At 36.2% G+C, this 144,179-nt stretch overlaps 7 protein-coding genes, 1 long non-coding RNA gene and 1 other non-coding gene across 10 annotated transcripts; 5 read left to right on the top strand and 4 right to left on the bottom strand.

The window, feature by feature from the left end:
* The first annotated feature begins 25,145 nt into the window (after window positions 1-25,145).
* LOC141586999 (uncharacterized) lies at window positions 25,146-28,148 on the top strand. The gene is made up of 2 exons (XM_074408412.1): window positions 25,146-25,841; window positions 25,962-28,148. The coding sequence occupies exons 1-2, from the start codon at window positions 25,146-25,148 to the stop codon at window positions 28,146-28,148; spliced, it is 2,883 nt and encodes a 960-aa protein (XP_074264513.1).
* A 36,829-nt stretch (window positions 28,149-64,977) lies between these two features.
* Window positions 64,978-65,083, top strand: LOC141621945 (small nucleolar RNA R71). The gene has a single exon (XR_012532798.1). It is a non-coding gene; the product is annotated as a small nucleolar RNA R71 (small nucleolar RNA).
* A 14,971-nt stretch (window positions 65,084-80,054) lies between these two features.
* LOC141611294 (protein ORANGE-LIKE, chloroplastic) lies at window positions 80,055-87,588 on the bottom strand. The gene is made up of 8 exons (XM_074429809.1): window positions 87,268-87,588; window positions 86,608-86,725; window positions 86,375-86,494; window positions 85,897-85,983; window positions 84,777-84,853; window positions 84,513-84,640; window positions 81,204-81,340; window positions 80,055-80,311 (listed from the first exon to the last, which is right to left on the bottom strand). Exons 1-8 carry the CDS (start codon window positions 87,459-87,461, stop codon window positions 80,234-80,236), a joined length of 939 nt encoding a protein of 312 aa, XP_074285910.1. The 5' UTR covers window positions 87,462-87,588; the 3' UTR covers window positions 80,055-80,233.
* A 498-nt stretch (window positions 87,589-88,086) lies between these two features.
* LOC141611280 (sorting nexin 1) lies at window positions 88,087-98,204 on the bottom strand. 2 transcript variants are annotated; one of them, XM_074429797.1, is made up of 10 exons: window positions 97,850-98,204; window positions 96,149-96,245; window positions 94,579-94,712; window positions 93,282-93,356; window positions 92,928-93,087; window positions 92,696-92,829; window positions 91,998-92,066; window positions 91,721-91,800; window positions 88,714-88,774; window positions 88,087-88,626 (listed from the first exon to the last, which is right to left on the bottom strand). In XM_074429797.1, the coding sequence occupies exons 1-10, from the start codon at window positions 97,976-97,978 to the stop codon at window positions 88,420-88,422; spliced, it is 1,146 nt and encodes a 381-aa protein (XP_074285898.1). In that variant the 5' UTR covers window positions 97,979-98,204; the 3' UTR covers window positions 88,087-88,419. The 2 variants fall into 2 exon arrangements, with proteins under 2 accessions (XP_074285898.1, XP_074285890.1); XM_074429789.1 differs by having other exon boundaries at window positions 96,110-96,245; window positions 97,850-98,134.
* A 1,449-nt stretch (window positions 98,205-99,653) lies between these two features.
* On the top strand, window positions 99,654-103,485 carry LOC141609422 (protein FAR1-RELATED SEQUENCE 5-like). The gene is made up of 4 exons (XM_074428505.1): window positions 99,654-99,712; window positions 99,847-99,894; window positions 100,381-102,787; window positions 103,191-103,485. Exons 2-3 carry the CDS (start codon window positions 99,888-99,890, stop codon window positions 101,520-101,522), a joined length of 1,149 nt encoding a protein of 382 aa, XP_074284606.1. The 5' UTR covers window positions 99,654-99,712; window positions 99,847-99,887; the 3' UTR covers window positions 101,523-102,787; window positions 103,191-103,485.
* Window positions 101,678-102,385, top strand: LOC141586989 (protein FAR1-RELATED SEQUENCE 9-like). Its single transcript, XM_074408402.1, has one exon. The coding sequence runs from the start codon at window positions 101,678-101,680 to the stop codon at window positions 102,383-102,385; it is 708 nt and encodes a 235-aa protein (XP_074264503.1).
* Window positions 103,486-125,019: 21,534 nt separating the features above from the next.
* LOC141586978 (uncharacterized) lies at window positions 125,020-128,351 on the bottom strand. Its single transcript, XM_074408390.1, has 3 exons — window positions 128,326-128,351; window positions 125,611-125,840; window positions 125,020-125,503 (listed from the first exon to the last, which is right to left on the bottom strand). Exons 1-3 carry the CDS (start codon window positions 128,349-128,351, stop codon window positions 125,205-125,207), a joined length of 555 nt encoding a protein of 184 aa, XP_074264491.1. The 3' UTR covers window positions 125,020-125,204.
* Window positions 128,352-129,131: 780 nt separating this feature from the next.
* On the top strand, window positions 129,132-129,775 carry LOC141611265 (carbamoyl phosphate synthase small chain, chloroplastic-like). The gene is made up of 3 exons (XM_074429770.1): window positions 129,132-129,351; window positions 129,431-129,539; window positions 129,636-129,775. Exons 1-3 carry the CDS (start codon window positions 129,216-129,218, stop codon window positions 129,673-129,675), a joined length of 285 nt encoding a protein of 94 aa, XP_074285871.1. The 5' UTR covers window positions 129,132-129,215; the 3' UTR covers window positions 129,676-129,775.
* Window positions 129,602-130,346, bottom strand: LOC141611274 (uncharacterized). The gene is made up of 2 exons (XR_012528576.1): window positions 130,226-130,346; window positions 129,602-130,115 (listed from the first exon to the last, which is right to left on the bottom strand). It is a non-coding gene; the product is annotated as an uncharacterized LOC141611274 (long non-coding RNA).
* Window positions 130,347-144,179: the final 13,833 nt, after the last annotated feature.

Below are 144,179 nucleotides of genomic sequence, written 5' to 3'. Positions count from 1 at the left end.
ATATTTTTACGAGTATTATTATTATTATTTTGAAAACGACATATGTTTTATTCCTTCTATATTTTGTTTTGTAGACCACTTTTATTTCTCATATCAAATGGCCAATCCAAACACCAACGCCACACCTCTCACTAATACTTCATGGCTCCGATCCTTCATGGATCGTTGTAAACTTGAAAATAATGGGTCAAATTTCTCCGATTGGGATGCCCAACTCAAATTAGCCGCCTAAGGTGACGACAAGCTTCGTTACCTCACCGAGGCCTCTCCACCCGAACCTAATGCTAGGTCGAGTGCCGCTACTAGGGAAGCATATAAGGCTTACCACAAGGAGTCCGCCACAATGAAAAATGTGTTGATCTTTGCGATGGAGGCGGATCTCCAAAGGAGAGCCTTTAAGATGGGCACCGCTAATGAAATCTATTCCAAGCTTGTGACAATGTTTTCACAAACTCCGCGGATCGTCCAATATGAGGCGGCCGCGGCATTCTTTGATCTCGACTTCAAAGAGGGCCAAAAGGTTAGCCCTCACGTGATCAAATTAATGGAGCTAGTCGAGACTTTGAAGATTCAAAAGATTGAAATCCCCAAAGAACTCATTGTAGATAGGATTCTACACTCCTTATCCAAAGTCAAGGCATATGTTCAATTCCGGGTGAATTTTAACAAGCAAGACAAGGACGTGTCTCTTGAAGAATTGCACAAGTTACTTGTGCAAGCCGAAAGAGACATGGGGTTAAATGTCAACCCACCTAAGGATGTGCTTAACATTAGCACCAAAAATAAGGGGAAGTTCAAAAAGAATGGGAAGAAAGGTAAGAAGCAAGCTCCCACTTTCACCAAAGCTAAGACTTATGAAGCTAGCACTTCCAAGATCAAGAAGGGTCCTCTTGATAAATGCCATTATTGTAATGGTGTTGGACATTGGAAAAGAAATTATTCCAAATATCTTGGTGACATTAAAGCTGGAAAGATCACTCCAGTAGGTAAATGACTATCCTTTCTTTTATGTTTCTAATTCAACTATGGTATTGTGATACAAAGTTGTGATAATGTATCCCATTTTATTGTAAATAGGGCCTCCACCAAGCAAGGACAAGGGAAAAGAAAAGCAAGCTTGAGAAACCATTGAGAAGCTAGGAGTAGCTTCCATGAAGCTTGGCTTTTTATTGTCTTATTTTAATTTATGTTTCGGATTTTCGAACCTTTTGATTTCCGTGTTCGACATGGAAATGTATTTTGGATAATGGTTGTATTTTGTATAATGGTGGCTTGGTTTGCAACCCAAGTCACCCGTTTTATCGTATTTTATCCTTGTTCTAAAATTCGTCTTTATACGCTTGCTCATAGAAACATATGATCATTCACTTAAAGTGATCTAATAGACAACTATAATGATAGGATTCATTATATGTCCACAAGCTTAAGGCTTGTGTATGATCAATTATAAAGTGATATTGGGTTGATGAACTCTCTTAAAGGAATTTCAATCACCAAGTACGCTTATCAAATCTAAAACAATTAGTCAACCTATGAGATAGTCCTCCTTATACTTCAAAATCATTATTTGTGTCTCATAAGCTATCTTTGAATCTGTAGTGTATTCATTCTAAAGATAGAGTGGGAGAAAATGAAGACACAAAGAACACCAAGCAAAATTTGTGTACTTGTGTAAATGAGATCTACGCAAGAAAGAATGATTTGTATACCTATACAGATAGTATACTCGAATAGATGAGATCTATGGTCTCGAATAGATGATATCTACATGAGAAAAGAGACCAAATGAAGTAATCAAAAGAATATGTTCTCAAGAAAACTACACGAGGAGACCAAAAGAAAGTTTTGGAATAAGAATGACTAATGTAAAGTCTTAACAAGAGTTTTGACTAGTTTATGAACAACCTTTGACCAATAGTTTCAATATTGATATTTACTTAAGAGCCTAAATGAATCAAAGTTGCAAAGATTGATATGTCGATATGCATATATCCACAAGAGCTAAGTTAAATGTTAACCACGCTAATGTCATTACTTAACCTCATTATGAAAATGAAATGGTTAAACCTCCTTCCGAAAAGGGTATTTTGAGAAGAATGTATATTAGATATTATTCATATTTAAATAATGACATTGCTACGCATCATTATAAAATGAATGAGTTAGAGATTAAAATCTCTTTCCATAAGGTTAAGATGAAACCTCTTCAAAATAGGTATTTTGAAAGGATATGATGGGAATATATATGGTTTTATCTTAATAACTTAGCAAAGCAAAATATATTTCAATTCTTGAAATGTTTCGATTGAGTAGTCAATTGCGAAACATGTGGAATTAAGTGGGAGTTGGAAATTATCATGTGAAGACATGGAATTTAGTGGGAGCAATCATCTTGTAAAGGTTTATAACTCATTACTCATTGAGAATGACGAGCTAATACTATTCTTTCACAAAGAAGTATTTGAGTTTTCAATTCTGGATGAAAATGGACTATGATGAATCCAATTACATCATGAGATGTTGGACAAGTATTGAGATATACACATCGAATCAACGAGAAACGTAGGTTATTCATGTAAATGAAAATGGAATTGCCATTAACTGTCATGGTTGTTCATTGAACCTAAGAATGGTTGATCACATGATTATCAGTTACTAATGTTTCCGCCATTAGAATAATCATGCACATGTCCAATGATGAATCATATGGATAAGAGCATAATGAATCATTGGCAAGCCATAGAAGAATCGTCATGAATTCTCGAGGAGAACCGATGAGCGATTTCAGTGTTGGACAAAACACTCTGTTATGTGTCAAGAGGTTGCACATATTAAAGTTCAAACACATGTAAGGATTTATGAAAATCCTAAGCTTTTCAAGCTAAAAGGAGAAATAAGAAGTTTGGAAAAGTACTTAGTTGAAGTAAGAAGTTACTCAAAACTAATATTTTCTAGTATGCTAGGATTTATGAGAAGTGTTAGGCTAATCATCTTGAAAATTGTTACAAGACTCTACAAAACATTTACCTAGTGCATTGTGAGTGGGTGGAGTACTTGATCAGTGCAAGTTATATCATTCACCACAAATTCGTTGGTTATGTGATAAACAACCAGGAAGTTCTTTCAAGATAAAGAACCCAAACCGAGGTTGGGAACCTATATGTGTACTTGGTGAGGTTCATGCTATGAGAGATAACATGAATGTAAAGGAAAATGCGATAAAAGAAGTTTGAACACATGGACACATGGTATGTTAAACTTCTACCAAAATCAACAAGTGTTAATACACTTACGATATGCATCACAAGGTTGTGATACGGTATTGACTACCCGGATGTGATGTCGACATTTGTCGTTTGAGATATTATTAACTCACCTTATACATTGTTACATCCAAACGGATTGTAGTGACAATTGAACCCCGTTAAAGTGAACACGGATTAACATAGTATTTGCCCATAGTCACTTGTATGAGGTGGCGTCTCGAAGTGACTATAGTGTGATGCGATTGATGGCAAGTTCAAGTGCCATAGAGTCATGTGATATGACTAGTCGATCACATAGGCAGACTGTTAGGAACACCTTGTCGGGCCTTATGACCGCTTATAGAGTTCTGACAAATTTATATAGCCTGGTCGTGGCGAGAGCTACTATAGTATTCTAATGAGTCGATTCTTTTGACTAAAGACTATTCGCCTAAGATGGCACAGTTTCAGATTAACTTTGATTTGTGTTACTACGACCTTCGTAAATGGGGTCAAATGGGCACATTTTGGGTTATGATGGCTGTGGCTAGTCGAAGGTAATGAGTGCGATAGGAATTGTCCACCCCTAGTCAGGGTTATAACAATATCTCAAGGCCACTCGAGGAGTAATGAACTGGAAATGCGTGGCCACGCTCGGAAGATATCTATGGTAGATAAATCCGGTCAATCAGTTATTCTCCAGATCGAGGAAACCACTCTCGATGTGATCACTTGCAAGTACGACCTGAAATACACCTTGCATTGAGTGGGAGATAGTAATAGGACAAGAGAATTGGTGACGCACACTTGTCGAGGACAAGTGGGAGATTGTTGGAATATGTGTCCTCCGACAATAATGCGATCACAACTGTCAATCATGATGATCACATGTTTAAATCTCATTTTAAAGAATACAATTGGAAAATAATATTTTACTGTCAACTGGTCCACACATATCGGTAATGATTGGCTGACTAGAGTTTGACATTACTGTCGTGAGACGGTGGTGATTAGTTGATCCCCTTAGGTCATACCTAAAGGGTAACACTCTTAATTGATCATTTAATTGATCGTATGACGATACGGGTTAATTAAATTACTTAAAATTGACGGGCGATTTTGGAAGTAATATTTACGTGTCTCATTGTAATTTGATTAAATAAGATACGGTCTAAGTAATCGAATTGTTTTATTACTTAGATGAAATCATTGTTTAAGGAAATAATTACATTTGAATGAATAAATTATTATAAATACAAGATGTTGTTATTTATAATTGGTAAAATTATTTTGGTACAAGTAATTATGAATTACTAAGTCGATTTTGTATATGACGTATTTTTATTAATGCGTTGATTTTTAATATGTTAAAAATACATAACAATTTTACATGACATGTGACATGTGACAAATTGACAAATTGACAAAGATAAAATGGAGTCCATTTTATCTATAATAACCGAAATAATGGAGAGTATTAGGAAAATATTATGTTAATTATGTGAGTGGTAAACATAATCATTTGCCTAAAACCTAGCCATGCAAACCTAGTGGTTATTGTGAAGAGCACTTTGATCATGCATTGGACATCACTACCTTCCCCTTCCACCCGGTTTTAAGAGGAGAAAACCATGGGGTTTTCTCGATTTTTACCTAATATACACTACCTAAAACATTAGTGTATTATTCATTCTATTCATCTAAAAATAAGAGTTTTTAGAGAGATAAATTCTTCCTTATTCTCCCTTTCTCTTAACCGAAATATTGAGAGAACAAAATAATATTTTGGTCAATTTTATACAAAATTAATATTGTTCTAGTAATAATAATATTAATTTTATTAAGTTGTTACTTGGGTATTATTCCTTGGGAGGGATTCTCTACTTGAATCCTTGTTCATCCATTTAAGGAAGCTCAAGAACAAGTGAGTAGGAGAACTCACTTGTGCCCAAATAATCCGAAATCTTCAATGTAAGATGATGATTTCTTTCTTATTCTTTTATTGTTTGCATGCATAAGATCATCTTTTAATTTTATGACTAAATTAAAATTAAAACATATATGAATATGTCAAGTAATGAGATATAGATTTCTAACACTTTCCACAACGAATGACTCGTAACGACAACGGTTTTTAATCGTTGTTAATAGTTTCACAATGGGTTTCTTAAAAAACCAACCGTTGTTAAAACCTTTAGCAACGGATGCTTTAACAACGTCCGCTTTTTTATATAACAATGGTCTTTAACCGTTGTTATACCTTATATCTGTAGTAGTGCAACCAACCTATATGTGTGGATAACTGTTATCCACCTGTTCAACTTAAATAACCAGAATGCTCTGCTTTGGCAGACCCATCACTTGATGATACTCCCTCTGTCCCGGTCATTTGTTGTCCTTTTCCATATTGGGGTGTCTCAGTAATTTGTTGTCCTTTCTATTTTAAGAATGAATTTGATGAGTAATTTGATCATTCTCATTAAATTTGTTCCACTTGTCATTTAGTTATTGGTCCTCTCCTCTTTCCTTAATCTTTGTGCCAAAACCAAAGGACAACAATTGACCGGTACGAAGGGAGTATAAGTTATTACAGTTATTAGGTTGGAAAGGCATAAACTTAATATTCAGATTGAGGGATTAAACATATATGCCTATTATGAATGCATATTAATGAGCAAATACATGTTACATGCATCTCATACATAAAAGGAATCAACATTAGCATGTGTCCAAAAAAAAAGGGCATATCATTAACATAATCTCAAGATAGATTAATAAAATATTAAAATTTTCAACTTTTAAATCAAAAACTGCCCATAACTCAATTGAACCTTTCGAATTTGACCTTAAAACGTATACCCTGTTATGCAGTCCTGTTTAGAACACAAATAGGATCCTACATCCAGTTGTATAATGCTCATGATACAACTGGCTAGAATTCGAGCTAATATATAAAGAACTCGAGCTATACATTTTGAACTTATGTTTACCCATTCCAACAATTCTTCATATTTTTAGTATATGTTTCGAGTTCTTGGCATTACATCTACTAATGATTCAACAACATTTTAATTACATGAGATTTTGAATCTATATAGAGTCTTTTGATTCTAATTGTAATGTAGAGTTTTTTGTTGAAATTTTATATACAAACTAGTTTTAAGTTACTTTTATATCCTTATTGATCTGTTGCTGAACAGTATGATATTAAACATGACTTGTCAATTATACTTTCCCAAGGCTTTTGCAAGTCATCTAAGAAGTCGAGCTATTACCCATAATACATGTGTTATTGAACATAGAACTCGAGCTTATATAAAAAAAAAATCGAGCCATCAGTCATTAGCCATTGAAGCTCCACCTGATGCGTGACTTGCCAATTGAATTTCTCAAGGCTTTTGCAAGTCATCTAAGAAGTCGAGCTATTACACATACTAGATGCGTTATTGACAATAGAACTCAAGCTTAAATATGAAGAATTCGAGCCATCACTCATCAATCATTAATAGTAAAAATTAATTTCGATTGAAAAAAGAGAGTTATAATAGTTGATTAAATAAATGAGAGGGGGAGGATGATTAACTAAGGCATAATGGAAAAAGATGGATATATAAAGAATTCGAGCCATCGGTCATCAGCCAATAAAGCTTCGTCCACCATTAATGGTAAAAATTGATTAATTTCTTAATGATTTTGATTGAAGAATGAGAGTTGTAATAGTTGATTGAATAATTTAGAGGGAGAAGATGATTAATCGTATAAGGGAAGAAGATGGAGATCAGTAGTTAGAATGGCGAAGCAGTTATGGTGGAGAGGGATTACGTTTGATTTGTTTTAGGTTTGTTATTTTAGGATTTAATAATTATATTAGAGAAAGACTAAAATAACCCTGGATGTACAATAGCATTGTACATCTAGTTGTATACTCTATGAACTATATTTAGAATGTCGTTTACATGCGAAAATCACTACTTTTTCATCAAATTCCGGCACTCGGAACTTATGAACAATATTTACGAAACAATTTCAATAAATCGTGTTCTCTAATTTAATCATATAATATTAGTCACAGATAAATATGAGTTCAAGGACAACAAGATATATCAAATATATATTGAAATTTGAATTAGACTAATCAAATTAGTCACCTAATCAAATTAAGGTTTAACTAAAGTCAAAACAAGTATCACATGTTAACCAATTAAATATTAACACTTTAATATATGCAATAACACTGGCATCAAAATTAGGAACACAAAAAACTTCGGAGAGAGGGTCTCAATAGCGTTATTGAGAGACCTCTCACATGATGGTGTGAGGGACCCACTGAATTTCTTTTTTCCCTATTATGTCTCCCACTAAATTAGTGGGAGACGGTCTCTCATGAGACCTACTGAATTAGGAAACCCATGTGATAACAAACTTTCAACAAATTGAAAAAATATCTCGCGTGTCAGAGTGATACAAATTGATAAAGCAATACACATGTTCCGGGGGGGGGGGGGGCAATGAATTCGGGAGGCCCTGTTCCAATTATTAAGTTGAGGCCTCAAAACTAAAACTAAATAACCATTTACGTAAGTTCCTAAACGAAAATTATTGATCATTGTTCACCGAACTCATGGTAATTGATTATCCTCGTACTTTTATACGAGGTAAACTAATAAATAAAATTTTGAAAAAAGAAAATGTTAAGAATTTTTAGGCATTAAGTAAAACACAAATTATAAAATAAGATAGTTTTACACCATGAAAGTATGAAATTGTCCATTTTTATAACATAACTATTCGTTTATTGCTAATAAATGAGTTGTTTTTGCACAATAAAATCGTCTCACAATATAAGACCGTCTTATGCCATAATTACTGTAAAAAATTGAATGAAAGAGAGATTGTCTAAAAATTCTGACTGATATGTACTAGTAGTGTGTAATGTGTTATGTGTACTGTATAATTTGTGAAATACGGAGTAAATAAATAACAAAAAAAAGCAAAGAATTTAGGAAAGTGGGAAGATAGATGTATTAGTATAGCAGTGGACATAACAAGAAAAAGCAAGTACACCACATGCAGGGACGAAGCTAGGACAAAATTATGACCGAGGCCGATTTGATCCATTTTGTCGGTATTTATATTCATTTTTCATAAATCTCGCACCTTTATTTAACATTGTCGATATTTGTTACTTCCTATTAGGAGAAACAAATGATTGGAACCAGGGTGTAATATATTTAGATTACTATATTAAACACATAATTAAAATACTTAAATTATACGAGTTCATATTTTTTCTTCGATAAATTTACTTTGTGTTTTATAAAGTATTTTAACAATAATTTATGTGAAAGAAAAACATAGAAACAAATAAACCTCCAATAAGATGGTTTATATATAGTTTATTTAAGGTGAGATTGTTAAAATTGCAAAATTATTTACTGTACAAGGACTACTCGCAATGATAAAAATTGTTCCATGCTATTCAAATACTCGTATTATGTAAATATTTATTTACTATTTACAAGAATTATTGTTGACAAAAATGAATGTTAATAAAATATAATAATGGTCAAGGGCTAAAGTACAACATGAGAGAAAATAATTGTAAAAAAAAAAAAACCAAAATAAGAAAATTCTCAAAATAATCTCTCTCGGATTCGAACACGGGATGTTAAGGAATATTGCACTCTTGCCTACCATATCACAAGTTACCACTACGCCAAACACTTACCAATTGCCAACTCACTACTTGTTTATGTATTATATTCTTTTGGAGTCTGCCCGGGCCATGGCCCATCCGGCCCAGGCATAGCTCCGTCCCTGACCACATGTATCTTATAATTGACCGTTTATAAGGGATTGGACTCAAAATTATGGGCCGTATTTTGCCTTGGGCCCCAGTGCAGAGAGCTGAAATGCTCTGGTCCTTGGCTGCCCCTACACATGTTCAATACGTACACCAAACAAATGTCAAGTAATCAGATGTAAGCCATATACTTCGTACAATAACCGAGTAAAGCATGCTCGCTAGATTAATACGAATCGTGAACTATTCACGAATCTAATTCGATTTTTAACATCGCATACTCGCTCTGATACCACTGAAGGCATTTGTCGGTCCTTAAAATAATTTAATTAGAGAAATCTCCAAGACCATATGCATGTTAAAATCAGAATTAAACATAAATAAAGAGGGCAATCGAATTACCTTGTAGCAGAATAAATCCGTGAGCAATAATATCCAGCAATATAAGGAAATAAGACCGGATTTGAATAACCAACTGCTACAAATAACCAAGAGCACTCCAGTTGTAGTGCCTCCACTAGTATCCACTCGAATGAATAGGAGATGCAATTTGTATGATAGTACACAAGGTAGGGTTTTATTATTCTCACAAAAGAATAGGATAGATCAAACTGACTCCCATATATCTCCATATATAGGGGAGTAATAACTCAATTTTCTAATCAAACCCTAACTTTAATCGTACCTGGGCCTAATCTAATTAGAGCCCTATTTCCATATTTCAGTCCGTCTGTAAAAGGAAACACCGTATTCATCTTGTCTGTGACCCAATGGGCCCGTTTAATTCTACACAAGTCCTTAAACTCATTTAAGACTCGGTCCATAAGCGGCTTCTAGCAAAACGTTACGGTTAATTAGAATATAAACCGGGTTACCTTAATTGGACTCTGGACATAAATCCAACACATTTAACATTTCAATCAGTTATCGATAGCTAAATTAGCCAATGTTTGATTATGTTTAATGGTTTGATATGTTGAGCATGACTTCAAAAATGTCTCACAGTGAACACTTTTCTTTTTTGAAAACTTTTTTTACTTTAAAGACCGTATTTTTAGTATTTACTTTAGGTCGTGTTTTTTTCACATACGAATTTTACACTTTTACATACGTCTTTTACAATTATACTCTTATTATTTTTTTTCTTCCCTCACTCAATTAATTTTGCAACTCCTCTTCACCTCTTCCCTTCACCTTTCTCCGCCCAACCTACTTTGACGACCCGTGCTCCTACCAACCTCGACGTCTTCTTTTTCCAACTTCTCCATACACTTGCAAATCCTCCCGCACTCCCCTCTTTCGCACGCTCCTTGTAACGCCTCTAATTTCCGTATAATATTTATTTAATTTATTTTCCCATATTTCGTATTTTGTTTCCGGGAAAATATCTTTTTTCATATTTAATTGGCTTTCCTAACTCGAGATTGGTGAAAGCCCGCTTAGCTCCTGAGTTTCAAGTAATTCTAGAGTGGATGGGTGAGTTTTGGGCATAAGCTTGAAATACGCCCATGAGTTCTTCTATAAATAAGAGTGAAACATAAACCGTTGCTTCCTTTCTCTCTTATTTCTCACAAAACCATAAACCTAGTTCTCTCATCTCTTTTCCTCCTTTGTGTCGCGTGGTTCCTTTTGCCATAGGGATTCGTGCCACCTATTGTTCCTTCCGTCTTCGTCGTTCTCTGTTGTTTTTCGAGCCTAGATAGATCCTACTCTTTGAATCTATCAATCCGCATCGTAAGTTTCGTGTTTTTAAGCGTTTATTTTTATAGTTTTATATAGTTAGAATATTTATTAGATTCGTTCTCTCCTTTGGCACGTATGATAATTCAATAAAGGCGTGGAAGTTATTCCTGGAGAAGACGTCTACGTGGTTGATGATCATCTCTAGATTTATTCACTAAATAGGTAACTAGGTGTTTCTCTTTTAATTGTGTTTATGCCAAGTGATATGATCAGTATGATTTAATTGTTGATTTGTATGATTGGTACCATGCTTGGTTATTTATTGTCATGAATTAATTGTGTTTCGCATGTTTAGATGTGATTTATTGTCTTATTTGCATATGGTATTATTGTCAATGCATTATTCTTAGCGTTGTTGTGTGCAACTAGGGTTTGATGAATGAAACCCTAGTGGCGGCGTGGTGCGCGGCTAAGAGCAGACCCAGGGTTATGACTAAAACAGGTATAACCTTGAAATTATGACTCAAGGTTATAGTTGGAACTAGTACAACCCTGCATTGCGAGCAGAGTTATAACTGAAGCTAGTACAACTTTGAAATTATAACTCAAGATTATAGCTGAAGGTAGTACAACTTTGAATTACATGTAAGGTTATGGCCGAAGTTAGTATAACCTTGTTATTACGTGCTAAGGTTATTGCTGAATCTAACGTACCTATAGATATGACTCAAGTTATGGTTGAGGCTAGTGTAACCTTAAGTTACGTGTTAAAGTTAAGGTTGAGGTTAATATAGTAATACCCGTACCTTTTGGGACCCGTAAATGCACCTTGGGATACGTGAGAGGACCATCGGACGAGATAAGATCTACTCAAGAGTGAAAGTATGACCGTACATTAGACCAAGTGTGACCTAGACTAGACCTAGTATGACCGCAGTGGATCGAGTAAAGCGTTTACTCGATCGAGTGTGTGGGTGGCACTCGGTCGAGTGGTCGATCACTCGATCGAGTGGACTCGCACTCGGTCGAGTGGCGCTGAATCAGAATACGGGATAAGGAAATCTTGAACCTTTATCCTCATTCATTCTATCTTCTTCCTTCTCACTCCAATTCTCTCCCTTCTCTCTAAAACCACCATAAACATATTACATGGGATTCAAGCTTGCTCTAGGGTATTGTTCACCTTATTCCTCATCCTTTCCACCTTGTAAGTCAAGATCTAACCTTTCTTATCTTGTAGTAAACCCTAACGTTTGGGGATTTTGATTATGGTAATTAATTAGTAATTAGTATATGTAATATGGCTAATTAGTGGGTAATAATAAGAGGTTTTGAATTGTATAATAGTGTAGGATGTATTGTGATAGTATTACATGATTTTTATAGGAATAAGACGATTTTGCGAGACGGAATCATATGGGATTTGAGTAGCTTATGGAATGTGCTAAGAGGTAGGTTTATCCTAGTCGGTTTCACTACTTAGTGTACATATTTGTGTGTGTTTCATCATCATTGCATGTGTGAGTCGATTTATACATCATGTTGGTATTTGAGAAATTGTTATTCATAACATGTTGGGATTTAGTTCATGATGAGTCAGATATTTGGTGTTGGATTCCATATTTCATGTGTGGTTATTGTTGTGCTGTATTGTAGGCCGTTGGTGGTGGTACTTGGTTTTTGAGGAAACGTAGGACGGTTGGGAGACCGTCTTACGCTTGAGTCGCCTCTTAGAGTTTCCCACTGCAAGAGGGACGTGCACATTAATGGCTTGAGTACGGAGGGACTCGTGTGGGTGAGACACGATGTCTGGCAGGGGATCCAGTTGGCTTCCGGACCCGGTATTTCTGGGCGTGTCCCAGTAGTACCCTAGGGTGAGGCGTGGTGTTGTGGGCATGTCCCTTGCACCAGTGATTATGTGTACGTCTAGGCGCGTCCCAGTATTGACATAGTGATTGTATGATTTTATCTCATTCATATCATTAGCATGCTGAATTGTTAGTTATCATGTTGTGTTTCATATTTATTTATTGAAACTGGCATGTTGTGTGTCTGTGTAATAGTCACCTATTTCCGTGGTGGCCTGTGTCGATTCATATGATATTTTCGATCGTATGGGGAGTAGATTGAGTACAGGTTATTTTGGTGTCACGTGAGAGATGGTACGAGCCTTGGACTTGGAGCCGAGTGTTATTTCATTACAAGAGTATAGTAGTCATGAGTTGTATTATTTATTTCATTTATTCATGTATATGGTTATGTAATTCACTAAATACTTTATTTATACTTAATTGTTTCTTAATTGCAACTCCGATTTCACTGCCTCGGGAAACCGAGATGGTAACATCCTCCCATTACCTTGGCCGGGAAAGAAGGGGGTGTTACAAATATAACCTCAAGTTGAACGTTGAAGTTATAGTCGAGATTAAGGTAACCTTAAATTCAGGGTTCATGTTATGACTAAGGTTACTATTAGGGCTGAGCAAAAAATCCGATTATCCAAACTGATCCGATATCCGATCCGAATCCGATCCGAATTTTTGGATATCCGATCCGAAAGTTAAGTTTGGTTTGGATATCTGATCCGAAATCTTTGGTTTTGGTTTGGATATGGATATTAGAATTAAAACATTTGGATATCCGATCTGATCCGAAAATATAGTTTTCTTGTATAATTTCGAGAAAATAAAATTTTATTTGATATAACAACTTAATTAATATTTAAAATATTAGAGAAATATCTAGGTGGTACTTAAATTTTATAGCGAGAACATTGAAATAAGAATACGAAAGAAAATCATCATATAAAACTATGAATATAATCGTGTTTCAAACTTAATTTTAAAGTAAATTCAAAAGTATGGATATCCGATGGATATCCGCATCCGATCCGATTATTTTGGATACCCGAACATTGGATATCCGAGACATTTGGTTTGGATATTGGATATCTAACTTCAGGATTTCTAATATGGATATCCGATCCAAACTAGCACATTGGATCAAATACCTGATCCGTACTCTGCCCTAGTTACTATAACCTTCGTTGTTTATACTTGTTTCATATGTTGTGTTGTATTCAATATGTTATATCATTGTGGTTCCATTTGTCATGAGCTATTCTTGGTCATATGATAAGTAGGATAATCACTAATACTATCCTATGAGTTGAGTCGTGATGTTGTTCACGCATGGAAAGTACATTTAGTTATACTGTGCATTTAGATTGTTAGTTAGTTTGAATAGATGACGGTAGTATCAGTTATATACGATCGGAATGAACTAACGCCACCCTTCATGGGTTTATTTTGGTCTATGTTCGCGGGGAGGGGGGAGTATCAGAGGTAGTGGTTGGTGATTTGGGTTACTCTGTCTGTGGTTCAATTGGTAGGTTTTGTGTTGATTTAATGATCATTTTGTCACAAGCTGGGTTTTGTGTTAGTTACTTGATTTTTGTGTCAAATACTATGGCTCATGTATTCTCTACTGAAGTTCAAAATCAAAGATTTCTTGGTTTAACCCCGAGGGGGGAGGGGGGGGGGGTATCAGAGGCAATGGTTATACGCTCTGGTCCCCGAGTGTCGTTTGTTGTACAGTTATTGCACCGAATTGTTGGCCAGGTGATACAAAGCGGAAGCTAGTAACGAATTTGAAAGAACTTCAAACTTGTCACGTGATAGGCGTGACAAGCTAACAGCAATTAACGAATTAAAAGGGGATATTTAGTCCGTAGTTCTACCTTGAACCCGGTGCTAATAACGATGAGATTGGAGCCCAATTCTCAAACGCCAATTCGAAGTACAATCTCGAATTTTATATACAAACTGATCTGTAATGATCAAAAGCTTGCAACGGTTTTTGTTTATTTGAAACTTCAATATTAATAATCTTTCTGAGTGAAAATAACGTACAAAACCCCTTTAAATAGGTATTGCCTTCTTGACCGAGAAGACTCCTAAACTTTTAACTAAGTATAACATAGATGATAAGATACTAAACTTAACTAATAAGCTACCAGCTCACTAACTAGTTCTTATCTAACGATTAGATTTTATTCCGCCTACTATTAATAATCTAACAACTCATAACAACTAATTAAATCTGAAACAATGATCTTTTTTTATTCGTCTAAACTGACTACCCTAGAGTCCCAAAGAATGCTACTACATGAACTCGCTCACCTGCGTTCGATCCCTCCCTCTCTACTTAATTAATTAATACGTCATCATCAGGAATCGTATCACCAAGTCTTAGACATATAAGCAGTGGTTACGCTATACATAGTATCATTGAGGCATCGGTTATACGCTCCACAACGATGGAGGCAATGGTTATACGCTCTGTTAGCTAGAGGCGTTCGCGCTATTCGCTATGCTTTGATGCTAGCATTGTGCCTTATGTTGCTATGGATCGTGTGCTACTTTGGTTGTAAGTGTCCATGGTCTAGTGGTTGCATGCGGACTAGGTTTCCATACTTGTGTCTGTTTCATGTTGATAAGGTCAAGGTAGTTTTGGTTGCATGTCATGATGTGTACGTGTCATCACATGTTGTCTCACTTGGAGTATTTGTCTTAAAATGATTGTCTTAATATGTCTTCGTCTGATGGTCAGTTTGTATGGAGTTTTCATGTATATAAATGGTCTCACATGTCTACTGGTTTTACATTCCAATTGTTATTAACTGTTGGTTATATTCAATTTGTAAACATGACTGAGAGAGCATCTAGTTACTGCCAACTGATTATCGCCCCCATTCTCAGGTTGTTCAAACTGTTGCTGACTAGTTGATTCTTGTTTGGGGAATTGTGGACGCGGGCCACGGGGGCGCTTGGGAACAAGCGTTTGCATTTGTGGAGTCGCCACCAATTTATTGTGGAAAATTGGAAACCGTTCGAATACCTCATGCCATGTCAAGACACAAAATAGTGACATGAACACCAAGAACTCGTTACCCTTAGCATTTTATGGCTAGAATGACTCTCGTTGATGTCAATGAACACCGATGTTCACAGAGATCTGGAGTAAGGGATGAGGGTACGTATTAGGAAGCTCTTTTGATCGAACACCTAATCCCGCCCGCCTCGATAGCGGCCTCTACTAATGATTAGGGAAATTGTCTGTACTCGATATATTATCGATTTAAATGCATGCAATGCAATATCCATTAGATTAATCCTAACATGTGAGAATTAACTAAGTCGGTGAACAAGTAATTAGCACACAAATTGGGGTCGAAGTGAATGTTAGATTAATTACATGTGAATGCCAAGTAAATAAATCATACATAATAAATACGAATACGAAATAAAGAAATACATTACAATTGATAAACTTGAATTTACGTCATAAACATGCCCAAAAGGGTTTTAGAAATAAAATAAAAGAATAAATGAAAATTAGAAAATTGGAAAAAAATTAGGAAATTGGAAATTGATTTAAATTAGGAAAATTGGAAAATAAGGAAATTTGAAGAAAAGGAAAATTTGGAAAATAAGGAAAATATGAAGAAAAGGAAAATAAGGAAAATTTGGAAAATATGAAAATTTGGAAAATAAGGAAAATATGGAAAATATGTTGAATTATGGTGATAATAAGAATAATGGTTAATTAAAATCCTAATTAGAAACCCTACGTCAAAACGAGAAGAGTTCAGAGGCAGAAACCACCTCAGAACAGGCGCAGCATCTACTGCGTCCTCTGGAAGAGGCGCAGTACTTCCTACGTCTGTTCTTGAGTTGGGTTCTGACTGTGATCGTCAGACTCGCGGTTTTTTTAATTTTCTTTGGTTAATTTACATTGATTTATTGATTGGTAACTCGAGTAGAAGTGATTAATTGATTTACATGCATCTGGGATCGTCATGAAGTGAAAGAAAACAATTTAAAACGAATTATTATAAGGTAGATATTATTTACGATGTTGAAATTGATTTATTTACAAACTTGAAGTTAATAGTGGAAACAAAAGATTACGAATTGATGAAGAAAATAGATTTAAAACATGTATCAAAGACGAAATCAAGGGACTTCATATGAACGAATCGAGTCTCTAAAATCCGAGTTTGAATTTGTGACGAAAACCCACAAATATTAATTATAAGAGATTTAAGTCGAAAATTATTGAAATGGATTCATAAAAACTAATTTGAAAATTACTAGGTGAAATAAGGGAAAGAACGAAGAAAGAAAAATAAAAGACGAAAGGAACAAAAACCTGAGGAAGAAGAAGAAGTGCATCAATCGAAGCGGCCCCTGGAAGAGGCGCAGCAGATGCTGCGTCCTTTCCAGAAGGCGCATCAGTTGATGCGATTCTTCTCCACGTCAGATCTGTGTTACTTCCGTTAAAAAGGGTTTTAAAAGACGGTTTCGAGCATGCTTATGACATAAATTCTTACAATAATTATAACACAGAAAATAAATACATTAAATAAAATACATTAAATAAAATTGGGATTTTACACCCTCAGACTTACATGTTAGCGTCGCGAGATTTAACTAAATCGGTTTTTAGTGGTAACTCGACTCGATCTATAATGCAAATATGAAAGTGCCCTTGAAAAAAGATTTAAAAGCAAATTGAATTGATTAATTGATTATGGTGTAGTGGAGTTGGTCAAATTGGTCGGTCATGCAAAACGAGGCTGGTACTCGGAAGGACCCGAGCTTACGTGGTCGAAAGTTCAAGCACGTAGACGCCAAAAAGTAATAACGTGGTCTAGAATGCAAAGGGAGAAGAGAAGGGCGGACACTCGCGTGAGAAATATGTGAGACCGAAGGTCTCTATTTATACTAATCACACGACGGAATTATGGTAAGACTAGGATACGGAAGGAAAGATCCAGAAACAACCGACTTAGGTTAAACGCGGAAACTTGGACAAAAAGAAAACCTTGAGGAAAAGGCGCAGCAGGTGCTGCGTCCCCTGGAAGAGGCGCAGCACTTGCCGCGTCCTTTCCTCGGCGGGTTCCTCCGCGCAAGAAAGCGCGTTTGACAGCCTGTCGTATTTTAGGCATAACTTTCTCTACAAGACTCGGAATAAGGTGATTTCGGTGGCGTTGGAAAGCTAAGAAAGAGATCTAGAACTTTTTGTGAAATAGGCCTAACCCAAAAAAGTCGTTATCGCCTCGTAAAACGGGCCTAGAGGTCGGGTTATCATTTTAACTAAATGAAATGCACATTTTGTAATGTAAACTTTAAGTTTAGCCTAATGAAGTGACATGAGACTCAAAATGAGATATAATCTCAACATTTTATGACATCCTAACCTTAGGTAGACAAGCACATTGCTTTGACTCGGGATTTGACGGTTTTTAGGAAATGAAGACGGTTTTTGTCCCGGACTCCAAATGTACTCTAATTACTGCCAAAACGACCGTAATGACACCTAGATGACAACCAAGGGGTAGACACAAGTATTTGAGCTATCACTTGACGATAAACTTACGAACTGTCATAAATCGTTCCGTGTACCAAACATGTGGCCCAATCATCACCGGGTGTTTTGCGGGAGGTGCAGAAATGAGGTATCTACAGGAATGTGCGAAGCAAGCTTAATAATTTATCTAGGGTTTTGATTTCAGTTGAGAACATTGAATAATGTAGTATCTTTTGTTTATGGATTTAGTATTGATCCGGATTGGTCAAGTGTTTCCGCCACCTCGACCTTATTGTTATCGTCATACTCTGATTATTTATTATTATTATTATTATTATTATTATTATTATTATTATTATTATTATTATTATTATTATTATTATTATTATTATTATTATTGTTATTATTATTATTATTATTATTATTTAATTATTATTATTATTATTATTATTATTATTATTATTATTATTATTTTATTTAAAAAAACCGGAACTTTTTATTGAGATCAAATCAATTTTTACAAGAAATTGGTGGGCAGCCGAGATACAATCTGGGCCCCCACTTTCTTAGAAATAGCAAAGCTAAGTATAGTAAAAATAAAAGCAGCAGCGCGAGCCCCGACATCTTAGGAAACAGAAAATTTCTAAATCCACTTGAGCAAGGCAACAACATCTGTCCCCAACTCCCCCGATGAAGAGAAAGAAAAGGGTAAGAACCCATAGCTAACTGCCTCACACAAGCCCCGATACTTGGCACAGTTGCGCTGAGCCGCATCAACCACCACGCGTCCGGGCATAAAGCCAGATATCCCGGACTGAGTCAAAGGAGATGATCCAGTCAAATCCACACACACATCTCGTCCCCTGTCCCAAGAATAAAACAAAAGATCCGCCGGACGCAGGAGCTTATCATGTCCATCGATCAAACCAATGTCCACCTCCTTACCAACAGAGATCGCAGAGCGAAAGCATATGTCAGAAAGGGTGTCGCGAACAAGGTTATGCCGATGCTTAATACCAACAATACCAGCACACGACACGGCATGATCTCCATAGATATCCCCATCAAAGACCCGCGAACAAGCAGAACAAGGTCCAAACAAAGTAAACAAAAGAACACCTAGCCGATAGCCAAACACACACCGATAAGTCCTCTCATTCATAGTCTTATTATTATTATTATTATTATTATTATGTTATTTCATTTATTTTATAATCCTGTTTGTTACACTCCTCCCCCGTCTGACAACCTCATTCTCGTCCTTCCCCGACAACACCTCTCGTAACACAAAATTGTCAGTTTCAATAAGAGTAGTAGCAACTGTTTTGACAGTCCCTTGATTTTTTGAACTCAGCATACCGATGTTTGACCATTACTATCTGATATCTTCAAGTCACCATTTCTATCAATTTAAATGACTCGAGACGAGTTTGTTAAACTATTGATAAACAAGTCACCACTCATATGTGATATCTTAAAGTCACTGCTAGGGGTGGGCAAAATATGGTCCGGACCAGAATCTACAGGGCCGGAACCAGAAGTAAAAAATATGGTCCGATCTTCAGTCCACCATTTTTTAAGATTCTGGTTTTCGGTCTGGGAACGGTTTTTTTCGGCTTGGACCGGAAAGAACAGATTTAATATTTTTTTTATTTTTTTTCCTTGAAAATATATTATAATCCAGTACAACCGGTTCGATCTGGTCCAATGAACCAGAATTTGTAAAAGTGGGCATATTATGTCAAATTCCGGTCCAACCGGTCTGATCTAGTCTTGTACCGGAATTTTTCCGATCTGTTCTCGATCCGGAATTTTTGTAATCCAGTCCGGTCCCGATCCATAATTTTCGCCGATTTCGGTTTTGATCCGATCCGGTCCGGTTTTAGACCGGTGCCCACCCCTAGTCACTGCTCCTATCAATCTTCTATATACTAAGAGATAAATATTAAGGATTATGAAAAATTTTCCCTCCAAGTGCACCCACTCAAATGAGATTTTCCTTCATTACTGTTATTCTTTCATTAAAATATAATATTTTCATTAAACTCTAAATTACAATATTTTAGTTAAAATAAAACATAAAATTATAAATTACAAATTCCTAAATCGTTCAATGGGATTATTAGAGAAAAATTTAACGCATACTTACTTTGTATAAGAGAAAATTATAAGCTATTACTATTAGCTTCATGACCAAAAAAAATTTCATTAAAATAATTTGAGAAAATTTATAAATAAAATCATTAGTTTGAGGTTAAAAAAATTTATACTCTCTCCGTACCATACAAATGGTAACGTGATTAAAATCCAATAAGCAAGACTTGGTTTTTTCGTTTGGACATGTCTAGTAGTCAATTGCAATTATTACATGTATTAAACTTATTCCTCATGATACGTGGTTTCTTGTGAAAATCCAATTCTTTAACAATTTTGTTTGTTCAAATATGTACCGTAAGTATCCGAACACTTAATCAATACATATCTTTGGTCAAATATCATTCATTGAGGTACGTTCATTATTATGATTGGGAATCAATTCAGTTGTGTTATGTTTCCTTAATATCGTTATATTTTCAAATCCATAATCAGTATTATCTATTCTTAATGTTTGATTAGATTCTTTTATACGTTTGGCATAACTCCTTCCGTTGGAATCTAAAGCACGGTCAAACTTAGCTTATGTTTCAACTGTGTAATCAATTTATGATTAAATTTGACATGCATGTGTAACTTGGCTGCTGTTTCTTGTCCTCTTAATATTTTATTAAACGTATCATACTCTTATGCTGTTTTGTTCACGATTCTTAATTTCTTATTATATACCGGTTCATTAGCCATGTAGTCCTCTAGAATGTACATATTATGGGACCGTAGTGAGTATATATTTTGTTATCAATACTTTGGCGTGAAGTTCTTACATATTACCTAATTTGGACTAGAAGTTCCATAAATAGAAGTTAGTTGTAGACCAGAAGTATATAAGATTATTATGGATTGTTTGACAGACAATCTCACTTTCAAAAGAGTAGTATAGTCATGTTCCCTGAAAGAACATTGATGAGTCTTGCCCACATATACGAGACACCTGTTGTGTCCTATGTCACATCATTTATCTGACCAGATATATTATGAAAGAATGTCCTGGATTGTGGGCAACTAAGAAAGTTGACATGAAATTATCCAGATGTGATAATTAAGGCCATCTGGGTTCCTATTATACCTGTTCTGATAAACGTGAAGTTTATCTTAAAGGAAAGTATAAGTGCCGAAACTCTCTCGCGTAAATTTATTAAAGGCAAGACATTACACGGAGACTGAGTATATTTATTGGAGATCTAACAACTACTCGGAGTGTAATAAAGAACTTAAATATTCATGTAATATTAAGGCCCTGTTCTTTCTAGCTTATTTTCAGCCCACTTGATTGATTTAGCTCTATTGATTCGATTGACTTAGTTCGATTGATTCAGCTCCATTGATTCGATTGATTGGTTTAGCTCCATTAAGTTCAGCTCATTTCAGCTTTACTCATCTTAAATTTAATAGTTATTATTAATTTTGTTATCAATAATGCTATTTTTTAAATATTATTATTCTTTATTCTTTATTATTATTATAATTATAATTAATAATATTGTTAATATAATGTTAATAATAATTTATTTATTATAATTACTATTATTACTATTATTATTATTATTATTATTATTATTATTATTATTATTATTATTATTATTATTCTGAATATTATTAAAATGAATAATAATGTTATTAATGTTAATATTGTTGTTGTTGTTGTTGTTGTTGTTGTTGTTGTTGTTGTTGTTGTTGTTGTTGTTGTTGTTGTTGTTGTTGTTGTTGTTGTTGTTGTTGTTGTTGTTGTTGTTGTTGTTGTTGTTGTTGTTGTTGTTGTTGTTGTTGTTGTTGTTGTTGTTGTTGTTGTTGTTGTTGTTGTTGTTGTTGTTGTTGTTGTTGTTGTTGTTGTTGTTGTTGTTGTTGTTGTTGTTGTTGTTGTTGTTGTTGTTGTTGTAATTATTATTGGTATTATTATTGTTGTTGTTAAAATGAATAATAATGTTATTAATGTTAATATTATTATTGTTGTTGTTGTTGTTGTTATTATAATTATTATTGGTATTATTATTAAAATTAGTAACATTTATTATAAATATTATTGATGGGGCACGCTCAAGTTCCCAACCGACTTGACTCACTAGCCAATACGGGATCATACAAGTCAACACACTTGCCAACATTGTTACGGATTCACTTACAATTGGTACCCTACAAATCACGGATCATTAAAAGCGACTTCTATCAAGTTGATTACTGAAAATATATATAACACATTTTAAGCGAATCGCGAATCGATAAGGCGTATTCATAGCAAATCAGGTAACCATGCTTGCCAAGCCATCATTTGAGGTACACATAGAAACCTATAAATACCTCATTATTCGCCAATCAATGGTAAAATACTTCTCACCAACAACTTCCTCTCTCTAGAAGTAAGACTACTCGAGCTACTATGAGAGAGCACGGAGACCTTACCTTCAAGCACGGTCCCGACTATCCACCAGTACCATAAGGCATCAGAGAAGGACCTCTTGCGAACCCTCTGAGGCCCTGTTTGTTACGCGTGCAAGATCCATCCGAAGAGAGCAAGCATAGGATCGAGGTGCCATTTGAGATGGACGCGTTGACCCGACCCGGATTCGAGCAACGCTTACTTGAGTGTTTTTAGTCGAAACAATTATTTTTACTAATAATGATATTAAGAATATTATTAGTAAAAAATTACTATTTTTTAATTATTATAATTTATGATTATTCATATATAATATTATAATTTTTTTCCTATAAATATTAATATTAGTATTATACTATGAATATTAATATTATTATAGTTGTTAGTAACAATAATATTAAATACTATTATTATTAACATGATTATTTGATTTAGTTCACTCAATTGACTTTATTGATTCGATTGATTCGATTCAGCTCAGCTCTATTGATTGATTGATTCAGCTCAGCTCCATTGATTAAGTTGATTGATTGTTTAGCTCCATTCGATTCATTCAGCTCTGTTTGATTCAAATTTCTCGGCTCCATTGATTTGATTCGATTCGATTCGGCTCTAAAAAGCCAGAAAGAACAGGGCCTTGTTATTGTGTGAAAATCACAGTTTGATTATAATATGAAATCGTTAGTCTCCCAATTGGGCCTTGTTATTCAGCACATTTAAAATCCAACTGCGTTATATGTTATTCCCAGAAAAAAAAAATTGGTTATTATACAAATATGTGTTAGAAATCTATATCTCATTACTTACCATATTTATATATGTTTTAATTAATTTAGTCATAAAATTAATTACAAATCTTATGCATGCAAACAATATAAAGAATAAGGAAGAAATCATCATCTTACATTGAAGATTTCAGATTATTTGGGCACAAGTGAGTTCTCCTACTCACATGTTCTTGAGCTTTCCTTATGTGGATGAACAAAGATTCAAGTATAGAATCTCTCCCAAAAATGAATACTCAAGGAAACCTCTCAATAACAAATATTATTATGATCTAGTAATAATATAAGTTTTACTATAAAATTGACACAAAATAAATTGTATTTTTCTCTTGAATATTTCGGTCAAGAGGGAGTATTTTTTTTGTGAGGTTTATTTCTCTAGAAATCTCATAAGATGTAGAGAGAAAGCATTTTTCTTATACTAGAAAAATATAAAAGATGTGTATGAATAATTGTAGAGGAAACATCCTCTATTACCAAAGTGAAAACCGGTAGGAGGGAGAATGATGTCCAATGCATGGGCTAGTTTTTCTACCCAAGAAAAATAGGCATGCAATGCTACAAGTTAGGCTTTCATCATTGTGTTTTCCACTTAAATAAAAAACGCAATATATTATCCTAAACATCCTCCATTATTTCGGCACATATAGATAAAATGGGAGGTCCATTTTATTTTGTCATTTGTCAATTGTGACATATGTGACATGTTACTTGACATGTGAATTTGTAATGTATTTTTATCATATTAAAAATCAACATACTCATAAAATATGTCATTTACAAAATCGACTAGTAATTCGTAATTACTTGTACCAAAACGGTTTATCAAATTATAAATTACAATGTCTTGTATTTATAGTAAATTATTCATTCGATTTCAATTTCAATTGTTTCGTAAACAATAATTTAATCCAAGCATTAAAACAATTCAATTACTTAGTGATGTGAATACGAATCACCTTGATGAAATAATTATCGAAACAAGCGACCAAGACAACCCGAGTCACCAAGCATGGATCGGTTCGAATAAGAGTCGAGAAAAGTGCATGATCACCCGCCAATGGGACGGGTAGAACCGTGTGGAGGACCGTGTGGAGCAAGGATGAACCTCGAAAATGGGCTAGACCAAATGCATTGAATAAGCTCACCTAGTTTTTGTCATAGCCTAGTTTTTACAAAGGTCTTACCTAGTTTTTGGTTTAGTCTTGCCTAGTTCTTCCACATAGCCTAGAACTCACAACAAGGCATTAAAGACTAGCCTTGGGCACCAAGGATTTCGGCCTATATAAGGCTTGTAGTCCTCATTTGTTGATCATCCAATTTTGAAGTAAAAACTTGAGAGTATTCTCTAAAACTTGTCTTGTCTTCTTGTGTTGTTACACGAGTGATTTGGCTTAAGAGGTCGAAACGCGATTTCGCACCTTGCTTGAACGAAGGACGTGATCCTAAGTTTAAGTCGGATTGTTTGACGAGTATCAAACAATTCACCCATTGGCGTAGCTATAGGTCTAGCTACGACAAATATTCTTTTCTTTTTCATTCAAATCTCGCTACGAATATACGGATTGATCGGGTTGCACCTAGTGCATTCGGATCCTTCGTCTATTTGCTAGTACAAGTTAAGACTTCCGCTTGCGATTCACATCAATTGTGGTATCAGAGCTTCGGCTCTTGATTTCCACTAATCGAGACGATCCAAGGGTCTTGATTTCATCAAAAAAAAAAATATGGATCCCAACAATCCTAATCTCCTTCAAAATCTTATAGAAGCACTACAAAATCTTTCGGAACTTGGCGTGAACGGAACACCACGTCAACAAAGTCGAGAAGAATTCAAAGTAAGTGAACTACCCGAGTTTGTGGGAGGCACGGATCCCGAGGATTACCTCGGATGGGAGAGGAAAATTGAACGGATGTTTGAGTTCAAAGACCTGGATGACGAAAAGTGTTGCAAGTACGCCATTCTACGACTAAGTCGTGGAGCCTCCCTATGGTATGAAGGCTTTAAGGCAAAACGTGCCCGGGCCGGAAAGGAAAAGATATCCTCTTGGGAATCTCTCAAAAGGAAACTACGCAAGAGATACGTCCCAGCCACGTATAGGCTCACAACGTATCGCAAGATTGCCGAGTTGACTCAAGAGAGGAGCAGTGTCTCAGATTACATAAATGAGTTTGAAAACCTTACTTTGATGGGAGGAATAGAGGAAAGTGAAGACTTGAAGATGGCTCGATTCCTTCGTGGACTGAATCATAACATAGCCAATTCAGTTGAATTACAATCTTACGCTGACTTCGATTCCTTGTGTAATCTATGTCTCAAGGTCGAAGCCCAAGGGAAAGCCAAACTCACCCCAACTCATGGTGAGGGTGGTCGAAGCTGGAGGAGCGAAGGACACTCAAGGGGAAGTCCGAGTAGTCGTACGGTTGAGACTGCACCTAAGACGATTTCCACCCCTGAGTCCGCTCCCAAGATACCCGTTCCTAAATAGAAAAGTTTATCTAGAGTACGGTGTTTCAAATGCCAAGGATTTGGGCATTTTCAGAATGCGTGCCCAAATAAGAGAAACATTACACTAAGGGAAGCTATTGCCATTCGAGACGAGTTGTATGATAAAGAAGAACGATTGGGTTATGTGTTCAACTTCGAAGAAAGAGAAGAGGAGGAGAACGATAGAGATATCGAAACTTATGATGCTCCTAAATATGATTGTGCTTTAGTTCTTCGTGCTTTGCAGACTCAATCAACACCAATTGAGGCAGAACAAAGGAACCAGATTTTTCACACCAAATGTCAAGTGAAGGACAAGTGGTGTAGCCTAATCATCGATGGAGGGAGTTGTACCAACGTTGCTTCTACAAAGATGGTGGACACGTTGGGATTGGATACCATACCTCATCCCAAACCATATGCGTTACATTGGCTTGATGACGGGAACAAGGTGAAGGTCACCAAACAAGTCAAAGTGGCGTTAACAATGGGCTCCTATGACGACAATATCTTGTGTGACGTAGTGCCAATGGATGCATGCCACATACTCTTGGGGCGTCCGTGGCAATTCGATCGAAATGTCATACACCGTGGCCGAAGCAACGAATATGAATTGGTCGACAAGGGTAAGAAGCTTGTCCTAAGACCGATGGCACCTAGTGCTGTCCGATCTTTGGGCACCCCACAAAGGAAAACAGCAAGCATGACCATGTTTGCAAGTGAGCAAGAAGTTGGTGAAGTCTTAAAGGAAGGTGGTTGTGTCTATCTTATGGTGGTCGACGAGGCAACAAAAGTTGGGATCAAGGATGCCCAGCTAGCGGCGCTCTTAAAGGAATTCGAGGACGTTTTCCCTGAAGATTTACCACCGGGATTGCCGCCTATTCGCGGGATCGAACATCAAATCGATCTCATTCCTGGAGCTGCGTTACCTAACAAAGCAGCCTATCGATGCAACCCGACAGAGACCAAGGAGTTGCAGCGCCAAATCGAGGAGCTAATGGAACGAGGTTATGTTCGTGAAAGCATGAGTCCATGTGCCGTTCCTACTCTTCTTGTCCCGAAAAAGGATGGGAGTTGGCGGATGTGCATCGATAGTCGAGCCGTGAACAATATAACTATCAAGTACCGTTTCCCGATTCCAAGGCTTGATGACATGCTTGATGAGTTACATGACTCCAAGATCTTTTCTAAGATCGACCTGAGGAGTGGCTATCATCAGATACGAATGCGGGAAGGTGACGAATGGAAAACTGCATTCAAGACCAAACATGGGTTGTACGAATGGACTGTCATGCCATTCGGGTTAACCAACGCTCCGAGTACTTTCATGCGGCTCATGAACGAGGTACTCAAACCATTCTTGGGAAAATTTGTGGTTGTTTATTTAGATGATATCTTGGTTTACAGTCAAAGCAAAGAAGATCACTTCAAACACCTTCGCAAAGTGTTCGAAACTCTCCGGGAACAAAAGCTATATGGAAAGAAGGAGAAATGTTCATTCTTGGTCAAGAGTGTCATATTTCTCGGCTATGTGGTTTCTAAATATGGAGTTTCAGTGGACCAATCAAATATCGAGGCCATTAAGTCATGGCCTACGCCTAAGTCCGTCACAGAGGTTCGGTCTTTCCAAGGACTTGCTTCATTCTACCGAAGATTCATAAAAGATTTCAGCACCATCACAAGTCCCATCACCGAGTGTTTAAAAAAGGGAACATTTGTATGGACCGAGGCTGCTCAAAGGGCTTTCGAGACGATTATCCAACGGCTTTGTGAAGCACCGATACTAGCACTTCCCGATTTTACTCAACCTTTCGAGGTAGAGTGTGATGCGAGCGGTGTTGGAATTGGAGCTGTGTTGGTCCAAGGAAAGAGACCCATTGCTTATTTTTCCGAGAATCTAAGTGGAGCTCGGTTCAAATATTGCACATATGACAAGGAGTTCTACCCCATAGTGAGAGCACTCAACCATTGGAGCCACTATCTTCGCCCAAATCACTTCATTCTACATTCGGACCATGAATCCTTAAAATACATCAATGGACCGCAGAAGCTGAGCTTAAGACATGCCAAATGGGTTGAATTTCTTCAATCCTTTCATTTCTCTTCAAAATATAAGGATGTCAAAAGCAATGTGGTGGCCGACGCTCTTTCCCGACGCTACTCTTTACTGAACGTGCTTGATGTTCGCCTACTTGGATTCGAGACCTTGAAAGATTACTACGAAACGGATCGATCCGTTTAGCATTCACAAATAAATAGATGTGGTCGTTGGTCATGGTCGAATCAAAACACAATTTATAGCTTAACAAGCAACTCTACAATTAGTAAAGAGGCAAGTAAAGGTCGGATCCCAAGGGACGGGAGTTGAAATGAGATTTCTATTGTAACTAGTGGTGTCTAAGGGGTGTCACAAATTGGGTTGATTTAGAAGGTTACTAAACTAGAATAACAATGAAAATAAACAAGCAAGATGAATTAAAGGGGGTGTAAACAATTGATTAAAGGCACTAGGGTGTCATGGGATCATAGGGGAATCATGGGATATGATCATACAAACATGTTCTCAAATTATAAGCAAGCAATTATTGTTGTGATGGATTGAGTTGGGTTATATCTTACAATCCTAGGAAAGTTTGGGTCCCGGAGCCGAATCGATTAGATTGTACAACACCTACAAGTCGACTTAATCTTCCCTACTCAACAACATGCATGGTCTAATGAGACTCGAGTTGGGTTATGTCTTACAAGTCTCATTGAAAAGATAGGAGATGATAGTAAATGCAAGGATTCATAGGCTTAGCATTTCATCAAATATAACATGTGCATGAGTTGAGATCAAAATAAGCAAGCAAATAAGATATGAAAGCATATTAATTTAAGCATGAATCATTCCCCATGTTGGTTTCCCCTAATCACCCATTAACCCTAGCTAAGAGACTACTCACTCATTATCATGTTGATCATGCTAGCAAGGTTGTCAATCATACCAACAATATGAAACATGATGAATAAATGAAAGTAATTAACAATAATTAAAAAGGGATTAAGAGATTATACCTACTAATGATTCCAATAATAAAGCAAGAATAATAGAAGTACTTGAATGCTAGATTGAGAGGTTGTAAATCTCCCAATAATAACCCAAATAATCTTCAATTACCCAAAATAAAGGATGAACAAAAGAGAGATTAAAGAACTAAAACTTGGATTAAAACTTGATTAATACTTGGTTACAATATTGAAGAGAAATTTGATTGATATTAACTACACTAATTATTGATAAGAAGAACATGCTCCTCTAATTAGACTAATGGGGTATTTATAGTGAAAATTAGGGAGGATGCATTAGGGTTAACTAAGGGCTAAACTAGTAATTACACTTTTTAAGTAGAGCAAGGAGAAGCCGGTATTTTTGGAGAGAAGGGCTTCTCTTTTCGTAGCTTGAAGAAGACAACCCGCGCTGTGAAGGAATCCGGGCGGATTAGGGTCGGGACGGCCGGATTTGGTCGATGGAATCCGAGCGGATTCTGGGGAATCCGGGCGGATTGTTGAGGGGAATCCGAGCGGATTCACCGGGACGCTCGGATTGTGGCTAGGTGGGACGGGCGGATTGCTGACAATCCGCTCGGATTGTCAGTCAGCGTGATACTTCTTCTTTTTCTTCCCTTTTCTTCATAAATTCCTTGGGGATTTCCTTGGGGACTCAAGGATCCTTTCTCAACATTGCTCTTCTACTATGATATGTACAAAGGCCTTCTAATCTTGTCTCTCCTTGATGCTTGGTCATTGAATTTGATCAATTTAGTCTTGTTTTGCCATGAAAATGCAAGATTCTTACTCCTTTCCTACCAAGGGATCAAAATCTCAAAGAATATGCAAAACAAAGAACTAAAGATAAGAAATGACCCAAATAAGCACTAAAAAGCATGGAAACAAGGGTAATTCGGGGGCTAAATATGCGCCAATTATGGTCACATCAAATATCCCCAAACCGAACCTTTGCTCGTCCCGAGTAAAGAGGTGACAAAGACTAGGACCAATACTAACCTATCCTAATAATATAGCCGATATGAGACAATTAGCGGGTCTCACTCCGCCCCTTCAACTCACAACAAGACAACCATGAGGTAGGATGCCTTCTTGCAAGGCAAGGTGGGTCTTGCCAAAATGGCGACACATCCAAACATTAAAGCACACAAAAACATATAATGGATGCATCTACAAAAGAATGGCCACTTTCCTCATCTAAGTGGCGGAAATTACCTACAAGGGAAGCAATTCAAGGGTACACAATCCTTCATAGATGCAATTTCTTCAAACTACTAAGCCTAGAAGGATACCAATAAATCACCTCCAAAATGTGTCAAGCTAGGGTACCTTTGTCCTCAATCGTTAAATGCTTTTGTCAAGAGTAGACTCCCTATGGTGTTAGAAACACTGGAGGATCGCGGAATTCCCCCTCTTGTCTAGACAAGAAGAAGGGTCGTCCCCTCTCTACCATGCACAAAAATGGATACGATGGATAAAGGGATCAATAGATGTTTGAGTTTCACTTTTGGGAGTTTGCTTTTGTTTTTGTTTTCCCCCCAATTTCTTGTGGCATTTGACATTTGAGAACACTTTCTTGCCATTTCTTTTTGATTTTTGGCATTTCAATACTTGACAACTTTTTGCATTTCTTTTTGAACATTTTCAAAGTCACCCCAATTAGTAACGAGGGTGCCTTGTATTTGAAGCTTTTAGGAGTTCTATTTTTGCTCCTCTTTTCATTTGATGCATTTTTGCAAACTTTCTTTCATTTTTCATTTCATTGAACTCAAATTGATTTCTTTTTTTGTGCCCATTCCCTTTTGTTGACAAAAATATGGTAGAACATGGATGATGGATGTATGGGTGCATGGTTTCAAGGGTCACCTTGGAATAAACGGTAGCCAAGGAGTTATCACACCACAAGGTACTCTTGACTCGGCCTTAAACCATGGGTCAAAGGATACTAGCATGACACATCCTAGGGTATTTTACAAGTATTCTAACAAGCAAAGTTTTAAGAAGAAAAAGCATCTACTAGGGCCTATATACACTTGTCAAGCTTCCCAAGTAGACGGTTTCGCAAAATTTTCTAACCATGCAAACTACATGCCATGATGCAACTAACATATAAACATACTAATGCAAATGATTCTACCAACTAATATGACATATAAACTAAATGCAATCCTAAATTCACATTGTTTTTACCGCATTAATCAAAATAAAGCCACATAGTCATTAACATAAAGAAGAAAAAGGAGATTGGAAAGATCATACCATGCGGTCTTCAATATCCTCATGTCTCGGATGTGGCGTAGTCAATCAATGTGAACAAGGATAAAACAAACACAATATATACAAGACAATATATACAAAGGAAATGAACTTGTTTTTGGGTTTTCAATTTTTTCAATTTTTATGATTTTTTGAAATTTTTCATTTTTATGGGTTTTTGAATAAGAGTTAAATGTTAGAATTCCCATCCCCACACTAATATGGGCATTGTCCTCAATGGGCAAAATGATGGAAATTATGCAAAGATGATGCATGATTTCTATACTAAATGCAATTCTATACTAAGCTATACTACATGATACATGGTTTTTGTTATGACGGAGAGGATAATTTAGATTACCTCCCGTTGTGTATGCATTAACTTCCCCAAACCGAGTGAGACACTATTGCTAATGTCCAAGGATGGGTATAGTTCATGCACACACTATGCTATGCATGAAACTAGTTTGTTATTTTGGATTTTACAAATGGGAACAATAAAGAACACCTCAATGGTGCCGAGGTGTGAGTCCTTTGATGTTGCTAGGACTAAACCAACAATGATCAAAATGAAATAAAAATACAAAGAGATATAGACACAAACTTCTTTTCATGAAAAATAAAGATAAAGAGAAGAGATGAGAGAACTTCACTTGAACTTAGGTGGCCGCTCATGCTTGCTCCACCTAGTGATGAAGTAGTCTCCTAGGCATCCGCATCATCTCCCTCTATATCGCTATCCAAAATATCCTTTGAAGCATCACTTAAACTTGGATCCATGAATTCATCTTCACTCTCAAGCTTCACCGTATCACCTCCACAAGAATCCCCACTTTCGTCCCCTTTGCGACCGTTCGCCCCTTCATTAGCCTTCTCCGAGTTGGGAAAGAGCAATTCCATTTGAGCCCATGAGGGGAAAGCTCCTTCCTCACTAATCCGTCCTTTTTGAGCCATCTCATAGTATTGGGGGTAAAGAGCATAATAAGTGTCCATGGAGGTCTCATATTGACGGTAGTGTAAATCTTGCAAAATTCCCGTGACAAAGTCGTCACGGGGGAGGATGAAGGGATTTGGATGGTTATATGGTTGGTAGGGAAAGGGGTAAGGAGGCACTTTTATCTTCTCATTTTGAGTTTGTTGTTCTTGTTGTGGTGGTGGATTTTGTGGAGGTGGAGTTTGCCTTGTTTGACTTGGGATGAGATAGGAGGGCATTGGGGACAAGCTTCCTCTTCTTGGGGAGACCCGAGGTAGATCGTGCATTGGGAGATAGAGTGGATCGCTCCCTTTTGTCAACCACTTTATCCTCTTATCAACCCCCTCAAGGGTTATCCAATGGTGTTGGACGACAAGTAGATCTTCATTAATTCTTGTTCCCCCCGTAAGTGGAGTGTACTCATTGTTCTCATTGAACCTTGGGTTGAAGTGCTTTGCAAGTCTAGTTATGAGTCCACCATTCACTATGTGCTTCATTCCATCATCGTCCCCATTTCTAAACCTTGCCCACTTTTCTAGCAAAACTAGAGGTGCGTTGAAGTGATACCTATCTCTCCCTTGAATGTTGAGGTATGATTCCATAAATACAAGGTCCAATTGGTTGACAATGGCCGGATCTCGACGGGCGAAAAGAGTACCCGAAAGAAATCGATATGTAAGCCTCAAGATCGGGTTTTGGATGTGAAAAGCAAGACACTCTTTGGTAAGAATGAAATCCCGGCCCGTCATGGCCCTCCACAATGGTGCAACATTATACTTTTTGGGCTTTGATGTTCGGGTAGGCGAAACATCAAGTCCGAACACATTGGCAAACTCGACAAGGGTCATCATCCTAGAAACATTTTCTAACCGAAACTCTATGCATATCACTTTGTTTACGGTTGTAATCTTCAAAAAGCTTAAGAATTCTAGCACAAGGGACCGATAGGTTGGTTCAAACATGCGAAAGAGAGTCGAAAGACCAAAAACCTCAAAGAGCGCTTCTACTTGGTGAAAAATTCCAAGCTTTCTTAAGGTATCATGACAAAGAAATTTAGTGGGAAGAATATTCTTACTTAAGAGTCGGTGGAAGACCAATCGCTGCACATCATCAAGGAATTCCACATTCGAGAAATCATCGAGCCTTGTGAGATCTACAATCTCTACATGTTCCCTTCTAATGGTGTTGAGATGTGAGGTAGAGGAACTTCCCACCATCCTTGGTCTTCTTGCACTTCTAAAGGAGGATCTCCTTGGTGCCATTCTTGCTTCTTTTGTTGGGTTCTTTTGATTTGAAGATTTGCTAAGGATGTTCCTTGTTGATTGAGAATTGGAAACCCTAGAAAATTGGGGATTTTTAATTTTGAGGGCAAAGAGAGTGATTTGGATATGTATGGGAGTCATAAGGAGGTGGGTTTTATAGGGTAAGTGGAAGGAATAGTGATGTGTCAAAGTATGTGTGGTGGGGTGGTAATTTAATTGGAAAAAGTCGGGTTGAAAAACAACGAGAAGACGAGCGGATTTAAAGAGAAGACGCTCGGATTCTCTCTTCACGGACGGGCGGATTCGGGCAATACGCCCGATTCTCGCCACGTGAGTAAAATCCCAAAATTTTGACGCCATAAGACGGGCGTCCCGAGCATAAGACGCTCGGATTCTTCACAGGTGGGACGGGCGTCTTTTTGAGAAGACGGGCGGATTTGTCTGAGAGATTTTTCTTGAAATGCACAGTAGAAAAGACGGGCGTCTTTCTTCGATCCGGCCGGATTCCTCAAGACGTACGGATTCTTCACAGGACGCTCGGATTCGACCTCGACCCGAAATCTTCAATTTCTCAGCGTAGCCGGACGTGCGGTTTCTCCCCTATACGCCCGTATTTCGACAAGACGGCCGGATTCTCGGAATCCGCACGGATTCACGCAGCGAATTTTGACTTTCTCTCCTTTCTTCCATGCGTCCCCACACTCGGGCATTTGTTCCTTCCTTCATTCAAAAACTCATTAGTGACCCTCCCTCACTTACGCTCATGAAAAGAGTCTATGCTACTTATTAAAACCAATGCAATAAATAAATACAAGTTAGAGGGTTAGTATATTTACAAATGGTGGTTTAGGGAGGACTCCACCAAACTCTCCCTTAGATGGTCCTTTCAAGGGGAGGAGGCCCGAGGTAGGTAGCCTCGACCTCTCCAATGAATGCTCCTTCATAGTATGGCTTCAACCTTTGACCATTTACCTTGAACTTGCTTCCATCCTCGGCCTTGAGTTCGAAATCTCCATATTTCCCAACTTCGGTTATCACATAAGGACCCATCCATCTAGAGTTCAACTTTCCCGGAAAGAGTCGGTAGCGGGAATTGAATAGAAGGACTTTGTCTCCCTTGTGCAAGGCCTTTTGTCGAATTCTTTTGTCATGAAGTAATTTTGTTCTTTCTTTGTAAATCTTTGCATTCTCATAGGATTGTAGTCGGAATTCTTCCAACTCTTGGATTTGGATCATCCTCCTTTGACCGCTCAATTTGAGATCAAGATTGAGTGCTCGGATTGCCCAATAAGCTTTATACTCCAATTCTATTGGCAAATGACATGCTTTTCCATATACAAGCTTGTAGGGGGAGGCTCCTATGGGAGTCTTGTAGGCCGTCCTATAAGCCCAAAGAGCATCATCAAGCTTTGTGCTCCAATCTTTCCGAGTCTTGTTCACAACTTTTTCAAGGATTTGCTTGATCTCTCTATTCGAAATTTCTACTTGACCGCTTGTTTGAGGATGATACCCCAAGCCGGTTCGATGTTGAACACCATATTTGCTCAAAAGGGATGCAAGCTTTTTCTCATGGAAATGTGTTCCTCCATCACTAATGATTGCTCTAGGAACACTCCAAATCTTGGGAAAATTATCTTCTTGAAAAGCTTGGTGACCGTTTTCGCATCATCATTTGGGGTGGCAATTGCCTCCACCCACTTTGAGACATAATCGACGGCCACAAGGATGTACTTGTTCCCATTGGATGTCACAAAGGGTCCTTGGTAGTCAATTCCCCAAACATCGAAGATTTCTACCTCTAGGATGCCTCTTTGTGGCATTTCGTTCCTCCAAGATATATTCCCCGTTCTTTGACAAGCATCGCAATGAATGATGAACTCTCTTGTATCTTGAAACATTGTAGGCCAATAGAAGCCCGATTGGAGGATTTTTGCAACGGTTCTTCTTGCTCCATGGTGCCCACCGTAGGGTGATGAATGACATCCTTCCAAGATTCCTTGGATTTCCCATTGAGGGATGCATCTCCGGTAGAGCCCATCGCTACACTCCTTGTAGAGGTTTGGGTCATCCCAAAAGTACCTCTTTACTTCGAATAGGAATCTCTTCCTTTGGTTGTGGTTCAAGTTTGGAGGGAGCACTTTTCCAACAATATAATTGGCATAATCGGCAAACCATGGGGTGATGTGCCTTTCAAGTTGTGTTTGAATAGCCATCAAGATATCGTCGGGAAATGAGTCATTGATCGGGGTTTCTCCATTTTCATCATGAAACCGGATTCTTGACAAGTGATCCGCCACTACATTCTCGGCTCCTTTCTTGTCTCTTATTTCCAAATCAAATTCTTGAAGAAGCAAAATCCATCTCAACAATCTTGGTTTTGCCTCCTTCTTTATCAAGAGATGTCAAAGAGCACGGTGATCCGAAAATACAATCACCTTGGATCCAAGCAAGTAGGAACGGAATTTGTCCAAAGCATATACAATGGCAAGAAGCTCCTTTTCGGTTGTATCATAATTTACTTGAGAAGGGTCGAGGGTTTTGCTTATGTAATAGATGGCATGAAGAGCTCTCCCTACCCGTTGGCCAAGAACCGCTCCAACGGCGTAGTTGCTAGCATCACACATAATCTCGAAGGGTAACTCCCAATTTGGGGGTTGAATGATTGGTGCCGAGATTAATGCTTCTTTGATTCTATTGAAAGCTTCAACACACTCGTCAGTAAATTGGAATTGGGCATCTTTAAGCAAAAGTTGAGTGAGGGGTTTTGCTATTTTCGAAAAATCCTTTATGAAACGACGATAAAAACCCGCGTGACCGAGGAAACTTCTCACCCCTCTAACATTCACGGGAGGTGGGAGTTTCTCTATCACCTCAACTTTAGCTTTATCGACCTCGATGCCTTTTTCCGAAATCAAGTGACCCAAAACAATTCCTTCATTGACCATGAAATGACACTTTTCCCAATTTAAAACAAGACTAACATCTTCATATTTTTGCAATACAAAAGAAAGATTATGCAAGCATGAGTCAAAGTCCTTTCCATAAACACTAAAATCATCCATAAAAACTTCCATTATGGTCTCTAGGTAATCGGAGAAGACACTCATCATGCATCTTTGGAAAGTAGCGGGGGCATTACATAATCCAAAAGGCATCCTCCTATATGCAAAAGTGCCATAAGGGCACGTGAAGGTGGTCTTATGTTGGTCATCCGGGTGTATAGGGATTTGGAAGAATCCCGAATACCCGTCAAGGTAACAAAAGAATTTGTTAGAGGCTAACCTCTCAAGCATTTGGTCAATGAATGGTAAGGGGAAGTGATCTTTTCTTGTTGCGGAGTTTAATTTCCGGTAGTCAATGCACATACGCCAACCGGTGATCATTCTTGTGGGTATTAATTCATTCTTTTCATTTGTCACTACCGTGGTACCTCCTTTCTTAGGTACCACTTGAACGGGGCTAACCCACTAATTATTGATAAGAAGAACATGCTCCTCTAATTAGACTAATGGGGTATTTATAGTGAAAATTAGGGAGGATGCATTAGGGTTAACTAAGGGCTAAACTAGTAATTACACTTTTTAAGTAGAGCAAGGAGAAGCCGGTATTTTTGGAGAGAAGGGCTTCTCTTTTCGTAGCTTGAAGAAGACAACCCGCGCTGTGAAGGAATCCGGGCGGATTAGGGTCGGGACGGCCGGATTTGGTCGATGGAATCCGAGCGGATTCTGGGGAATCCGGGCGGATTGTTGAGGGGGAATCCGAGCGGATTCCAGCTGGGACGCTCGGATTGTGGCTAGGTGGGACGGGCGGATTGCTGACAATCCGCTCGGATTGTCAGTCAGCGTGATACTTCTTCTTTTTCTTCCCTTTTCTTCATAAATTCCTTGGGGATTTCCTTGGGGACTCAAGGATCCTTTCTCAACATTGCTCTTCTACTATGATATGTACAAAGGCCTTCTAATCTTGTCTCTCCTTGATGCTTGGTCATTGAATTTGATCAATTTAGTCTTGTTTTGCCATGAAAATGCAAGATTCTTACTCCTTTCCTACCAAGGGATCAAAATCTCAAAGAATATGCAAAATAAAGAACTAAAGATAAGAAATGACCCAAATAAGCACTAAAAAGCATGGAAACAAGGGTAATTCGGGGGCTAAATATGCGCCAATTATGGTCACATCAGAAACTGATCCCGACTTTGGTGAAATGTTTAGGATAAGCTAAACAGGACCCCGGGGCGAGTTCATAATTCAAGATGGATTTCTTTTCAAAGGAAATCAGCTGTGTGTACCCAAGCATCAAGTTCGGGAGTTATTGATACGAGAAGCTCATGGGGGAAGACTTGGTGGACATTTTGGTGTCACTAAGACTATGGAGGTCCTTAAAGAGCATGTCTATTGGCCTCGAATGCTGAAGGACGTGCAAGATGTGATTCGTAAGTGTGTCACTTTTCACGTTGCAAAGAGTACCTTCAAGCCAGGGGAGTACACGCCCTTACCGATCCCTAACAGGCCATGGGAAGACGTGTCCATGGACTTTATTGTTGCTCTACCACGAACCCAAAGGGGTAAGGACGCAATCATGGTCGTAGTGGATCGATTTTCCAAGATGGCCCATTTTATTGCATGTCACAAGACAGATGACGCTAACAACGTAGCCGACTTATACTTTCGAGAAATACTCCGCCTTCATGGAGTCCCAAGGACGATAGTCTCCGATCGTGACTCAAGGTTCTTAAGCTATTTTTGGAACACTCTGTGGAAGAAGGTGGGTACCAAACTGTTATTTAGTACCTCTCACCATCCTCAAACCGATGGTCAAACGGAAGTGACAAACCGCACTCTTGGGGTATTACTACGTGGCCTCGTGAAAAAAACTCAGAAGGATTGGGATCTAAAACTCGCTCATGCCGAGTTTGCCTACAACAGGTCTCCATCATACGCGACAAAGCACTCTCCTTTTGAGATCGTGTATGGCGTAAATCCCTACCTACCACTCGATCTCATTCCCTTACCCGAGGGCGAGCTAGTCCACAAAAGCGCGGAAGAAAAGGTAAAATCCATGATTAAACTACATGAGCAGGTTCGCTCAAGAATTTAGTCCGTCAATGAGGTATACAAACAAAGAGCCAACAAAACCCGCCCACCAAGAGTTTTCAAGGAAGGAGATTTAGTTTGGGTGCATCTAAGGAAAGAACGATTTCCAGGCAAACGAAAGAACAAACTCATGCCGCGCGCAGAAGGTCCTTACAAGGTGATTTCGAAGTATGGAGACAATGCCTACAAGGTCGAACTCCCAGGGGACTACGGTGTCCACGCCACTTTCAATGTGGGAGACCTCTCTCCTTACATCGAGGATAATGGGATTGCATAATTGAGGACAATTCCTTTCAAAGGGGGAGGGATTGATGTGAATACGAATCACCTTGATGAAATAATTCTCGAAACAAGCGACCAAGACAACCCGAGTCACCAAGCATGGATCGGTTCGAATAAGAGTCGAGAAAAGTGCATGATCACCCGCCAATGGGACGGGTAGAACCGTGTGGAGGACCGTGTGGAGCAAGGATGAACCTCGAAAATGGGCTAGACCAAATGCATTGAATAAGCTCGCCTAGTTTTTGTCATAGCCTAGTTTTTACAATGGTCTTACCTAGTTTTTGGTTTAGTCTTGCCTAGTTCTTCCACATAGCCTAGAACTCACAACAAGGCATTAAAGACTAGCCTTGGGCACCAAGGATTTCGGCCCATATAAGGCTTGTAGTCCTCATTTGTTGATCATCCAATTTTGAAGTAAAAACTTGAGAGTATTCTCTAAAACTTGTCTTGTCTTCTTGTGTTGTTACACGAGTGATTTGGCTTAAAAGGTCGAAACGCGATTTCGCACCTTGCTTGAACGAAGGACGTGATCCTAAGTTTAAGTCGGATTGTTTGACGAGTATCAAACAATTCACCCATTGGCGTAGCTATAGGTCTAGCTACGACAAATATCCTTTTCTTTTTCATTCAAATCTCGCTACGAATATACGGATTGATCGGGTTGCACCTAGTGCATTCGGATCCTTCGTCTATTTGCTAGTACAAGTTAAGACTTCCGCTTGCGATTCACATCACTTAGACCGTATCTATTATAATCGAATTACAATAAGACACGTTAATTTTACTCACAAAATCATCCGTCAATTTTTAAGCAATTTAATTAATCTATATCGGCATACGATTAATTAAATAATCAATTAAGAGTATTTCCCTATAGGTATGACCTAAGGGGATCAACTGATCACCACCGTCGCACGACAGTAATGTCAAACTCTAGTCAGCCAATCATTACCGATATGTGTGGACCAGTTGACAGTAAAATATTACATCCCACATGTATTCTTAAAATGAGATTTAAACATGTGATCATCATGATCAACAGTCGTGATCGCATTATTGTCGGAGGACACTTATTCCAACAATCTCCCACTTGTCCTCGTCAAGTGTGCGTCACCAATTCTCTTGTCCTATTACTATCTCCCACTCAATGCAAGGTGTCTTTCAAGTCGTACTTGCAAGTGATCATATCGAGAGTGCTTTCCTCGATCTGGAGAATAACTGATTGACTGGAATCATCTACCATAGATACCTTCCGAGCGTGGCCACGCATTTCCAGTTCATTACTCCTCGAGTGGCCCTGAGATATTGTTTTAACCCTGACAAGGGGGTGGACAATTCCTATCGCACTTGTTCCCTTCGACTAGCCACAGCCATCATAACCCAAAATATGCCCATTTGACCCCATTTACGAAGGTCGTAGTAACACAAATCAAAGTTAATCTGAAACTGTGCCATCTTAGGCGAACAGTCTTTAGTCAAAAGAATCGACTCATTAGAATACTATAGTAGCTCTCGCCATGACCAGGCTATATAAATTTGCCAGAACTCTATAAGCGGTCATAAGGCCCGACAAAGTGTTCCTAACAGTCTGCCTATGTGATCGACTAGTCATCTCACATGACTGTATAGCACTGAACTTGCCATATCATCAATCGCATCACACTATAGTCACTTCGAGACGTCACCTCATATAAGTGACTATGGGCGAATACTATGTTAATCCGGGTTCACTTTAACGGGGTTCAATTGTCTCTACAACCCGTTTGGATGTAACAAAGTATAATAAAAGAGTTTTAAAGTAAAACTCGAACGACAAATACGATTATCACATATGAATAGTCAATGCCTGATTACTACTTCATATTCTATAATCCAGTTTGATCTTGAATGTAGTTGTTCATCTCAATTTAATTGAAATAACATGACTCATCATGTTAAGCCTATGAGAAGGCTTTGGTTAGTAGGTTTTATCAACTTCTTGTACCTTACTCAACCTTACTACATACTCGTTTTCCTTTGTAATGTATACATTTGCATTACAAAACTTTCTGAGTACGTGTCGAGATCCAATCAAGACATAGGCCTTCTAGCCTTAGAATAGCTCCCACTGTTTTCACAGTGTGCGGGACTCTTCCTTCTTGCACATCCCATGATAGCAAGTGTACTCAATTTCCGTTGTAAACATTTCTCATTGTTCTTTATTGCCTAGAATGATTCTAGAAAATCTATTTCTTAAATAACATAGCCACGATGGTATCTTAACCATCCTAAAGTGTTCTGATTATGGTTTTGTCAAAAACCATGCGCAATCTCAATTGTCAATTTTCACTTGTGTAACACCGTTACACAAAATTTTGCATCAAAAACAATTTGCATTACATCCTTAATGCTTCTGCAAGCACTTAAGGGTAATCTTTATGGCTTACTTGGTAACTATTACTTAAATTCGATTTGAAACAATTCATCATACTCAAAGTATATGAAGTGTTATACATCATTACTTATTTAATTGATCCGGCAGCGGAAGCAAATGGAATCAATCAAATATGTTCAATTTGATTGAACTAGTCATGAATCTTATCAACATAAGACTTCTTATTTGATGCTATTATCATGTGGATTTATCTACATAAATCTAGATATTAAAGATGTATTATATTACTCCAAAAGTCTTAAATCATTCTCAATGATCAATATGTCATCCACATATTAGACTAATTAAAATTTTCGTAACTCCCACTAAACTTTATGTATAAACACAACTTCTCAACCTATTGAGAAAAGTTTTATCACATGATGAAAATGTTGATTCCAACTCATTGATGTCCTACTTAAGACCCTCTCTTAAGTTTCACATTATCTTAGGATTGCAAGAATCTTCAAAACTTAAGACATGTATTGAATACATTCCTTCTAATTGAAGAAGTGGGTTTTAGATTCACTTGTTGTATGTGTATCCTCATAATGAAACACAATCCCTAAGAAGATCCAAATAGACTTAAGTATTTTAATTAGTGCAAAACCCTTTGCAACCAATCAAGCTTTGAAATCTCTCTTTATTAGTGCAAAATCCTTTGCAACTAATCAAGCCTTGATATCTAACAATTCACTTGGAATTTATTTCGGATTTTCATGGTTCTAAGCCTTGTATTGAGTTGTGACTTGAACACTCTCATGTAAGTCATATGTTTATTACTTTCCAGAAGTAACCAACTTGAATCAAACAATTTCTTTGTAAGTTGTAAGCTCTTTACTTTAAAAGTAACATGAATTCATCATCTTCAACAAGTGACGACTTTAACCTCCTAGGTTTGCAAGAAACAACGTCTTACAAAAAACGTCTCATGTAGCCAAGAAAGACCAGTTTCCTGCGACATAACATTCTTTGTGGCTCTTTGAATAATTTCTCCCACTCTGTCTTCTAGAAATAAACTTGTTTTCTAGTAAGACAGTTTCACGAGCCACAAACTCGTTGTACTCGTGATAATTAAAAGGGAAAAATGAGCATTTATTTCTTGTGTAAGCTTACAACCATGGTACCCTACCATATCACATCTCATATGATTTGTTTTAGTTTTAGTGGAAAAATAATTTAGTCAAAATATAAAATCCCCAAAAGGATCAAGTAACTCAAAGTAACTTGATTGAAGTCCAAACCATATCGAATAGCGTTTAAATTCTTATCCAATCACACATTATCCCATAATGCGTGCTAAGAGAGATTAATTTGTGATACTATATCACATTTCCTTTGGTTTATATCAAAGTCTTCACTTTGATAATCCCATCACGACTAAATCGTGATTCTTGAACACTTTGAGCTTCTTCAAAGATTTCTCTATTTACTTTATTAAGTGAACATATTAGCGTCAACTTAAATCGTTGGTAAAAGAAAATGATCAACCTATTATGTATCAATGATTTACAACCTCGATTTCCTTTTCAATCAAAAATACGAGATATCTTGCTTTGAATACAAGATACGCATATACCATTAACAATCTAATGGTTTCAAGAGTACTTGATAACTCTTTGCGTTCATCATTCTAGAATTTAAGGTTTAATCTTAGGTTACCAATTTGAGTCTTGCATCATCTTCATGATATATCATTCTAGTTTGGTTTAAAATATAATGACTTTGATAATGGGCTAGCCATACATCAAATCATGGTGTATAGGGTCACAAAAGTGAAACCTCTTTTGTATCTTAACAAGTATATATTCTTATTTAGAGTTTATGTACTTAATAGTCATAATTAAGTAAAACTATAAACCCAAAACTAGATTGAATACACAATGACTCTATCTCTCAACATCATTGTTGCTAGTCGTCATATTCTAATCATTCTATGTATCAAGTACAATGATGAAACCACTATTGGTTTCTAATATTGACGAAGTAGTACTAGCAAAACTTATGTTAATCGAATAAACACTTAAAGAAGAAGGTCTCATTAGATGTCCCACAACTAACTTGTTGATTCTTCAATAATTTGGGGTTGTTTCCTTTCTAGTGTCTAACATTTAAGACAATGGAAACTTTATCGGTCGGGATTGATAGGTTTAGTATCGTTATTCTCAATAACTTTACTTTTAACATTACCTTGTATTAATTCCATTCTAATTTTACTTCTTGAACCTCACCCTTTTCTTAACGGTTTAAGAGAATGCTCCCACTCATTTCAATGAGTCTTTGCTTAGAGAAGCAAAATTGAATTCCATGAAGACTACTCTTCAATTCATTTGTTTAGTCTTAAAATTTTCATTGAAGTGGTTGCGTTATTTTGGTCAATTACGAATTTTGACAAATCTAATTACCAAAACAATTTATCGCTTCAAGGCACTTAATTAAATTAAGTATATGAAAAACAATCCATTGTAAGTAGATGTGTTATTCAAGAATCAAAAACCTGTTTGATAATGAATAACTTTAATCTATACTCTTTACAAGAGATCCTTAGCAATGGTTCATATGAGGTTTTAGAAGCAAATTCATATTTGTCTTTAGTTACGATGTTTTAATGGAGATTTGAACTAAAATCGAAATGATATCGTATATGAATTGTGGTAAAGAAATAGAACAATATGATAACAGAATAATGAAAACAAAACATTCATCGTTATAATAATACTTGTAAATAACAAGTAAAACATTTACATAGTGACCTCTACCCAACTATGATAAATGATTCCAAGATCCAAATTCATATTAACTTGGGCACGGGATAGCCGATGAAACCCTTATCAATATAACTCGGTGGATTAACTCTTTAATCGATTCTACTTTTAGAACTCTTGGTCGATAAAATTACTCTAATATTTATCTATAGCCCGAAACACATGCGACTACGGTCACGAATACTTCCATTGAGGTCAATCCAAATTTCAAATAAATGTGTCCATGATCCAAATTCATATCAACTTGGGCACGGGATAGCCGATGAAACCCTCATCAACACGAATTCGGTGGATAGACATTTATCACCCACTTCCCCTACGTAACAAGGTTTGTACTCTGGGATGGCCGAGTGCACTCCCTCGCGAAATAGGTTTTCATGGTTTCTACTTTTTGGTAAGGCTATGTCTCAATTGTTTATTTTTAGCAAGAGGTCATGTCAATTTATTATCTATCGCGTTTTAAGTGAACTAAATCGGTGAACTATGATAATTATAATTGACACGGTCGATTAAACTCGATTAAAAGGACAATGCATGTTTTAGTTATGGCGATTTAGCGATGCATGCAACATATAAATAAAATGCAAAACATAAATTAAATCCTAGTATGGCCTTCCTAAAATAGAAAATCTAATTAACTATTACATATTCGGAAACCAACTCCATTGGCGTTTTAGTTTATTAAGAATACGTATGTATCCACGATTTCAAATTCAGGATCTTCGGCTGCACGGATTTCCTGGGAAACCGCGCTACCAAGCTGCGCTACATCCCTTTCAATTCCCTTGAACTTTGGTTTTGGCACGCATCTCGAGGTAACAGCGTCTTTATGTATCGCCTTCTTGAGTGACACCGTCTTCAAGGAACTCCGGAATAAATAAATTACATAACAAATTACATAATTTCCTATTATACATTTGTAATTAAAATAAAATAAATCTATTAAATTACAAAACGGTGATACGAGATCACAATAAATTACAACCGAATCGATATTATCATACATTTCGGGTAATATCAATTAAAAACTAAGGCCATACTAAGTAAAATTACATAATTCAAAAATTACATAAAATAAAATTATGACAATCATAAATAAAATGCAGCATTATAATATGTATGAACATGCCCAATTTTATGCTAAATCGCCTTAAGGAGCCAATATCGTATATTAAACGGTTTTTACGGATTTGCGTGATTCAACCTTATAAAATCACAATAAATTACATAAAATCATATTTATGCACAAGTTACTTACCTAACCAACTTAGGACTCAAAATTAGTCTCTACTAACCATTTGACTATAATTAACTTATATTTCTTAAAATTGTTCATTAGTGGACTCAAAATTACTATAAAAAGCTATAAACTTCAAATAAATCACAAAAATTTCAAATAAATTCAAAATTCAAAATTTAAACTCATGAACATTCTGGAAAACTACCATGACACTCATAATGTTCAAAAACTTAGGTCAAAAATTTCGAAATTTATCGGGAAAAACAATGTTGCGGTTTATCGGATTTATCAATTATAATCATAAAAACATGAGAAAAATTATATTCATCAACTTTTCAATTTTAGATCTGAAAAAGATAGTAAAATGCAACATGTGACATTTTTCCTTAGTCATGAAGTATGTTTTAGCAATTATTCACTAATTAAGTCACTATTTATGCTATTTTTTCATCAAAAAATCATAAATCATGCATAAAGACTTCATTATAGTCTATTATTTTACACACATCTTGTAAAATTGCATGTGACAACATACTAAATTTCTATGACCAGATTCGTAATTTATCTCATATTAACCTATTTTTCATTTAAATTCGATTTTTATCATGAAAAATCTATATTTCGAGCATAAAAACTCCAAAAATTATGAAAATTTCCAGATCATCTAAAAATAATATATGTGAAAAAATATCCAAAAACCACTAGAAAATTCGAAGTTTAGCTAATTTTCGTCCAAAAATGACTTTTTTATCATAAAAATCACATTTTAATGCCAATATTATATAAAATGAACAATAAAATCCATAAATTAAACCAAATTATCCTAAAAAATTTTAGGACCAGAAACTTTAACATGCATAATAAATTTCGTGATATATCATAATAAACACAAATTTATAAGTTTTATATGTTAATCGTATAACTCGGAAAAACTATAACCGATTTGCATGCAAACAACCAAAGGCTCATGATACCGCTTGTTAGAAATCTATATCTCATTACTTAACATATTTATATATGTTTTAATTAATTTAGTCATAAAATTAATTACAAATCTTATGCATGCAAACAATATAAAGAATAATGAAGAAATCATCATCTTACATTGAAGATTTCGGATTATTTAGGCACAAGTGAGTTCTCCTACTCACATGTTCTTGAGCTTTCCTTATGTGGATGAACAAAGATTCAAGTATAGAATCTCTCCCAAAAATGAATACCCAAGGAAACCTCTCAATAACAAATATTATTATGATCTAGTAATAATATAAGTTTTACTATAAAATTGACACAAAATAAATTGTATTTTTCTCTTGAATATTTCGGTCAAGAGGGAGTATTTTTTTTGTGAGGTTTATTTCTCTAGAAATCTCATAAGATGTAGAGAGAAAGCATTTTTCTTATACTAGAAAAATATAAAAGATGTGTATGAATAATTGTAGAGGAAACATCCTCTATTACCAAAGTGAAAACCGGTTGGAGGGAGAATGATGTCCAATGCATGGGCTAGCTTTTCTACCCAAGAAAAATAGGCATGCAATGCTACAAGTTAGGCTTTCATCATTGTGTTTTCCACTTAAATAAAAAACACAATATATTATCCTAAACATCCTCCATTATTTCGGCACATATAGATAAAATGGGAGGTCCATTTTATTTTGTCATTTGTCAATTGTGACATATGTGACATGTTACTTGACATGTGAATTTGTAATGTATTTTTATCATATTAAAAATCAATATACTCATAAAATATGTCATTTACAAAATCGACTAGTAATTCGTAATTACTTGTACCAAAACGGTTTATCAAATTATAAATTACAACGTCTTGTATTTATAATAAATTATTCATTCGATTTCAATTTCAATTGTTTCGTAAACAATAATTTAATCCAAGCAATAAAACAATTCAATTACTTAGACCGTATCTATTATAATCGAATCACAATAAGACACGTTAATTTTACTCACAAAATCATCCGTCAATTTTTAAGCAATTTAATTAATCCGTATCAGCATACGATTAATTAAATAATCAATTAAGATTATTTCCCTATAGGTATGACCTAAGGGGATCAACTGATCACCACCGTCGCACGACAGTAATGTCAAACTCTAGTCAGCCAATCATTACCAATATGTGTGGACCAGTTGACTGTAAAATATTACATCCCACATGTATTCTTAAAATGAGATTTAAACATGTGATCATCATGATCAACAGTCGTGATCGCATTATTGTCGGAGGACACTTATTCCAACAATATGCCCATATAAACTTTCATCGGTGATATGAGAAATTAAGGACTAAGGGGGTTATAGTTTTTACCACCTTAGGGGGGAAATGATATGGAAAAGCTGGTAAAAACAAATAGGCATATTATCCCCAACTGAACCTAAAGTTTAGCAGTTTGTTTTCAATATGAAAATATATACATCCAATAGAAGTTCATGAAATTGGAAATGATGGTATTCATTTGGTTATATATGAAGATGTATTATAATATAAGTTTGATCACCTTATGAAAATGTGGTATGTTACATTAAAATCTATGATTTAATTATAGACAGATTAGCCTTATATGTGGTATAGCGAGCTATAAATTAGTCATAGAAAATATATGTAATAAAAAATTAGATTCTTGCAAATAGAAATATAATCACACATGAAAGGTAGTGTGAAAGTCATATCGGTTCACATATTTCAAGTAATAAGAAATAGCAAGCATGTGCAGTTTTTTTTTTTTTTTGATTAGGAAAGGAAACTAGGTTAATCTAGTATTAACCTATAACATCCTCGCGGATGGAAGTGGAAAAAGAAAATCGGACAGATTTTCAAAATATCCACAAAATGGCGAGGGCAAAAAGAAAAGACTTTCACAGATAAACAAAAAAGTTATGGACTTTGAAGACCTAAGGAAAAAAAGAAGAAAGAGCCACAAAACTCACAACACAACCAAATCCATAGAGAAACTAATACAACTCATACAAAAAAAAAAAAAAAAAAAAAAAAAGAGTCGCATACTCCAGGATGCAAAATCCAAACAAAAATGATACATAAACAAACTTTTAATGGAATAAAAACGGATACTGAAAATCAGATCTTAGCCATCAACCAGGAAAATATTTGATAAGTACTTAAAGAAGCAAATATTCCAAAATATTCATCATATGGTCTACCATCTCCAAAAATTATATTGATTTGCTATTATTAAATTGTGATGGTTAAACACTAAAAAAAATTTCTAATTAGATCCATGATTTCAACTTTTTCAAAACTAGATATGTGACTAAAAAAAGCTCTCCTATGCTAAAATCGAGAGCAATTTAAGGTCATATCTTAGAGAAGGTGAAAGACAGGAACTTGGATTGAGCTTTTTTTTTTTCCATAAAAGTACTAAAGAGGAAAGGCAAGAAAGATCTACAAATAATATGATAGGAAAAGAGAAGGGCTTATGAGTTATGACTCATGAACAGCCAAATCAATTTCCAAATTTTCTAGTTTTTTTCTTTCTTAGAGAGGATTTTCTCCTATCTTCTCTCCCCTCTTGTTAGAGAGCTTTTCAGAATTTTTGAAGTTTTTGCAAGCATGGGAAGTTGGTACTCCTATGGAGTAAAGAAATTTGGATGTCCGGAAGTGACACATATATTTGAATGATAATAGATGGCCTATATAAAAAAATGGTACCATATATATTCAGATGTCACTGATCAATACTGACAATATCACGAGATGTTGAAATTATATCGATGTGATTAAGAAACCGATATGCTGGACCTGAAGTCCATTTAATGACCTGAAGTCAATACAGATTATGAATATTGAAAAAAACGGTACAGTTTGCATTATCGAGTCATTATCGTGTGCATTTAGAGATTAAGTTCATCATTTGCATCTTAGTTTTAATATATATACATTATTGTCTTGTTTTTATTGTTGTTTAGAATTAGTTACATATCATATGCATGCACATAATTAATTATATTGTTATACTTTGATAAATGTTTAAAAGAAGAAATATATGTTACAGCCTCTTATAAATGAACATTTAAATGATGATGTTTGGTTAATTGTGTTTTGGGAACTCATGATTATATATGACCCTCTTCGACACGATTGAAAGGTTATCGTAATTATTTCCAAAACGGAAAATTCAAACTCCTGTATAGTTACTTGAAGGAAGTTATTATTGTTTCAACCTGAAGTTTGAGCATATGAGAATAATGATTTAAATGAGCTTTATGCTAAACATGTGAAATTAGTTTATGGTTCAGAAGTACCATAACAATTGGAAAAAATGTAGTCAAAGTCTACAATGAGAATGTCAATCCATACATATGTGATTTAGCAAAGAAAATCGCTCAAAGGTATTGGATGATTATTCAATAATTATCAGATTGAATCTCCTTAAGTCAAGGAGTTAAGGAATGATGGCTACACTATTTTTCCCTTCGACTAATTTTTTTTTATCCCAACGGGTTTTTCCCAGTAAGGTTTTTAACGAGATAGCACTATAAGCGCATTATTACGCTATAGTCATGAACGTCATTATTGTTGAGATGATAATTATTTTCGACATATAATATTATGTCATATATTGAGGAGAAATTCTATCATAATTATGGAGGTATTATTTGAAATGAAAATCCAAGAGTTATTATGAAATGATTATATCCAGATTGTCAGCTTCGAAAGAATATGATATTGAAGTTGTCAAGAATTACTATTGAGTGAAGATTCGAGTTTATCAACCACAATGGGTACTACTTCAACGATCGTCAAGAAGTGATGTCAGAACATGGATCATTTCAAGATACATCAAGTTATGTAGTCATCAGGGGAAGTAGACACGCGCTGTACTCGTTTTCTTTATCCATGGTTTTGTCCCATTGGGTTTTCCATGGAAAGGTTTTAACGAGGCAACTATTATTATGCATGTTTGAAGATTAGTGTACTCTTTTCCTTCACTAGTGTTTTTCCCACGGGATTTTTGTAGGAAGGTTTTTAACGAGGCAACTTCTTCAGTAAGGGACATCTAAGGGGGAGTGTTATGGAATATTACTATATGGATGTCGATATCTTAGAATACTTTAGAATATATTGTCTTATGGAAACTATATATCGCATTGTATTGTATACATATATACCATTTATAATGGAATAAGAATACAGTTTTGTCCCCCTTGTTGTGAAATAAAGACAAGAGATAATTATAGAGAGAAAGTAGAGAGAAGAAAAGAGAGACAGAACTGTATATTATTCCATTATGAGGAGGTATATATACAAATACAATGAGGGTAGAGTTTCCATAAGATAATATACTCTAGAATATTCTAAGATATGGACATCCATATAATATTATACTATAATATTTCATAACACTTCCCCTTGGATGTCCATTGCTGAAGAAGATGCCTCGTTAAAAACCTCATTAGAGAAACCCATTGGGAAAAACACTGGCGAAGGAAAAGAGTACACTAATCTTCAAACACGCATAATAATAGCCGTCTCGTTAAAACCTTTCCATGGAAAACCCAGTGGGACAAAACCATGGATAAGGAAAAAGAGTACAATGCATGTCTACTTCCCCTGGTGACTACATAACTTGATGTATCTTGAAATGAACCATGCTTTAACGTAACTTCTCGTCTCGATATTTGAATAAAATCCATTGTAGTTGATAAATTTGATATCTTCAAATCCTTGATAATTTCTATCTTCATATTTCATTAGAACTCATAATCTCGGTGTAGTCATTTGTGATGACTCTTAGATCTTTATTTCAAATAATACTTCCACAATAGTGAGAGAATTTCACGATAGATGACATAATATTATATGTCAAGAATAACTCATCTTAATAATCATAGCGTATCAATGCGCTTATTGTGCTACCTCGTTAAAAAACCTTGCTAGAAAAAACCCTTTGGGACAAAAAAACCTAATCGAAGGGAAAAAGAGTGTAGCCATCATTCCTTAATTCCTTGTCTTAGGGAGAATCAATCCGACAATTATTGAATAATCATCCAATACCTTTGAGCCATTTTGTTTGTTAAACCATATATGTATGGATTGACATTTTCATTGTAGATTTTCACTACATTATTCTAATTGTCATGGTGCTTCTGGACCATAAACTCATTTCACATGTTTAATTAGCAAGAAGTTCATTCAAATCTAAATTCCAATATGCTCAAACTTCAGGTTGAAACATCAAGTAAACTCTACAAGAGTTTAAGTATTCCATTTTGAAAATAATCACGAACTTTTCAATCGTGTCATAGAGGTTCATATATAATCATGAGTTCCCAAAACTCAATTAATCAAACATTATCATTTGATAATCATTTATAAATAGCTCCTATAAGGAGTAATCTTCGTTGGAGTATCTCATAAGATAACAATTCTCTTTTTTAAAATATTTATCAAAATATAACAATATAATTAATCACGTGCATGCATATGATATGTAACTAATTCTAAACAACATTCTAAAACAATGCAATAACTTTTATAAAATAAAACTAATTAATATGCAAATGAACTTAATCTCTAAATACACATGATGATGACTCGATAATGCAAACCGTACAGTTTCTTTTCCAATATTCATAATTACAATTGACTTCAAGTTAATGGATGGACTTTCGGTCCATGAGCTTATTCATAATCATTGATTATGTGTCAATAATAAAATTGGACTTATTTATATGATCTCCATTATCTAGTCCATTAAATTCCGCGCGCAAATGCATATCGGTTTCTTAAATATATCGATATATAATTTCAACATCTCGCGATATTGTCAGTACTAATCAGTAATATCTGAATGTATATGGTACCATTCATTTTCTATATAGGCCATCTGTTATCATTGAGATATCTATGTCATTTTCAGGACATCCAAATTTCTTTACTCCATAGGAGTACCAACTGCCTATGCTTGCCATTTTCTTATTACTTGAAATATGTGAACCGATATGACTTTCACACTACCTTTCATGTGTGGTTATTGTTCAATTTGGCAAGAATCTACTTTTTCATTACATATATTTTGTATGACTAATTTATAGCTCGCTATACCACATATAGGGCTAATTTGTCTATAATTAAATCATAGATTTCAATGTATTAACATATTTTGATAAGGTGATGAAAGTGGTATCATAATATATCATCATAACCAAATGAATACTATCATTTTTAATTCCATGAACCTCTATTTGATGTATTTCATATTGAAAACAAACCACTGAACTTCAGGTCCAGTTGAGGATAATATACTTGTTTGTTTTTACTAGTTTTTCCTTATCATATTCTCTCCCTAAGTTGGTAAAAACTATCTATACCAGATAGATTTAATGGGCAATAAATCATTATATCCACCTTAATTGTCTTACGCAGTTTGTTTTTCAATGTGCTGAATCACAATGCTCAATTTGGAGACTAACGATTCCATATAATAATCAAACTGTGATCTCAAATATCAAATATACCCAGTCTTCGTGTAATATTTTGCTTTTAATAAATTTACACGAGAGAGTTTCAGCACTTATATTTTCCTTAGGATAAACTTCAGGTTTATCAAAATGGGTATAATGAGAACCCGGATGGCCTTACTATGTCACATCTGAATTATTTCATGTCAACTTTCTAAGAATCCGGCCAGATAAATGATGTGACATTGGACACAACATGTGTCTCAATATTTAGGCAAGACTTATCAATATTCCAATAAGGAACATGACCATATTACTCTTTGAATATTTTCATTATATAATTTTTTTTCTCTTTGCAAATTTTAAAATTGTACGTTAATATATCTAACATGCCAAAAACTCATAAAATAATGACACACTAAACAAAATAATTAACAAATGTCTATCTATCAGTCACCGTAAAACAACAATTAATTAAAAAAATAAAAATAAACTTAATAATTATCATATGCCAAATATTAATTGAAGCCGTGCACAGCGATGCATATGAATTGATTAATAAATTACTAATACACCTTTAACCATATTGAGAAAAAAACGATGCAATCAAAATATGGTGACTGGAGAGGCAGCTTCAAAATCATCTATATGGTCAGAAACTCATAACATTGAAATAGAAAACTAAGTTTATACTCCATACAAAATTACTGCATGATAGGGAAAATATTTGCTCCTGTCATAATTAACAAATTGACAACATAGTTATATAGAACAACTTACATGTTTAAGATAATACGTCTCCTTGTCTTTTTTTTTTCAATTCAGTTGGTTAGATTTCGTGTAGATGACATAAATGGCGGGAACAAAAAATATCAAATATATTGTCAATATACTAGGCAAAAACTAATGCTATCCTTATTCACACAATTAAATCATGTTTGTCGTGTGTCAATTAATATTTATTTTACATTTGTGTTGACTACACAATCATCAATAAAACAACAATTTAAACAGATAAAACGTACTCCGTAATATGCAAGATATGAAAAATGGAAATATGTAAACAATGTGAATTTTCGGTCACAAATCTCATTATACTTAAATACTATGAATTTCTAGTCATAGTTTCATTATTTACAAACACTATGAACTTCAAGTCATATTACGAATGTCAATATTTCAACCCGTAAATAATTTTCCCTTTCTCATATCAAACTTCGAGCATATACGAGTCTCACGGGGATTTCATGAGATATTCACTTTTATGCGATATTGTCATTTCTTTCAATGAACAAATTTGGCTCAATAAGGCCACATTATTAAGCTCAATTAAGGCTTTTTTTACTTGCCTCATCAAATGCCACATTATTAGGTTCATTTAAGGCCGCAATATTAGGCTTATCATACCGCCATATTCTCGATCTCTACTACAGACAGAGTCTTTATGAGATGTCACATTCACTCCAAGGAGTGGATCAAATTTCATATTTCATTATACTGTTCAACTTCAGGAGAACAAGAATCAATTCGCAAATAAATTTGCCTTTTATAAAGATCGCTTTAAATTGAACAGCGGTTCATATACTCATAGACGTGGACTTCTAGCCACTTACACTTATACAATATGAATATATTGTACTAATGAGACGGTGTTAAATTATTACACACCTTTAAAAATTTGAACTTCTGGCCAAAGTTATAATATGGGCATATTTCTCATCTTTATAAAATAAATATTTTGGAACTTCAGGCCAAAAATTATATGATATGTCCCTTTTCAAAACTTGTATATATTTTGTAACAAATGTTCCGTACTTCTTTTCAGATACAGGAATCAAAATCTTGACGATTATAAAACAAAATTAAGTACTTATACGTATATGGAAGAAAATTGTACTAGAAAAACTTACCTGAGATGATTAAGTGTGATAAACACGAGCTGTTTATCATTGTTGTATGACCATCTTAATGATTATGTTTTGTCAATTCTTTTTTTAGTAGTTTAATTAATAAGCATTTCGTGCTAATAACGTGTTGTGAAATAAAGACAAGAGATAATTATAGAGAGAGAGTAGAGAGAAGAAAATAGAGACAGAACTGTATATTATTCCATTATGAGGAGGTATATATACACATACAATGAGGGTAGAGTTTCCATAAGATAATATACTCTATAATATTCTAAGATATGGACATCCATATTTATACTATAATATTTCATAACCCTCCTTACTTTCTCTCTACCTTCTCTCTACAACTCTCTTCCCCCTTTATTTCACAACAATTCAGTTTTCTTTTCAAGAGTGTTTATTTTCATAATATCTCCTTAATGTTTTCAACACTTCTCTTTTTAGAAACCATACATTGTTTACGTTACTTTTTTTTTTTAGGAAGCACTCTGTTTACTTTAAAGATGTGAAGGAAACTTTCATTTGAGTCTTTTTCCTTATAATATCTTTTGAGTGTTTTCGACAAATAGTTAAAAATCAACATACAACTAAATTCTTATACAGCTATAACAAATTTTTAAGTATTTCTTTTTGAGTAATGGAGAGTATCATTACTCCTAATTAACATGGAACAAATCTATGATTATGCTAACATAGATCCATTTTATAAAAAAAAATTATGTTCAAGTAATAGACAACGTTATTGTAAAAATGTAAACTAGTTACTTATGGAATTTATTCCGTTCTTTTTTGCAGTGATTTCAAGTATTGTGCACGGAAGTCCTATCTCAAATGATTCTCTATGCTCAGGATGCTAACCTCATTAAGGGCATCAAAATATGCAAGAACGGACCGGCAATCTCCCATTTATTGTTCGCAGATGATTCTCTCTTTTTCATCTGTGGTGACTTCGGGGACTTGGATTTTCTTATGAACATTATTGATGAATACTGTCTTGCTTCTGGGCAATGCCTTAACAAAGATAAGTCATCTATTCTCTTCAGTCCAAACTGCTCCCTCATGACGGCCAAGAAATGCCTGTCTGAGTACAAATTTGCTTCTAGGCATTATCTTGGAAACTATCTTGGACTACCAACGAGTATTGGGTCATCTAAAAGGGATTTGTTTAGATTTCTTGTTGACAAAACAAAGTGAAGGTTATCCTCGTGGAACAACATTTTTCTCTCTGCAGCTGGTAAATTGACTCTTATCCGTTCTGTTCTTTCTTCACTATCTCTTTTCTCTCTATCGGTATTTCGCATACCGGTAAGTGTAACATCAAAGCTTCAGTCTCTGATGGTGCATTTTTGATGGAGTGGAACTAGAACTAAGAAGTCTATTCATTGCTGTAGTAAAGATTTCCTTAGTAAGCCGGTTGGAGAAGGGGGTCTTGGATTTCGCAATATTGGTTGTTTTAACCAAGCGCTCCTTGCCAAGTCTGCTTGGAGAATTTTAAGTGTTCCAGGGAGTCTTATTAGTAAATTTATTGGTCCCAAACTTGGTTATCAAGATGATACCCTTTTCCAAAAACGTTGGAAGGCTCCCCAAGCGTCGTCATAGACTCTTAAAAGCCTTGTTTGGGGCTCTGATCTTATCTACAACAACATTGCTTGGACTATTGGCTCTTCCTCTTGTCTCAATGCGTGGAAGGATAAATGGATTGAGGGCAATAGTCTCGAGGATCTTTGCGGGGATATTATTGATGCTTGACAGGGCAGTCGTATGCCTATCAAAAATAACTAACTATATAGCTAGGGAAGTCAGGTCGATCTCCTCATGGAGTCAAGATATCTGTAAAGAGTCCGTCTATTTGGTCACAAAATGGGGGGGGGGGGGGTTATAATTCATTTTCTAAACTAAAAGGTGTAAAAGAAAGAGAAGCAAGGAAAGAGCAGTGAAGGCAGAAAATAGAGATAAACTATCAATAAATAAGGGACATGTCAGGACTTCGGTTCACTACGGTAGTCCAGTGACTCAACTGCAAATAGTCTAGATAAATTACTGTGAGACGGATATGGAAAGGTCCTTCCGGTCCACTTTCTATCCTAGATTCCCACTAACTTAACTTTCATCCTCGTCAGGGTAGTCTACTGTTCATAGCAGGTCTATTTAGTCCAATCTTCCGATCCAGGATTAAATTTAACCAGATTAAAGGGTGACTTAGAAGCGTGCACTCAACTAAGTCGGTAAATACAGTTATATTGCTATGGGGACAGAGTCTCACAATTAATTCATCTAACCTATTCACTACATCGTCACATTTCTACCGTAGATCCCCTAATCCTAACATGAAATGATTTAGCTACTCATGCTATTAATATTGTCAAGACTAATAACAACGAAATAACTAATATTAAACATGATAAAAAAATAATAAATGTGCATAAATGAATTAGGGCAGAAATTAAAGGGAACAAAACAAGTAATTAAAGTAAATAAATGAAAGATTAATATTAAGGAAGAGAGAAGGATTACAAATACAAGAATTCCGGCGTAAAGAACACTAGATCCGAGCAAGAAATAATCCGAAAGCAAAAGTTACAGTAGAGAGTTTTGAGAGAAGAGAGTGTAAAGCAGTGAACGTAATTCCTAGATGAATAATAGATGAAAAGATCCTAATGATCTAATTATTGTGCGTTTTAAATAGAAATAAGCTAAGTCCACAAGCTAATTATACGTTCACGGACTAATTAAAGCCCATTAAAGACCAAACCACTCGATCGAGCAGTTTGAAACAGCTCGATCGAGTACTTCTTCAAGAAATCTACTCGATCGAGTAGAAATACCACTCAAACGAGTAACCTCCAATTCCAGCACTGTCGATCGAGTAAAACAAACCACTCGATCGACCAACTCAGCCACAAAAACCACTCGATCGACCAATAAAAGGGCTCGATCGAGTGTTCTTCCTCTGAACAGCTCCAAACTCGTAGCCGGCTGCTTCGTAGACCGTTCCTTCACGCATCCCAAAGCAAGATCTCACTCTGAAAAATCCCGTCTCCTCAAAATACATGCAAAGTAGGACGAAAATGGTACGATTCCACTACTTTCACGTTCATTCCTACAAAACGGACAAAACGAACCAAAGTAGCCAATTCGGGGCATAATGCGATATAAACAGTACAAAAGTACATGGAAATACATGCTAAAATAAGCTAAAAGGACTATACAAAATGCACGTATCAAATCTCCCAAAATCGAACCTTTACTCGTCCTCAAGTAAACTAAAATGCAACTAATGGAACGGAAATGAAAACTCAGAGCCAACTATAACTTGTCTACTTGAACCAATTTAATGCAACAAAAATTAACAATTACAGCTAAGCAGTCAATACGCAAACGAGTTATAAGTTGTTCAGAAATATAGCCGACCTATCGACCTTGCAAGACCAACAAAATCAGACTCTCATTTGGTAACTCTTCTCTCATGAAGCAAAGGGTGAATAATATATGTGAAAGAGAGAAAGAGAAACAGTCACTCACCTAACTGCGACCTATATAGCATGCATGCAACAAAAATGAAAGACAATTCAAGTACTAATGCACACACTCCAACCAATAATGTCCGTCACAGGCGAGGGCTTACAAATGATATGGGAATAGTGAGGTTTAGGTGAGAAAAGGCAAAACAAGTTATGGAAATGTGGAGGTAAAAGCGCCAAGCTAGTTCCTATAACAGGATCATATATATAAGACCGTCCGAATCTCAACTGACTGGAAAATAAAGTACAAGTGCCCTTCATTTGGCACACAGCTCACTAATCACATACACTATCTCCTCAAAAATATGGAATAAGAACGGAGGAGTTAGACGGTCAAAAACTTCCTTTTTTTAATACCGTCTTAATAAATCAGCTGATACAAATCAAATATTGTTTTCAACTTTTTCTTCCTTTTTCCGACTTACATGAATCATTCATTTCTCATTTTTTTCTTTTTTTTTCTTTTTTTCTATTCACGTTTTTCCTTCTTTTTTTTTCAATTCTCTTTTTTTCTTCTTTTCTCCTTCCTTTATTTACACCAACTCCAATCAAAATGATACGGGCCAAACTGCAGACAGAAAACGCATACCACAAAAGACATACTAAACTAGCTTGACTAGGCAGGCTCAGTTTGGGATGTACCTAATGGGTCAAAAAGGCAAGTTTTGGCTTAAGTGGAGCTAAATGGGTGAAAGATATAAGAAAAGGGGAAAATTTGCAAGCACCTCCCTGCTTGTGACACCGACCACAAACCCAAATGTGTGCATTTGACAAGAAATCGAATGTCATAAAAGTGCAAACATGATGAACATGCTATGCAAGGAGTACTACTCTCAATTCCTAATGAACTGGTCATGAATGTCACCAGTTATGGGCTCTAAATCTCAGAAATTGTAAGTAGGTTGCCGATTTATCAGGTCAAGTCTAAACAGTCAGCTATATTTGAACAAAAACTCGTAGACTATGCATATGACAAAGCTAATAACTGTCAATGAAAGTGCAAGGCTCAAGTAAAATGACAAGTTAAAGTGCAATATCATCACGGAAATCGACCGTTCCGACTCAACCTATATGCGAAAATAAACGTGAATATTTTTTGGATTTTTGAAATTTTCTAATTAAATTTTTTCTTTTTTTTGGTTTTTTGAATTTTATGAAATAAATAAACAATGCAAGCTGAAAAATAGAAACATGAATGCAAAAAAAATGCAAATGCAGACTCAAAAGGATGCAATACCCTCCCCAAACCAAAACGGACAACGCCCTCGTTGTCCTCCAGCATACACCAGCAAATATATATAGAGGAACGGGAATATACAACCAATAAAGAATGAAAAACAATAAAATAAAAAGGAGACAAAAGAAATAAAAGAGCGAGAATAGACATACAAAACACGAACTTCCCCAAACCAGCCTGAAAATTGGGGAAGTGAGTAGACCAGCAGCTACTCGTCAGCCTCCTCCGCCACGTCCTCCACCGTCACAGTGTAGACCGGGTCCACCTCCTGCTCTCTCCTCCTCCTCTGCTCAGCTCGAGCTCTCTCCGTCGCCGCCGCCGGGTCCTCCTCCTCCTCCTCCTCCTCCTCCTCCTCACTAGCAGGCTCCGGGTACCCCTCAGCTGGGTACCGGTAAAAGGAAGGGTGTGGCCAACCCTCTGGGATTGGACGGTGTCCCCTCATGTGATACTCGTATAGAGGGAACAAAGTGAGAGTTATGTTCCTCTCCATACGAGCCTGTCTCTCTGCAATCTCAATCAACAAACCGTCACGGCGCCCTTGGTCCATGACCGAGGACGCCTCAAAGGGTGGAGGAGGTACAAAATTAGCCGGTAGGACCGGCTGTGTCTATGTCTGGTCAGCAGGCGCGAGAGTAGGTGTAGGAGTAGGGATCGGGGTAGGTGTGGCCGTGGAAGTCTGGCCACCCGTGGAAGGTGTGGATCCCTCTCCAGTCTCAAGTCGACGCCGCTTCTTAGAAGCGGGTAAGGTAGTAGGTGGTCGGACCGGTAGGTGGTACTCAGGTAAAGGTGGTGGTCGGGCGCCCCGTGCAACAGTAGGCAAAGGGACTAGACGAGGGAGAGTGGTGCAAGGTAGGTCTACGGACAAGGAACCATCTATCTTCCAGGTCCGGTAATCAGAAGTCAGTCAGGTCTGAGAGTGCATAGACGCTAGGCTCAGGTACCTATCTCCCTCTATGTACGGTAGGTCACGAGGCAAGGCCTGGAGGAGAGAGCAGGCAAGAATGGTGGCTATGCCACCGCAGACGATAGTGCCCGTGATCTTCTCTCCTTGAGCCTGGAAGTACTAGGCGGTCAAGTAAGCGATGTTGAGGGTAAAGGGACCCTCAAAGTCTATGTTCAGGTAACCGCCTAAAATGGAGAGCTCGTTGTTGATGTTGTTTGGCTCCTTTCGGCCAAAAATAGTACTCCCCATCAGTCTGAGGAAGTAACGGGCGGGGGGAAGGTGGACCTGAGCGAACTTTCGCTCGGGAAAGGTGGTATGGGCCAAGGTCCGCCAAAGCTGGCGGAGGACCTTTCTAGGGGCAACAGTGGCGCCCGTAAAGGAAAGTCCAAGTCGAGTACCAAACTCTTTCAATGTCATCGAAAAAGTCCGGTTGAACAACCGGAAGGACACAGAAAGACTAGTGGGGGTAGCATCGTGTGCCCCGGAGGAGAAGGTGAAGGAGCTGAAGAACTCAAGACTTAGCTCCCTAAAGGTATTGCCACTCATAGTGATAAGTCCGGCCATCCCCGTGCCCCGTAAAAGCTCACAAACCGACTCATAGAAACCGAGCCTCTCAAGTGACGTACGGCAAAGGAAACGCGTATGGAGAAACTCGCAGTCAACTAAGTTATAAAATCTAGCATGATGTACACCATTAACAAAAGTTACCTGCGGGTACTCAGGGTGGGAGTCAAGGGTGTCGTCCACTCGAATAGTGATCGTGCCAGAAGAACCGCTAGGAGCAGGTGTAGCACGACCACGGCCCCCGCCTCTAGAACCTGAAGTAGAAGATCGTCCACTGACGGTACGAGGTACTAGGGCCGCTCTGAAAGCAGCTGCGACTGCAGGTGAGCACGCAGCAGAGGTGCTCACCGTACATGAGGTATAAAGTGAAGCTGCAGCAGTGGATGCAGCAGAGACCGCCACTGAGGAAGAAAGGCTAGCAGCAGTTCTAGCAGCTGTGGCTGAAACGGGGCTAGCAGGAGTAAAGATAGTATCGGCAGAACTAACAAGGAAAACAGAAGCAGTGGCGGTGGTACTAGCAGGTGCGGAGACGGTGGTGGCAGCAGGGACCACCGTCTCGGACAAGGATGGACAGACGGTCGAGCTAGTAGAAGGCATAGAGCTAGAATCCATCCTAGTCAAATAGGGCAGGGGAAAAATGATAAGAAATCAGCAATTAATCAGCAGAAAATTTTCCCAAAACAGTCGAAATTTTCGACTGGCAGCCCTAATTCCCAAATTTGTTCCTCAAAAATTCGAGTGAAACAAGTAATCAGTGATGGGATAAGGGGGATGATCATCAAATGACATTTTCTATGACGTATTAACAGCAGATAACACCCAATTTTCAGTCGAAAATTTCGACTGTCAAGAACCCTAATCACAAATTTCTCAAAAAAAAATCGAATTAAACATGTGAACATCAATGAGGTAAGGGAATTAATCATCAAGCAAGGCAAATTAAGCATGGAATCACAATAATAGTCGAAAAATTCGACCCAAAAGGAAATCCTGAAACCTTAATTCCTAATTATCTTCATAAAAAGCAAAAATTAATGCAATTAAAAGACAATGAAGAGTAGGAATTACTTACTTGATGATAAGGAACCTACAAAGAGCAATTAATCGACACAAACAAGCAAATTTGGGCGATTTTTGATCGAAAAATCGCAAACCCTAAAGTCCTCAATTGACCGCGAAAAACAACGAAATTCAAAGGGAAAATAGAGGGCAATTGACGATTAATTAGCAAGGAAAGATTTGTAGGTGGTAGATTTGGTATTGGGCAAGATTAACGGAGGTTTTCGGGAGGATTTATCGCAAATAGTGAAGAGCAGTCGAAAAATGTGGAAGAAAATGAAATAATAAGAAAAAGAAAGGGAGTTAAAGAGACTCCCTACGCGTCATTTCCAAATTCACTCGATCGAGTGATTTAAAACCACTCGATCGAGAGCTCCCCATATGCAATTCACTCGATCGAGTAAAAAGTTACTCGATCGAGTACTCCCCTTTTAGCTTTTGTCGATCGAGCATTCTGGAACCATTCGATAGATCAAATTTCACTCGATCGAGTACAAAAAGTACTCGATCGAGCTCTTTTCCTCGTGTAAGCCTTTGAATTAGCGTATAATCTCCCTAAACCTACATAAAAACACTCGCAAAAATATCCCAAAATACCACATATGAATAGTGATAGTCTATAGTCTTCTAAACTACGCTAAAAATGTCTAAATTCTAATTGTCCTAATTAAATGCAATAAATAAATCCGACGGAAAATTAAAAATTGTTTTTACAATTTGTTACACGGGGCATTTCCCCGCTCACTTCTCAAAGCAATTCAGCAGCCCCTCGGAGGGCTTCTGACTGGAGGACGTCACCTCAGCAACATTAACCGTCCTCTTCATTCTCCACGAGCTTGTATTTGAATTATTAGGAGGAGAATAGTTGACGTCCACATACGCGCAAACTTTCCTCGTCTTTATTCCTTTTTCACCAGCTTTGAGATTATCATCCCCACTTTGACTGACATTAATTGCACAATAAGCATTGACAGCTCCTGCATTATTTTCATCTGTACTTGCAGCAAGGAAAACAGACGAACTTTCCTCCTTTTTGCTCTCAATCTGAGGCGGAGGGGTCACGATAGCAGCACAATATTCCAAATTTTCATTTGGAGTGTCAATAGAAGGTTCAGTAGAAGAGAGGGCATTGCAAGGCTGAGCTTGCATGGGAGCCCTTCGGGACTTAGACTGATGGAATATCAATTCCTCGTCCCCAACCTGAAAAGTCAATGTCTTGCCCCCGACGTCTATCACTGCACGGGCAGTGAATAAAAATGGCCTCCCTAAAATGATAGGGGTATGTGTGTCCTCGGGGATGTCAAGTACAACGAAATTGACGGGAATAAAGAATCTCCCGATCTTAACAGGGATGTCTTCTATGACACCTAACGGTCGTGATATACTACGATCGGCCATCTGAACAGTCATATTTGTGCAATTAAACTTGGTCAAACCAAGTCTCTTAGCAAGAGACAGCGGTAAGACACTCACGCTAGCGCCAAGATCGTATAACGCGTTATCAATTAAGTGGGTACCAATATGACACGGAATCGAGAAACTACCCGGGTCTGACTGTTTGGGAGGTAACTTATTTTGAACTAGGGCCGTCCCTAACTTGGTCAAAGCTACCGTCTCATGATCGTTAATGTGCCTCTTACGTGATAAAATTTCTTTCATAAATTTAAGGTAAGAGGGTACCTGTGTCATCAATTCGGCGAACGGAACAGTGACTTGCAAGCTTTTCAGGATTTCGGCAAATTTACCGAACTGTTGATTAGCCTTCGTGTCCTGCAGACGCCTCGGGAAGGGTACCGTGATAGGTATCTCGAGCCCCTTGTTCCTCTCTTCCAACGTATCAGCTAGATCAAGCTCTACATCCTTCGATCGAGACTTCTTTCCTCTCGAACGGGGTCTTTCAGGCGATATTTCACTCGATCGAGCACTAGCAGGCTCTCGATCGAGGTCTTCTTTATCAGCACCACTCGATCAAGCAAAAATATCACTCGATCGAGCAGAATCCTAAATAAAATCACTCGATCGAACTGTTTGTTTTACTCGATCGAGCTGTTCTTTTTCCTGGTCACTCGATCGAGCAGAAATTCCACTCGATCGAGTCCTTTCTTCAGCTTTTTCACTCGATCGACCACCTGAAACCAGTCGATCGAGTATCTTCTTTGTCGTCAGCTCTTTTTCATCAACAGTACATCATTCATCAGCAGTAATTACTTTCCTCGGGTCTGATTTCAACAATTCCGGTCCCTCATATGAACGACCGCTTCTCAGATTTATTAAATTCACCGTCTCGTGTGGGTTCTTATCAGCTTGTGACGGCAAATGACCCTGCTTCCTCGTGGATTGGTTCGCGGCTAACTGGGCAACTTGAGTTTCAAGTGACTTGATAGACGCATCTTTTTGTTGGTCACTCAGTTGCCATTGCTTTGTCAAAGACTACAACATCGTCTTTAACTCACCTATCTCACTTACCCCACTTGAGGATGATGCACCGTGATTAGGTGTAGGAAAGGAAGGAGACTTTTGAAAGCCTTGTTGAGCCTTATGAGGAGGGACATATGGTTGTTGCTGCTGCGGAGGAGGGGTAGGATTGAGTACATTTTGACTTGTCCACCTCAAATTGGGATGGACTGCCCCTTGGTTATTATAATAGGAACCCCCTCCTTGCCTGTATTGTTGAAAAGTAAGGACCTGTTCCTTCTCTGTAAGACAGTCAATAGCAGTATGACCGTCATTGCTCCCACACCTCTCACATGTGACGGTCTCCCCTCTAGTAAGAAAATGGACCGTCTGAGGCTCCCCAGCAGAATGCAGCTCCAATTTATCAAAACGAGCATTCATGGCTTCCAGCTGAGCCACGACTGCCTTATCAACCGCGTGAACTGTTCGAATACCGTCCCTCGGGTTCCCATACTCAGCACAATGGGTCGCCATCTCCTCAATAATCGCTCATTCCTTATCATCATCAGTATTCTTTTGAAATCTTCCGTTGGATGAGGGATCAAGTATGGCTCTGTGGTCATCGTACAACCCATTGTAGAACTGATTGGACAGAAACCATGGATCAAAACCATGGTGAGGAAGAGACCTCACCAACCTCTTGAACCGACACCAAGCTTCATAGAAAGTCTCATCGGGTGCCTGCTTGAAACTAGTGATCTTTGCCCTTAGCTGATTGGTGCGCTGTGGAGGAAAATATCTCTTATAAAAAGAAAGAGCAAGGGTCTCCCAGTCTGTGATCCCTGCGGCCGTACGGTCCAAGTCAGTTAGCCACTCCCTGGTTGAGTCAGTCAAAGAAAAAGGAAACAGCACCTCCTTAATCTTGTCTTGAGTTACCCCCTTTGTGGCGGGGATATTAGAACAGTAGTCCGTAAAGACCTCCATATACTTCCTCGAGTCTTCACCTGCCACACCTCTAAAGAGATTTCTCTCCACCAGATTGATATAGGACGGATGGATGTCAAAAGTATTCCCATCCTCAGTCTGGAGATTGAAACCCTTAGGAATAGATGATGCTTTAGGCTCCGAATGACTTGCAATATTCGGCATCTTTACTGGTTGGTTTACAGAACTGAGATTATCTTCTACTAAAGATTGATCTTCTGTAAATAAGAAATGCTGAAGTTCGGGTTCGAAAGTACTCAAGTCTTCCTTTCGTGATTCGCTTTGCAGACGGAGTCTATGCCTAAACAGTCTCTATGGCTCATAATCAGCTGAAACTAACTCTAACCTGTTTGACCTGGGCATACACAACACTGAAAGAAAATAAATAAGAACTTTCTCAAGGAATAAGAATTCCCTGAGACGGATAAAATAAATGAAACAAAAAAACAGATAGGGCAATTGCCTCCCCGGCAACGGTGCCAAAATTTGACAGGACAGTCGTATGCCTATCAAAAATAACTAACTAAACTAACTATATAGCTAGGGAAGTCATGTCGATCTCCTCAGGGAGGCAAGATATATGTAAAGAGTCCGTCTATTTGATCACAAAATGGAGGGGTTTATAATTGATTTTCTAAACTAAAAGGTGTAAAATAAAGATAAGCAAGGAAAGAGCAGTGAAGGCAGAAAATAGAGATAAACTATCAATAAAGAAGGGACATGTCAGGACTTCGGTTCACTACGGTAGTCCAGTGACTCAACTGCAAATAGTCTAGATAAATTACTGTGAGACGGATATGGAAAGGTCCTTCCGGTCCACTTTCTATCCTAGATTCCCACTAACTTAACTTCCTCCCCCATCAGGGTAGTCTACTGTTCATAGCAGGTCTATTTAGTCCAATCTTCCGATCCAGGATTAAATTTAACTAGATTAAAGGGTGACTCAGAAGCGTGCACTCAACTAAGTCGGTAAATGATCTGACCATAATTAGAACATATTTAGTCCCCAAATTAGCCTTGTTCCCATGCTTTTTAGTGCATATTTGGGTCATTTATTGTCTTTAGTTCTTTGTTTTGCATATTCTTTGAGGTTTTGTGTCCTTGGTAGGAAAGGAGTGCAAACCTTGCATTTTCATGGCAAAATGAGACTAAATTGATTGAATTCAATGACCAAGCATCAAGGAGAGACAAGATTAGAAGGCCTTTGTACATACTATAGTAGATGGGCAATGATGAGAAAATATCTTTGCATCCCCGAGGAAATCCCCAAGGGTTTTATGAAGAAAAGGGAAGAAAAGAAGAAGAAAGCACGCTGCATGACAATCCGTGCGTCTTCCCAAGAAGACGCCCGTCCACCAAGCCACAATCCGTGCGTCTTCCTTACAAGACGCCCGGGCAGCAACCCCAGAAGACGCCCGTCTTCTCCCAAAGACGCCCGGGCAGCAACTCACGAATCCGGCCGTCCCGTGCCTAAGACACACGGATTCCAAGGCAGCACAACTTCGTTTCTTCAAGCTTCAAGAAAGATGTCCATCCTTCCAAAAATACCAGCGTTTCCTTAAGTAGGGACTTAATCATCATTTAAACCCTTAGTTAACCCTAATTCCTACACCTAATCCCCACTATAAATACCCCATTAGTCTAATTAGAAGAGCATGTTCTTCTTAACAATCTCTAGTGTAGTCAATATCAATCAAATCTCTCTTTAATTTTGAAATCAACAATTAATCAAGTTTTAATACAAGTTTTATTTCCTTAATCTCTCTTTTGTTCATCCTTTATTTTGGGTAATTGAAGATTATTTGGGTTATTATTGGGAGATTGACAACCTCTCAATCAAGCATCAAGTACTTCTTTTATTCTTTGCTTTATTATTGGAATCATTAGTAGGTATAATTCTCTTAATCCCTTTTTAATTATTGTTAATTACTTTCATTTATTCATCATGTTTCACTTTGTTGGTATGATTGACAACCTTGCTAGCATGTTCAACATGATAATGAGTGAGTAGTCACCTAGCTAGGGTTAATAGGTAATTAGGGGAAACCAACATGGGGAATGATTCATGCTTAAATTAATATGCTTTCATGGTTTATTTGCTTGCTTGTTTTGATCTCAGCTCATGCATATGTTATGTTTGATGAAATGTGAACCTATGAATCCTTGCATTTTTTACCCATCACCTATCTTTTCAATGAGACTTGTAAGACATAAACCAACTCGAGTCTCATTAGACCATGCATGTTGTTGAGTAGGGAAGACTAAGTCGACATGTAGGTGTTGTACAATCTAATCGATTCGGCTCCGGGACCCAAACTTTCCTAGGATTGTAAGATATAACCCAACTCAATCCATCACAACAATAATTGCTTGCTTATAATTTGAGAACATATTTGTATGATCAATTCCCATGAATCCCCTATGACCCCATGACACCCTAGTTCTTTTTATCAATTGTTTACAACCCTTTTAATTCATCTTACTTGTTTATTTTCATTGCTATTTAGTTTAGTGACCTTCTACATCAACCCAAATTGTGACACCCCTAAGACACCACTAGTTGCAATAGAAATCTCATCTCAATTCCCGTCCCTTGGGATCCGACCTTTACTTGCCTCTTTACTAATTGTAGAGTTGTTTGTGAAGCTATAAATTGTGTTTTGGTCTAGTTGCTCCTAACGACAAGTTACCGAAAAGATTTAGTCCCGACAAAAAATGGCGCCGTTGCCGGGGACGGTGTTAACTTGATTTAGATTTTCTTACATTGTTATTAGTTGTGTCTTTCTTTGCCTTGAGGAAGTAAAACTCCTCAAGGTTTGTTCTAATTGTTTTCAAGTTGTTTGATATTTTGCAAGATGGATCTTATATATTGTTTTGTAGAGGACCACTTAAGTATACCTTTCTTCAAAGATCCCATGCAAGCATTGGAAGCCTTGGAGGCAAGTGAGGCTAAAAATATGTATTGGGAATTGGAGGTAGATCTTTTTGAGGCCGCTCTAGTTAACAAAGAACTTACTCATGCACAATCCGAATTAGTGCATAATATCCTTGTGGAAGCATGTCAACCTATAGAAGATGAGCAATCCATCCTAGAAGACATTTTACAAGTTCAAGAGCAATAGGAATCCATTATGGAATTCGAATGTGATGAGGTTGATGAGAATGAAGAACAAGTTGAATATGCTATGAGAATGGAATGTCTAATGGAGATGGAGCAAATTCTCAATGAAACTCCAAAGGAGGAAAGTGAGGTACAAACTCCTACTTTAAAACCCCTTCCCCCAAATTTAAAATATGCTTACCTTGATGAATCAAAGACCAAACCCGTGATTGTTAATGATAGATTTGATGAGAACCAATTGGGAAAATTGCTTGATGTGTTGAAACAACATGAGAAGGCTATAGGTTATAGTCTAGATGACCTTAAGGGGATAAGTCCCAATTTTTGCATGCATAGAATTCATCTAGAGGAAGACCATAGACCTACCATTCAATCTCAAAGAAGATTGAACCCCCACATGCAAGAAGTTGTCAAAGGAGAAGTTATGAAATTACTTGATGCGGGAATCATATATCCCATATCGGACTCTTTGTGGGTTAGCCCCGTCCAAGTGGTACCTAAGAAAGGAGGTACCACGGTAGTGACAAATGAAAAGAATGAACTAATACCCACAAGGAAGATCACCGATTGGCGTATGTGTATTGACTATCGAAAATTGAATTCCGCAACGAGAAAGGATCATTTCCCCTACCATTCATTGACCAAATGCTTGAGAGGTTAGCCTCCAACAAATTCTTTTGTTACCTTGACGGGTATTCGGGATTCTTCCAAATCCCTATACACCCGGATGACCAACATAAGACCACATTCACATGCCCTTATGGTACTTTTGCATATAGGAGGATGCCTTTTGGTTTATGTAATGCCCCCGCCACTTTCCAAAGATGCATGATGAGTGTCTTCTCCGATTATCTAGAGACCATAGTGGAAGTTTTTATGGATGATTTTAGTGTTTATGGAAAGGACTTTGACTCATGTTTGCATAATCTTTCTCTTGTATTGCAAAAATGTGAAGATGTTAGCCTTGTTTTAAATTGGGAGAAGTGTCACTTCATGGTCAATGAAGGAATTGTTTTGGGTCATTTAATCTCGGAAAAGGGCATAGAGGTCGATAAAGCTAAAGTCGAGGTGATAGAGAAACTCCCACCTCCCGTGAATGTTAGAGGGGTGAGAAGTTTTCTCGGTCACGCGGGTTTTTATCGCCGTTTCATAAAGGATTTTTCAAAAATAGCGAAACCCCTCACTCAACTCTTGCTTAAAGATGCCTAATTCCTTTTCACTGATGAGTGTGTTGAAGCCTTTAATAGAATCAAGGAAGCACTAATCTCGGCACCGATCATTCAACCTCCAAATTGGGAACTACCATTCGAGATTATGTGTGATGCTAGTAACTACGCCGTTGGAGCGGTTCTTGGCCAACGGGTAGGAAGAGCTCTTCACGCCATCTATTATATAAGCAAGACTCTTGATCCCTCCCAAGTGAATTATGATACCACCGAGAAGGAGCTTCTTGCCATTGTCTATGCTTTGGACAAATTCCGTTCCTACTTACTTGGATCCAAAGTGATTGTCTTTTCGGATCACCGTGCTCTCCGACATCTCTTGATAAAGAAGGAGGCAAAACCAAGGTTGTTGAGATGGATTTTACTTCTTCAAGAATTTGACTTGGAAATAAGAGACAAGAAAGGAGCCGAGAATGTAGTGGCGGATCACTTGTCAAGGATCCGGTTTCATGATGAACAAGGAGAAACCCCGATCAATGACTCATTTCCCGACGATATTTTGATGGCCATTCAAACACAACTTGAAAGGCACATCACCCCATGGTTTGTCGATTATGCTAACTATATTGTTGGAAAAGTACTCCCTCCAAATTTGAACCACAACCAAAGGAAGAGATTCCTATTCGAAGTAAAGAGGTATTTTTGGGATGACTCAAACTTCTACAAGGAGTGTAGTGATGGGCTCTACCGGAGATGCATCCCTCAATGGGAAGTCCAGGGAATCTTGGAAGGGTGTCACTCATCACCCTACGGTGGGCACCACGGAGTAAGAAGGACCATTGCAAAAATTCTTCAATCGGGCTTCTATTGGCCTACAATGTTTCAAGACACAAGAGAATTCATCATCCATTGCGATGCTTGTCAAAGAACGGGGAATATCTCTTGGAGGAACGAAATGCCACAAAGGGGCATTCTAGAGGTGGAGATCTTTGATGTTTGGGGGATCGACTACCAAGGGCCCTTTGTGACATCCAATGGGAATAAGTACATCCTTGTGGTCGTAGACTACGTCTCAAAGTGGGTGGAGGCAATTGCCACTCCAAATGATGATGCAAAAACGGTCACCAAGCTCTTCAAGAAAATAATCTTCCCAAGATTTGGAGTTCCTAGAGCAATCATAAGTGATGGAGGAACGCATTTCCATGAGAAGAAACTTGCATCTCTTTTGACCAAGTATGGTGTTCAACATAGAACCGGCTTGGGATATCATCCTCAAACAAGCGGTCAAGTTGAAGTTTCAAATAGAGAGATCAAACAAATCCTTGAGAAAGTTGTGAACAAGACCCGAAAAGATTGGAGCACAAAGCTTGATGATGCTCTTTGGGCTTATAGGACGGCCTATAAGACTCTCATAGGAGCCTCCCCTTACAAGCTTGTCTATGGAAAAGCATGTCATTTGCCAATCTAATTGGAGTACAAAGCTTTTTGGGCAATCCGAGCTCTTAATCTCGATCTCAAATTGAGTGGTCAAAAGAGGATGATTCAAATTCAAGAGTTGGAGGAATTCCGACTACAATCCCATGCGAATGCAAAGATTTACAAAGAAAGAACGAAATTGCTCCATGACAAAAGGATTAGACAAAAGGCCTTGCACAAAGGGGACAAAGTCCTTCTATTCAATTCCCGCTACCGACTTTTTCCGGGAAAGTTGAAATCTAGATGGATGGGTCCCTATGTGATAACCGAAGTTGAAAAATATGGAGATTTTGAACTCAAGGCGGAAGATGGAAGCAAGTTCAAAGTCAATGGTCAAAGGTTGAAGCCATACTATGAGGGAGCGTTTATTGGAGAGGTCGAGGTCACCTACCTCGAGCCTTCTCATCCTTGAAAGAACCATCAAAGGGAGAGTTTGGTGGAGTCCTCCCTAAACCACCACTTGTAAATATACTAATCCTTTAACTTGTATTTATAATTTCATTGCATTTCTTTAATCATGAACATAAACTCTTTTCATGAGAGTAAGTGAGGGAGGGTCACTAACGAATCTTGAATGAAGGAAGGAACCAATTTTCAAGTGTGGGGAAGCATCTATGAGAGGAAAGGAAGTCAAAGGAAAGATTCGCAGCTTGAACCCGAGCGGCTTCATTAAAATCCGCCCGTCCTGCTGGAATCCGGGCATATTGGGAAGAATCCGCCCGTCCTGCTAAGCTGAGAAATTGAAAATTTTGGGACTGTGGAAGAATCTGAGCGTCTCAGCAGGAAAGACGCTCGTCCTGAAGAATCCGCCCGTGTTTGCAGAGAGACGCCCGTCTTTTTGCCTGAGCATTTCAAGAAATTTCACTGCCTCAGAATTCGTCCGTCTTTGTGAAAAGACGCCCGTCTCCCTTCAGAAGAATTCGAGCGTCTTGGGGTCGGGACGCCCGTCTTTGTGGCGTCATATTTTTGGAAAGTTAACTGTGATAGAATCCGCCCGTCCCGTGGAGCTTGAATCCGAGCGTCTTCTGCTCGAATCCGCCCGTCTTCCTGCGATGATTTGGCCCGACTTTTCCTAATTTAATTATACCCCACCACACAATTTGTGACACATCATCCTTCCTTCCACTTGTATTATAAAAACCCACCTCCTTATGACTCCAAAGCATATCCCAATCACTCTTCTAACCCACAAAATCAAAAAGCCCCAAATTTCTAGGGTTTCAAAGGCAACACTCAATTCACAAGGAGCATCTTTATTCTTTAACAAATCAAAAATCCCAGCTCAATAATCAAAGAATGGCACCAAGGAGATCTTCTTTTAGGAATGGGAGGAGACCAAGGATGAGGGGAAGTTCTTCCACCTCCCATGTCAACACATTAAGAAGGGAGCATGAAGAAATAGTGGATCTTACAAGACTTGATGACTTTTCAAATGTTGAGTTTATCAATGATGTGCAAAGACTAGTCTTCCACCGGCTTCTAAGTAAGAACATTTTCCCTACTAAGTTTTTATGTCATGATACCTTGAGAAAACTTGGGATTTATCACCAAGTGGAAGCTCTCTTTGAAGTATTTGGTCTCTCTACCCTTTTCCGCATGTATGAGCAAACTTATCGATCTCTTGTGCTTGAGTTTTTGAGCTTTTTAAAGATTACAACCTTGAACAAAACAAATTGCATAGAATTTAGGTTGGAGAATGTTCCAAGAATGATGACCCTTGTAGAATTCGCAAATGTGCTTGGTCTCGATGTTTCGCCTACCCGGACATCGAAGCCAAAGAAATATAGTGTTGAACCTTTGTGGAGGGCCATGACCGGCCGGGATTTCATACACAACAAGGAATGTCTCGCTTTTCATATTCAAAATCCGATCTTGAGAGTCACTTACCGGTTCCTCTCGGGCACCCTCTTTGCTCGCCGAGATCCGGCGATTGTAAATCAACTTGACCTTGTGTTTATGGAATGTTACCTCAATATTCAAGGATGAAATGTGTACCACTTCAATGCACCCCTTGTGCTACTCGAGAAATCGGCAAAGTTTAGGAATGATGATGATGACGGGATGAAACACATTGTAAATGGAGGGCTCATTACTTGGCTTGCGAAGCATTTCAATCCGAGATTCAATGAGAATAATGAGTATGCTCCTCTTTCGGGAAACACGAGGATAAATGAAGATCTTCTTCTCATTCATCATCATTGGATAACCCTTGAGGAGGTTGATAAGCGGATCAAGTGGTTAATGAAAGGAAGTGATCCGATTTATCTACCGATGACCGGCCTACCACGAATTTCCCAGAGAAGAGGACCTTTGTCTCCAATTCCATCCTACCTCATCCCTCCAAACCCAACCCAACCAAGACAAGCACCGCCACCTCCAAATCCCCAACAACAAAAACAAGAGCAACAATCTCAAGATGAGAAGATCAAAGTGTCTCCCTACCCATTTCCTTATCAACCGTACAACCATCCCAACCCCTTCATCCTTCCCCGTGACGACTTTGTCACGGGAATTCTACTAGATTTTCACTTCCGCCAATACGAAACCACCGTGGATAATTACTATGCACTCTATCCTCAATACCACGATATGGTTCAAAAGGGAAAGATTAGTGAGGAGGGAGCATTTCCCTCATGGGCACAAATGGACTTACTCTTCCCCAATTCGGAGAGGGCAAATGAAGGGGCAAACGGGAGACAAGAGGAGGGGAGCAACAATTCTTGCGGAGGGGACACGGTGGAGCTTGAAAGTGAAGAGGACGAGTTCATGGACCCGAATATGAGTGATGCATCAAAGGAGATATGGGATAGCGATCTAGAGGGAGATGACGGCGATCTCTAGAGGATCACTTCATAGCTAGGTGGAGCGGGCGTGAGGCACCCACCTAAGTTTAAGTGAAGTTTCCTCATCTTCCCTCTTTAATTTTCAAGTTTCATGAAAAAAAGTTTGTGTTTTGTTAACTTGTATTTTATCAATCTTGATCATGGTTGGAGTAGTCCTAGCAACATAGAGGACTAACACCTCGGCCCCATTGAGGTGTTCTTATTTCATTGTTCTCACTTTTGAAAATCCAAAATGACAAATTTAGTTTCATGCATTGCATCGTGTGTGCATGAACTACACCCAACCATAGGACATTAGCAATAATGTCTAACTCGGTTTGGGGAAGTACATACATACACAACGGGAGGTAATCTAAATTATCTTCTCCGTCATAAACAAAAACCCATGCATCATGTAGTGTAGATTAGTGTAGTTTGCATTTAGTGTAGAATTCATGCATCATGCTTGCATGATTTCCCATCATTTTGGCCATTGAGGACAATGCCCATATTAGTGTGGGGATGGGGAATTCTAACTTAACTTTTATTCAAAAATCCAAAAAAATTAAAAAATTTCGAAAAAACCATAAAAATTTGAAAAATTGAAAAACCAAAAACAAGTTCATTTCCTTTGTAGTGTAGTCATGTATATATTGTATATATTGTGTTCACTTTACCCTTGTTCACATTGATCGACTACGCCACATCCGAGACATGAGGATATTGAAGACCGCATGGTATGATCTTTCCAATCTCCTTTTTCCTCTTTATGTTAATGACTATGTGGCTTTATTTTGATTGATGCGGTATAACAATGTGAACTTAGGACTTGCATTTAGTGTATATGTCATATTAGTTGGTAGAATCATTTGCATTAGGATGTTCATATATTAGTTGCATCATGGCATGTAGTTTGCATGTTAGAAAAATTTTGCGAAACCGTCTACTTGGGAAGCTTGACAAGTGTATATAGGCCCTAGTAGATGCTTTTTCTTCTTAAGACTTTGCTTGTTAGAATACTTGTAAAACACCCTAGGATGTGTCATGCTAGTATCCTTTGACCCATGGATTAAGGCCTAGTTAAGAGTACCTTGTGGTGTGATAACTCCTTGGCTACCGTTTATTCCAAGGTGACCCTTGAAATCATGCATCCATCCATCCATCATTCATGTTCTACCATACATTTTGTCATCAAAGGGAATGGGTACAAAAAGAAATCAATTTGAGTTCAATGAAATGAAAAGTGAAAGAAAGTTTGCAAAAATGCATCAAATGAAAAGAGGAGCAAAAATAGAACTCATAAAGCTTCAAATATAAGTCACCCTCACTACATATGGGGTGACTTTGAAAATGTTCAAAAAGAAATGCAAAAAGTTGAAAATTGTCAAGTATTGAAATGCCAAAAATAAAAAAGAATGGCAAGAAAGTGTTCTCAAATGTTATATGCCACATGAAATTGGGGGGAAAACAAAAACAAAAGCAAACTCCCAAAATGAAACTCAAATGTCTATTGATCCCTTTATCCATCGTATCCATTTTTGTGCATGGTAGAGAGGGGACGACCCTTCTTCTTGTCTAGGCAAGAGGGGGAATTCCGCGATCCTCCAGTGTTTCTAACACCATAGGGAGTCTATTCTTGACAAAAGCATTTAACGATTGAGGACAAAGGTACCCTAGCTTGACACAACTTGGAGGTGATTTATTGGTATCCTTCTAGGCTTAGTAGTTTGAACAAATTGCATCTATGAAGGAGTGTGTACCCTTGAATTGCTTCCCTTGTAGATAATTTCCGCCACTTAGATGAGGAAAGTGGCTATTCTTTTGTAGATGCATCCATTACTTGTTTTGTGTGCTTTAATGTTTGGATGTGTCGCCATTTTGGCAAGACCCACCTTGCCTTGCAAGAAGGCATCCTACCTCATGGTTGTCTTGTTGTGAGTTGAAGGGGCGGAGTGAGACCCGCTAATTGTCTCACATCGGCTATGTTATTAGGTTAGTTTAAATAATGGTCCTAGTCTTTGTCACCTCTTTACTCGGGACGAGCAAAGGTTCGGTTTGGGGATATTTGATGTGACCATAATTAGAGCATATTTAGTCCCCGAATTAGCCTTGTTCTCATACTTTTTAGTGCATATTTGGGTCATTTATTGTCTTTAGTTCTTTGTTTTGCGTATTCTTTGAGGTTTTGTGTCCTTGGTAGGAAAGGAGTGCAAACCTTGCATTTTCATGGCAAAATGAGACTAAATTGATTGAATTCAATGACCAAGCATCAAGGAGAGACAAGATTAGAAGGCCTTTGTACATACTATAGTAGATGGGCAATGATGAGAAAAGATCCTTGCATCCCCGAGGAAATACCCAAGGATTTTATGAAGAAAAGGGAAGAAAAGAAGAAGAAAGCAAGCTGCATGACAATCTGTGCGTCTTCCCAAGAAGACGCCCGTCCACCAAGCCACAATTCGTGCGTCTTCCTTACAAGACGCCCGGGCAGCAACCCCAGAAGACGCCCGTCTTCTCCCAAAGACGCCCGGGCAGCAACTCACGAATCTGGTCGTCCCGTGCCTAAGACGCACGGATTCCAAGGCAGCACAACTTCGTTTCTTCAAGCTTCAAGAAAGATGCCCATCCTTCCAAAAATACCGGCGTTTCCTTAAGTAGGGACTTAATCTTCATTTAAGCCCTTAGTTAACCCTAATTCCAACACCTAATCCCCACTATAAATACCCCATTAGTCTAATTAGAAGAGCATGTTCTTCTTAGCAATCTCTAGTGTAGTCAATATCAATCAAATCTCTCTTTAATTTTGTAATCAACAATTAATTAAGTTTTAATACAAGTTTTATTTCCTTAATCTCTCTTTTGTTCATCCTTTATTTTGGGTAATTGAAGATTATTTGGGTTATTATTGGGAGATTGACAACCTCTCAATCAAGCATCAAGTACTTCTTTTATTCTTTGCTTTATTATTGGAATCATTAGTAGGTATAATTCTCTTAATCCCTTTTTAATTATTGTTAATTACTTTCATTTATTCATCATGTTTCACTTTGTTGGTATGATTGACAACCTTGCTATCATGTTCAACATGATAATGAGTGAGTAGTCACCTAGCTAGGGTTAATGGGTAATTAGGGGAAACCAACATGGGGAATGATTCATGCTTAAATTAATATGCTTTCATGGTTTATTTGCTTGCTTGTTTTGATCTCAAATCATGCACATGTTATGTTTGATGAAATGTGAGCCTATGAATCCTTGCATTTTTTACCCATCACCTATCTTTTCAATGAGACTTGTAAGACATAAACCAACTCGAGTCTCATTAGACCATGCATGTTGTTGAGTAGGGAAGACTAAGTCGACTTGTAGGTGTTGTACAATCTAATCGATTCGGCTCCGGGACCCAAACTTTCCTAGGATTGTAAGATATAACTCAACTCAATCCATCACAACAATAATTGCTTGCTTATAATTTGAGAACATGTTTGTATGATCAATTCCCATGAATCCCCTATGACCCCATGACACCCTAGTGCTTTTTATCAATTGTTTACAACCCTTTTAATTCATCTGGCTTGTTTATTTTCATTGCTATTTAGTTTAGTGACCTTCTACATCAACCCAAATTGTGACACCCCTAAGACACCACTAGTTGCAATAGAAATCTCATCTCAATTCCCGTCCCTTGGGATCCGACCTTTACTTGCCTCTTTACTATTTGTAGAGTTGTTTGTGAAGCTATAAATTGTGTTTTGGTCCAGGTGCTCCTAACGACAAGTTACCGAAAAGATTTAGTCCCGACCAGTAAATACAGTTATATTGCTATGGGGACAGAGTCTCACAATTAATTCATCTAACCTATTCACTACATCGTCACATTTATACCATAGATCCCCTAATCCTAACATGAAATGATTTAGCTACTCATGCTATTAATATTGTCAAGACTAATAACAACGAAATAACTAATATTAAACATGATAAAACAATAATAAATGTGCATAAATGAATTAGGGCAGAAATTAAAGGGAACAAAACAAGTAAAGTAAATAAATGAAAGATTAATATTAAGGAAGAGAGAAGGATTACAAAGACAAGAATTCTGGCGTAAAGAACACTAGATCCGAGCAAGAAATAATCCGAAAGCAAAAGTTACAGTAGAGAGTTTTGAGAGAAGAGAGTGTAAAGCAGTGAACGTAATTCCTAGATGAATAATAGATGAAAAGATCCTAATGACCTAATTATTGTGCATTTTAAATAGAAATAAGCTAAGTCCACAAGCTAATTATACGTTCACGGACTAATTAAAGCCCATTAAAGACCAAACCACTCGATCGAGCAGTTTGAAACAACTCGATCGAGTACTTCTTCAAGAAATCTACTCGATCGAGTAGAAATACCACTCAAACGAGTAACCTCCAATTCCAGCACTGTCGATCGAGTAAAACAAACCACTCGATCGACCAACTCAGCCACAAAAACCACTCGATCGACCAATAAAAGGGCTCGATCGAGTGTTCTTCCTCTGAACAGGTCCAAACTCGTAGCCGACTGCTTCGTAGACCGTTCCTTCACGCATCCCAAAGCAAGATCTCACTCTGAAAAATCCCGTCTCCTCAAAATGCATGCAAAGTAGGACGAAAATTGTACGATTCCACTACTTTCACGTCCATTCCTACAAAACGGACAAAACGAACCAAAGTAGCCAATTCGGGGCATAATGCGATATAAACAGTACAAAAGTACATGGAAATACGTGCTAAAATAGGCTAAAAAGACTATACAAAATGCACGTATCAATGCTCCCACTGCTACTACGCTCTTGGTCGGTGAGGTTCATGATAGCCATAGGAGATGGGATCTCTCTTCTCTTGGTTTTGATCCAGGAGAGGAAGTTACTAAAAAAATCCGCGCAACTTATATTCCGTGCCAACCTATGGATGACTTCTTCTATTGGAAATTCTCTAAACATGGTGTTTTCACTGTCAAGTCGGGATATCATGTTGCTGCTACGGCCCTATCTAATGGATCTACCTCTGTAGCTGACTGCTCTAGAATGTCTCCACCCATTGTTGCCTTTTGTAAATCAAAGCTCTGGAAGTTGCCTATTTCTTATAAACTGAGGGTGTTTTTATGAAAATTTATGGCTAATGCCCTTCTTGTGGGGTCTGAATTCCTGAAGAGAAATATGATCTGGCGCTCTTCCTGTACTCTTTGTGATGGCCTAAATCCTTATGTGGAATCTATTTCGCATCTCTTCAGAGACTGTAGTTTTGCAAAAGCCCTATTGTTTGGCTGCCTTTTAGGTCTTAGACTGGCGGAGGGAGTCGATATTGATGTTAGGGTGTGGGTCATTAACTGGATTACTTACTTTCTTATTGGTCTGGACCCTATTTCCCTCCTTTATCCACTTATAGCTACTCTCTGGAGAATCTGGTGTTGCAGGAATGAATTGGTTTTCAGAAATCGACGCCCTTGGCCTATAGGTGCTATCAAGTCTATACTCGGCAATATCCAAACTATGAATGAGGCTACGCGTAGTATGGTAGATAGCCTAATTCAGAAGCCTATGTTGGACCTCTCTCCAGATCTTGTTTTAGCAAAGAGGATTAGAAACTCCTTTCCTTATTGGATTGTTGGTGGACCTGTGTGCGGGAATGTTTGCACTGTCAAGTGTGATGCAGCTTGGAGGGCTGATAGGAGTTCTGGTATGGGGTGGTGCTTGTTGGATGGTAATGGGAATTTAAGGAAATCTAATCTCGTTCGTTGCTTCTCCCCTGCATGCCGAAGGACATGCTGCTATCATGGCGCTTAAATGGGCCTTAGACGAGGGGTACCTTCATGTTAGGCTTGTTACGGACTGTCTTAACTTGGTTATGCAGGTTGTTGGAGCGGAAAAGGCGATCGCGTCGATTAGGTGCATTATCAAGGATATTAAGTCTATTGCGTCTAATTTCCATTGTTGCTCTCTTAGTTTCTGTCCTAGGGGAGTGAGGGGAGTGAATAGGAATTTCATAACTCGCTTCGAAAATTTCTTTTGTAAATTTATCTTTATTTTATCAAAAAAAAAAAAAACAAAAACAAAAACAAAAACAAAAAAAAAAAAAAAAAGATGATTGTGGCATTTTCTTTGATGCCTCAAGAGGTTAACCACAGATGCAATGGGGGAAAAAAGAGCTTAAACAAAAGTTGTGGCGATTATTAATAAAGCGATCAAAATACACATGTACATCTCACAGCAGTTTTGACTGAGGAAGGTGAGATGGTAAATACAAGGATATAAACATCAAATTACATCAACTCTACAATATTTTGCTACATGCCTATATGACGACAATTTGACGTTGGATATCCACATCAATCGAAGGGATCAATTCGCAGGTCATGTTCACTTGCCATTATCATCCCGGTGCACAGGCATGTAGGGCACATCACCTGCAACATAGGAGAAAATCTAGCTGCAGTAAGCATCACCTATTACATTGATTGAGATTAGTATCAAACCATTACTAGTATGAAACCCAAGATTTTCAGCGACTTCAAGTATCTCTGTCTACGAAGAAACAACAAATTTCGTACCTAAAGCTTGCAATATATTACTTCAACTCTTCTTATTCCCTAGCATACCCGTGCCGGACACTCCACACTCGGACATGGATATGACTTTTAGACACCTCATTCTAAGCCAAAATGTGCTGATTTTCCATTAAAATAGCCAAGTCCGACACTTGGACACATCCGGGTCAGATACTTCTAAACGAATTGAGTAACATAGTTGTTCATGGTTAACAAGAGTCTCAAAAGATGGATTCTGGCAAAAGATAATGCTATTTTCTTAAATGCATTCCAATGTTTGACACACAGATCTGGCATAATAATATATTGCTGTAGCAATGAGGATAGTTGTGAGAAGTGTCGTCAGGTTGAACATTAGACAGGGAACGATCATCGTCAATTGGGTTTTGGAGTAATAATTATGAACAATTTAACCTTCCTTATAAGAGGTATCTATGCAGAAAGGGAAAAACAAACATGATATGTCGAACTGTTCTCATCAGCAGCAATTGAAGGTTATTGCGAAACTTAGATTTCCTCCTAATGTAGTGCCTGTGTTAACAGTAAAAATATCTCCTATAGAGGTATATCAATCATAACAAACAGCATAACATCATAGTTCACACTTCACAGCACACTTACAGAACGTTTTCTTTTAAACATGGCAACATAAAGCAATTCTGAGTTCTGACTATATCAAAATTGGAATCTATAATAATGTTGACACGTTCATTAACGCAGCAACACCCATAATTAGTATCTGAAGGATTACCTTTCCTGCACCCGAACAATTTGGACATCTTTGTGGAGTTGGAGCTCGCAAGGGGCGATCGAGATCACTGGATATTGAGATAGGTTCAGACTTCAAGCATACACCACTGGAAGAACATCGAGCACACGACAAGTATCCTACAAAAGAAACCCACTACTAAGTGACAACTGATCAAAGAATATTACAAGCGTAAAAAATATGTAAAGAAAAATTAATGAATAAATAAAAACAGACACTGTGCCATGCAATGGTGAGAGAATGAGACATCATACCCTACAATCTTCATGTAGTCAGAGAACAAACGCAAATACCATATGGAGTTATGGACTAACAATAATAGTCACGGTTTAAACAGTCATCAAGATAAGCAACACGTGTAGTTAAGCCTGCCCAGAGCCTTCAGTCAGGAAAAGAGTCTCAAAAAGTGCAAATTTCAGCTCCACCCTTTGTTTGGATGAACGCATTTGGAGGGAAAGGGAGGGGCAAATTCCCTTGTTTGGTTAGCAGGTTGGGTTAGGGAGAGATGGAGGGATCCATTAAACTCTTTAGAGTTTTGCTGTATTCCCCCACCCCTCCACTTCCCTCCTCTTTTTGTACCTAAACAAGGGTTCGTTAAAAATAATACAACAACAACAACATCAGAGCCTTAATCCCAAAATGATTTTGGGTCGGCTGACATGAATCATCATTTCGAACCGTCCATGGGTGAACGCACGCCACAAAATGCGAATAAAAAAAGGGAAAATGAAAAACAAAAAGGAAGAACGAAAATGTAATGGAAAGTCAAGGTAAACTTAGGGGTTTTAAAATCGAATTCCGGATTTCTTTTATAAAAGCTTAAAATTTAAATCGAGAGAAAAGATTAAAACGGTTTTTAAAAACCGAAATAGAATTAAGGATCCGGAATGAACCAAGTAAAATTTATAAGAAAGTGGTTGGTAAAAAAGTGTAATAAAGGAGAGAAGAATAAATAATTTAATTTCTTTAAATTAAATAAAAAAACACTAAATATGTCAAAAAAACATCAAATACTAAAAATCCACATGTATCCTTTCCCTCCATTGTGCCCTCTCCGTCACCATACTCTCTTCAAGCCCCAGAAATCTCATATCGTGCTCTATCACTCTCAACCATGTCTGTCTCGGTCTTCCTCTACCTCTAGGGACCTTTTCTGTTCTCCAAGTCTCCAGCCTCCTAACTTCCTAACTGGTACGTCCATAGGTCTCCTTCTCACATGGCCAAACCATCTTAGTCGGTTTTTCATCATCTTGTCCTCTATTGGCGCCACTTTTACCTTTTCCCTAATCACCTCATCCCTTAACCGATCTTTACTTGTATGTCCGCACATCCACCTCAACATGCGCATCTCCGCCACACTCATCTTTTGAATGTGACAATGTTTCACGGCCAACACTCGGAACCGTAAAGTAAGGCGGGCCTAATTGTCGTGCGATAAAATTTTCCCTTTAATCTTTGGGGCATATCTTTATCGCATAGAAACCCTGAAGCACTCTTCCATTTCAACCATCCCGCTTTAATTCTCTGAGCCACATCTCCGTCTAACTCCCCATCTTTTTGAATAATAGATGTCGATCTCAACCCCGCCCCCTTAGTGAACTGACACCTCAAATACTCAGTCTTACTCCTGCTCAGCCTAAACCCACGAGTCTCTAAAGTCTGCCTCCACAATTCCAACTTTCTCTCCACCCCCTCTTTTGCCTCATCAATCAACACAATATCATCAGCAAACATCATACACCAAGGGATGTCGTCCTGAATATCCCTTGTCAACTCATCCATAACTATAGCAAAGAGAAAAGGACTAAGTGCGGAACCTTGATGCACCCCGATGGTAATGGGAAATTCTTCCGTTCACCCAACATTAGTGTGAACACTTGCACTAGCCCCCTCCCAACGTTAAAAATAATAATAATAAAATAAAAAATAAAAACATTCCAGAACTATGTATCATTTTGTCATTTATTAATTGCCTTTTGAATCGAATGGTTAAACAAAAAAGTCCTCAAGTCACCAGCTTATGATGTGCTTAACATGACCACATAATAGCAAGTCTCAATTTTGAGCATACTGATACATTCTCAAGTAGGACATCGGCTTTCTACGTATTTGTCACCTCAAAGTCTTTGTATCAGGTCACCCCAGTGGTTGCTCACCTCATCCCTTAACCATGAGGTAAGGGGTTCGATCCCTGCCCATGGGAATGGAGCAAACTCTTTGGCCAGCCGTTTACCTCTTCGTGAGAGCACGCGCGGCGAGGGGATTATACACTGTTGTCGACGATGGACACCCCGGTTTACACCAAAAAAAAAAACGTTACATTTGCAAAAATTATCGCGAAACTACCAAATGAGACTAGTTGCTAATTACAAGCATACTAAAGTTCATCATTTACCAAAATCTTTGAATATCGAAAGTTCTACGTTGGCTTTTCGAAAATAAAATAAAACATAGATTTCAAGAGAGAATGCTAAAACCCCCTAAGGCCCCTACACCGTCATGGATCATCTATGACCAAAAAATAGCCACTTTCATGGTCAACATATATAGCCGTTCAAAGCAGCCAATTTACAGCATCTGTCCACCTCACTTATTACAGACGAGGAAAGATGCAACAGGAATATCATATCCTTGATTGTGGCCCTGAAGTCTTTGCCAGGGGTTTCGAGATGGAGGTTGATACCTTGGAAATAAGTAATACTTCATATGACCAAAGAAGAGAAGTGGCTTGGAGCTAAGAACAGGATTAATTATAGCAGCTCAAATTTGAAGCATCTATATTTACCTGGAAGTCACCTAAACATACACTCCCTAGACTCCTAGAGTCTATACAAAGCCTTGAGTAAACTATTAAACTTCTATTTTACAGCTAACCTTTAGAAGCTCAATTTGGTTTCTTTACGAGAAATGCTTACTTTTTTTAAAGCAATGGTGTACATTTATTTTTACGAGGAAGTCAGTTTTGAGTTTGAGGTCCAAAAAAAATCCTTCATGTAGCTTGTTGCCCTATTGGCATGGGCCTAAGATTCATTTCCTTGGTAGTATGCAGTATTACCCCGTTGAAAACACATGGCGGATGTCGCTGGGTAACACATAATAAATAGACTGAGAGCTACTTCACTATATAAGAGTAGAAAGTTAGTGAACTACTTTGGTAATATTTAGCACATTCCAAAAACTAGAAGTTTAAATACTTTGAGCCTTTGAGGAGAAATTAGTAGAAAAGAAGAGTTGGATGCTTAGAGAAAATTTTAAGTGAATAAAATGCTTTGAGAATAAGTTTGTACGTACCGGATCCGGAGCAATACTTGCACCTTTTCTTCTCTTGTTGCTCCACATTGTTCACTTCAATCAGCATTAACGCTGAAATTACTCCAACTGCTCCGCCAGAGAAAGATGCCACGATGGGATCCACTTGACTGAAATTAGAAAGATAAGTTACAATCTTGGCTTGACAGATTATATGCTCTAAACAGTAAGGATCATGTGATAGCTTGTCGGTAGAAGACTTTCAATTGACTTCAACAAAAAAAAAGCGAGAATATTGTAGTATACCTCAGTTGTAGAGGTAAATGCAAGCTTCGAATGACATCCTCATAAGATCTTCCCCCTATACCTAATTTCAACTCCAGCTGCAAGAAAAACGTGATTTCAGGCTCATAATGATTTTTGCAACAAGAAACAGAGACTCTAGCTTCCATCATTGAACTTCCTACAATTTTCAAAGAAATGTTTGGTTATCGACAGAATTTTAGCTCCAAAAGCCCCAGTGAGTGAAATGACGCTCTTTCCTGCTAGTCCCTTTTCTGTAGTTGGGGAAAAAAAAAATTTACACATACTCTCTACCAAAGGATAATTAGAAAAAAAATATATATCAAGTGGTTAGAGAAGAAAAAGAACTGTTGAACGTTAAAAGAAATTTCCTGCTGACAATGACCTTCGCGCCGTCTACAGTAGGAGGCAGGTGGTTGTTACACATTAAGGTGCTTCATGACAGTGTTTACAACTGTACCCTTAATCAAAATGCACATAGCAAAAGACACCGAAAGGGCCATACTCAAATTATATCAACAATTTGCCCATGTCTAAAGTACTCTGGAGTCTGGAGTCTAGACTCAAAATGGAAGTCTATTAACTGTAAATTCAGCCTTGCTGGATAGAAAATTTCAGCACAGGACTTGAACACGTATGAAATAAAGATGTGCTTTTTTAAGATTAGAGGGCAATGATTTGACCATTTTCTTCTTAAGGGCGTGTTTGGATACGAAATGATAATTGAAAAGAAGAAAAAGGAGGGGAGGAGCGAGTAGGTTTTACCTCAAAAGTTTTCTTTTATTTAATGTATTTTCCTTGTAGAAGTAAATGGAGGGATCCATTTACTTTTTCTTTCGTAAGACTCAGAAGTTTATCTAGAGAAGTTTGATATAAATGTTTGCCTTACGACTAATGAGTGCCTACTATAATAGTTTATATGGAAAACAGCCCTAAGAGGAGAATTTTCCAAGGGGTAGTTAGTTGGCCCGTGTAATAACTTAAGAGCAAAACCTTGGCCCTAAAATGATTTGCGATCGGCTAACAAGAACCATCTATGGACCCATCAGTGTAAGGTGATGGTGCAAAAGAGACAGTGGAAACAAGACATTGAAACAAAGATACATTGGCTGCACAAACTCACAATTGGTGCAATAAGGCCTCCAAAGAGAATAGTTCCTGATATAAATGAAAAGCTTGTCAGGTAGAGCTGCTTTAACGTCTTTGGTGTCTGCATTAAAAAAGAAGCCTGTAAACTTCAAAAAAGAAGCTCTAAACTATCGTAAAATACATATGAAAGGGAAAACTAATCACGAATGTTAATCTAAGATATTTCCCACTGTCTTAAAGGTAAAAAGAAAAGGAGAGTACAACAGTGCAAAGGATGTCTAATATCTTTGATGAATACGAAGTCCAGCGCTCGGTTTCAAAAGTGTGCCTAGACGCACGACATAGGGAGATAGTTGGGAACTTATAGCTAAGCTAAAATTTTCTTCGGCAGTGGCAATACTTAACAAGTTGGAACTATGAGACCCTTAACTAAATTCTTGGAACTCCCTCCCCGCAATCATTTTGGATGTGGCTCAACAGATTGTTAAGCTAATTTTCTGTGATAAACTTACCACGTGAGGAAGGAAGGGGATAGATGACGGAATTATGGGCATTTCGCTCACATCCTCTGAGCTATCGTCATGGACAGACTTCATCTGCTTTAGACGTTGTTGTATCCGTAATCTCCTCACCTACAAATTAGCAAATCAGCAAGCGGAACTTCCTAGGAAAATTTATTTGATAACTATTGACGAATAGCTCATTTAATAAAGTAGCAGGGTCTGAAAAAAAAAAAAAAGATCACCTCTTCCATGAGAAGAAATATCTTATTACGCCTACTTCTTATATTATCTTGAATCTCTTCTGCCTGCATTTGAACAAAGTCCTGAACGGTCTCTGGTCCTTCAATAATGCAAAAATTGCTGCAAGAATAGCAATTTTAGAACACAAGACATCCCACGGACTCGCTTTGCAAAGCAGGCTTATCCAAACAATAAAAATAGTAACCCCTCCGTCTCCTCCATTTGTTTACCTTTACATTTTTTTGTAAGGGTTTTTTTTTAACAGAGGTAAGCAAATGACTAGGATTAAGGGAATACCTCCCAATTACAACAAACCAACCAAGTTTGTGGACAAGGGATAAGCAGCAACAACTCAGAAACCTCACCGGAATAGAACACCCAAAATGGAAGCTAATAGGCTCTACTAGGCTTCTAGGAACAAAATTTTCAACGTTACGACGAAGTCAGTTAAACACAGAATCCACTGTCAATGCCTTTCCATAAATAAATAAATTGGCCATGACTAGAACAATAATTTCGTGAAATTGCATAAATTCACACATGACTAATACAAATTAATGACTTAAACAAGTCAAAACCAACAAAATCGTTACTCGGAAGTTATAGTAACACTCAATAGCTAGAAAAGGGGAATAAAGCAGGAACATAAAAAGAGAAGAAACCTAGAAGATTTGTCACCGCCATTAATAGAATCGGAAGAATCCCCAGAAGAAGATGATGATGAAGAAGAGCAGGCGATACGAGGAAAGTTGAGATTGGAGAAGCAATTGTGCGTAAGTTTAAGGGTAAATGAAGAAGAACAAGGTATGGTAATGGCGGAAGGTGAATTAAATGCGATACTTCCCAAATGCTCCATTCTCTATCTCATCACTTCACCTCCATTTTCATTTTTTGCTTTTTTATTTATGTTTTTTTTCCAACTTATTTTCTAATATAACTTTATTTTTTAAAATGAAATCTCGTAAATTCTCATGTCATATCATACTGTATTTCTCTATTTTCAATGTTTAAAGACACCCCACATTTTCCATGTTATGATTATTGGTAATCATATTTCCATGTGCTAATTCTTAAAATAAGAATCAACTTTATGATTTATTAGATAAACTTTTTAAATAAAGTTCTTGGGGACAATCTCAAGAAATAAGAACTACTATTGCTAATGCTCTTATACAAAGTATAAAATAATTCTACAATCGAAGATAAACTGTAGCGAAAATTTATCTAGGGTCATGATTAATAATTGCTTACTCACGATATTTTATCATACATTATAGGATATAGGCATATAGCTAATCTTTTGGTGTGTGTATTTTTACCATATAAGGAAATGGTAGGAATCCAGGGAATAAGCTGAAAATAGTATGATTCCGGTGAATGGGAGGGAGCAAATACCAAACATACTTCATTGCTTGATAGCGACGACAAGCGCAATCGTCTAAATGACAAACAAAAAGTAATGTACCAAACAACCCTAAAAATGTTAAATTAGGTAGACCCCTGATGCCCGGGGCCTTAAATTAATCATTAGTTTAAATCTCTCAATTCATTTGACCAACATTGATGAATTTATACAAAAGGAAATCTTCTACATGTGCACCATTACATACATAAAAATGTAGGATTTTAGACAAAGGCAACTGGTATAGTACAACCTAAATCCGTAAGAAAAGCAGAAACAACAGATCTCTACTACAGCAGAATACAAACAACCTGAAATCATAAAACTCTTTACAAGCATAATAGATGCATTCAGCTTTTTGGCATTCCTGCAAACCACCCCATTCTTTTTCTGGAAATGCTGCTATTTGATCTTACGACGAGCAGGCTTCAAGCTTTGGAAGCAGACCTCTCCAAGCTTCAGCTATGCCATTGGCTAAGCGAGCTTGTCCTTTAGCGAATTCATGAAAAGCTAATCCCATATCGGCTGTTTTCTGTTCTTGAAAGCGTCCCATCTCTTCATTCATCTTACTGACAATTGTCTCAAACCTTCTAGTTGCTTCCTCACTCTCCTCTTTTAGCTGTATTTAGATAAACAAGAAAAATCCTATGATAAGCAAGGTATGCTGGAATCTCATGAGTCACCAGTTTAAGGAGTGTTCATTCACCTCTCTATATTCTTTCTCGGCTTCTCCAAACCTATCCGACCGCGTTAGCATGAGCTTGTCTCTGCCAAATTATACAATAATTATTCAAATTGATACTCCCCTCTCAAATCAGAAATATCAGTCAGAAGCACATATGAAAACTTTGGCATGAGTCTCAACTCTCAAGAGAAAGTATTGTGTGTTGGCTGAAGGATGTGAACAACTATACATGATGTAATCATTGATAGTTTGATACCACCAAGCCCAACGAATACAGCAACTATAATGTTACCCCATTGCCTCAATTGATTCCACTTGGAGAGTAAGGGGGTCGGATCTATGAACCACTGAACGTCTGAACCTTATGCCTATGTTGCATGTTTCCAAATGATCTATAATGAAAGACGTGCTAATTTGCGACACAAGATGCATAGAGAATTATTTTTACTAAAAGCAAAGTTTCTAGTATGATCATCCACGGGAAACAAAATGGAGAAGGTCAAAATAGAACCAGAAGAAAAATACAGCATAGTACACATGGACACATAACGGTAGTTCACTACGTTGCATAAGCACAAATTGTATCACCTATTTCTGACACTTAAGAAAGTTTGGTCACTCATAATGAGCAATACAATAAAATGAAGATAGCATAGAACTAGTGATGGTGCCTCTCCCTGTCGCAAATAGTAAACATTTCACTAACATTACCGCAGTGCCTTTGCTTCCACAAATTGCAGGTTACGAGGGTCGGATGTACGCAGCCTTACCCCTATGTTAGCAACACAAGAAGATAATACAAAGTTGTTGTTTCAGGATAACCAAAATGACAATTGGGCCGAGAATTACATCGAATGACCACTACTTCACAATAAAAACTAGTTTGGTGCGTCATTTTGCTTAATTCCATCATTATTCAGAACCAAAGTGGTTCCACTGGAAAAATAGTGAGCATTTTCAATTAGATTTTACTAGAGATAAGAAGGGAACCACCACAACCTCCCCTTTATGACTAGGCGACTAGCATAAATGCTTTTCACTGACCTGACTCCGTCTATCTTGTTTCTTTTAACTGAGGGTAATATAGGAACAACACTCTAATATCTTACTTGACATGGGAAATAAAAATAATTTTGGGATAAACCAAAAAAGATGTGATCAAAGTTTTTGGGGCAAAGAGAGTATTAGTTGTCAAGTTTAGAGCGTCATTATCCTTCTCTCATTCGCATATGGGGGTCATATTTAGGTTGTCTTTTTTTTGTATACTAGGTTTGGTGCCCGGCTACGCCCGGGCTACCTTTATTTAACATTTAAATTTTATTTTATATGAAATATGATTTCTCTAAATTTCCATATTTCCAATGGAGCCAAAGACTCATTATTCTTTGGTTATGGATTATAATGGAATAAATCAAAATGGCTCACTAAAGTGGCCGCGCTTCTTTCTTTTGTAAAGTGGCGGTCCTTCGATGCAGTTCTCGACGCAATTTTCATCTTGGGTCATTCGGAAACAGCCTCTTTGTGTTGCTAACACAAGGGTAAGGCTGCGTACATCCGACCCCCCCTTACCCTGCAATTTGCGGGAGCCATTGAGGCATTGTGGTAATGTTGTTGTTGTTGTATACATTTACAATTTATATATTGAAATTATGATGAGAGGTAAAATTAATCAACAAATTATGAGACACGTTCACCTCTCCCGTTGTTAATATTATTACTTTCACTACATCCCCTGTTGATACTATTACGTTCACTACTTCTTCGGTTACTGTTGTTTGTTTTACTATTCCTGCTATTTTTAGGATTAACCCGTTAGTTTTAGTTTTGTCAAGCTCGTATATTTAAATAAATTAATATTTTCTTAAAATAGAATTGTTAGTTAATTTTTCATACTCTTTCCGTTGTTCCTACTGTTACTTTCATTATATGTGTTGTGACTACTATTACTTTCACTTCTCCCGCCGTCATTATTTTTTCTTTCACTACTCCCGCATTTATTATTGTTAATTTTACTATTCCCGCTGTTGCTAGTATGACTTTCACTACTCTCATTGCTATATATTATTGTTGCTTTTACTACTCATATGGAAGGTTACTATCATAATAGTTGATTATTATATATTTAAATAAATCTGAAATATTAGATTAGAATATTATTTAAGAGCAAACATTATTATTTACTAATTTACTACTCATATGGAAGGTTACTATCATAATAGTTGATTATTATATATTTAAATAAATCTGAAATATTAGATTAGAATATTATTTAAGAGCAAACATTATTATTTACTAATTAAATTACAAATTTAATGAATTATGGAATGTTATATTTTTGGAAATCAATTGATTTACTTACCTTTTAATAGTTTCCAAAATATAACATATACTTATATATTATATTTATGTATGTTAAATAATTAACATATTTATACTAATTAGTACCATAAGTGGGACCCGTTTATTTTAAGGAAACTCGCCATATTCTAATATTTTCTAAATTTATATTTTTAACCAAACCTATATAATATTTGCATTGAAGTCCCTTGTTCAGGTCCATCACACGGCGCTAGCGATTTAAAACTATATAGTATAATTAATGTGTATAGATTTATTTAATTGCATGAAAGTCCCTTGGTTTCTGGAATTAATATATAGTATTGATGATTGATTGATGGCAACACCCGCATTGTGTCTTTTTGTCGAAGGACGTCACCTCTATGATATCCTCCTTTGTACATGACCCCTTGGTGTCTCTTAATGAATATTATGTCATAAAAAAAGAGTTATCAAGTTCACACATCAAGCTGGTAATAACAGAGTCAGTTGTGACCAGCATTACTCCTAGTCATGTAATTGTCTACAAAGGTTGAATTTGAGCGATTGCAGTTATATTAAATCATCCATTGAATTACATTCCCTGCCATGTCAATTCCCTCTCCACTAAATAGGCATATTGAATGCAATTGATGTTTCATTCAACCAAACATATACTCGGTGATTTAAGGAAAACATATAAGAATCTTACAGATTGATCTCCTTCAGCTTTACAGTTTCAGCAAGCTCACAATGTTGCTTGAAAGCAGTAGCTCTATCCGCAATAGTAGCCTGCTCAAAAGGACCAGAAACAGAATTAGGTGCAACAATTAACAAGAAGCCGCCATACAGAAAAATACATTCATAAACGAGACCTTGTCATAAGGTCATTTTGGTGTAGTTCACGGATGTGAACAACACCTACTAAAACGAAGGGAGCTAAAGAAGTATCGTTTCTAGAGATTAGATGTGCCGAAACAAAAACCTACCTTGATGGACTGCACCGCACGAACATAATCCTTCAGAGGTTCTTCAAAGTTCATTAATAGATGGTGGGCCTGTACATTAAAGCATTTGTCAAACAAAATGATAACAATTTAATAAAGGATAAGAAAAGCATACAGAACCTACTATAAAATAAAAAGATGCGTCAAAACAGTTGTTGATTGGAAAATTACTCCCAGCTTCATATATATTACGGAGTATATACATGTATATGCAGGGAATTCCACTTTGTGGAGTGCGCTTAGGCTAAGCAAAGATTTCCTATCAACCAACCAGCTCACATCTTATTAGGCTATTAGCTACTCCTAATACTTTTACAAGTTGTATCACTAGAATGACTTTCTTAAGTGAGAGTGCTGAAGGCAAAACAAAAGATGGAACACCTGGATAATATGCACATAAAACCAAAGATGCCTTATTATTTAGGACTCTATTATTTATGTGAAATATTTTGAAATAAAGACATGATTAAAAAAACTCACACAGCCAAATAAGGAGGTCAAAATTGTTGAGTAACATACAAAAGAATCCCAACTCTGACAACTGAATTGTTCTGAATAACATCACACAAGTTGGGATTAATACTTGTAGCATGATATCCATTGTCAGGGTTCGGATTCTATTGTCCAATTAACCATATTTCAGATTCTATTACTGATCTTGTATAATAAGAATATCCTGCCTCTGCTTGCAGCTTCATTGATAGTGCCTCTGACTTTGCGCCAAGCTCAGAAAAGGCTTTTCCAAGAGATTCTCCCTCACAAGCACCTAAGAGCTTGACTGCCTTCCCAAAATCAGACAATGATTGTCCCAATTCTGGTGATTAACAAAAAAATATGGTTTATGTCACATAATTTGCAGTTTGCAAACAGGCTTAGTTTAGATAACAGTTAACCAGGTAGCCCTTCCCTCACCTCGATGCCTTTTGACAAGACGGAAGGCATGCTTCTGTGCTTCTGCCAAGTGCTCTTCAAGTTCAAAGATATAATGTTTCATCTTCTCATACTCTGGAGTTGATTCTTCCACAGGCTTCTCTTTGCCAAGAACTACATCACTTACTTTAGATTGCATGTCCTGAAAATAATAAAAAGCATTAATGTACAACGATACATCATAATGTGGTCGGCAGATATGTTATGCCACCAGATCAACGCTTCTTAAAAACTTCTTATCATTTAAGATCATATAAATTAAACGATCTACTACATCCTAATCATCTATGTATGGAAACCAAAATTTCAACTATTCAGGTAGGAAAGAGACCATGCCTTAAAGATTTGCATCAAATCAGCAGGCTTCTTCTTGAAAAGACCAATCTCTTGAGCTCTCACCCTCTCCATTGTCTGACAAACAGGAACACAGCATGATTAACTTACAGATTCCAAGTCAAACATAAGAAAAATATCAATACTGAAATGCAGTTCAGATGAAAATATGGCATCTTGAGTATCAGGCAATGCATGAAGAACTAGCAGAAATGGTTAGGAAAAGGCATATGAGCTCGGATAACTACATCAGTCTGCGCAGCAAGGTTTCTGTGGCAATCTTTCCATAATTTTCTAGAACAAATTCCACTCTCTTAGCAAAATAAGTGCGCGCTATCATAGGAAATACACATCTTTTTTTCAGGTAAGAAAATTATTTTTATAAACTAAAGAGTGATAAATGAGTTAAGGACATAGAACCTTGGAGCAATCTACAAGTTCCTCCAATTTGTTGCGGCAAAATCTTGATATAATGATGTAGTAGGAAATAAAAAAAAACTCATTTGATGTCCCAGATTCCATAGCTAAGGCACCAACTGTTTAACTAAAAAAATTGGTGAATATTATCATATTCTTTCCCAATACTACCTTATCCCATATAGAAGCCAGATAAATAACATGACCCAAGTGTAAAATACTGAATGATGAGCCTAAGTAAATGTTCAGGAATTCCGCTCCAGCTCCACAAACCAAAACACTACAACAGAAGTACTTCTACATCACAGTCATCTTGGGGTTGACTGGCATTCTTGTATGCGCATAATTTGTGAGGTTTCCATATTGAGGTGTTGTGATTCAGGGTATCTGAGTTGGCTAAAGGCTAAAGCTGGTTTGGGGTAGGGCATAATTGAAAATATAAATTCTAAGGATCTCACATGACTTCAGCAATAAAATAATTTCAGTAACTTACAGCTCCTCGAGTAATCTTTGTAATCATGATCTTCCATCAAGACAAAAGGTTAGTCAAGATGAATCCCAAACGCACTTTGAAAGTCTTAAGAGTTAAGAGAATACAATTTAATGAATAATCTATTTTGATACCGTTTCAAATCTGAGAACCTAAATAACTTGCTGGAACTGAATATTGTAATAAGCTTGAAATCATCAATCAATGCAAGAACAGAGACAATAAATGTGTAACATCAAATCAAATTAACTATACATCATCTCCCCAAAAGCTATATATCAATTACAGTGTTTTGCTTCTCATGTGAATATCTAACATCAAAAAATCTTCCATGAAGTGTTGGAAAATGCAAAAATTGACAACTCTTCGTCTGAAACTGACGAAGTAACTCACCTCTTCATCAGCTTGTAAGAAAAGCCTCAGATCATCACTTAGACGAAGATCGCGATGTGAGGCTATCCGATTAACAAATGTATCCAATCCTTGGCGTCTCATTTCAATAAACTCGGCACTGAATCGAAATTTCTCTACATACAGCGAAAAAAAATCAGATGGAAACCCTCATTCCTCATCTATCAGCATCTTATATTCTTCAAAATTGCGACAGTACAGATCAGAAGATATGGTGTGTCTATATTAAAGTTTCAAAAAATAACACAGACCATTCTCCATCTTCAAGCAGTGTAACACTGTAATTTTCATAGCATACTCAACCACACACCATTCTCCTCCAACAACTGGTGTAACATTTGAGTAAATTTCACAACAATAATAAAAATGCATCATGCGATAGCTACTTCAGAATAAAATAAATGCAACCAGTTTACGAGTCTTTCTAATTTATTTCATTCCTAATCCATATTGGGTTCAAATTAAGTTTTTGCCTACATTAGAAATGGAAACATAGTGCATGTTAAATCCTTCAATCCCCATGTTTCACCAACTACTATTAGAAAGCAAAAAGAACCCCTTCCACGAATTATTCCTCTCCCCCGACTTTCCATAACATATATTTCCAATTCCCAAGCCTCAGCCTTAGGCACCCTTGCATAGTTTAGGATTTGATCAACCAACCCTCAAACGGAATTGTCCATACTAAACAGGAATTCATTGGGAGTTAGATTGCTAGAGTTCGCTACATTTGAACCCACTTGACGGAATAGCATCCTACGAACACGGACCATTTACCCAAGTGAACCGGACTCCGGACCATGCAATACTGGCGTAGGGTGCAGAGCAGACTAATATAAAGAAGAAGACAAAGCTTAGACCACCACTTCTCCCCACACCCTCGCCCAACCCACCTAAAGAAAAACGATTTTTGTATGGGAGTCTTAACTTATTTCGAATACGTCATCATTTGACATAAAATAAACTATATTCATACCCAGCAAAATGACAAAAACTCAATTGCCAACACGTCAAGGCCTCATGGTTCATGACTTAATCCTACTTCAATATTGAGGGAGATATTATAATTAACTTTAAGGGTTTCTGAAGCTTATCGGAGAAACGTCGATGCATCATGTTCAATATGTTGTTAGATGTTCCCCTAAAACCTTCCTAAACTGGAGCATTCCCCTATGTGATAGTGTTCAAGATCAGAAAAACATAATGTATCTCAGCGTTTACACATGCTCCTTTCACTGTTATTTCAATACTATGATTCTGACCTGTTTCTCTTAGAGGTTCACAGCTATTATAAAATGTGCAAATTTAAGTTGCCAGGGACTCAACCATTCAACAATAACATCCAAGCGCCCATAAACCAATGTTGCTCACTAAGAAAAAAATTCAATTCAAAAATATACCACAGCAAATTCATGAAAACAATTAAACAAGTATGAAAGCACAATGATCAATGTTACATAGCCCTAAAAGTAGATTGTAGATCCAAATATGACAGGAAAATTCTCTTTCTTACCAACAGCGCTCTTTTCTGGAAGAGGTGGAATAAAGATACCTTTGTATCTCTCAAAAAGACGATCACGAAGCCAGACGAAATCACTATATCTACGAATGACGATCTTTTCAGGCCCCTGATAGTCTGGCAAATTTGTCTGCAGGCAAACAAACAACAATAGCAATTGAGATTCTGAGATATTAAGAGCCAATTTCCCCTCTCCCTGCCTTAAACAGAAAAGAGTTAAATCATCATACAAGACAGTCAAGGCATAAGCGATGGTTTGCCATGTTACTTTTCAAGATAAATACGTGATTTTTCATGATAAGTGTGGCCATACTATTTGTTCTCCCAAGGTAGTCTACAAGGGACCTTAACTTTTAACTAAACGAGAATCAACAATTACAGTATAAGGAGTTTGAGTTGGAGCATCACAAACCCACATACGTCTCCCTGTAACACTGTCTAGTATGAGCTACTTCATGAGCAACCTTATTAAGATGTAATCAAATTTGAAACCTCTCACTTTTATATTAAAAAGCTGGCATGTGTATCTTAAAAGTTGATAGGTATAATCGTATAAGTGTGTGACCATAATCTTACTGTCGGGCGGTATGATAGGAGTTTTAGAGGGGAGAAAAGAGATAGTTCAACGCTAAGTCCAACCATACAAACTACTTGAGTATGAACCATAGAGGCACCATATTTATATAAGGACAAAATGTGTTTTCATAAGCCTAGAAAAAATATAGTAATCATCAATCAGCATCCCGACACTGGATCAACAATTACCAAAAACAACCTGCCCGTTACCCACTGAATCTGATTCATCAACAGCAAAATTACTGCCTAACATCTATTTTGCTTTATTTTGCCTAAATATATTCTTACCCTCTTTGGCACATTAAAATGGCAAGATTATCTGAGGCTGACCAATAGTTTAAAATTAAGTAGACAGCAAAGTAATGTTGCCTGGTTTGGAGTTTTATTACCTTCAGGCAAATAGTTCGAGTTTGTAGAAAGCTGTCTACAATCAATTGGGTTCAATATAAAAACTCTAGTAACCTAGTTTGCGAACAATCTCCTATCTAATACAAAGCATTGGGTCCGAGGGTTGGGTAACCGAACCCCAAACTTTGCAAGAGTGTAAAGAGTATTAGAAGCTTCAATTGTCCAGTCAACAAAGTTGAAGCAGGCTTGAGAAAGTGTAGTGTTAAAAATGTACTCATTGAGATAACTTTAAAGTCGAAAGTATAATCCGAATTTTGGCTCAATGCGTGAAACTACTAATAGGATTAGGGTTTGGGATTTGCATGAGTAAGTGAGACATGATGACAAATTGTTGAATCATAAGCAGCTCTAAATACATTCCTAAAAATCACCCCAAACAAATCGCTACTTAAAACCTTAACATCAACCAAAGAAGGATTATAGCTTTCGAAATCCTACAGCATCCATCACCACAATCAATAGGAAGTAGAATCTCTCAAAACAATCCGGAAAAAAAAACGCCTTGGCCGGAATCGAGACCTCAGAAAATCTGAGCATCCACAAAACAAGCATCACCTGATCTCATCATTTATACATGGCATGGCATATCCCCAAAATGAAGTCCGCTAGTATAGTAAACTATATACTCCATTGACGGTAACATAATCGTAATAGATACAATAACAAAAACAGATTGAATCAAAACACAGCATAAAAAAAAAAAAAAAAAAAAGAGAGAGAGATGAATGAAAGAAAAAGAAAGGAATGGACCTGGGTGATGACTCTATAAGAAATGTAAGATTGGACGCCATTGCCTAATTTGACGGGATCAGTCACTGAAACTGTAATATAGGGTTCCGATTTCGGAGATCTAGGGCTTTGCGTTGTATTCTGCTGCATTTTTTTCTTGCTTTCCCAGAAAACTATGGACGTCTTCCTCGTCAACGATTGCTATTTCGGATTTGCACTGAATCCTATTTTAGACGTCTTACCTTTGTCTTTTTTTTTTTTTTCAATTTAAATACGTGTTTTGGGGTTTTCTACTGATACCCCTTCACTTTTAGAAACATATCTATCTATCTATATCTATATTAATAAAAATTTTCGAGCGTTTATAGAGTCTCCAACATTAGCAAACTACCTAGAAAAAAAGATAATATATACTCCTTCTATTTTTTTATATATGACTTTCTCACATTTCGAAACACTCCCTTCTCTCTTCAATATCTCTTAAAATATAAGACTAAATATTATGATATGTATACTCATGTGAAAGAGTTTTTCGTAAGGAATTTAATGGTACCATTTTTATATTTTTTGAACAAATATATTTTTGTAAATATTAAATTCAAAGGCTTACCTCGTAAATACAAAACGTCATATATAAAAAAGTAGAGGAAGTATATAACTTTCCTTATAAAAATAGATAAAAAAAAACACAAGATAGAGTTTATGCAAATAAACGTGATAACGGTGGTGATTATCACCTGTTTTACAGAAGTCTAATATGACTAAATATCTAACTTATGGCAAATACATCAACCTTCAATTCTATATATACACACTTCAACAATTCCTTTGATTCACCATTAAACTTACTTTCTATTCTTTTCACTTAATTTTTATTCCTTTGCTCATGGTATTGACCTTTGGTTTATTTGTTTTAAAAATTTTGCAGCATAATTAGTTTACATGGTGTGGACTCATTGCATTGTGATGTTCGCGTAGTCTTTATACAAATTAAGGTAACAACTTTCATTATGGGAATTTGTAGCTCATTACGTTAATTGCCTTTTTTTTTAGTTCTAATTCCATATTATATATATGAGGTTATTGTCAAATTGTATATAGAGTTGTAAATGTCACTAAACGATTGCACATTAGGAGGATGCTTTGGTAATCAATGGGTTGGATTGCTTTGGGTTTTGCAAGATCTAAACCTGATCCAGTTACTTATTTCAAAGATAAAGGGTTTCCTCAAATATATATATATATATATATATATATATATATATATATATATATATATATATATATATATATATATATATATATATATATATATATATATATATATATATATATATAGGAATGAGATCATGTGAGTATTAGTTATATATTTGAGGATTGAGGATTAATACTATGATAGGTATTTAGGGTTGAAACAAGGAAGGGCAAATTTGTAATTTAACAGCTGCCTATATAAACTATGTTTTACATCAATACCGTTATTTCCTCCTTTCAATTTCTCTCTCTCTCGTAGAATGCTTCTCCCTTCAATTTCTCTCTCTACTCGTAGCTTCTTCCTCCATTGTTGAGCTCGAAAACCCTAGAATTTAGGCGTCATCTCCGTTTTTCGTCGTCATTCTTCACAATTATCATATTATTCCAATTAGTTCGTTTGTTCGGAGTACGTAATTGGCGTTTTTAGATCCCTAAATTTCGAATTCGTCCTAACATTACTCTGTTTGTTCTTCTTTCCTTTTTATAATTTGAATTTTATCTTGCTTTTGTTTGTTATTTTCAATTTAATTTTGTGTTTCCTCAAATTCGGTACGTTTTTTGTTTTATTTGCAGGTTTTGCTGCTCATTCTTCACAATTATCACATTATTCCAATTATTTCCTTTGTTAAGGTACGTAATTGCCGTTTTTCGTCCTTATGTTTCGCCTTCGTTCTTATCTTAGTCTGTTTGTTCTTATTTATTTGTTATTTTCAATTTAATTTTGTGCTTCCTTAAAATTCGGCTCGTTTTTGTTTGATTTTCAGGTTTTCGTGCTCAAATCTCTGCGTCTTCAACCTTCATTGTGATGTCTGGTATGTTATTCTTCTTAATTTTGTACTTTCAGCGTATTCTGAAATCTCTGCGTATTCTCTCTTTATTTTGTACTTTTAGCTTTCAATCACATGTTCGTCATACTTTTGGTACATATTTTTTGTTCATTGACGTTCTTATTTTTCTCAATATGTGATATTGTTTTCTACACCTGGTGATATTGTTTATGTTGATATGTACCATTGTATATTCACGTTTGTGATATTGTTTTTCAACTTCATGTGTGATATTTGTTCCAGAGTACGTGATATTGTTTTCCGAATATGTGATATTGTCCAGGCACTGTGTGATATTGTTCGCAACATTCTTTGTGATATCGTTTTCCATCTTCATATGTGATATTTTCCCAGACAACGTGATATTGTTTTCCTAGATATGTGATATTGTTCAGCCACTTGTGTGATTTTGTTTTCGTCCATATCTTTTACACTTTTTCTTTTTATTTTACATTTCACTTTTCTTGCCAGATCCTACAAGTAATGTAACCTCTTCTTCCTGTAATGATCTTCATGTCTCTGCCATTACCTCTAAAGATAGTAATGATATTGTTGAGTCTTCACTTACTTCTACTCTTCTGATTGAACCACCTGATGCATCTAGTTCTACTCCACATGTTGAACAACATTCTGTTCCTTCTCGTGTGCATCAACTACTTTTGGACTCCACACCTGGTGGTAGTGAATTGTGGACAAGGAATGTTGCACCTGAGTTTAAACCTTATATTGGCCAGTTGTTTGGGACGTTGGAAGAAGCTATTAGTTTTTATGATGTGTATGCAGAAGCATGTGGTTTTGAACCTAGGAAGTCTTCTCAAAAAAGGTCTGTTTCTGGTGATGTGAAGTATAAATTTGTAGTTTGCAACCGTGAAGGTTTTAGAGATTGTAAGAGGAAGGCTACTGTTTTAGATAGTGGAAAGGAGCAGGCAACTCCCAGGCCTTTTGATATCAGGAACACTAAATTAACTAGGATTGGTTGTACTGCTATGATTGAGTTTCGCTATAATGGGGATGGTTATGTTGTTTTTCAGTTTCGTGAGTGGCATAATCACCGTCTTTGTTCACTTAGAAATCAGCAGTTTCAAAAAAAACACAGGCACCTCCATCTTTACCATAAAAAGACAATTATTGATCATTCAAGGGTTAATCAAGGGCCAACAAGGGCATTTAGAAATGTCAAGGAATATGTAGATGGCTATGAGAATGTTGGAGCTCAACTGGTTGATTTTAAGAATTTTGGAAGGGATATCAAATGTTTCATAGGAGACCGGGATGCTCAACTGTTTGTTAACTATTTTGAGGATAAACGTGATACCACTGAAGGTTTTTACTTTGCTTATGAGGTGGATTCTGGTAAATGCTTGGTTCGTGCGTTTTGGTGTGATGTAGAGTCTCGTAGAAACTATGCTTTGTTTGGTGATTACATCACTTACGATCCAACTTACAGTACGAATAAGTATTGTATGCTTTTCACTCCTTTTACTGGCGTAGACCACCACAAAAGGTCAGTTACTTTTGCTTCTGCGTTGCTATTTCATGAGGATGAAGATTCTTTCACATGGGTCTTTCAAAAGTTCCTTGATGCTATGGGACAACGAGAGCACACCGTATAATAACCGATCGGTGTCTTTGGAATAAAGCCTGGGTTTGCGTCTTTGTCTTCAAACATGCTAAGCGCAGATATTGCATGTGGCATATCATGCAAAAGGTTACTGATAAGGTTGGGCCTGCAATTTCGAGAGAGACCGATTTTGTCGGTACCGTTTGAATGCTATTGTTTGGGATCTTTGAGTTAGAACCTCTTGAATTTGAAGAAAAGTGGTGTCAGTTGGTCAATGAGCATAATCTTGACGGTAATTCATGGTTGTCAACCATGTTTAGAAAAAGGAGGAAATGGATCCCAGCTTATTTTCGTGATGTTCCTATGGGTTGTCTATTACGAACAACTCAACGTTCTGAGAGTCAGAATAATTTTTTCAAGCGTTTTGAAAATGCACATGGTACACTTGTTGAATTCTTGATGCGGTTTCAAAGTGCCATTGATGTACAACGTCATACTCAAAAACAACTTGATAGAGACGATGATTGTACTCTTCCACAATTAGCGACTTCTCTTAAGTTGGAAGCTCATGCTTCCAAGGTTTATACAAATGCTGCTTTCTCAGATTTTCAAGTAGAAGCTTCTGCTTCTATTTGTTCCCTTAGTGTTGGTGGCTTCACACCACCTGCAAACGGTGTAGAATTAATTGGTATTGCTGATGCCAGAACACAGAAGACCTACCAAGTCGTCTACAATTCTCTAACGAATGACGCTGAATGTTCTTGCAAGTTGTTCAACAGGAAGGGTATTATTTCTAGACACATTATCCGGGTTTACTCGGAAAACAAGTTCACACTTTGCCCGATAAATACATTCTTATGCGGTGGACCAAGAATGCACATAAGATCCCTCTTTATGGTCCACATGGTGAGTTAATCGAGGATTTTGATGCCACTGATTTACGAAAGATGGAAATGTGCAAGTTATGGTCAGAGTTCTACGCGACCATCAGTGTGCTCAAGAATGTGTCTACGAAGGAGATCACTGATCTTGTTGACACCCTTAAACAATTCAGGGTGAAACTCAATCCGCAATCAGAGTCAATGACCAAAGAGCAGGAGTTGGAGATGCTTCTCGGGTGCAGTTCCTCAACTGAGGTGAGGATTTTACCACCTCGTCAGGCAAAGAACAAGGGTAGCGGGAAGAGAATGATCTCCAAAAAGCAACAATGCATAGCTAAAGCGGATAAGCCTAAAAGGCTTTGTCGTAATTGCAAACAAATGGCTCACCATGATAAACGAATCGTCCTAATGCTTTTGTACCGATGCCGACAATAAGGTATGTTCACCATGAACAGTCTATGTATGAAACTTTTTATCTATCTTTGTATGGTCACGAGTTAGAAACAATACCATATGTTATTTAAAATAATATCACATCTTATGCTAAACAGTATCACTATTTGACGATACCAGAATGTGATATTATTTGAGGATAACAGAATGTGTCAACACATCTGTCTTAACTTTCTTTTATATTTTCCTGGTAATTTTAGAAACAATACCACATACTGTTAGAAATAATATCACACTTTTGTAGTACACAATATCACTGCTTGAGGGTAACAGAATGTGATATTGTTTGTAATTGTTCTGAGATAGAAACAATATCACACTTCATTTGAAATAATATCACTCCTTATATAAAATAATATCACTGTTTCACCTTTTTGTGTTTTCAGGGTAGTTCAGATGAGGATGATGCTGATGATGGTTGATCGGTCGAAGGAGTTTTTGTTGATGGCGCTCATTAATTATAGCAAAGAAACAAATAGACGACATTCTATATGACTAGTATATTAATATAGCCTACAACATTCATTAAAGTATAGATTATACTTTATTTTATATAGAAAGTACTCGTACTCGGATAGTATTTGATTATTTTATTTGTCTCAGTTGTCTTGTTTTTGTATTTTGTGATACTGAGAAACAATATCACACCTTACATTTATATATTTCACATCTTACTCTAAACAGTATCACTACATCAGGATTACTATATATGCCTTTTGCTTTAAGATTTTCACATCTTGTGTTTTGTGTGTTGTCAAAATATGGCAGTTCATAATATGGCAGTTTTCTAACACAATATCAACTTGTGTACACAACAATATCACAACATAGTGAAAACAATATCAACGTAAGACTTAAACTAACATATTCATATTGTGATATTGTTTATACATTCAAGCAGGGGCGGACCCAGAAATTTATCTATGGTGTAGCAAAATTATACTCCGTAATAATGTTATTAAAAATAGCGGCTAATCGATCGAATGTTGAATTTATATGACAGTTAACTCTATTTTGTTTTAGAATAACTAAGCCCATTAAATCTCGAGCTCAATCTAGCTCAAAGTCGAAATCAACCGTAAATTTGGAAAGCCCACATCACCATCGATACAAATAATCACATTCTTGTAGCAAATTGTTGACAGTATTTGATAGTAAATGTTTACTTATAGACAAATCGTATTGAAATCTATGAAGAAAAATAGAATAATGTAACGTTTTTTTTAGCAAATTGTTGACAGTATTTGATGTGGCGAAGTACAATGGAAATTATTTTTCACCACCAATCGATTATTTCTATTTTGATTTTGATTTTTACTTTTTTTATTTATACTCAATATTATTTTGATAGCGAACATCCGATTTACAGAAAAAACATTTTAAAAACATATAATCACATTATCATATGACAATGAGCCTACGAGGATGAAAAACAAAATACTACTCCACATACTTAAATTCATACTTAAACAAAATACTACTCTACTAGACATAGTTATAAATTGATTGCATAGCATTAAATTCCATGATTTGGGGAATTGAGAGTGAGCACTTCGGGAATTTATACTAGAGCATTGGACATTTAGGAGGTTAATCTCACGGCTTGGGACTTGAGGTATTGATGACTTAGCAATAAATTAATTTTGGTGTAGCAGATTTCATTTTCTCCACATAAATTTTTTCTTTTGGTGTAGCATTTGCAACACCACCTTTAGCAGTGGGTCCGCCCCTGCATTCAAGTGATATTGTTTAACATACTGTGCGATACTGAGAAGCAATATCAACCTGTGTACACAACAATATCACAACATTCTAAAAACAATATCAACGTGAGATTTAACAATCCATATCCATAGTGATATTTAAAAGTAAACAGTGTGGTATTGTTTTTTAGCCCGTGTGATATTGAGAAGCAATATCACAAAGAACTATTACACAATATCACACCAAACGTGAAATAATATCACACTTTAGCATCAGTTAGATGACATCCAAAATAAGCATCACTACTTTACCATTATAAAAAGTTACCATTAAATTCGTTTTTGTACTACCATTACATAGCCTTTAGTTTAATTACAACTTCGTTCTAACAAATATAGTAGTCCTAATTCCTTCCTCTTCCTCTACCGCGGTTCTTGATTTGCGGCGGTCTTAATCCTACCACGTTTGTATGTTCTGCGGGCTCGTTCCTACGATCTTGACATCTTTTAGGAATCGGCTCCTCGTAAAGCATATCCATACCAACAATCATTTATTATTTCTGGACACCTTTGTCCTAATTACTATCTATCTTTTTGTATATACAATTGTAAATTGTTTTTACCTTTTCCTAGGAGGCTCGCAGAAGAATTGGCAATTACGTGTTAATAATCGGTTTCTTAGTACAATCCTCCTTTTTTTTTTAGGAACATCTTCTTTATTTGTCTCCTCCACAACAACATCAGCATTCTCTTTTGTTTGAACTTCTGCCATTGGTACTTCCTCTTTCTGCTTCCCTTTCGCCTTTTCGTTGTTCTTCCTCTGTTGCTTCAATGTCTTCCATATTTCATCCTTCCCATCTGAAAATTCTTTTACTTTTTCGATCAAAGGTGTTCTGTTCTCATTTATGTCGCCTAAAAGCAATCTTCTTTGCCATTTCTAGCCGATAGTATCGCCTATACACTTTTTGGTTCAGGTCGGCTTCAAACATTACACCCTCATATCGAATCATGTGCATCATTAAGAAGTTCCCGGACTCGTATTGTTCATCTCTGTCTTTTGCCAAGGGAAGTTGATGTTGACAACATCAAACGTTATTATATCATCCGCTCTTTCCACTTTCTTCTTTGCTAAGTAGTCACTCATGTGCTCCGCCTACAATATTACGGTTCACCATTAGTAATAATTTCACAAACACAGAAAATCCATTATTTCAATGTTACTATACAACAATACTTTAAAGAACTATCAATTAATCATACCACCAAATCTGCAACTTTGTGTATTTGTGTTTGCTCCCGATCGGGGTACTCTGTGTTGTCCAAAGACTTCCACTGTCTCGGTTTTGAAATTTATACAAACACGAAATAATGCTCTTTCCATACCATTGGAATAAAAACCAGATCTGCTTGCAGGTTACGGTGGAACTGTGTTTCTTCTAATGAATTCGTCCCATTCTTGAACATCTTTTCTTTAATCAATTCCCTGTCTCCAGCTCCTTCGGTTTTAATTTCTTGTTTTGAATATATATGTTACAAGTCCTATTTTTGTTTTAAAGAGTGATTATATTTAATCAAACTAAATGGAATGACTTACCATGTGTCGAATCCCAAAAAACATCACACTTGTTTCACATTTTTCTGTGTGCTCAATATGGTTCAGAATGAGGGACCAACATTCAATCACATTGCACTCGACATGCTCATTTGGAAGCAACGACAATATATCGTTTCGACAAGATATTGATCATTACCGAATTTGGCAACCACCTCACTGCTCTAAACATTAACACAAACCAAATTAAAATAGTGCACACAATATCACACTTCTCTAAAAACAATATCACATCCCATAAGAAACAGTATCACAAAAATAGCAGTTATGATAAAATAAAAGTACCATCAAATTTAAATAGTGCAAACAATATCACACTACTCTGAAAACAATATCACACTCTTCAAGAAACAGTATCACAGAAACATACTCTAATGGGAAATTGTGGTCGTCCAATAGGCAGTAGTCAAGCACTTGTTTCCTCATGGTCAACATCTTTGCACACAGTGATTTGTTAGCCTTCATAAACCTTGAGACGACCTCCACGTTAGAATCGCCACACCACGGTTGTATGTGCTACCAAGGCCATCGATTTCCCCCTCCTCGCTTCCCACCACACTTTGGCAGAACCATCTTCTACCACACCTACAAAAATATTTATTTTTGTTATTTGAATATATAATGCTTATATATAATTAAAATAAGTCAGTGTTGAAGAAAATAACCTATTTTTTTTTTTGTACAGGAGTTTGAACATTCTTTTTCCCACCTTTCCCTCTCTTTCTTTTGTTCTTTGCTTTCCTCTTTGCTACTAATTTAGGCAACAGTGTCCCTTTGATTGCATTAAGGTTTGTAACCTTCCTCGGGACCTGACTCCTACATTTATTTAAATCGCTCAACACAAGCGTTGCTGCAATCTCCCCCCGTACAATCGCCTCTTCTTTTCATCGTTCAGTTCACATTTAAAATCTTCACCCACAAAAAACATCATGTGGAACATCATGAATAATCCACAATCCAGGTTCAACTCTTTTGTTTGCCAATCAAAGGCGACATTTGTCAACACATAGTCCTGTACTTTCGCCCCACTTGCATAACCTTTATTGTTGAGGTAGTGCCCGTAAACATGACTCCCTGTTTATGTTTATAAAAATACCTATCAAATTTTATTCTTTAGCTAACAAAAGCATTATATCCTTAGTTCTTATTTTTAAATATAGTACTTACAGTTAAATGAGCAAGGTGTACATGCTCCTCGTCCTCAAAATGATCATAATCTCGGTTGTCCAAGTAGAACATTTTTTCCCTCTTACTGTCAATACAGACGCAAATGTAGTGGTCTTGATATAGCAAAGGTATGAACACCTATAGAAATATTTTATACAAAATAACACTGTCATTCACAGACCATAGCATACAATATCACAAGTACTGAGTAACAATATCACAGAATATATAATACAATATCACAACTAAAATAGCTACCTGATTTAAGAAACAATTTCAATACTTACTTCTGACAATATCAGATAATTAACAGTATTAGATAATTAACTTAACAGTATCATAACTAAAAGTACTTTTAAATTCTTACCATATCTGAATTTAAATTCAGTGGCTGTTTATATTGATTTGACCACGTATCCCATGTCCTCCATACGTCTTCCTTCAGTCTTGTCAGTTCATCAACATTTTCTTCATCTACCAATAAGATTTTCTCCATACCACCCTGTTTGTTTATAACAGAATTGATTAGTCGTGTTGACAAATTTTTTCACGTAATTTAAAACACAAGGAACACATGAGGTTTATGTTTCCCATACCGAGTGGGCAAGGCCATAGAAAATCCTTGTTGGTCTGTTGCTGTCTTTTGGCGCCATTTCAAACTGATTGAGCAATATTGCCCATGCCTCAATAACCACTGCTTCTATTTTAGTGTCAGGCAACAAAGACTCAATATCGCTCTTTGGTATGTTATGGTAAATACCAAAGTCACAGACAATCTCCCTGTACCATTTTCCAAAAAAAATAGCATATTAGTTTTTAAATTATTTTTATGTAGTAGATTAATTAATTTCTTATATTCAAAAAATAAACTTACGTCTTCTTAATCGCATGATCTGTAAGGAAGCAATAATCCATTACTTCCTTCCGACGCTTCAAGACAGTCTCAAATAAATGGTCTGTCTCGAACATGAAATCGAGACAAGTGCAAAGCATCCCCATGCGGTAAACCACAGTCCATATTACACCCCAAATTATGAGGTACCATATCTCGCGATTCGGGTATTTTGTTCATCTTTGTCTGCGTGTAACAAATAGTCATTGATGCTCCACGTTTTCTCTGTTTCCAATCGAACATTTGGAAGAACCTCCTTCTTATGAGACCCCACACTTTTATCATCATTTTTCTCCCCACCTCTTTTCCGGACTCCACGTTCTTATTATTCGGTCCTCAACATCTTTTCCAATTCCCTCCTTAACATTTGTTACGTCCTCAACATTTCTTTGTCTTCCCATCCCTTTTACGGCCTCCTCATTCATTTCTGAACCTTCTCAACAGTCTTGGTCCCTCCTAAACCAACATTGATTACACCTTCATCAAGCTGTGTCAACACATCTGTCTCCTCATTTATTTTTCCACACTGTTTTTCACCGTCTTCTTCATTTAGTGTATCACGATTCAACTCTTCAACGGGACTTCCTACTCCTACACCAATACTGGATATAACATCATTCAATTTTGAATTCATGTCATTATCCAGTCCATCATCTTCGTCTTCATCATCACCACTGTCCAAGTTAGTAACATCATTAATATCATCATCCTGTTGTTTGTCATCATATTCCAAGTCATCATCACATTCGTAGATCTTTATCCGTACATCCACCGTATTTTTGTTCAATTCCTTGTCGCACTTTCAACATTTCAGTCCAAACATCAAATGCTGGCATCCCTTCTTTTGCTTTCTTCATTTCATATGACCTCGCTATCAACATGTCCACCAAGTTATGATACCTAACATCTTTCATGAAAGGCAGCGTTTGAGTCTCCGTTGTACTCTTTTCAGGATTCCCAACCTCTTCAAGAAAGAAACATGTTCTTTAGGATCAACATCTTCCGCACCATCTACCTTCGCACCAGATTGTGTAGATGTAGTTGCTTCACCCATTGAACTTTTTGCTTTCATAGTGATCAGTTTTCTCATGTTACGTACATACCTACCTATGAACAATTCATTGTCCCTCTTCATACGTAGATAAATTTCATGAGCACGCTGCCAAATTACAAAATAAATATATTAAACACTAAAATAGACTCTTTGATAATAAGAAGATATGACACAATAATAAGGTTATTTAATATCAACTTTCATAACAATATCACAGCCTATTACAAATAATATCACACTAGTGCAAAAACAATATCACAACAATTTATAAATCAATATCACAACAATCTGTTATTCAATATCATTTGCTTTTCTAAACTACACTACTACAGATACAGGCTATAACAACGGTCAAAAACCGTTGTTATATAAAAAAGCGGACGTTGTTAAAGCGTCCGTTGTAAAAGGTTATAACAACGGTTGATTTTCTTAAGGAAACCGTTGTTAAAACTATTAACAACGGTTTTATGTATAAAAACCCGTTGTGGAAAGTGTGACTCAATTTTGGGGGTAAAGTTATAACAACGGGTTTTAATATACAAAACCGTTGTTATAACTAAAGACAACGGGTTTTGTAAATAACCGTTGTTGTTTGTTCTTAAAAAATAAAATAAAAAATTAAATTAAATATTACTAGATGCATGCATAATTACGGCCCGTTAGAATTCCGATGCATGCATTATTACTGACATCACTGTACATATGAACGGATAATATGGAATGAGAAGGGTTAGTAATAAGATTTGAAGCAGCATTATTGAGAGATATGATGATGATTATGGCACAACTTCCTAACATATATATTAATTAAAAAGCAACTCAACCCACACATTGCTTAGTATAAATACATTGCATTATCTCAACTAACATTTCCATTATCTCAATATATTCATCTCCAAACCCTAACTGCTAAAACAAACTCTACTTAATCTTTCAAAACAAACTCCAAAAACTCCAACAAAATGAATGATTTTATCCTTAAGACTCTTACCATGATCGAGAACAACAACAACTTCATCCGCCGGTTCCTCCATATTGAGGAAAGTTTCAGGAGCTACCTTGCGGATGCTCGATCCGCACCGAAGCACGCCAAAGAAGATGGCTTGACGGGAGCAGCGGCGATTTGCGGCTATATGACGATATAGCAATGGCCGAACGGAACCTCCAAATAGCCAAGGAGGAGAGGACGGATACGATAGAGCGGAATAAGATCCTCTATGAAAATATAAGAATTGCATTTTTATATATGTAATTTTTTTTTAATTTATGTATTTTTAAATATATATATATATATATATATATATATATATATATATATATATTAATTATGTTTATCTTGCTTCTTCATTGTTTTACTAACTAACTAGATTCAAATAACATAATGGTCGATAAAAACACATACATGCAAAAGAAATAAATAGAAAAATAAAATAATGACGATGAAACTAACAGTGACGGCGAGATTTACCTGATAAATACAGAACGTAATAGACGATGAAATCAACAGTGACGGCGAGAAGATAAAGCGACGATGAGAAAGTGAGAAAGAGAGAAAGAGAGAAAGAGAGAAAGAGAGTGTGTGTTTTGTGTTTGTTTGTCTCCTGTGTTTGTGTTTGTGTTTGTGTATTAAGGGTTATGTTTTGTGGTCGCAGCAGACTCTGTTTGTGTGGTTTATAGTATGGAAGGTATTGACAGCGGTTATTAAACAACAACCGTTGTGAAATATGTTTTAACAACGGTTGTAAAAAACACCCGTTGTTAAATAAGTTTTAACAACGGGTTTCAAAAATAACCGTTGTGATTACTTTTCACTAACTTTGCGCCAATTTTGCGCCAAATTATTAACAACGGTTGTGCATGTGTGACCCGTTGTTAAAACTAATAACAACGGTTTTATAACCATACCCGTTGTAATTGATTTTAGTAAAATTCGCGCCATACATTCTACAACGTCTATTGTGATTTTCGTGAATAATCGTTGTTAAAGGGCCGTTGTGGTTGCCTGTATTTGTAGTAGTGCTATATCACAATTATCAATTAAGAATATCACAATATCATACAATATATCAAACAATATCATATCTAAAATAATTATCAGAGCAAATGCTTTTATTCAATATCAATATCATAATAATATCACAGCAGACTCAAAACAATATCACACTAGTTCAAAAACAATATCACAATAATATTTTAATATCATAGCTAAAATAATTATCAGCTAGGAATTTATTTCATTAGTGCTTACATCAATTGCCCTTGCTCTGATTTGTTCATCAGTTTCAACACCACTAGGCAACTTCACCATCATATACCCCTCTTTTGTTTCCACTTCAGCTTCATGATCAGACGTCTGAGTCAGTAATATCTCTGGAGCTGCTGAAGAATATGGTGTTTTTTTAGGGACTTCTTGTTCGACGGATGGGGTCTTGAATCTTTGATATTGGAGCATTCCCCAAAGATCCTGTTTTTTTCTCATCATCCACTCTCTTTGACAATTTTTTATCGTCCCAATGTTGGATGAGTGGTAAAGTGTGTTCCAAAACATCACCCTTGAAATCGAACCTATGCATATATGCTAGCATAATAACTATTACGCATCCACCGACGACTTGACTTTCCCCCTTCTTTGAACACCCTAACACTTCTAACCATTTCCTCAAATACGTATTCACACCAATCAAATTCGCTTATCCTTGTCACATGCTCAACAACCTTTACCAGTTTCAAATCCATAGATTTATTTGAAGACGGTGCTAGGAAAATAGACATGCTGTAAATTACAAACATTCTTTTAAATTCATCCCCAGCATCATTACATTCCATCAGTCTTTCATGCACATCTTTGACCATAATTGAGTCAAGTACTCTCTAATCCAAACTTTGCCCTCCATGCATTTTTCAGCTTTGTGTCACATCAAAGCAGTGGTGTTTCCCATGTGAGCGACGTCCACTTTCCGACCTTGTCGAGGAAGTTGAAATATGTCATGCACATCGTCTTTCGTCAACAGAAAATCAAATTTCTTTGTTTTGAACATGTTGCTTGTGTGATCAAATGCCTTCAGCGAAAGCATTTTGAGAATTCCATGTGGAATTTTTGTTAGTTTCAACTCTAACAATCCACCAAAGCCAACATCAAACTTGACCTTCCTTTGTTCTTCATTTAAGTTGGCAATCAACTCAACCAATTTCGGTGGCCTACATTTAGTTTGAAATGGTTGCACCTTCTTCTTTTTGATCTCAGGCTGCTCTACCTCTCGCATCTGTACCACCAATTCGGCATCTTTGTTTCTATCAGTCTTTGATTTCTTTTTTGATGGTTGACCCTTTTTTTGTTGTTGGCAGGATGCTCTTCAATTTCATCCCGTAACACCATTTCGTCGACTTTACTTTTATTTTCATTACCATTTTTGACCTCTTGCTTGGTTGTTCAACCTCATCATTTTTTGATCTCCTCTTTCTTGTGTATGTTTTTTCAGGTTGTTTTGAAGCTGTCAAGTCCATTCTATTTGAATCAATATCACACTTCATTAGACATAATTTCACACCTTATTCAAAACAACATCACTATTGTATGTCACTGGTAATAAGTATTTTAAAAGGAGTATACAGTTTTGTATTTTTGTAAACACTATCAATAATAGAACTACACAAAATTCATGAAGATTCAGTACCACTAATATTCAAATTCAATATCAGACCATACAAGTAACAGTATTACAAGTTTGTCTTCCTCATTGTCAACACATATATCAACGTTATTCATTGTACTGAACAGAAACTCTCAATTCATGGACCTCATTGTCAAACAAATTCAATTCCGTGTTATGAAATTGTACTCGTTCACATTTAACCAAACGTTTAACCCTAATTTTCGCGATTCAAACAATTTGCAACCGTTTTTTTGACAAATACACAATTTTGAACTTTCAATTTCACAATCGAACAGTGTTCAAACGAATAATTAAACGGTTTATTATATTAAACAGTTTTTTAACCAGTTTTAACCCTAATTTTTCACAATTAAACAATGTCGAACTTTGAATATCACAAATAAACAATGGAACAGTGTTTAAACATAAATTTCTTCATTGAATATGTTAAAACCTATTCTTAATTGATAAAAATAGAACGAAATACTTATTTTGCATTTCGAACAATGTCGAACCCTAATTTTTCGCAGTCGCACAATATTCAACGCTAATTTAGCAGATTTAAAGAGGAAAATATGCAATTTCAATCAGAAGAAAAACATTCAATTAACAACTACGAAGTTGTACAATTATATGAAAATTATTGGAAATTAACGAAGTTTATCAATAATTTTGATACTTAAACTAACAAATACTCGATTTTAACAATGATTTCACTAAAATTGAAGTCCTCGAGAGAATTAAGACAGAAATTGTACCTGATTTTCAGTGAAAATGCAATTGAATTGAACAATGATTAGTATTTTTCCGTAAATTGTTGTTGATTCGCGTTAATAATCGGGAATTTTAGTGGTTTTTTGAGTTTTTAGAGAGAGAAAGTGAGAAGTTGAAAAAACTGTTGCGCGGTTATGAATTTCAAAAGGCGTGCGTGTCTGTTTTGTTACCTTTTTTTTTAAGTGATATTGTTTAGTTTAATGCGCGATATTGTATCCGTTACTCAATCCTCAAATATTTAGGGGTTCTCACCGGATCCCGACTATATATATATATATATATATATATATATATATATATATATATATATATATATATATATATATATATATATATATATATATATATATATATATATATATATATATATAGTTTGATTATATACAATTTGTTTGTCCAGTTTGATTTATAATTTAAAATATTGTGTATAATCATATTACTCTTCCAATGAAGTAGAACTTTTAGGGGGCGTTTGGTTTGGGGTATTAAAGAAAGGGAAAGAGAATTAAAGTCGATAATTCCCTTTGTTAGTGTTTGTTTGAGACAATCAAAGAGAATGGAACTCCCTCACTTACCCCCAAATCTCTCTAATTCCTTACCCCTCACCCCCCTAATGAATGAAATTTCATTCCCCATCTAACCCACCCACCACCATAATCTGTCATCGTTGTGCCTCACTTTATTCAAACCCCCACCACCACGTGTCCTTCCCTATGACTGGCCATTGACATCTCTCCGCCTCCATATAAGGCTGTAACCGTCCCCCACCACCCATCACCACTTGGAAACTGTTACTACCACCGACACCGGCGATATGAATGACTCCCCATAGTCGTCCCCTACTACTAGTGCGGCGCCGACGACGTAACTAGTACACCATCGCCGGCGACATCACCAATACACTGTCGCCGACGACCGTACCACAACGGTCTATCATCCCAATCTCCGATTGATTCTCCTTCATCTTCTTTTTGAATGAATAGAACTCCGGCATCGACCTGTGCAACGTAAACTGATCTTCATCTTCAACCACGGGTTTAGCCATTGTTAATCAGAGAGAGATTTCAAATAGTCGATTTATTTTAACTTTGTGTTTCAGGGAGGGTTCGGTTGTGTAGAGTACAAAAATGGCCAGGGCTGTGTTTATGGAGTGCGGTGAGTAGGACGCCGGCATTAGAGCAATCACGGCGGCAGTAGCAGTTATGGGTGTAGTAAGAGGTGGTCATGGTGGGTGTTGTGGTTGTTGGGGGTGGGGAAAAATGGATGGTTATTTTGATTTGTGTAATTTTTGTTATTCCTTTCTTTTAACTGAGTAACCAAACAACTTTGTAGTTTTGGGGTAATTTCATACCTTTCCCCCCTTTTCCCTTTCTTAATTTCATTCTCTTTCCCTTTCCCGTACCAAACGCCCCCTTAAGGTAATTTAATTATATAGTTTAGCCTTTTCACTTTAAAGTATTTCATGATTTACATTTTTAGTTTGATAGTTTACCTATAAGTATTTATTTAGATCTATTATCTAACCCCGTATTTCCATATTTCAGGTACAAGTATGTTTGTGTTTATTAAGTAGAATAATGATATTAATGGATTCTAGTGCATCGCAAATCAATTTAGGTATGAATTACTCTCTACATCCCAATCATTTGCTTACCTTTGATTAAAATACCACTCATAAAGAATATAAAGGCAAAACAAATAAAATAGCTATCGCAAAAAAATGTAAAGGTAAACTAATGATTGAGACGGAAAGATTACTCTTTACAGCAACTCTCCTATAGGATCGTCCTATAGCATAGGACGAGTCCAATAGAAGACAAGGCCCAATAAAAGGAAGGTAAATACGGAGGAAAATAAAATTGGAAACCCTTCCCCTACTTTATTAGTCCAACAACTAGGTTTGTGACCCGTGAAATTCACGGGTTTATCTGTTTTAGCTTTGTTATTTTATCGTATTGTTAATATTTGTCCGAGCAATTAGTTGATCCATTTAAAAAGATATAGACTTAAAATACATAAAAGTTAGTTAGTTAATACCTTATTTCTTTGACTACTTTGGTTTATTTTCAAAGCTATATGTTCTACTTAAGTTATTATTTTGATTAATATACTAATAGCATGTGTTTTTTTTAAAAAAAAAATACCTTCAATGAGTCCAGTAATTCATGACACCCATGTGAAAACACATTCAACAAATTCATGAGTAACCCAACCAATTGATCAACATCCGAGCAACATGCCCTAATCAAATAGATATTGTAAATTAAATAAGATGTTAAAGTTGGTTTAGATGATGTTTATGTTACTAAAATTGCTGAAACTACACATACTGTACTTGTCCGTCACATCTCATCTTTTAATTATTTTGTTTTCTCTCTTATGAATTATTTATATTGAAACGCCTGTGAGATGAAAGTTATTTTAACTTGGCTTGAATAAGAACGTGTCAATAGCCATTTAAACTTTACATTATTGATCCTACAATTTTAATTATTCGGCTTCAAAACCCTCAGCAACATGGGTCCATGAACATGAACAAAATTAAAATTAATTATTAATAAGTATTTTAATGTAGTTTTTTTTAATAATTTAAAGTAGTTGTCATATGACAAAAAATTAATTGTTTAAGATTGCCTTTTAAGTAGATTGTATAGATAGATTGTGTACTAAATTTTCTATGTAAAAGTTGAACGTCCCTTTGTTATCTAGGTAAATGAAGTTAGTGAAGACGAAAGGACAAATTAATGCATTATGCTGAATTTTTTTTTTTTTTTTTTTTTTTTTTTGAGAATGATAAATCTCTCAATATAAGGAGCTTAAAACATATAGGATTAGAGTACTTTTTATCTTCCCAATATTTTAATTCTCATAAATCATTTTTTTTATAGTAGCATAGTTACGAAGTTTAATAAATGCTAGTCTTAATATATCATTTATATCAATTTGTCAAAAATTCTAAATTTTAATTTTTTGCAAAAATGATAAATTGAGTTAAATAGTAGTCTACTACAAATCTCAATGCATTCTCATTATGTGTTATAAGACATATACATTATATAATATGACATGTGCGCATAAATATTAGATCATAATATACATTTAGCCATTATCCATGTCAATAGGATTTACTTTGTCCAACTTGTTAATAAGATTGAGATCCTCGCAACTCAAATTTCACACTATGAGAGCTATTTTTCAAAGGGAAAATGATGAATAAAAAAAACAACACAGACCAAAATAAAAATTACATTTGAAAGTTTCTGAAATACTAAATTCTTTTATGAAACTAAAAACAATTAGTCATTTACATTCATGTTGTCAATCTTATAGTTAGTTTATAATATTGTATTGATTGGAATGGAGGGTGTATTTATTTAAGCAATTCTAGTATTTTTTTTGCGAGAAATTCATGATCCTTTTTATTCATCCACCAAGGGATAAGAAAAAAATAAAATAATACAAGAGAACAATTCTAGTATTTTCCTTCTTCATATAGTTTTCTTTCTCCAATGAACCACCCCTACAAAAAAAAAATCCATTGAGTGATTAATAACAAACAAAATGGTGGAATTTGATTTATGTAATATTAACCTTATCGTTATTAATTTAAGTTTTCCTTTAAATAATGAAAGAAAGAGGGCATTGAATCATAAAGATGTAAGTATATTTACCTTTGAATAACACAACTCCACAAATTTTGATAGCCCCTAAATAAGAGCAAAACAACATATATGTGAAGTCTAAATGTGTGATGAGTACTTCATAACCAATGAAACTTAAAAATAATTAAATAAATTATTAATTTAAAACATTAATACATTTACCTTGGTACAATGATAAGAAAGATTATTGACACATACAATTCCCTTGGTGATGAAGGAAAAAAAAAATATTGACTTGAATTTTGGCTCACAAATGTTGCCTTCCATTAAATATTTATAGTCAGTTAAGGATGCGTTTTATGACTTTTGGACGTCTTTTTTTTTAAATTATTATCAAATTTAATATATTCATAAATATGTAGCAAAATTTTATGACTTTTAAGCATCTTTTTTATTTATTAGTAAATTTATTATAGACATAAATATAGAATAAGGAGAAATGAAATGTAAAAGGTTTGCCTTAATTATTTTTACTATTATTTTTTTTTTATTATTATTTTTTTTTTTTTTCAAAATCCACTTTGCATGAGAGTTGTTTAGGGAGTTATCTTACGAAACTAAAAGATGGTACATACTTTACCTTGCCTTTTATTTATAGATTATATTTATAGATTTGTATATATATCTAATATAATGAAATTGAGCAAGTTTATAGCAGTAAGACTTAAGAGGGAATTGCACACATAAACAGTTTAAAATTAGAATACATGATGTAAATTTTTATTTGTCGTTAACCTATTCTATTTATAAAAATTAAAATGCAAAATTAAAAAAATATTAATTGCAAACACAAAAAATAAATTAATACAAACTCTTTATTTTCCTCTCATAAATTTGGTTATTAATCTACTTATTTATTTAACCTTTAATTTCTTTTACTTAATAGGATGGTTTTTTTGGTTTTCTCTCACCATCATTATAATTTGTAGTTATCATAATTTTTTTTCTCTCCCTTTTAATTCACAAAATCGTTCCTCTTCCCTCGAATAAATTTTTGAAATTAATCAATAACTAATAACAAAAATATTATGTGATATTTATTTGTTGCTTAAAATACTCTAACAATAAACGTCGAAATTTAAAATTTTAGTATGAATTTTGATTTTTAATTGATTTTTTAATTTATCTAGAAATTAAAAAGGCTAAAATTTAATGTTTGTTATGGTAATTTATTTTTTATGTAAATATTTTTTAATTTAGGTATCATTTTAAGTGGATCATTATATGAATATGAATTACCCTCTTAATTAAACACGTCATACTACATGGAGGATTGGTGACGTGGAATTTTGGTAATGCGAGGTGGCATTGTCTACGTGGCTTTTAAGGTTTACCCTTTTAATAATATTTATAGATGTACACAATCCGCCAGTCCACAACGACCAACCCACATCCATATTACCGCCAACTCCTCCACCGCCTCTACAATCTGCGTTTTCACCATTGCAATCTACTCCGCCACCTTTCCTTCCACCATTTTATTAAATTAAAGATGAAGATTGATGTCCCAAGATTGCCAACTACCCAGGTTTCAGGTTTCACACTTGATTTCAAAATTTCAGATATTAAAACTAAAACTCAGTACTTCTAAATTTTAACTAATTGCTTAACTTAAATATTCATGTTTTATATTGAAATCTTCTAATTTAAAGTTGAAAACTATGGGTTTTAAATTATGTTAAAATATTTACATAATTACTTAATTAACTCACACTTCTAACCGATTCATATGCATAATTAAACTTCTAAAAAATTTAACTTCAAAACTTACCATCTTAGCTTGAACACTTCAAGTTTTGAATATTCCTTATTTCAAGCATATATGGTTTTTAGATTAATAACTAGCAGCTTAAATTTGAAAACTAAATGTTTGATTAACAAATTCATCATGCGCGATAAATATTTGTGGGGATGATTGTAGCCGACATAAGGCATAAGAGGTTGGAGAAGAGGGCCATCAATGGCTTAGTCGTTGATACTTGTGGGAGCCAGAAAGATGGAGGAGTGAAGGCATGGGCTAGAGTTGGTTTCTTTTATTCGCTGGTAGTTGTGACTTGTGTGTTGGTTTTTCTTATGATTTGGGCTTTTTGTTTAATGGACTGGTCTTATGCTAAGAGACTGTCCTATTAAACAATTTGTGTACTCTTTATTAGATTAGGATATACAGATTAGGGAGACGAACGTGTTTGTATATGAACATATAACTATAGCCCATTAATATTATTGGGCTTTGATATTTGAGAATCAGAATTACGGTAAGCAATTCCACCTTCAAATACTACTAGAAAAACTTTTGAGTAATGTGAAAGACCGAAAGAGTAAATTTGAAGATCTACAATTTGAACAAATCACAAATTAACCAAGGCAAGTCAGTAATATTACATTATTAAACATTGAGAATTAGCTAAATTCTACCACTAATGTAATGTCATATACGTGATTTTCCTTCCTTCTTAAAAAAGTAAACGGGTTGAATGACGCTCCATTTTCATAGATGAAGCAAACTTTTTGCTGATCTCAATATATGCCGGTATATTATTAAAGGAAATTTTTTCGAGCGATTACAAAAATGTCATATATTTGTATGCAAATCCTTCTCCTATAAAGCTATAACAATATATATTGTATGTGTACCAAAAAAAAAATAATGTAGTTCATATTGGATGCAAATTCTACTTATATAACAACACAAAAATATAAGAATTTTAACGGTGTTTCATGAGACGAGCATGAATTAATTATGCATGGAATAATATGTACTCGACGTGTCCATATAGGAGTCTTACACCATATACTTCATATTAAAGCTTTCAACTTTCTTATAGTAGCGTCTTTGTTTTCCTTTTTCCAATTATCTACCAGAATAATGATGTGATTTGAATTTCTTAATTACTCTCAAGGCTCAACAGGTGATGGAAATCAGAGAATGAGACGGATGTATAAATAAAGACAAGAAATGCAGAATATAATACAAATCATTTTTGGTTGTACTCAAATGAGTTACCGTAGTTATTGGGTGCGATTATTATTAGTTGTTATAAACTCACAATCTTATGATAAAAAGTGACCATTTTACATTAAAAGGTGAAATTTTTTAGTCTTTTAAAATAAATAATCACATTTTACAATAAAATGGTCATTTTCTAAGTAATTACAACATACGATGGTCTTATAATATAATCTGTGAATCAGTTATTGAAGTTGATATTAGCTTACAGAATAGTAATATTTGGTTAAAGTCTTAAAGAGGGTATTATTTCAATTCACGAGTAATTGGTGGTCTTGATTAATTTGTTAGAACACACCTCTTTATTTTTACTATAGTTAAAAGAGGGTATTTACTTGAATGCATGAGTATTTTATTTCAACTCCTATAAGTTTAGTTCATAAAAATTAAGCTCAATTCATACACATTTTCCTATAAGTTAAGGTCATATAAGTCCAGTTTAGCTATAAGCTCAGTTAAGAAAAGTTCGGCTTTTATATACTCAGCTCAGAAAAGTTAATCCTATTCAGTTTAGTTCAGGCAAAATTAAGTCCAAAAGAACAGGGACTTAGTATTATTACATCATAATCACAGGATATTACAAATTGGCCCGGGCATCGCCCGGGCATTATATATATATATATATATATATATATATATATATAGAGAGAGAGAGAGAGAGAGAGAGAGAGAGAGAGAGAGAGAGAAAGATTGAATCATGTGAGGCACCCTTCTTAGGGTAAGGCGGCTGGACTCATTTTAAACCATCAGATCTAAGAATTATAGAGTCACCAGATTATGACACGTGTCCCTCTATATACTCCCCAACTAACTCATCATCGTCATTACTCGTTCATTTTTTTTTGCATGTTCCTCTCTCTCTCTTCAATCTGGATTTCAGCTCACTCTTTTTTCCGCCATTAATACCGAGCTTTCATCGAGCTTCCAACCGCCATTACTACTGCGTTTCATCTAGCTTCCGACCTCCGTTATCGTCCTCAGCTTAGGTACTTTCGATTAATAGTATTCATTTCAATTAATCACTAATTTCATTCCATTGTTTTACCGAGCTTTCTGTGATTCATCTTCTACCTATTTACTTCTTTAATTTCAAGATCAATTTCTACCTATTCATCTTCTTTAATTTACTTATTAATGGCGTTTGATGCAGGTTTTACTCGTTTTTTTAGCATTATCGACTACAATAGGAGTGTATAAAATCAATTGCGACGATTTCTCCGTTTTTTCAGGTCCTTCCCCTTGCTTACCTTACTACCACGATTTCAATTTTTGTTGTTTACTTTGTTATGTTCTGTTTTTCTGCGTTTTTGAATCCTACGTCTAAGTTCGTGAAACTAGGAGGTCAATTTGTGAAACAACAATCTCACATTGTGAAACTTGACTGAATTCTCGCAGGTCCTAATCGTTTATTGAGCATCATTGACCACAATAGTATATCTTAATTTGCTCGAATTAATTGATTGCGAGACTATATGTGTGATTCTGATTTGTGAGAAAAAGTATTGTTGTTGTTGTTGCTGCTGCTGTTGTTGTTGTTATTTCTCGCATTAATTGATTGCGAGACTATATGTGTGATTCTGCATTGTGAGAATAAGTGCTTGAGGGAATAGAGCTGTATTGGAGTGATTTTAATGTATTGCCAATTTGCCATTGCCAGAGTCAATTTCGTTGCAGGAGATCTAGAGAAGTAACTCGCTGAGTAACCGTCTCACATTAAAATAGTACTCCATATGAAATGTAGCATGTTTCATGATTTGTGTCTTACATTATTGTAGAATTTGTTTGTTGCAGGCCCAATTCTCAACCTTTTTTTTGGCATTGTATATCATTTGGATCGTACTATGTAAATTGCTAAGATCAACGATATATTGGTAGGCTATTGATGACTATTCTAGGAAGGTGCATTAAATTAGAGGAAGTACGACAAGTATCTGATATTTTGAATGACATGAATGCAAGACGATATTTGTTGGACATATCTCCCAAACCAGGCAAGATTTTGGGGTGATTCTTGTTGGAGGTGAAAGCTAACTCAAATACTTGTAGCTTTCATTTGGTACCTGTGGGGCACCCCAACTCATTCGTAGTTAGGAGCTATCATGCCTGCAAGTCTGGTCTGATTTTGAAGTCGCCAGTAAAATGGTCATGTTTTAAATGGCATGTTCATGGATACATAGCATATTGTCAATACTTTTCAGCTTAACTGTGGAATCTTAATAAATGGAGATAGGGGTGTCTTGGGATGTTAACATGGAATTTTAAGGCATTTACATATGTAATTTAACATTGGACTAACCCGAATGCAAAGAGAGGTTTTCTACTATACCGAAAAGGGCTACACATGCACCGACTCACCGAGCCTTGTTAGTGCTAGTTTGGGTTGAAAAATTCTTATCTACGAGTATAAGTTGTTATTTGTCTACTTTCATATCGGATTTGGCCATTGTCGTCTATTAACTCAAAAGGTAGAGCAATGTGTTATTGCACATGGTGTGGGTTCGAGCCCCACATAGACGAACATATATAAAGCACTAGTTACACTTTGTAGTAACATTAGTTGTTCTATGTGGTAACAATAATTATCGAACAAAGTGATGCTAGCTAAGAATAACACTAGTTATTTGATAATGTAACATTGTTTCGTATATATAATAACACTGTTTATTTGATAAAGTAACACTTATGTTACATATATTGATAATAGAAGCTCATGTAGGAATTGAACCTACATCCTTTGTGCAATTGCACAAATGCTCTACCAATTGAGCTAATGAGCTAGTTTAGTAGAAACTGAATATTCCACCAACACACTACAGTTGATGTAATGGCCACAATATAAGTTTATAAGTCACCACTTCACCCGAGTATTCGAGTCATATGTTTCTCATGTTATTCCAAAGAGCATGTAGTGTTATTCCAAAGAACTTGTCATGTTATCACATAGAGTAACCGTGTTATTCTATTAACTTGTTACGTTATTCCATAGAGCCAAATAATATTCTGTGACACAAAAGCCAGGTATTATAACACAATATCCTATTATGATAACATAGTTATAGTTACGGATTATAAAGCGCGAAAAACCAATTCTATTGATCTGAAGACAAACTAGTTCCGTCGATGACCGTATAAGGCACATTATATGCATTTAAAATCTGAATAAGGTATGAGATTCACAAAATAAGGTCTGAGATTCACCAAATAAGGAAAAGAGCAAAAAAGGTGATTTTAAGACCAAGTTTCACAAAACAAGCTCTAAGATTCATGAACAAGATCCGAGATTCACAAAACAAAGTCTGAGATTCACCGAATAAAGAAAAGAGCAAAAAAGGTGATTTTAACCACTTATGATGACCAAGTTTCACAAAACAAGCCCTAAGATTCACTAAATAAAGTATGAGATTCACAAAATAAGGTCTGAGATTCACCAAATAAGGAAAAAAGCAAAAAACGTGATTTTAACCACTTATGATGACCAAGTTTCACAAAACAACCTCTAAGATTCACTGAACAAGGTCTGAGATTCACAAAACAAAGTCTGAGATTCACCTAATAAAGAAAAGAGCAAAATAGGTTATTTTAACCAATTATGATGATCAAGTTTCACAAAACAAGCCTTAAGATTCACTGAATAAGATATGAGATTCACAAAATAAGGTCTGAGATTCACCAAATAAGGAAAAGAGCAAAAACGTGATTTTAACCACTTATGATGACCAAGTTTCACAAAACAAGCTCTAAGATTCACTTAACAAGGTCTGAGATTCACAAAACAAAGTCTGAGATTCACCTAATAAAGAAAAGAGCAAAATAGGTGATTTTAACCACTTATGATGATCAAGTTTCACAAAACAAGCCTTAAGATTCACTAAATAAGGTATGAGATTCACAAAATAAGGACTGAGATTCACAAAATAAGGCAAAGAACAAAATAGGTGATTCCTAACACCTATAATGACCAAGTTTTAGAAAATTATCTTACAGGTTCACAAAACAAGCTATAGGATTCACAACATAAGGACCGAGATTCACAAAATCAGGAGAAGAGCAAAACAGGTTATCTCTTATCACTTATAACAAAATTTAAGAATATTAGCTTCTAAGTTCACAAATTAAGCTCTAAGATTAACAGAATAAGGTCTGACATTCACATAATAAGGTTTGAGATTAACAGAATAAGGTCTGAGATTCACAAAACGAGGTCTGAGATTCACCAAATAAGGAAAGGGCAAAATAGGCGACTTTAACCACTTATGATGAGCAAGTTTCACAAAACAAGCCTTACGATTCACTGAACAAGGTCTTAGATTCACAAAACAAAAACTGAGATTCACAAAATAAGGCAAATAGCAAAATAGGTGATTCCTAACACTTATGGTGACCAAGTTTTAGAAAATGATCTTACAGGTTTACAAAACAAGCTCTAGGATTCACAACACAAGGACTGAGATTCACAAAAATAAGGTAAAGAGCAAAATAGGTGATTCCTAACACTTATGGTGACCAAGTTCTAGAAAATTATCTTACAAGTTCACAAAACAAGCTCTAGGATTCACAACACAAGGACTGAGATTCACAAAATAAGGCAAAGAACAAAATAGGTGATCTATTAAATGTTTCTCCCTAATCCACATAAAGGAGGCATAATTTTGCATGTAGCACGTTCTTAAAGAACAATTTACAATCAAATGTAACAAAAATATCACTTTGATCTATTAAATGTTTCTCCCTACTCCACATAAAGGACAAGAAAGACAAAGGGAAACAATCTATATAAAACTATATTAAAGTTCCCATCACAAAGAAATGAAAATGGACACTCCCCCATGTGTTCCCTGTTAGCATTTGGCACTCAACAAATAATCTTTGAATTTCACTACTCTTGCTTCCAGGCATACAAAATCAACGAGAAACCAAGTTGATGTGATTGAGAATCGCGAAATCTTTGAGACTGCGACCAATGCAGCAAAGTCGGATCACAAAGGGGCTGGCTAACCCATAGCTTCTCCGCAGACAAACTAGTTCTAAACATGAAAACCGCGCTTCCAGGGGACGTGCCAAAAAGCCAACTATGGACATCCCAGAATACTTCTACTGGAATCCCATCAACCAGGATAGTGTGATTACCACGGAATTTCCATTGAAGCCTCTTCACTTGCATGAAATTTTTCGTATCTATACGAACAATTAAGCACGGATCGTTGGTGCTAATCGTATCACATTCGATCATGAGATCGTGCAGAGGGCCATTATCACTAAACTTAGCTCTTGTGTAGAAACACTTCTTCCCATAAACATGCTCCCTTTTTGCAATAAAAGAGGCGTAATAGGGACCGAGGTAGCACTAGTCTTTTTAAAAGCCTCCTTCCTCATATCTCCAAGAAGCAAAATCATATGCTTATCACAGACAATTGCCAAGTAAAAACCCTCTAACGGTTCAGTCCAGGATCCAAATTTAGCAGAACAAATTGTTTGTCCGAATATGACCAAATTAGCGACTTTTTCGGTTTTGCTTTATTATTGATTATGTAGGTAGAATACAATAACAACAGCAGCAGCGTAAGACCCAAAATGGTCACCAAAATCGGCTTAACTACTCAAATAGCAACAAAATGGTTCACAAAAATTCAATTATTCTACTGTAGTATCTTAAAATTAGGGAAGTCGGTATGAGATGAATATCCAAATGGACAACATATTACTGAAATTGATAGTATAGAACAATAGACAAAACTTATAGATGCTATATGTCGATAAGTAGTAAGGCGCACCTTTGATGTTCTAGCTATTACTCGATGAATGCGTCGAGAGCAGAGAAACGGGGGCAGAGCCGCAGAGGCGTCGTGAGCAAAGAGGAGGGAACAAAGGCAGAGTAAACCCTGGTGTGTATTGTGTAACAACGGCGGCGAGAGGTGAGAGGCGATGGCGATTTGGTGGTTGTTGAATTGATGCAATTGGAAAATCGCTACAATTGATCTGAAAATCGCTCAATTGATCAAATTGATCGAAAAAACGCCGGAATTGATTAAATTGATCGAAAAAACTCTGGAATAGATCAAACCGATTGGAAAATCGCTACAATTGATCGGAAAATCGTCGCAATCTACGAACAATTGCTTCAATTGATTAGGTTATGGAGATTGATTTGGGAAAGATGGCTGAGAGGAGTTTTGATGATGAAGAAAGAACGTTGTTTGTAATAATGTAATTGGGTCAATTTTGATCTAAGCCCAGTAGCGCGCAATATATCACAGTCCACTCAACATGTATTATTTTGGTGAGACCGGCCGCCTCGCCATAATGAGGTGCCTCACCTGATCCGGCCTCTATATATATATATATAGAGAGAGAGAGAGAGAGAGAGAGAGAGAGAGAGAGAGAGAGAGAGAGAGAGAGAGAGAGAAAGAGAGAGAGAGAGGATCTTGTGAGTTTGGTTTCTTATGGTGAGTTGTGAGTTTGTGCTTTGATGAAATCTCAACCACTAGATTATATTAGAGATGAATGGCCAAGATCTAATCTTACATGTCATATAAAACCACTGTCATTATTTTCTCTTTTTTCTAGTGCTACTTTTTTTTTTTACTTTAATTTTTTTATCTCTTTTTTTTACCTCGTGTTATTATACTTTTTTTTACAACTTTGATTTTTTTTTCTCTTATGTTTTTCTCTAATTTTCTCATTATGTTACCTTTTTTTTCTTTTTCTTTTTGTACCAGATTTTTTTTTACTTGAAATTTTTTTTACTCTTATTTTTTTTGTCTCGTGTTATTATGCTTTTTTTTTTTGCAACTTTGATTTTTTTTCTCTTATGTTTTTCTCTAGTTTTCTCATTATGTTACCTTTTTTTCTTTTTCTTTTTGTACGAGATTTTTTTTTTACTTGAAATTTTTTTTACCCTTATTTTTTTTGCCTAGTGTTATTATGCTTTTTTTTTTTACTTTGATTTTTTTTACGACTTTGATTTTTTTTCTCTTTTTTTTTTTTACCACATGTTATTGTGCTGTTATTGTTATTCCGTTGTTATTGTGATGTTATTCTGCTGTCACTTTGACTTTTTTTACGACTTTGATTTTTTTTCTTTTTTTTACCACGTGTTATTGTGCTGTTATTCTACTGTTATTCTGCTGTTATTGTGATGTTATTCCGGTGTCACTTTGATTTTTTTACTATTTTGATTTTTTTTACTATTTTGATTTTTTACTCTTATTTTTTCCGCATGTTATTGTGCTGTTATTCTGGTGTTATTGTGATGTTATTCCGGTGCCACTTTGATTTTTTTTACGACTTTGATTTGTCTTTTCCTTTTTTTTTATCCTGTGTTATTGTGCTGTTATTCTACTGTTATTCTGATGTTATTCCGGCGTCACTTTGATTTTTTTAACTACTTTGATTTTTTTTCTCTTTTTTTTACAACGTGTTATTGTGATGTTGTTCCGGTGTCATTTTGATTTTTTTTACTACTTTGATTTTTTTACTCTTATTTTTACCGCATGTTATTGTGCTGTTATTCTGGTGTTATTGTGATGTTATTCCGGTGCCACTTTGATTTTTTTTACGACTTTGATTTTTTACTCTTTTTTTACCACATGTTATTGTGCTATTATTCTGGTGTTATAGTGCTTTTTTTTACTTTGATTTTTTTACGACTTTGATTTTTTTTCTCTTTTTTTTTACCACGTGTTATTGTGTTGTTATTCTGGTGGCATTGTTATTCTAGTGTTATTGTGATGTTATTTCGGTGTACTTTGATTTTTTTTACTACTTTGCTTTTTTTTACTCTTTTTTTCCCGTGTTATTGTGCTGTTATTGTAATGTTATTCTTGTGTTATTGTGGTGTTACTCTATTATTGTGGTGTAATCCATCTCTTGTATTTGTTATCCAATTCATTACCATTAACTCATTTTAATTTAATTATTCCTCCGTGTTATTGTGCTGTTATTGTGGTATTACCCTACTGTTATTATGATGTTACTCTATTCATCTTTTCTTGGCTAACCGGCGGTGCTGCTTTTTCACTTGCATTATTAAAGTACAAAACTAACAATCAATATGCATACATACCCTTGAACAAATCCTAGAATAACGGGATTACTCTTACACTTTTAACATTTGAATAAAGTAGTGAAAAAAAATCAAAGTAAGTTCCAGTATTACTCTTACACTTTTATTTAATTTTTTTATGTGCAACCACTTGTTATTCCACAGTTATTGCGTTGTTACTCTGGTGTTATTCTGGTGTTATTGCATTGTTACTCTGGTGTTATTTTGGTGTAATTGTGAGTTACTCCGGTGTTATTCTAGTGTTATTGTGTTGTTATTCTAATGTTATTGTGTTCTCAGTCCGGTGTTATTCTAATGTTATTGTAGTGTTATTGTGGTGTTACTGTAGTGTAATTTGTTTTTTGTAGGAGTCGGATCGAAAATAAAGCAAAGTCGAATGAAACAAGAGGGATTGAAATCGTTGATTACTTTGCTTGGTTACCCCGCTGAATAAAACTACCCAAAGCTGGTGAAATTATGAAGTTAAACAAGAGATTCTTTGACCAAATTGTTACCCAAATACATGAAAGTAAGAAATTATTACTACTATAATATCCAAATACGAGAACATAAGTAGAATGTGACATGAATTCACAAAAATCAGAAAATTGAATTCCCACAAATATTACGGTTTCTTAGAAAATTGAATTCCCACAAATGTTATGGGCCATTATTGGTTGATACAATAGTTTATTACTAAGTAATGTCATTTTCATGGAATTCAAGAAAACAATTTGGTCTTGAATCCTTTTTTTTGGTGTCACATGGTTTCTTAGAATGCCATTTTATTTGGTTTGCATATTCAAGTTGCTGACTCACTTTTGATTATTTTGGGTTATGAAATAGATGATGTTGATACTCGAGCTATCAGCTATCACTCGTAGACTGCGGGAAGATGGGAGCCTTATTGGTGTATTGAGTGCAGAAAAATCAAAATCCGATGAGCAGCTCTTAGAAACGGCTTGTTCTTGGGACATAGTTGGTGAGCTTGCTGCCTGTTGTGATTATAGAGAGAGAGAATTAGATGATGTAAACCTGAATTTCGGTTTTCCTTTGTGCAGGAGTTGATTTGATAAGTGGTGTAACATGCCAGGCTCCTTATCAGTGGGTTGATAAAACAGATGATAACTGGGAGTTTAATATAGATGTCGACATGGAGAATCTTTCAATGTACATTTCTATACCCGATATCTTACTTTCAAATCTAATGAACTGTAAGGTTTCTATTTTAATTTGATTTCTCTTTGTGATATGCTAAACACAAAGGTCGTTGCTTATGATTTTGTGGTCAAGCAAAACATTTTGAGACGCTTGGCATCGTATGGATGTAACATCACAGTTGTCCCTTCAACATGGCCAGCATCTGAGGTTTTGAAAATGAAACCAGATGGTATTCTCTTCAGCAACGGTCCTGGAGATCCCTCAGCAGTTCCATATGCTGTTGAATCAGTGAAAGCATTGCTGGGACAGGTTCCCATTTTTGGAATATGCATGGGCCACCAGTTACTTGGACGGGCCTTGGGTGGTAAAACCTACAAAATGAAGTTTGGTCACCATGGAGGAACCCATCCTGTCCTAGGAGCAGCCACCATTGCCATTCATTGCTTGGCCTTTGTTTCGGTTTCGAAACCCGTCAACTAACCTGCCAACTCGCACCACAACCAACAGCGGCATCGGACTGCACATTTGGCAGCTGCTTTTGATCATAATCATACTCTTTTACTCTTTTACAGGTACTCTTTCACTCTGCATGCAAAAAATATCAGATTAATGGAAAGGTTGAAGCTCATTCCAAAAGACGTAATCTGGAGAACCATAAAATCAAAATATGATACTTATTTGCAAAAGTATGATACCTTCAAGTGAGTGACTGGAGCTCCTCGGGAATCAAGAAAAGCAAAACCATCCTAAACTGATCTACTGTGCAAATCATGTCGGACAAGGGAATTTTAACCCAATTAAAATCCAAAAATTTACACCTAAGGATTAAGGGAAATCAACGGATCTCGTGCACAAACTCACCATAACCGAACCAAATTCAGAAGCAGCTCCACCATATGCACCAACTGTTGCGAGTGCTTGGCATGAACAGAAACATCAACGCGTCCCCTAAATTTACTTACCTCTGATTACCGAGCTAGGACCACCGCAGCAGTTCACCAGAAGTAACGCCGAGCTTCCGCCACGGTCACTACTCTCCTCCCTTCTTCAAGTTCGAGCACAGATCCAACGACCACCGAGCACCATCTTCAATTGTCGGATGTCTGAGAAGTAGCAGCAATTTGCATTTACTTAAGTCAAATCGGGTTGACCCGATTAAACGATGGTGTTGGTGATTTCTGAAGAGAACGATTGAATGAAAGTATAATAAAAAGTCGTCGCCCTGCAGATCTGTTGAATTTGATGGTAGAATTCATGGAATCCAAAAGATATCATTTCAGCTGTAATTTTTTTTAATTTGGATGAAAATCTAGGTATTTTTGTGTATCAATCGGGTATTCACACAAATTTGTGTTTTTTGTTTTTTGGGATGTAGAGACAGGATGAATGTACAATTTTCATGGCCATTAGTTTTCACCGAAGAAGTACTGTATGTTTTATTGCTGACTTTATTTGTTCTGTTTTTAGATTTAATCTTAGCCTTTGGTTTCTTTTGATCTAATGGCTGGGATTTTCCAAACTCACAACTCACCGTAAGAACCAAACTCACGAGATCCCGCCCCTCTCTCTCTCTCTCTCTCTCTCTCTCTCTCTCTCTCTATATATATATATATATATATATATAAAACTGAGTTGAAGCGTTGTGGATGCGCCACGTGTCAACCCAGCCATAAAATACAAGTATTAATTACAGTTGAACATTAAATATAAACATAATAAATGTTGTATAAATCTCAACAAAATATTAATTATAATTTAATAAATTTTATTATAAAATTACATTAAATAATTACGGTGATTTGATACTGGATTTATTAAAAAATTATTTTGATAAAAATTCTAAAATGTAAATAATTATGTTCATTGCGAAAAATGCTTCAAATTGAGTATAATTTTCATTATATTTATTGAAATATTTTTATTTGTAGAGATGATTAAAATGAGTGTCTCATAATGTTTTATGTTTATGTAAAAAAAGACATTTTTGAGAAAGTTATAAAACTTAACTTAAAGAAAACTACTAAAAGATAAGTTTTTATGTGGGAGTGAAAAAAAAATATATTGCGAAAAATTGAATACATGTGAGATTTTGATAGGTTTAAATAGTGTGATAATGAGTATGTATGTACACAATGATCGCGAGTGTATTTGAATAATCAAAACAAAAGTAATGATTATTAAATAATATAGTGTTATAATCGACATGAAAAAAATAGAAAAAAAATGTTACATTTTTCTTTAATATATTCAATTAAAATATGTATACGTCAAGTATAAATATTGATTATGACTAGCTAAATTTTACTTTTAATTAAATATTTTATATGTTATCTTTTAAATATTTTGAAGTTAAACCTCAAAAATTATTATTTAAGAAAGTTTAACCTATTTTGTTTAAGGTAAACTCTTAAACATCATTTATATATAGTTATTTAAAAATACAAAAGGTGCAATTCTTATAGATATGTTTGACACATAACACATGTAAGACACAATCAAAACATTTGAATAAATTGAGTTTGAACTCTATATGTTTGATATATAAATATCACACGTTATACATAAAAAATTAAAAAATGGCATAAAATTATATTCACATCATTTTGAACAAATATTAATTAATTTGGAACATGACATATAGTGAAATGATATAATTTGAGAATATGATTGTTGCATTATTCGAATAAATTTTATTTTAATTAATAGTATGATATTTGATCAGTCACAAAATAATAAACGTTGATCATGCATAATTAATTATCACTTATTAGTTTTAATTAAAATGATATGTATTTTATTTTAAAACATTGAAGTTAAACAAAAAAAATTAAACTTGAGAAAATTTGATTTATTTTTATTTATAATTACAAATATTAAAGGTCATATATTAATTATGTTATTTTTCTTCAATTATAATAATAAAATTTTAAAACAGGCCGCACGAAGCACGGGATACTACCTAGTCTATATATAAAGTTGGGTTGAAAAGTTGTAGATTCGACATGCGACATTACTTACAAAAAAAAAGAAAAAAAAAACTCTCTTAAATATTTATGTGATGATTCATTGTTTATTATCTTTGTTGAATATTATGATACATATGCGCATAAAAAATTTCATCAAAGTATAGAAATACACGTATCTAGGAGAAACAAACTTCATTGCACATAAAAATGTGTACAAGTTCATTGTATAGTACATATAAATGATACTAATGGATGTACGAGGACTACACATGAAAAAAAAAAAAAAAAAAAAAACTACACATATACTATACACATATAAAGAAAGTAATTCTTATTCCCCCATCATATCAATCTCACATTTAGAAAGCTTTCAAAATTTTCAGAACACTACTACATACCCACACAAATTGTCAAATAAAACACATGCTTTTCCATATTGATCTTTTTCTTAATAGTGTTAATTATACAAGTTTAAACCATTATACCTCTATGTTCGTTTTCCGTACATACATGAGTGGTTAATTGTCGATAGTATAAGCTAAATTGGGCATGCCGCTTAATCAAGCTGATCATCCAGAAATTGATCTTTTTGCTTGATTGGTGTCCGCATTATCACTACTATTATAAAATAATGTTCCTTCTTATCACCTAAAAGACCTCCTCTACACACGAATCAAACATGCCTCACAAGTCGGGAGTTCTTAAAGGTTTTGGAAAAAAAAAGGAGCAAATTGCGGTGGAAGTTTATCCATATAAAGAAAACCAATTCAATGTATTGAATTAAACCTTTCAATAATTTGTTTTTACTTTTAAGTTCAATTTTTGTTTAGTTTTTTTATACAATTTCAATAGAATCGTATTTTGTACTTTAAAAGCTACAGAATATACTTTAAGAATAATAGTATTATGATTTTGTTGTTTCGTAATAAAACCATGCAAACTTTACATTAGTTACAAGTTACAACAACTAACTTTAATTTATCACTAGTTTTACACCCGTGCAGAAAATTGCACGGGATTCTTTTAAAATTCTGATATTCGACGTCTGATAATTCATATAAATATAATGAGATGTAAATATTTAGGTGAAGTACTTCATGATTTCTCTATCTAACTTCTTATTACATATGATTTGTTATTCTGAGAATTATGGATTTGATATGATAAAATTGAATGTTCGAATTATAACTAAAAAAATGTGAGATGTAAATTAGTTGTTTATACTCCCTCCGTCACAGTTATTTGTTTGCTTTTCTATTTTAGGGATGCCTATAATAGAGAATTGAATCCTCGATACTCAATTTGGTCCGCTTGTCATCTAATGATTAACCTACCCCTTTTTTTGTCTATGTGCTAAAGTCAAAGCAAACAAATAACCGAAGGCAGTACCGAATATGTCGTAGCTTAAATTATAATCCGGAATTAAGTTCTCATATTTTTTTATTGACAAAAAGTGAAATAGTAATGAAATTCAACTATCCATTTATCCAAGTAGACCAAGCAAAATTGGCCCGATCCGAATGATCCGAGACGCGAAAATGAGCGGAAATGTATCACCCGAAAGTGACGCAATACACCCGAAGTGACCCGACCCAAAACTGACCCGATCCAAAGTGACCCGATTGACCTAAAATGACTTAATTACTGCAAAATCATGACCCAAAATAACATAAACGACCCAGATGGCCCGACCCAATATAACCCGGTTCGAAGTGATCATATAAATTATTGGGCCGATCCGATGTGACCCGACCCGAACTCAACCTGAATATCCCATATACCACGTCTATATCCAAGTATACCAAGCCCAACCCATCATAATTACTAAACCTAAATTCTTGAACATACTTCCAAGTTCCAAACTTCCAACCGCCTCCTTCACTTACTCACTTGATCACCTTCTATAGTTCTATCACATTAACCTTGTATCCATTAACCATTTATTCATAATCAAAACCTCATATATATTCCTCCTATATACACAACCCGTTTAATTCAATCTCATATTCTATAAAACACATTAATTATTAAATACTCACACAATACAATGGAGTCTTTGCACAATTTATGGACTTCATAACATTCACATATCTATCTATTTCAATCTATTTTTACCTTAGATCTCCCTGCTCTCATGATTTTTTTTTTGTTGAATGCCTCCAGGTAAAATTTTTGATTGAAACTCAAGTTCTAATCATCGCACCAATTTATTTAAGTTGTTCAATCCAAGCTTCATTTTTTTCAACCGGATTTATTTATGTATTTAATTTGGTTATAATTATTTTGATTTTGTAATCATGCCGACATTATTTTTTTCTAAATTATGATTTATGATATTTTTTTTTAGTGATTTTGTATTTTAAAATCATAGCAATGTAAATTTAATACCACTATTGAATTTTTTAAGTGGCATAAATTTTAATTGGGCATTAAATTGTATCGTGAAGACATCAGTAACAAATGAAGATTTTTTTTGTTTTGTAATTATAATAAACGTAGTATATTGATTTTGTAATTGGTTATTTTGGATGTAATTATTAATCATTTTAATTATTGATTCACGGATTAATTATGAAATGAAAGCATAGTATAATGTTAATTAATCTAATCTTGATTTATTTATGGATTTATTTATGAAAGCAGGAACCTAGTTAGGTAGAAGAGAGGTGGTAATTAATCTATTTCATAGAACGTGGGTTGCATTTTGAAATAAAAGATTTTTTACTCCCTACAAATCAGGGACCAATCACAATCCTCTAATTGCTTCAGCTTTTATAGATAGGGGATAGTAATAAAAAAAGGGTAATGCTAAATACAACCCAGTGGCCCAGTGGGTTGTATTTAAGCATTAAATACCTTCTAATTTGGGTATTAATTTAGGAATTAAGAACTAAATTACACATTAACCAATACAATTAATGCATATATTAAGAATTTATTTCTTCTTTTGGTTTCTTAAATACAACCCACTTGGTTGTATTTATCATTACCCTAAAAAAAATAGAATAACCTTAAAATTGCTTAAGGAGAAACCAGGGATTTTTCGCTTATTTCACGTATACTTTGTAGCAACAAAAGAATCAAGTGTTTTTGCAAGTATAAAATTAAAAATGGAGGTAGGATATCATACTAGGACTCTAAGAGAGTAAGCAGATAACCAACACCATAAAGAAAATAGTTTAAAATTTTCTACACGAATACTACTATAATTTATGATGTTGTAGTCTTACTAAAGTTGAATAACACATATGTATATGATAATTATACTCTATCTTATTCTTTAATTTGGATTCATACAATTACAATAAATTAGTTTTGACCTAAATCATTGGTTTAAATTCAAAGAATAAGAGGAGGTACATTTTATGTATGATTTTTTTAAACAAATAATGAAAGTGAAAAAAATAATTGTAAAAATAAGGAATAAGGTTGTAATTGTGCAAGAAATGAAACTTGCAAGGCTGTTTTGCGATTGAGTCTCATCCATACTTTGTAAACTAATTTTATAGAGTAGTTGTCAAGAATCTGAAAGTAATTACTAATAACTTGGTAATTTTCAAAGTGTAATTAGTAATATTATATATCTTCTCTATAAACGTAGTACAAAGAATAAGAATATCCTTATAATCATATATAAAGTCACTAAAATGAATGTGTTAAAGGTTGAAATTTAAATGCTTATTTCAAAATATGCTACTACTTACTTTACAAAAGCTTTAGAGAGACGGTCTCTCACGAGTCCTTCTCCACTCACTTTTTATAGTTTAAATTTCAAACTACAAGCATATATAGACAACCAAAGTTTGATAACGTTATTTATTAATTATGTAATTTGTTACAATTGTAGAATGGGTATGTAATGCGGGGTAGTTGGCCTGGTAACTTATCATCTTTAAATAAAATCACTATAATAAATAAAGAACATCGAAAATATATAATTGCAAAAATAATATTTAAATTTGTGTATTAATGACAAGATAATATAAGTACTCCGTATTAAATAAAGAATGATAATATTATAGTATACAACAAGTTATATACAAATGTTATTGCACAAAGAACAAAAGTTTTTTGAGAAAATATATACAATTAGGTATTTAACAAAGTAAGTAGAATGTGAATTCTTTTTTTTATTCTAATAATTAATAAATTATAAGCTTTAAAGCTAAAAATATATACATCGCATATACAAACTTATCGCGCGAAGCGCGAGATTCTTTCTATTTATTTATAAAACGTTGATCATGCATAATTAATTATCACTTATTAGTTTTAATTAAAATTTTTATGTATTTTATTTTAAAACATTGAAGTTAAACCTAAAAATATTAAATTTGATAAAAAAATATTTATAAGAGAAAATATTGAAGGTCATATATGAACTATACTCATAAAATATTAAAACAAGCCGCGCGAAGCGCGGGATACTACCTAGTATATAGTACCCCTAACTTTTCTCATTAACAATTAACCGTGACCCTTACTCTTTATTCCGTTAATCTGCTTTGTTATATGCTGACATGGCTGCTTGTTTGGCTTATTTTAGCTTACATAACAATGATTAGGACTTGGCATGGATCCTCATTACACCATATTAACTTAAGCACATGATAAACCCACCCATTGACTAAGCATTAACATATATACAAACTCCATATATACATATCTCACAACCCACCACTACATCTCCCACCAACCACCATCGAACCATAACCATCCCTTCTACCACATCAGTCACTCAAATCATACCCTACGCCGGCAGATTTGGAATAAATAAAGGTTATTGTAGTTTTCCGATGAGAAAGTAGGATTATTGCGAGATATAATTGCAATAAAATTGATAAGATGGTACCATAGTTGAGAACTTGAGCAACATCAATGGAGAACCATGAGCTCATTAATTACCCAGATTTCTTGCATTTTACCTTAACACCAACATCTGACTTCCACCACCGACCTTCTCCATTCTCATTTATCCTCGATTTGGCCTCTTCGCCTCTTTCATTATAAGGTATCTCTCCTTTATCGTTCACTCTGCATCCTCTTCATTATGACGTATATCGATAAATGGGTGGATTAAAGGAATGATAGGTGGTTTGATAAGAGCCTGGTTTGGTGTTGGTATTGGTAGGTGAAGAGTGTTGTAAATGGAGGAAAAGAAGAATTGAGTTAATAAGGTAATCAAAAGTTTACCCTTTCTGGATGAGGGTGGCTGATGGTGGAACTGTGGTGTAGGTCGATTTGGGTGGGAGAGGGTGTGTAGGTGGGGCTAAGGTGGGAGAGGAGATGTAGGTTAGATTAGGGTGGATGAGAGGATGAGAGGTGAGTGGAGATTATAATAGGCTATTATACAGGTTAATTAATGCAATTAGTAGATAATTAAGTGTTTAAACTTAACAGAAATCAATATATGCAGTTATGTCATTAACTAACGGACCAATTTGACAGAAAATAGTACATGGGTTACTGATAGGCTTATCGCGTACCTAACAAAGATACCCTAGGCTTACCTAACAAATAAACGTAGTTAAGGAAGTAGGGGTCGATCTCAGGGAGACGGTAGATGCAATATGACAAGCTATGAGTAGAATTATATCAAGGTCGGTCACGATTGGGTTTTGGTTTGGCTGTTTAAGATGAAAGCAATAACGAAATTAAGATGTAAACAATGATGATAAAAAAAATCTAGGGGAATGGGGTTACACATGTATAAATTAGCATAAAACGGTGTCAAATTAGACGAACATAAAACCAATTGTTGTTTAGGTTATTAGCAATTTCCTCTCGGCCTATAACTCAACCATAGAACGATTACTAATTAAGCTCCATTTCTTCACTCAAGGCTCAATTAAATCCCGTTCCTTCTTCCTTGGGATGCGTGAAACTTTCCAAAATGCCCTTTCATGGCCAAGACTCGTTCCTCATAGCCTCGTGATACTCGGTGGATGCCAAAATGGTAAGAAGAAGCCATGAATTGCTTCATTTCCTACAAAACACAACCAATACATGCAAAGCACCTAGAACACGAAATTTGCTTACATAATCACTTCGTAAAGTGCAAATGTCATGTAAAATTGAGCTAAAAGGGAGATGAAAATCATATAAAAATAAGACACATCAATTACGGTTAGTCGTTAATAAGAAAATTTGAGGGTGCTACAGAGATTTCTAAAAGTTAAGGGGTATTAAGTAGAAAACTCAAAACCATAAGGGTACTGTATAGAAAACCCCTAAACAAAATAGTTTTATCACCCGTGAAAATCACGAGACCGTTTAAGGTATGTGACATATATTTGCTAATAAATGTCATTCATGTCCATCTATGTCGTCCATGAGAATAAGTTATTGTAAACATATAACTCAATTCAATTTATCTATTCTATGTGTCCATATATACTGGGTTCCCCTCTAATTTACATACTCATTGCTTGTACATCTCACTTAATACTCTGCTATAAACTCCAAATCTGATTCTATAGAGTCGAAAATGAATTTCAATATAGAGGTTATTTCAAAATAACTATTGGAAAAAAATAATCCCAAGATAATAAGGAATCCAAACCCTCGAGCGTAACATATGTCAAATGAAGGACATAAGTGTGATGACTTTGATGATTTTGAGTTTAATGAGGTTAACATTAGAATCAAAAATACTAATGAAATTAATAAAGTTGACATTAATAAGTTGAAGATAAACATCATTAGAATTAGAAATAATAATAGAAAAAATTTGTTGCTGATAATTGATAAAGTTGTCATATATCGGTTGAAAATTAATAGGTTTAAGATAAACTCAGGCCCGTGTAACCTATGGTGCACTATGTGCACTTGCACTGGGCCTCAAAATTTTGGGGCCAAAATCTCGACATTACCCGTATAATAATTGAGAATAAAAAAAAAAGTTAAAAAAAGGAAGTCAGAAGCATCAAGCACGTTACATTTCAATTTTCAATCCCAAACAATTTTCTTTCCCTAAATAATTAATTCCCTTTCCCAATTAAATATGAACGTTAATCTTCCCAAAACTTATCTAATCTTTCTTCTTTAATCTTTAAATATGATTTGTCTCAAACCAATTCCTCACAAATCATTCCAATTTTACGAGTCAAAACGTCGTCAGTTTCAATTGTCTACAAAAATCTCATATTTACAAGTTTCAAAGATATCAAAATAGTTAATATTTCGATTATGAATGTCGGTTACGAAAGTTTGACAGAGGAATTCGCTTCAAAAGAGGCTTAACAGATTAGCAATAATTGCCAACAATTTGTTGAGAAAGTCGATTATGAAAGTTTAATAGAGGGATTCGCTTTAAGAAATACTACTCGAAAGAATCGTTTTTCAAATAATTTGTAGTTTACATTAATATTTTATATTTTAATTAAATGTTATTTGAATTTGTAAATTTGAGGGCCTCATATTTTTTTTGCTGTAATAATAATAATAATAATAATAATAATAATTATTATTATTATTATTATTATTATTATAATAATAATAATTTCTAGTGTCGTGTGGGTAGGGTTGCTTGGTTTGATTGTTAACCATCACTGGAGTGGGTGGTGTGTTGGTGGTCAACTTCATCAGGAGTGGGTCTTGCCTCTTATTGATCGAGCGGTTGCCGGTGTGGTGGTTTTCGCGAGGGTGTTTGTTTTGGTGGCTATATTGGTTTTTATGCAGGTGGAGTGTGGGGTTTTTGCTTCTTCCTTCATGCCCGCGCTTGTGCGATACCATTGTCCTTTTTCGTGTCTTCATGCGTGTCCGAATGGGTATATGGTAAAGGCCTTACTAAGGCTGCATGGCAGAAACATTTCCAAGACCGACATTGTCATGATGGGGCGTTGAAACTTACGCGCCAGACAATTCATAATAGTTTGACTGTTTATTCCAATGCCGAGAGTACTTTGAGACGGATGGGCCTCTGGTTGTGTGAGGTGTGCTTTAAAACCCGTACCACTCGCGCTAGATGTCGGCATAGTCGGGGTGATATTGTAGTACATCCGGAGTGTGTTGATGGCCTCTACAGCTTTCACATTTATGGTATTCCGAGACCTTTGGCTCCTTTTACTTTGGTTTCTTCTGATGATAGTGTTGAGCTTGTTCAGTGGTCTATATCTTCGCTTGATCGTTTATTGTCGTTGGGCCTTCGCACCGTGAAATCTATTCCTCCTAAGTGTCGTCTTGGGTTTGCTCGGGCTTTGAAAGGAGCCCTGGATGATGTGGCTGGTTCCCCTAGTGATCTCTCCCGCTGGATTCGTTTGCTTGTTTTACCACTTTGTCTGCTTAAGACATTCGCTCCTCGGAGTAATCTTGAGTGTAGGACTGCTATTCGGCGCCAGCATCAGGAGGAGAGTATTGCCAGGGTTATCCTTGCTTGAGGGGTACCTGGGGGGGGGGGGGGGTGTTTGCAGCTGTTGTAGGAGTGTTTGGATGAGGGTCCTTCTTTATTTACTATAGAGGAGGACCTGGATTTGAGTGAGCGTAACCTCCGTCAATGTCGGAGGAAGATTTGTGATGGTCACTACACTTCTGCTGTTTGGGTGCCCTCTTCCTCTGATGTCGCCCCCTACTCCGATGCCACTCTTGTGGCCTTGCGTGAGAAGCATCATGTCGCCCCGCCTCCTATATTGTCTCCTTTATCTGGGGATCATCCTCCTCTGGTTGCCTCTTCGTCAGTGGTTTTGGATATGATTCGGAGCTTCCCACACGGTACTTCTTGTGGGAGGGATGGTTTTCGCGCCCAACACCTGATGGACTGTTTGAGTGGCGCAGTTGTGGCTATCTCTGATGATTTGATCACTTCTATTACTAGGGTAGTTAATCTTTTTCTTGAGGGCCGGTGTCCTCTTGCTCTGGGTGAGTACATTGCCAGCGCCCCTCTCACGCCGCTTGTTAAACTAGGTGGTGGGGTCCGTCCTATTGCTGTTAGCACTGTCTGGAGACGGTTTGTCTCTAAGGTTGGTGCTTTTATGGTTGATCCTTCTTTGTCTTCTTATTTTGCCAGGCTTCAGTTTGGGGTGGGTGTGTCCGGTGGAGGAGAGGCTATCTTGCATGCCTTGAATCGGCTCATTGAGGCTCGGGGTGCTTAGGTGGGACTTTCCATGTTGCTGGTTGATTTCCAGAATGCTTTCAACCTTGTTGATCGTACGACCATGCTTCAGGAAGTCCGCCGTCGTTGCCCGGTTCTTTCCCGTTGGGTAGAGTTTTGTTATTCCAGCCCTGCCCGTCTTTTTTATGGGGAGCATTGGTTGTGGTCTTGTCAGGGTGTCCAACAGGATGATCCTTTGGGCCCGTTGCTTTTCGCTTTGGTTTTTCATCCCTTAGTATGCAAAATCCGGGACACTTTTGACCTCACTATGCAGGCGTGGTACTTGGATGATGGCACCATTTTGGGGGGTACTTTGGAGGTGGGGAAGGTCTTGGATTTGATTATGGCAGATGGCCCTCGTTTTGGACTGCACCTTAATGTCTCCAAGACGAAAGTCTTTTGGCCTGTTGAGGATCTTCAGAGTCGGCGTCCTGGGGTTTTCCCCCCTTCTATTGCTCGGCCCTTGCGTGGTGTTACAGTTTTGGGTGGACCTGACAGTACTTGTCCTGGTTTTGGCAGTGAGATTGTGGCGATGAGAGTAACTAAGACCATTGAGCTAATGGACTTGGTTGCGAGGATTGAGGACCCGCAATGTGAGTTGCTTCTACTTCGAGCTTGTACTGGTATTTCTAAGCTCTATTTCTCTCTTCGTACTTGCTCCCCATGTGTTTTTGGGTCGGTCCATCTTCCTTTTGATGCTGCTCTTCGTTCCAGCTTGGAACGTATTGTCACCGCATCTGGCCCGGGTTTTGGGGATTGGCAGTGGCCCCTTGGTACATTCCCTTTTCATCTTGGTGGTCTTGGTGTTTATGCGGCGGTAGATGTTTTACATTATGCTTTTATTGCGTCTCGTTTGCAGTCTGCTGTTTTGCAGGCTAAGCTCCTCGGACCTTCTGGTATTGTAGCTGTTGGCCCTGCTTTTGACGATGCCTCGCGGGTTTTTACTGCGACTACATGCTCTGGTATCTTAGGTAACCCTAGTGAAATTGGTGCCCCCAAACTTATGAAGAAATTGGCAGACATTTTTTTCGCGACGGTTGCTGCTGCCTCAGAGTCTGTTTTCTCTTTGACATCACGCCAGCTTGCTTTGTGGCAGTCTCAGCAAGGTTCCCACTCCTCTGATTGGTTGCGTGCGGTTCCTATCTCGGGGTTGGGTCAGACTATGAATGGGAGGACTTACCGTAGTGTTCTTGGGTATCGTCTGGGTGTTCCATTATTTACGGTATCTAGGCCCTGTCCTGCTTGCTCACGGGTTTTTGCTGATGATGTTTTTGGGGACCACGCTGTTTCTTATACTGGTACTGTGGGCGTTAAATATCGGCATAACCTCGTCCGTGACACTCTTTTCATCATCTGCTATAGATCTGATATTTCTGCGGGAAAGGAGGTTGATATCGGTTTGGTTGACGGGCATGGTGGTTCTCTTCGTCCTGCGGATTTGCTGCTTTATTCTTGGGACAGAGGGCGTGATGTGTGCGTTGACTTGACAAGGTCTTCTCCTTTAAATCAGACTGGGATGACGAATTTTGTGCCTGGCCGAGTTGTTGCTGATGTTGCTCAGCGTAAGTGTGCTAAGTACGGGGATTTGTGCGCGGCAGCGGGTTATGGTTTCCTTCTCTTCTCTTTCTCATCACTTGAGGAGCTGGGTTCTGATGCTATTGCCTTGCTCAAGCGGATCCAGAAATTCTCGGTATCTCAGAATGCGGGGGCTCGGGTGGCCGCTTACATTTTTACTAGACTTAGCTTTGCTGTTGCTAAGGGTGTGGGAGCCCAGATTGTCTCTCAGCCCCCCACCAATTTCATGTAAACTTTTATTTTTCATTTAATGAAAGCTGCGCGCATCCTTTCATAAAAATAATAATAATAATAATAATAATAATAATAATAATAATAATAATAATCATAATAATAATAATAATAATAATAATAATAATAATAATAATAATAATAATAATGGTAAATCCGATAATTATTAGAAAAGGCAATAGTTTCCTAATTGGCATCATATACTCCCTAAACCTAGACTATAAATACATAATAAATCTGAAAAGTAATTCATAAAAGTAGAGGAAGGAGATTTAAAAGATGGAAGAGCAATTAGCGATAAAAGGTAAGACCGTCTTATAATATAACGTATTGATTTTTGTAATTATTACAACTCGTAAACTAGACCACCGTATGACTAACTAAGACGGTGACCATGGCCGTGGACCACCAGGGAGTGACCGGACCCACGGTGGACCACCGTTGACCGGCGAGAAGGGGGTTGTTTAGCTGTGTTTTACGTGGTGGTTGTGGGTTGATTAAACCGTGTATTTCTAGGATCCTATACTCCTACCACGACTCGACTAGACCACGACTTGGGTTAGCTGGATAGATGGTGGTGGGTCGTCGGTGTTGGGTGGTTTTAAGCAGTGGTTCGTGTGGTGTTTGGCCGGAATTCGTGTGGGTTGTCGGGGTGGTTGGGGTGTTTATGCCGAGTGATTGAACACGGATTTGGAACCCCTACTGGACGAGTCGTGACCTGGGCATGGTGGGGTTGTATTGTGGTGGAGTAGTCGACCACAGTGGAGGTGTCGGGGTGGTGGCAGCTGG

This window comes from Silene latifolia, chromosome 1, assembly GCF_048544455.1.
Source record: "Silene latifolia isolate original U9 population chromosome 1, ASM4854445v1, whole genome shotgun sequence".
NCBI lineage: Eukaryota > Viridiplantae > Streptophyta > Magnoliopsida > Caryophyllales > Caryophyllaceae > Silene > Silene latifolia.
The sequence above is the reverse complement of the archived record's forward strand: the minus strand, read 5'-3'. Positions and strand labels throughout refer to the sequence as shown.

Bases quoted from the DNA above. Each gene is read 5' to 3' on its own strand.
- LOC141586999 (XM_074408412.1), top strand. From the start codon at position 25,146: ATGGATCCCAACAATCCTAATCTCCTTCAAAATCTTATAGAAGCACTA. The intron at 25,842-25,961 runs GTTGAGACTGCA...GGGCATTTTCAG, and splicing joins GAAGTCCGAGTAGTCGTACG to AATGCGTGCCCAAATAAGAG.
- LOC141611294 (XM_074429809.1), bottom strand. From the start codon at position 87,461: ATGGAGCATTTGGGAAGTATCGCATTTAATTCACCTTCCGCCATTACC. The intron at 86,726-87,267 runs GTTTCTTCTCTT...CTATTCTTGCAG, and splicing joins GGCGGTGACAAATCTTCTAG to CAATTTTTGCATTATTGAAG. The intron at 85,984-86,374 runs GTAAGTTTATCA...TTTTTAATGCAG, and splicing joins TCCCCTTCCTTCCTCACGTG to ACACCAAAGACGTTAAAGCA.
- LOC141611280 (XM_074429789.1), bottom strand. From the start codon at position 97,978: ATGCAGCAGAATACAACGCAAAGCCCTAGATCTCCGAAATCGGAACCC. The intron at 93,088-93,281 runs GCATGGTCTCTT...TATTATTTTCAG, and splicing joins ATTTGATGCAAATCTTTAAG to GACATGCAATCTAAAGTAAG. The intron at 88,775-91,720 runs GTAAGATTCTTA...ATAATTTGGCAG, and splicing joins AAGCTGAAGGAGATCAATCT to AGACAAGCTCATGCTAACGC.
- LOC141586989 (XM_074408402.1), top strand. From the start codon at position 101,678: ATGCTATTGTTTGGGATCTTTGAGTTAGAACCTCTTGAATTTGAAGAA.
- LOC141586978 (XM_074408390.1), bottom strand. From the start codon at position 128,351: ATGCAAGTGAAAAAGCAGCACCGCCG. The intron at 125,841-128,325 runs GTTAGCCAAGAA...TCAATAATAAAG, and splicing joins GTGAAAAAGCAGCACCGCCG to CAAAACCGAAAAAGTCGCTA. The intron at 125,504-125,610 runs GTGTTTCTACAC...TTGTTCGTATAG, and splicing joins GAGCATGTTTATGGGAAGAA to ATACGAAAAATTTCATGCAA.
- LOC141611265 (XM_074429770.1), top strand. From the start codon at position 129,216: ATGATGTTGATACTCGAGCTATCAGCTATCACTCGTAGACTGCGGGAA. The intron at 129,352-129,430 runs GTGAGCTTGCTG...TCCTTTGTGCAG, and splicing joins TTGTTCTTGGGACATAGTTG to GAGTTGATTTGATAAGTGGT. The intron at 129,540-129,635 runs GTACATTTCTAT...CTAAACACAAAG, and splicing joins GACATGGAGAATCTTTCAAT to GTCGTTGCTTATGATTTTGT.